This window comes from Neofelis nebulosa, chromosome 1, assembly GCF_028018385.1.
Source record: "Neofelis nebulosa isolate mNeoNeb1 chromosome 1, mNeoNeb1.pri, whole genome shotgun sequence".
Lineage (NCBI taxonomy): Eukaryota > Metazoa > Chordata > Mammalia > Carnivora > Felidae > Neofelis > Neofelis nebulosa.
The window spans coordinates 65,384,960-65,518,873 of NC_080782.1; the positions used below are offsets into that span (position 1 = coordinate 65,384,960).

The 133,914-nt window shown below is 49.0% G+C and overlaps 1 protein-coding gene across 5 annotated transcripts; it reads left to right on the forward strand.

Annotated features, from left to right (window-relative positions):
- The first annotated feature begins 34,005 nt into the window (after positions 1–34,005).
- On the forward strand, positions 34,006–113,762 carry HRH2 (histamine receptor H2). Of its 5 annotated transcripts, none has more exons than XM_058723759.1 (4): positions 34,006–34,168; positions 55,520–57,098; positions 62,803–62,993; positions 84,133–84,296. In XM_058723759.1, exons 2-4 carry the CDS (start codon positions 56,023–56,025, stop codon positions 84,174–84,176), a joined length of 1,311 nt encoding a protein of 436 aa, XP_058579742.1. In that variant the 5' UTR covers positions 34,006–34,168; positions 55,520–56,022; the 3' UTR covers positions 84,177–84,296. The 5 variants fall into 5 exon arrangements, with proteins under 5 accessions (XP_058579742.1, XP_058579764.1, XP_058579772.1 ...); XM_058723781.1 differs by lacking the exon at positions 62,803–62,993 and adding an exon at positions 64,651–64,721 and having other exon boundaries at positions 34,009–34,168; positions 84,133–84,242; XM_058723765.1 differs by lacking the exon at positions 34,006–34,168 and adding an exon at positions 50,573–50,832.
- Positions 113,763–133,914: the final 20,152 nt, after the last annotated feature.

The following is a 133,914-nucleotide window of genomic DNA, read 5'->3' on the forward strand; positions in this document are numbered from 1 at the left end:
AGAGAGGACAGGGAGCCGATGTCTGTGGGACAAGCTCCTGCAGAATGAGCAAGGGTGGGGCTTGGTCTCCGGTGGCAAAGGACACTCCTGTTTTGCTCCAGAGTTCCTGGCTTGGACTCTTCCAGAAGTATGCCTCTGTGTCCCTGGCCAAGGCCAGGGTAGGTTTTTGTTGTCATTGTTCATGCCACCAAAAAATCAGGGCAAAAATAAAAAGGCAATCCATGGCTGAGGTGCAGGAAAAGGAAGGTCCGTTCTGTGCATGTAACCTCCCCACTCTGTCCTGCTCACCCAAATGCCTCAGACAGGGTCTAACACAGACAAGAGGTGCTTTGAAAGTACTTGTTAATGGAAGAAAGGGGAGAAAGAAGGCAGAAAACCAGGCCTTTGCAGGCTGGGCATCCTTTTCCTTTATGTTTGTAGAGGGCTATGAAATGTGTGAATTTCACACGTATTATCTAACCGCCTTCCAAAAGCTACCAGAGCTGAACTTTTAACTAGAGCATTTCTGTTTTAGATTAAGCAGGTTTAAAATATTTTTTGCAGAGATTGCAATGGATAAACCCTTAAGAAATGGCTATAGTTTTCAGCCTTTTGAAGAATTCACTCTTAGAAATTGATGGGGTTTAGGGTAGGCTGCCCTAAAATACGCCCCTTTGGCATGTTGATTATTTTGAATTAAAGTTTCTTAGCAAACAGCTGGTACAAGAAGGATACTTTGACCACCTTTGTCCCCTGAAAGGAGGAAATAAATTCCCTATGTGAAGTCTACCCTCCCTGCACCTAGACATTAGAAGGCATTCTTATCACCAGAGATAGGGAATTCAGGGCTGTATAAACAGTTACTTCATTTATTTGCTACCCCAAACCCAATTTCTTTTGTCAGTTCTTCACAAATAATTGTTTCTCTTTGTTTAAAAGGTATAAAAGCTACCTGCTTTGGTCACTAAGAGCTTCCGTAGTATGAAGTTACATTTGTTTTTCTCTTGTTGATCTGTCTTACATCAATTTAGTTATTAGACCAGCCAAAGAACCTGAAAAGGAAGAAAGGAAAAATTTTCCTCCCCTATAAAATCATTCACTTAAAAGGGAGAGAAACTCTTAATGAATTAATTGATCCAGACTATGATATTCAATGTCTTCTCCCATTTAGAAAAGAAACCTAGTCTTGCAAAAGAAAGACTGAATCATCCTGATTCAGATGCTAGTGAATCTAGCCAGCAATAACCAGGAAATGCAGGGGACAGAGGAACATGTAAATAACACACGGAGGCTGCAGTCAACAAATGCAGACCTGGAGAAACATAAGAAGACAAATGAGCACATTTCTTCAACACAACAACAACAACAACAACAACAACAACAAAAATTGCTTTTAAAAACTGAGAGAGAGAGATGGAGGGAGAACCTTAAAAGCGGTCTAGGAGACCACACCAACCAATCATTGTAGCATGATCTATGCCATATTTGAATCCCATTACAAGGATTTCAAGGGGAAATCACGCCTAGGGGAGCAAAACTGATTTCTTGAGGGGTGGAAAAACTTAGCTGTTACAATGATTTATGGCCCTCCAAAGGGCCCAGTACATAAGGAAATATACAGTGTGTTTGTTGTATTAAAATTTCACAGAGCAGGGCAGGGAGGGTTGTGATTGGGGAAAAATGTCTTAAATAGCTCCTCAAAGGGCCATGATGGAAAACGTCTTGAAAACACTCAATTAGAACACTCACATCGTAAAATATGAGGCATCAGGGTCAATGTTAACCATTCACTGGTATGTGAAACAGTGTTGACTTTTTAGGTACGATAATAGTATTGTGATTACATTTTTTTTAAAGCCCTTATCTTTCAGAGATAACTACTGACAGATATCAGATATTTGCAGATAAAGTAGAGTATGGGAGAGCCAGAGATAAAGGGAAAGAAAGATCCATTGATGTTTCTCCAAGAAATAGACTTCCTTTTTGTTGTGTTTGGGGGTCCATCTGTTCCTGGGCTGTGGTTGCTAACTGGTGGCCCATGGATCAAACTCAGCTCACAGTTGTTTTATTCTATCTTCACAGTGTTTTAAAACTAGTTGAGCCAACATTTTCTATGAGAGATTACACTTAAAACTCCCTAATTCCGGCTTCTCTTGAAAAAGCAGACTCTCTGAACTCAGACACAAGCCTCTCAAAGCTGTCTTTGCTCTTCCGGTCACCACAGCCACCCCAGGTCATACTGGAAAAGTCCACGCTCACACTCTGTTCTGTTTCCTGTCTTTTCTTCCCTACCGGCCCTTGGTGCATGGAAATTATATCATTAACAGTGGCCACCAATCCTTGCCCACCAGCTGTGAGCCAGGCAGAGTTGGGCCACATGACCCCACTGAACCTTCTTATCGAACCAGCAGGTTGGAACTGTCATTATCTCCATTTTACAGATGACAACACTGAGGCTCAGAGAAGTGGGATGACTTACTCCGGGCCACACAGCTATTGGGAATGTAAACCTGCTTTTTCTGATTCCAAGGCCTGTGTTTTACCTGTCATGCCAGCTACTGCTGCCTCCTTCATGTGACCACAGTGCATAGACTCACTCCCCCAGATTCTCAGACAGTCCCGATTTGAGGAGCGGATGGCAGAAGCTACTTCTGCGACCCCCCGGAACCTGGCCTCCTTCTGATTGGTTCCCTAGTAAGGATGTACCTACCGTGTTTGATGCTAGAGGAGATCATTTTATTTGCATCCTCTCCTCTACCTAAGGGGGGTAGTTAACTATAATTGTCTGAAATAAAATAATAATCTACAGTGAAATTGATATAGTTCGCGGGTAAATGAAAATGTGTGGCATCAAACAAAAAATATCACGCTTCGCACTTTAATTTGTTCCACTGCTGCGAATTTCAAGCACAAATAAGAGCTCCAAGTAGTCGCGTAGAACAACAGGGTTGAAGAGACGCAAGTTCAGTTTCTTCGCCTTTGCAATCACCGTGCTTTCATTTATTTCAAATCGATTGTTCAAACACAGGAGCATATGGCCTCATAAACCTGTCCCAAAGCAAACTTGAATGATTCCAAACGGCTACCAACTTACTCTCAAATAAGAGCGTATTGTTGAGTCTGAGGGTATCACCATCGACTGCGTAACACAGAGGTCTCAGAATTCGTTTCCATGTAGGACGATATTTTTTAAAGGACAAGTAATAAAAACGCGCTAGTGTGAAGCTGACGTATATTATTAAAACTCTCAACTCTCAATAACCACCGCAATAAACCAATAATAACCAATAACCAACAAACCACAGCAATAACCAATAAAACTCTCAATAACCACAACAATATTTAGAGCTTACACCAACAGAAGGCCTTTTCAAGGAAGAAAACTTTATTGCAGGCCTATGGTGATAGTCAAAAATACAAACTGACTTTTAGTTCTTGTTATTGTTAAATTCTCATACGATGCACCCCTATGACTTCCCTGGCCCACCCTGCGTGCTCAGTCCCTCGGCAACATCCCTCTCTGAGCCCAGAAGGGCCTCTGAAAAGAACCGCCCACTGGAGCTGCAGAGTGGGGGAAAGCCCACAATTTGGAATCAAGAGTGGTCTGGAGCCCCAGCTCTGCACTTTATCTCTTTAAGCCTCAATGTCCTGCTCTGCCAAAAAAAAAAAAAAAAAAAGGCCAAGGAAACAAAACAGGGGTGTTGGGAGAAGCAAATGAGACCATACCGTAAGTGAAAGCTCTTTATTAATCATGAAGCAGTGTTCCAAACCCAGTCAGCACTCTCAATGGATGAGCATTGCAGAAGATTCTAGCAGTATGTGACGCATAGCACTGTTTACTGATCACTGTCTGCATCTGTGAGCTGTTTTTTTCCAACACCGGCAACCAGTTCTGATCCCAACTCTCTGGACACCAAGGGGGTCAACTCAGTTCTGAAACAGACTGCCCGGAGTTGGTGCAGACCCCGCTGGTCGAAGGCTCAGTCCCACAGACTGCCCCGCTAAGACACCAGTCGCAAATCTGTACTGCCTACACTTCCTGTACAAATAGCTGCCTGTACTTCTGACCAATCGATTATAAATTCAGGGGGTTTCCACAACCTCCTCCTCAGGCTTGATCATTCGATAGAATGGTTCACAGAATTCAGGAAAGTGCTTTACTCACTGTTACCAGTTTATTATAAAGGCTACAACTCAAGAACAGCCAGATTGAAGAAATGCCTAGGGCAATGTACGGGGGGGGGGGCAGGCAGGGTAGGGGACTCCTGCACCCTCTCTTGGTGTGCTGTCTTCCCCCCACCCCAATATGTGTTCACCAACCCAGAAGCTCTCTGAACCCCACCATTCAGGGGTTTTCATGGCAGTTTCATCTCATAGGCATGCTTGATCGGATCACTGGCCATTGGTGATTGAGTCAAACTCTAGCCCCAGAGACTGGGAGTGGGGCTAGAAGTTCCAACCTTGTAATCATCGATCAGGGTCTTTCTGGCAGCCAGCTCCCTTCCTGAAGCTATCTGATGGCCCCAACCGCCAGTCACCTCATTAGCATACAAAGGACACTCATCACTCCTGGATACTCCACGGGTTTTAGGAGCTCTGTGCCCGGAACTGGGGGACAAAAACCAAATATGTAGTTGTCATAATCTGCCACTATCTCCTTTAATATCTTCCTGATCATAATTCTGTGAGGTCAATGCTGTCACCCTCATTTCAATGATTAGGAAAAGGTCGCTCAGAGAGGATAGTGGACTTGTCCAAGGCATCACAGGTTTCCACCCAGGTTCTAAACATTCCAGAACCTGCCAGACCCAAAGAAGGGATGGGTTCACCTTGCCCAGCACGGACTGAAAAGAAAACATTTCCCTTGTGGGCATCACCCTAAAGCCAGGGGCACAGGAATCCAGCCTCATTGATGGAGCTGGTATTATTGACCCTGGGTGAGAAGTTACCGGGAAACTGACTTGGGCACCAAGGAGGGAAGATGGGTGTGTTTGTTTATTCTCACTTATTTAAAGGACTTTTGAGCAACTGCGTGAAAGAGGGAGCAAAGTGATCTCATGCTTTGGTCCACATAGCCAGACCACTTCTAGATCAAGTAAGAACATGCCTCCGGAGTCCAGTTGGCAAACTACCAGGGAGATAGCCCTGGCGCTTAAGCCTGGAGAAGTCTAAATGACAGGAGGACGGATCTGCATCCCTATTTTAGATTTTGGAAACTTAAAGCTGAGAGAGGCGAAATGACTTGCCCAGGGCCACACAGTCCCCGGGCCAGAGTGCCGGAGTCAGGCACTGGACCCCAGTCCATGCGACCGCATGGTGTGTGATGTGTCCACAGTGTGTGGTTGCCCACGGAGTGGCGTAAGGCACCAGGGTCTGGGTATCTTCCACAGAAGCCACAGACTTCTCTCTCACAGCAAGAAGCTCCCACAGGATTGATGATTCTGCAGCCTCCTGCCTACGACTCTTTCTATTCTGGGTGCAGGGCGTGCAATTAGCATAAATCTGAATAAATTTCTCATTTTTAACAGAAAATAGAAATACATGAAAAAAGAGCTTAAAAAGCTCATGTTAACTAGTGAAATTGTGTATCGTCCTGCTTTAGATTCTACCGCCCTTACTTCCTTCTGCCAAGAAGCCCGTCTTTGCCATCTAAGGAATTCTTCATCCTTCAAGTCCCAGCTGAAAGGTCATGTCTTCTACAGAGTTTTCCCAAAGGCATCCAGGGAAGAGTTGATGGCTTTTCCCTTCATGCCTCCCTGGACTGTGTACATCCTTTACATTCTATCACATGTATTCCAACCACCCCAAAGTGAGCCACCTGAGGTTGTTGTGTCTCAAGTCCATACCCTCAGCAGATTTGTTCGGCTAAAAGGCTCTAGAAAGTTCTCTCAGTGCTGCAGGTGCCCTGACACTCTGTATGCAACATCCAGGCTCAAACTGAGGGATTCCATACCCCAAGCTTGTTTGCACAATTTCCTTCTGACTCTGCTCTAAGGGTCTGCCCAGCCTGGGACTGGTCTCAGTGCTGTGAAGACACCATTCTGTGTCAACACTAGCTTGGTGGTTAGCCCAAAGCTGCAGAGGGTCTTCCAAAGGGTCCAGATTATCCGATCTCAGCCCCCAAATGGAAGCCAGATGGCAACCCCGAAGACCCTAGGCTTGCCAGCCAACTAGGCTAAGCCTGCTTAGTTGACATCCTAATCTAGATATCTGCATTTCTCCTAGCCAGGCTTTGTTCTTATCTCCTACTTCCTCTGAGTGCTCACCCTCGAGCTATCTTTTCTTCCCATGTCTCCTCCACACCCCCTTTTTTTCCCACAGCCACCCACTGTCCCATCTCCACGTTGGACACCAGCCTGATTACTTCTCTGCCCCAGATTATCACACACACGAGGCTCTGTATGTAACAGACTGTGACTGAAAGTTTAGAGCAATGATGGGTGGTTATTGCACATCACACAGGACAGGCGACAGCCTCAACTTGAATATTATCCTAAAATCCGGTATAATCCTAAAATCCTAGCAGGAAGAATTTCTCGCTGGCCACATCCTCCCACACTGTTGACTCCTTTCCCTGCTCTTTTCCTTCCATGACGGCCTCCCCAGCCCCTCTCAGTTCCCTGTCTTACCATTCTAAATCCCCTCTCAATTAAGAGACTTCAGGTTTCTGGCCCCTCCTCTGCTTTTATCTCCTTTTAGCTCCTGGGCACAGCTAGGCACACCCGCACGCCCCACACATTCAGCAAAGGGTTCTCCATTCCTGGTCACCATCCTTGAGCTGCACCAAAAACACAGAAGGTGTTGACATTACCACTGCCCTTCATGAGACCCAATTCTAGGTCAGGGATGCCTCCCCTGGAACAAAGGAAATCCCAGGGATTGTGCATTGTTTTTCTTTCTATGCTGTCTCCTGTGTAGGGCTGAAAGGAACTCAAGGTCAGAGACCGTCTAACTCATCTCACCAATCCCATTTCTGCCTAGAACTAGGGAAAGATGATAGGAAGAGTGAAGAGATAAATGGGTGGATGACGACATAGTCCACAAACCAAGCGAAAGGCAGGAAGGAGCACGGGGGACACTTTGGAGTTGGGGTTGGCCTCGTGTTTACTCATTATCACATTACTCATTCCTGGGGGGACCCAGTTGCAAAAAATCACAGATCTATTTCATTGGTACGGAGCAGCTCATGTGAAAAGTCATTGAGGTAGATGACATTAGTGCTTAGTAGGTATTTGCTATCCACGCTCCGTGGGCAGAATACACATTCCACGCCCACAGACTTGGCCTTGGCCATGTGAGTTGCTTTGACCAATGGAAGCCGAGTGGAACCGACAATGCGGCCATTCTGAGCAGACAATTTAAGACGCGTTGCCTATTTCTGTTCCCGCTTTTATGCTCCCAACATAGGCCTTGAGAAGAGCTTGCTCCAGGAAGTACAAGAATTGAAGACGCACGGAACAGATCTGAACCCAAGCCCAGCGGAGCCACAGCTGACTCACAGATCAGTGACAGGGAAGAGCCATTTGTTGTCGTAAGCCACTGAGTTTTGGGGGGTTGTTTGTTATCCAACATACACTGACTAATAAGGTCATCTAGTACAACCTCTGCCCAATGCATCAACCCAACTTCTCACCATTTCTGCCAATTTAAAATCAGGCCTCAGCTTGTGCACTTCCAGTGATAGGGGGCTCTCTACCTACCAAGAGTGAGATAGTTAGACCCAACCCATCGCCTACCTGAGTTTGATCGCTGGTCCAACTCCCTCTGTCCCCTCTTCCTGGCCTCCCGGAGTAAGACCATCCCAACACACCTGGCAGAGATTGAAACGGTATGGTGCTGTGGCACCACCCACCTCCCCTTCTGACCCCCAGCTGTTCCTATACAACATGGCCCCCTGTGTCTTCACCTCTCTATACTTAATCTCCTTGCCTACTGTCCTTCACAAATGCAAGGTCTAGAACTGACCACTGAGGCCAAGCAGTATGACCAGGGGCCAGACTCTTGCCTCTACTGGTCTAGACCATCTGTCTCCACGAGAAACACTTGGTTAGAAGCAGACTGTGGAGCTGGACAGACCTGAGGATAAATCGCCGCCTTGCCGTCACCTGCTGTGTCACCTTGGATACACCATTTCATTTCTCAGAACCCTACCTTACTCATCCGAAAAGGAGGACAATCGTCACCTCCCCCTCACAGAGCCGGTGTGACAGCAGAAAGCAGTAATATGCAGCATGCACTTAACACAGTGCCCAGTACACAGAAAGCACTCAGTCTTAGCTGAATAGTTACAAGAGCGATTGTTTACTCTGGATGCCAATTGAACTAACGACACCTACATTTCTTGAATAATGTTTTCTTTCAGAGAGGGATTTAACATTTTTTTTTAAATATTAAAGCACTCAATAACTTCCAGTTATATAAAAAAAAAAAATAAGTCCTGGGGATATAATGTACAGCCTGGTGACTATAATTAACAACAGTGTATTGCATTATTTGAAAGTTGCTAAGAGAGATCTTAAAAGCTCTCGTCACAAGAAAAAAAAAAAAGAATTCCGTAACTATGTGCGGTGATGGATTTTAAAGTAGACTTATCGTGGTGGTCATTTTCCAATATATGCAAATAGCAAATCATTATATCGTCCATCTAAAGCTGATATAATGTTGTAGGCCAATGATGCCTCAATTTAAGACAAACACAGAAAGGAGAAAAAATTCATACGATATCAGAAAGAGCAAAGGTAGACTATTTGATCACCCGTAGACAACACTGTTAAAATATTAGCTAACGCCTGTTTGTGTGGACGTTTAATTTGGAGCCAGATAAACTCTACACCTCACCTTGCTCCCCCTGTCCTGATGGCAGAGGGATGGGGCAGCCTTGGGAGGTCATGCAGCCTAAGTGTTCAAGCCCCACTTCATCACTTGTTACCGTGTGGCCTTGACTTAGTAACCTTACCTTTTGGATCCCAATTGCATTTTTGATAAGTGAAGGTCTTTTTTTTTTAAACAGCTTTATTAAGGTGTGATGCACGTATCATACAATTCACCCTTAAGGCGTACAACTCGATGGCTTTGGGGGTAGTTGCAGAACCTGATGTGAGGTTGCCAGCATCTTCCAAAAGGCCCTCAGTGTCATTTATCCTCCTAGGCCTTCACCCTCCTCTCACAGAAAGTGATGATGTCTGTGAATGCCACTCATTTGGTCCTTTAGAGGGTATGTATTACTGAAGACCTCCTACTCCCCCCCACCCCCAGCCCAAGCGCTGCCCTGGGCCTGTCGATGCAGGCTTGATCTGATGGACACGGCCCATGGCTTCATGCAACTCACAGACAATGAACATAAACAGGAGACTCCCAGAGTAAGAGCGCCCCGAAGGACAGGTCCAAGGGTACCTGGGGAAAACTGCTTTAAGGGGCGGCTAGGGTAAGCCTCCAAGAAGAAAGAGAATGAAAGGGAACCAGCTGTTAAAAGAGCTGCACAGAACATTCCAGGCAGAAATAGTAGCAAGAGTGATGGGAATAAACTTGGCTTCTCAGGAAAACAGACAGGGAGGCCAGTGTGGCTGAGGGGTGGCAAACAGGTGGACAGGTAGGAGACCGGTAGGGGAGGCAGGCAGAGGCAAGTGCTGAGGCCTATTAGCCAGGGAGCAGGGTTCAGATTTTGCTCCAATTGAGGAGGAGCATTTTTGGAGGAAGTGACAAAAAGGAGGAAGCATCCTGGCTGTGAATGTGCTTTGTAAGATACATGAGAGGTGACACCTTTGTTTTTCTGGGGCCCCGTGAAGACTTAATCCTCCAGGGGCTCAGTCTTGTCCGTTGGGGCCTGTCTTGATACTCTGGGCAAGTGGACACGCCTTGGAGCTAAGTAAGCAGCAACTTGTTCTTGTCACTTCCTTTCCTATTTACCTTTCCAGGCCCTGGTAGGCTCCACCCCTGGATCCTGACCTTTCCCAGGACCTCCCTATCTGAACCGCTGGCAGGCAGGCAAGGGTGACATTCACCACTTGGCCGTGCAGCCAGGGACGGGCACCACCCTGGGCAGGCCCTGGCAGAATCAGGGCCTGGATGGGAGGAAGCAGTGAAAACTCTCCGGAAAAAAAGGAAAAACGGATGCCGGGTGGGACCCTGGAGTTCAACTGGGGAAACTGAGGGCCAGAGAGAGAAAGTGGCTCGTCTGAGGTCATACAGCAAGTTGGAAGCCGTTGGGACTAGATCCGTATGAGGTTCTCTCATTAGGCCAGTAATCAGAGCGGGCCTGGAGCTGAACAGGAGCGGGCCTGGGCCAATAGCAGTTTATAACCACCAAGCTTCCGCTCCCTGCCAGGCCCTGTCCTAAGGCATTTATTTACACGTTTAACTTCACTTCTCACAACGACCCTATGAAGCAGGGATCATTAGATGGCCGATTTCATAGCGAAGGACATAGGAAAATTGGCTTAGCTACTGGACAAGATTCACACTCAGATCTCCTGCCCCCACAGAGCCACACACTTAACCACACTACCAAAGTGAGGCTCAGAGAAGGGGATGACTCAGTCAGGGTCTCCACGGCTCACTCACGCTCGTGCTGGAGTCACTGCCCTGAGGCTTCCCTTCTCAGCCACCTCTTAACAGCACTGCCACAAAGCACAGGGAAGGCTTTGGCACGGAAAACACTGGGTGAGTTGAAACTAATTGTGGGAACAAGTTTTGCTTTAATGTTGCCGATTCATCTGGTAAGTGTGAGGGGAACAGAGAGGACTTGCAGGAAGGAAGCAGCTCGAACATCCCAGCTGGTGGCAGGTGTAGCAGAACGTGGGCTCTGGGCGAGGTCACGGAGTGCTGGTTGGAAATCTACGGGACCGTCAGCAAGTCATTTAGCAGCACTCAGCCTCAGTTTCCTTATCTAGAAAAGAGCTGGATCAACTCAACTAGTGATCATCAAATGGCAGTTGGCCATGGACATGTAGCAAGCATTCGGCAGAGGATCTGGCCCATGCTAAGCACTAGATCAATGTTAGTAATGGTGATGGTGATGATGTTGATGGTGATGATGGTGATAATGATAATGGCCATGATAATTTTGTAAAAAAAAAAAAGTAGAGAGAGTGATTGGATGGCTCCAATAACCAGAGTCCCTCACCCGAGCATAAGTCCTTTCCATTGCCAATGCAAGGAAGACCCACCAAGAGGAGTGGACCCACCTCTGGATGGGGACACCAACGCACTGAATCCTTGTTTCTACGGTCCTTGCACACAACCCCTCTGTTCAAACTCTTCTTCCAGACAGACTAATAGTTGTGGCCACATTTATCTCCAATACCCCAGTACCAACTGGGTGTCCTGGAGTTAGCACCGGTTCACACAGGTGTGAAGCTCAGTCCTCCACAAGCTGTCCCCACTCCAGATGCCAACCACAAATCTCGGGAGCCACCCGCACATCTGACCAGCTGACGATAAATATGTAGGTGCCCGTGATTCCCTCAGGTTTGATAATTCTCTAGAGTAACTCACAGAACTCATTGAAAGTACTAGACTTATGATTACAGTTTTGATATATAGGATACAGATCAGCACCAGCCAAGTGAAGGGACACAGGACGAGGTCTGAAGAGGGAGACACAGAGATTCTATGCCTTCCGTTTGTGGAATCCAGACACATCACCTTGTCAGCACATCAATGTGTTCACCAACCAGGAAGCTCCCACCATGCCATGATGTGAGTTTTTTTCTTGGGGTTTCACCAACATGTGAGCATGATTAAGTAAATCATTGGCCACATAACTGAACTCAATCTCCAACACCTCCCACCCCCCACTCGCCGAAGTCAGGCTAGCCCAAAGCTCTAATTTTCTAATCACAAAGGTGGTCTTTGAGGTGACTAGCCCCCATCCTGAAGATATCTAGGGTCCCACCTAGAGTTCGTTAGCATGACAAAGACACTTCTTTCAGGAAATTCCAAAGGTTTTTGGAGCTCTGTGCCAAGACAAAAATCAGATATCTTCTTTACTTTACCACACCTCTCTGGGTAGAGCCTCTCTCCTCTCCTCCCCAAAACCCTGATTGAATTTTCCAGGCTCTGAATTTATTGTTTTCAACCTGGGAGGCATCTTGTCCCTGGAATAACCCCTTCAGGAGTTGAGCTCATCATTCCGCCCTCTACATATGGATTTATTCTGTTCACTTTTAGGTACCCCAGACTACCTAAACCTCCTTCTGATCTAGATCCTGAGCCTTAGCCCCAAACCCCACTTCTCAGGCTAAGGCTAAGGCCCTTCACTTGCTTATATCATCTCTTGGATCTGCCCAGATTCCACATCTCACCCAGCCACTGCCTAAGACCTCTTGCTGTGCTTTCTTGGCTCATCCCAACTTCAGATCCTGAGACTGCCAAGTCCTGCCAATCTGGCTTGAACAGAATCTTAAAAGGCATAAGTCCAATGGCTGATGGCATATTTCCATACCTTCCATTTCCTAGTTGGATGACCTTGAGTATATCACTTCACGTCCAGAAGGTCACGTTTTCTCATCTGGAAAACAGAAACATATCCTCCGTTAGTCAGGATTCAGCTAAGCTTTGCTGCAGTAACAAATACCTCTTAACATAACATCCTAACATAACAGAGGTTCGTTCTCGCTCACACCCTCACTCCTAGCACTGCTGTATCCAGTAACTATGTCATCTAGAGCACATGGTCTCCATGGTCACCAGGGCTGTGGGAATAGAAGGGATGGAGGAGGTCTACTGGCCGTCAGTTGCGTTGGCCCAGAAGTGACCCACGTCGCCTCCACTCACAAGCTGCTAGACCACAGTCATCACATGGCTGTCACATACCTGCAAGGATTGTAGGGGGATGTCTGTGTGCTATTTGGCAAGTGCCAACAGCCTTCTCCACAGGTTCAACGATTCACTGGGAAGTTGGGAAACTCAAGAAAGCTCATGTATGTGAAAACTCCAGCCACACAGCAGATGATCCCTAATCAGTCTTCTGATTTCACAAAGGGCCTCTGTTTTGCTCTGTGAGCCCCTTGGTCTTGATAAGAGGGGTGGGTCCCATTTGTGCTCTTTCATAGTGGAGCCTTCTTGCTTACTGGCTGCCAGGGTGAGACAGGTCCTAGTGATCTGGCCTCTGGGGCAGTTCAGACCTGGCTGAGACAAGCCTTGCAGAGATGTATTCCCTGGATTTCTCCCAACTACCCGCCCCCCACCTCCCCAGGTTGGAGATCCTGACTTCTTAGCCCTTAAATCAAAGCCATAAGCAGGGCTTATAGCATGGACCTGTACCTCTGCAGCCAGAGAGTAAAAATGATCTGATGTAGTGCTTTTGCTTTCTATTTTTCTGGCGAAGTCTGCTTTGCGTAGCTGTAACTGAGTTAGTGGAATGGAAAGGAACACAAAACACGGAGCCAAGGTAACGACAACAACAATACCAGCAGCGAACACTTATTGAGTATTTATTTACTGTACGCCAGGCTTTTTGCTAAGTGTTTTATGAGGATCGTCTCATTGAACTCTTTCAGCCTCCTTGTGAAGATCCTATTACGGTCCCCACTTTACAATTGGAAAAATTGAAGAACAGAGTGCTGCAAGACCTGTCCCTGTTGGTACACAGCAAGGCTGAGGTTCACCCCCAGGTCTGCTGGACTCCACAGCCCATGACCAAGAGCTGGAGCACCTAACTCTATGCCTGGGATCAAGCAGTGTCCATGCTGTTCATCAGCAGTAAGCACATTTCCCAAACACAAAGCATCTTTAACTCTTAGGATGTGTGAGCGTTCAGCTAATTCGCCTTTCAGCAAGCATTTACTAAGTGTCTGTTATGTAAGGCTGGTTAGGTTCTGAGTGTAGGAAATAAACTGGACATGGCATCCTTAAGGAACTCATGATCCAGGGTATCATTAATTCCCAAAGCAGTAAGAAAGAGGCCATTGCAGAATAGGGGGTGGGGGTGGGCAACACCTGGAAGTTGAAGACCAGGTCAGGAAAGGTCAGGAAAAAGCTGAGACCTGGTGGATTAATAGGAGAGAATCGGGAAGCCAGGAAGGGGGGTTTTCTAGATGAAAACAGCACGTGCAAAGGCACAGAGGCATGAAAGAGCATTGTTGGGAACTTGAAGGGACTTGGGATTATTGGGACATAAAATCCAGGATGGGGACAGGGTGAGGACACCATGAGGAGATGTGGCTAGAGAGGTAGCTGGAGCTACACTGTTCATTCATTCATTCATTCATTCTCTGAGCACCAGAAAATTCCAGGTGCTGTGTTAGGCTCTGCAGTGACAACAGTGAACAAGCCACAGAGCTTTAAGTGTGGAGGACGGAGATGGGCAAGAAACAAGTAGACACGTAAAGAAAGAGTTTCAGAGAGATAGGGATAAGGGAGAGGGCCTTGCGTGCCAGGCCCAGGAATCTAAGGTGGTAGAGAAGCCTCCGTTGGTAGAGGAGAGATGAGGTTAGATCTGGATTCGAGAAGCTCAGCCCATGCAGAAGGGGAGGCTAGTGCTGCAGCCTGGGCAGGTACTCTCAGCACAGGGTCAGGCCCACGGCAGGCACTCAGATACTGCTAAGGATCTGGGTATCGGTGTGGTGTGCTTCCTGATCTGGGCCTGCGCTGCCCCCATCTCCAACCCTCTGTGTCCCCAAGGACATCTGCAGCAGGGCCAGACGCCTCCTAATCACTCCGCTGGCTCTATGCCCAGCGAGGACATCTTGATAAGCATTAGAACTCCAGCACTGGCCCCAGAAGAGAAGACAGCTCAAGTCCCTTTCGCTCTGCTGCTGACAGGCTGAGGATCCCCACCGGGTTCCCTCAGGGCCTCATCCATCCTCTGAATGGGTGGTGGTCAGACATCTGACCGGGAGCCAAGAGCCTTTTGTGTCTGCTCCTGACTTGCTGTGTGCCCCAGGCAGGTTGGTCCCCAACTCTGTGCTTCTGTTTCCTTCTTGGCAAAACAAGAACAATAAACCTACCTTCCCACCTCACAGGGCTATGATCCGGAGCAAAGGAGATTATCCATTTGTTCCTCCACCAGCACGTTCTGACTGAGCACTTGCTGGGGAGCACCCGGTGTCAGGAGGGAGGGCAGGTGCAGCTGGGCAGAACGAGAGAAATAAGTCTGTCGTATTTGTTTTCACACTGCCTGATGTCCAGGCTCTGCTCTAATAACATTACGTGGAATTGTTTCATTTAATTTTCAGAACAACCCAGCGAGGTGGGTTCTCTCATCCCCACCTCTTCACAGCCTGGAAAACAAGGCAGAAAGAAATGTGAAGGCTGCCCAAGTAGACCCACAAGTAGAAGCAAACAGGCACATGAACTCGGTCTGAGTCCAGAGCCTGTCCTTCTGACCACGAGTCCACACTGCCTCGCTGCCCACATAGGGCTCACAGCCTAGGTGATGGGGACAGGGCTTGGAAAACCCTCAAGAGCTAACACAGAGTTACAGATTGAAAAGTTCTGTGGCATCAGGAGACAGAGACAGGAGGAAGGAGGGGAAGTGAGACCTTAAGGAAGGGCTGCCTTGCTGCAGAGAGAAGAGAAGGGGGCTCTGGGCAGTGGGGGTGAGGCTCTGACAGCAGTGGGAGGGCTCCACAGGGCTCGGGAGGGGGCCTCAGACCTGGGAAGCCTTGGCAGGAAGTTTGCACTTTCCTCCAAGGGCACTGAGAAGCCACTGGAGGGATGTAAGCTGTTTATGTTTTATAAAGAATTGCCTGCACTATGACGGCCAAGATGGGACACAGAAGGACCATCCTAAAGACGGTGCAGTGACCCTGGTGAGAGGGCAAGGTGGCCTAGACTGGGTGGTGGCCTTGGGGATGGGGGGAAGGCAGCTTCAGGAGGATATCGTGAAGTAGAATTAACAGGAGTGGTTGGGTGGGGACAGGTGACACCAGGAAGCAGAGGACGTGGAGAAGTTATGGGTCTCAGAGTATCTCAACAGGCTCGGTCTCTACAGAAACAAAGGCTGAGGAAGAGTCATTATAGAGCCCCTGAGGGAAGGAGGCTCTGCTGGTCTCTGACTTTGTGAGACCTAGAAGCCTGAATCTGCCCCTGACCAGCCCTGTGACTTCCGACATGACTCCACCTCCCTGGCCCTCCTTTTCCCTCTCTGGAAAACAGAGAGGTAAACAATTTCCCCCAGAAACCTCCGTAGACTTTCCTTTAAGCCTCATTGGCCAGAAATAGATCACGTGACCAGCCCTAGACCAACCAGTGGCAAACGAGAGTGGGCATGACAGGATGTGCCCGACTCCAGGCATAGCTGTATATTCTTGTCACTCTCCCCACCCAGGGGCAAGTCCCCATGAATTTTAGCCAGCCTTAAGAACTTGGTGAAAAATACAACTTGGCGGAAGTGATACCCTGTGACTTACAAGGCTAGGTCATAAAAGAACATGCAGCTTCTATCTGATTTCTGAGTTCTGGGGTAATTTATTACACAGCAGTAGATGACCAGATCACGTGATCCGCTGACACCAACCACACCCTCACCCCCTGGGGTTAGACATGCTGCCGGCTACATAGAACTGGGGCTTCGGTAGCAATGACCGTGGCCAGGCATCCCCAATGTCTACCCACATTGCAAAAAGTTTCCGGCCATCAAACTCTCAGCGACCATAGGAATACTAGGAACTTTCTCATAGGCAACATGTAGCCTGATGGGATACTCTGCTTGGTTGGTACAAGATTTACACGAGAGCTAGAAATGTTAGTGCTTCTCGACACAGGTTCCTGCGTTACTAACATGCTCTGCCCCTGTGGCAGCTGATTAAAGAATTCAGCCTATCCTAAGAACTTTCCTGTGCCAAGCTCCCTCTGGGCCCTGAGACACAGAAATGAAAATATAACCATTATATATACCCTCTGGGGGCTCTCGGAGTCAGGCGTGCCCATAAATAACTGCTAGGTCAGACAGAAAGTATGCAGTGTTCATGAGATAATGCAACTCAGTTGTGGAGGAAATCCAGAGCCAGGCAATCTCTACTGAATCTGGGGAGATGGGAGGGGGAGGGGGAGGGGGGAGGGGATTTGTGGCAGTGGTGGCATTGCAAAGCGTGGAAGCTCCCCCTGCCCATCTATCCTCCTGGTCCCTCTCGCACTCATTGCTCTCCGATCACATGGCCTTCCTTCCGTCCCTGAATAAATCAAGCTCACTCCTGTCCCAGGGCCTTTGCACTTGCTACTTCTTTTTTCTAGCATGCCTATTACCCCCATTTTTGCATCACTTGTTCTTTATCATTTAGACCTCAAATCAGGCGTCCACGCTTCAGGCGCTTATCATTTCTTGGCTACTCAACAATAGATCATCTTTCACATCAGGGAGGTCAGAGAACGGTAGATTCCCAGTCTCTATCTCTCTCTCTTTCTCTCTCTCCTGCCCCCTGGGAATTATGGAGCAAGCATGTGATCTAGCTTCAGCCATTCCAATGGGACAACCAGAAACTATTCCCAGTGGTGAAAACAATCAAATCCTGGGCCCAACAGGGCAGCAGAGAGGGTGCCAGGCAGCTTTCTAGGCTGACTATGCTATGGCTGGTCTGGCTGAGGTCTCTCTTGGGTCCTGCCCCCTTTCCAAGTCTTGTTCTCTAATATAGGTAAAGCCATCCAGCTACCCAGTGCCCTACTCAGTTCCTGTCCAGCATTCACTAACCAGAGCTGGTTTCTGCAGTTTGCAACCACCCCTCACCTCCCTTCCCAAAGCAGCCAACCCCCACCCCACCCCACCCCACCGCACCAGACACATCATCTAATTACCATACGGGACATTGCAGTTAACGTTACCTGTTTTAATAATGTCATTACTTCCCTTCCAACTAGAATGCAAGCTGCATGAAACAAAGGCCCCATCTGCTTTGTTCACAGTTGTATCCTCGGGGCCTACAACAGTGTCTGACACAAACTCAGGGTCAGAAAACGAATACGTATTGTTGGATGGACATGTGAATAGACATGGAGAGGAGGATGCGCTGGTGGAAGGAACAGCATAAGCAAAGGCTAGGAGGTAGGAAATGTTTGGGGAACAACAAACCCACACCTAAGGAATACAGAAATAAGGGAGAGAAGGGAGCCCTCCTAGTGGGCTGGTGGGCTTCCTGCCCCCCTAAAAGCTTTCAGTCCAGACCCAAGGCCCGGGTTCTGGCACAAGGCAGCAGGTCTGCCTGGGGCCCAAGTGACAGAGTAACACCTGCCATGTGTGTGCCCAGAACTGCATTAGGGGCTAATGAGCCTTGTCACATTTCATCTCCACAATTATCCTGTTAGGTGGGCGTCAACATGCCCACCGTACAGAGGAGGCCCAGGGAGTCAATGAATGGCTTGCCCACTATCAGATGGCTTCTAAGGAAAGCTGAGCCAGTCTGAGGACCTGCACTGTTCGCTCCGCAGGACTTGTCAGAAATGAGGGGGCTCCTAGAATTTCGGTCCCCAGAGTCACAGAGAAAACCCCTCGCCAGCCTCGGCTTGAATATCTGCAATGACGGGGAACTCAGCCCATGCCATTGCCAAAATTTCCCACCTGGCAGGTTTGGGGAAGAAAGAAAGGAGGTGGGTCCAGGGAAAAGGCACTAGCAAAAGGCTGAAAGATTTTGGGATGGTTTTAACGGGGGACATGCCAGACTGGATCTGAGCTTTGGCATCATCCCCAGGGGTGAGAAGAAAGGCTGCCGGGGAGACCAGGAGGCCTGGGAGGGCCGCGAGGACACGCTGCAGTCAAGATGCTGGGTTTGGGGTGCCGTTGGGAGATGATGGGGGCACCTGCTAGTCAAGTTCCGGGGTTTCTCTGGCTGTGCTAGGCTCCCCCACACTTCATTTTGCATGTGGTACAGAAGGAATGCCATTGTGTGGCTGACGCCCTCCTACGGTAGGCAGGTAATATCAGTGGGTAAGGTCACGGGGAGGCCCCTTGCCTGTTCGGCAGAGGCCCTGGTAGCCGACCATCACCTGGCAGTTAGGGGGCCTCTGGAAGCTGAGCCCTTTGTCAGAACGGCCTGTGCCCTGGACTTTCCCAGCGGTCTGCCCAAACACCACCCCACCGCTCTCTCGGGAATCTTGGATCAGATAGACTCCGGGTGAGGGCTCGGAACAGCTTTCTCCCCACGCACATTGGAGCAGGGCAGACCATTCGAGCCTGCCGTGGCTGAATTACGGGGGATTCATTATTGCCTCTCAGCTGGCCTAAGGCAGTCAAAAGTGTCTGGCTGTGGCCTCTCCTGGACCCGCGCTCAAATCATGACGCCCCCGCCACTTTGAGCTTCAGTTGCTCCCTCTATCGAACAGCGACAGGGGTGTTGAGAGGACTATGTGAGCTACTACCTGTGAATGTAAGACCCTGACAGGCGACAGTCTTCTATATCATCCTTCTGTTGACTCCCGCTGCCCAAAAGAAAAGAGGTAAGTTCATACTTACGTATTGGTACTTACATATTATGTATTTGTGCGTGCTAACTTTGGAAACCAGTTTGGGTTTTTTGGTGGGTTGTTTTTTTTTTTTTTGCCAATTATCAATGAGACATAGAAATTTTCTCTGCTGGCTGCCAGACTGTGATGTCCCCATCTGAACATAAACGATGCTCCGTGCTCACGGAGTACAAACAGAGCCTCAGTGGTGCGGGGCTCACCCTGGCCCATGCTGCATCTGTGTTTTGACTAAGACACAGACAAACCTGTTTAGAGGCCTCAGAAGTTACTAAATACCCCCTCCTTTGACTAATGTGAATGACTGACAGTTTTTCACGGCCTCCAAGATAAAATGCATTAAGATACCCAATGACCGAATTGCCCTTGTGACTTGACAAGATCCAAACCAGACCCACTTCCTTAATTCCACTTTAGAATCACCCAAACTTAAATTCTCTGAGGAACTCTCCCAGCCCAACCCCATCCTTGTGATCCCCCTGGGCTGCGTCCCCCCTCACTGTAGCGAGCCAAATAAACCTACCTGTTGACCACAGATGTGCTCCTGGCGATCTTTGGCTGGTGGCCTTGGACAACAGCGTATCTTGAACCCCTTTCTATCCCGGTCACACCAGATATCAACACCCCGTTTAATGGCTGCAGAAGAGGGCATTGTCTGGATGGGAAAATCTGTTGCTTCCTTTTTTTAATATTAAACATCATATATTCCTTTATCATAGGATTTGCTTTGTCGTATTTATTTCTACTGTTTATTTGCTGCGCTGTAACTCTTTGCTTGTCTTTTTGTGTTCCCCCTGGACCATAATAAGCTCTGTGAGGGCAAGGACCCCACCCCCTAACCCAAAATCTGATAAGAGCTCGAGGAGCGGTAAACAGAATCAGAAGGACACTAAAAGACTGTTCATCACCAAAAGAAACCAAACAAGAACACTGCAAGTTGCAGTTTGGAGCACTTCCTGATCACGGGAAAAGCCACTGGTGCTGGCTCTGGAAGGAAGCTGCACCCAGGGTGCTGCAGGCCTTGGCTGGCTGCCTGAGAGCTGCGGCCTCTCAGGGTCTATGAATAGCCTTCGCTCGGGGGCATCCAGCTGTGCTTGAGGTCCTGGGACCAGAATCTGTGATATACTAATAAGGACAGCAGTAAGTTTGGGCCATGGGTGACCCCCCCCCCCCCGCCCCCAGCCCTGGGACTGAGCTTTTCCTCCACTCTGTCATCAGCAACTCCAAAATAGATTGAGTAGGGGTTCCTTCGTTGAGCTCAGGGATGGAAGGGAATTGAGAAATGCCAGGGGTCCCCACTTTCATTCTTGCCCAATCCAGTTACGGCATTAGATGTTCTGGAAATCCAGAAAAATTCCCGGGCTCTGTTAGGAAATAGAATTCAAAGGGAATGTCACTGACAGCTTAGCAGATGCCATTCCCCACATGGAGTTGAACCTGAGGGCCTGGGGAAGAGGTGTTCTTTCTGCTGAGTTCAGAGTAGGGAAATAGGGAAGACCCCACTCTTTGGAGCTGGGACAGAATAGAACTGGATGGGGAGTTCGTGATTCTACCACAGTCAAGGCATGAGCCAGAATCTGAATGTGGAAAAGAGACTGTGAGCACTGGGAGAAGACCAATGGGTTGTGGGGGACGCGGTGGGGCGGGGTGGGGGGGTCCTCAAGCCAGCTGCTACTCCCTTCTGCCTGCTGTTCTAGAAAATGATCACCAAGGGCTCTTCCTACTCTTCAAATGGTCTGTGTTGTGTGCTCTGGAAAAGTCACATGTCCTTTCTGATCCTTGGCGGGGGGGGGGGGGGGGGGGTGTTGCCAGTAGGGAGAAGAGGGAAAGGGAGATAGACCAACTGATTAGTGTCTACAGACTCTGGGCCAGATATCATGCTGGGCAAGAGGAGGGGAGGGGGGAGGGATGAAGGGATCAAAGACACTTCCCCAGTCCCCAGGAAGCCCATCACCGGGGGGAAGGGAGAAGTAAATAGCTCATTGCAATACTTGAGGGACAATCAGAGGCTCATCAAGCTAAAGCCCAAGGAATGAGTAGGAGTTTCTCGGGGGAGAAAGGGAACTGGGCTTCCCAGGGGAGGAATCCACATGGGCAATGGTTTGGGGAGTACCCAGAAGGCAAGGACTCACGTATGTATATTGGACATTTGTAGCAGAAGTTACATAGCCCAGTGACTGCAGGGCCCAGGAGGTAATGCACATGAGTGAAGTGGACAAGTGTCCAAGACCAAAGGAAGTGTGGGGACGCCCTGTCAAGAAAGCCACTCCTCAGTTCCCATCCAATGCTACCTTGTGAGCCTTAACCCAGTGTTTGACTTCTTAGAAGACAAAAGTCTGGGTTTTTAGGTGACATCTTCGAATTTGTAACCATTGACTCCAATATGCCAGACAAACAAAACAGGCTGGACACAACTCTTGGCTCCTCAGTTTGCAAGTTCTGGGCGAGGTGGGTTCTGAGGACCCATGGGTCTTCTTTTCTACAAAGGCACGTAGCACAGTGATTGAAAGCATGCACTGTGTGGCCAGAAAGATCAAGTTCAAGTCTTGGCACTGGCTCTTACCAGCGAATTCACGTAGTTTATGAATGTCACTGCCTGGAGTTGTGTAATGCACAACATATGGTTGCCTCGTATGTTACTCTAAGCAAGGGCCTCCTCCTCTCCAAGCCCCACTTTCCTCACCCATAAATCAGGGATGATTACCTGTGTAACTATGAGAGTGAAATGAACTTATTATATAGACATACATGCTTACTTCAACGTTGGGTATGCAGTGAATATTCAAAATATGACATCTTCCATCTAGTCAGCTGGAGAACTCCAGCTGAATCTGCAGACCCTCTGGAGAGAGGCATCCCTTCATGTTGGAGAATTCTGGCTGAGGATTGGAAGGGAAGACCCCCCCCTCTCTTTGGAGCTGGGCTGGAATAGAATCAGATAAGGGAGCTCATGCTTTACCCGGCAAGACATCAGTCACACTTAGAATGTGAGAAAAAAAGATTGAGAAATCTGGGCACCCGGTTCAGGTTTTGGGAAAATTTAGTAGGGATTTATTAAGAGAATCCATTGTGCTCAGCTAGTGGGCAGTTTGCCAGGAGGGCAGGAGAGAGTGGGGGTGGGCCTGCATCCGGGTGATTGGAGGGTTGGAACTTCTGGTCCCCACCCCTAACCCCTTATTTTCTCACTTATGGGGAGAGGAGGGAGGCTGGAGGATGAATCGGTCCCCAATGGCCAGTGATCGGTCTGGTCAGTCAGAAGCACGGGTGGCAATCTGGTCTTCAGACTGGCATCTGAAGTGGGTGGGGGCAGTCTTGTGGGACTGAGCCCTTAACTGGCAGGATCTGATGCTATCTCTAGTAGATAGTGTCAGAATTGGGTTGAATTGTAGGACACCCAGCTCGGTGGCATTGCGAAAAAAAAAAACATGGTAGCCATAAGAGTGTGTAGGGGTGAAGGAGCTAGGAAGGGGGGGTTACCTCCCAAATCCCCATGACATTTGACACATTGGTTCAACCCTCCTTTCCCATTACCTGTGTATCTCATGCTCAATCTCTCCTCTCTCTGTCTCTCTCTCAGACGCTTTCCCCCAAACCCACCTCATCCTGCCCAAGATTTCCTGCCTCCCAGCTCCAGGCTCCAGGGTCTTAGGCAGAGAAATCCCACGCTCTTCCAGCATCTCCACACCCAACATCAATATCAACTTTAAGAATCTGAAAGGTCATTAGACTGAGTACTCAACACATGTGCTTAGTGAACAGAAGGGTCCCCAGCTACCAAAGAGATGAGGTGGGAAGAGGGGGTTAGAAATATTTTTTGGGGGCGCCTGGGTGGCGCAGTCGGTTAAGCGTCCGACTTCAGCCAGGTCACCATCTCGCGGTCTGTGAGTTCGAGCCCCGCGTCAGGCTCTGGGCTGATGGCTCGGAGCCTGGAGCCTGTTTCCGATTCTGTGTCTCCCTCTCTCTCTGCCCCTCCCCCGTTCATGCTCTGTCTCTCTCTGTCCCAAAAATAAAATAAAAAACATTGAAAAAAAAATTAAAAAAAAAAAAAAGAAATATTTTTTGTATGTAGCAATAATGAAATGCCCAACACGATAATACATTGCTTAAGAGTTATAAAATATTTATGTCAGTGATATTACTAAGTAATCGTAAGAGCAGACATTTATTGCATATTTGCAAGGATACCAGGCAACACCCTAAAAGCGGGACCCACAATATTTTGCTGAATGTTTACATGCATAGAGCAGACACCACTTCTCTGCCACAGACCAGGAAAGTGAGACGCAGCGTGGTCAAATGATTTGTCAAGGTGACACGCTTATTAAGTGTTTTAGCACCCAGATCTGCCAGGCTCCAAAGCCAGTGCTCTGAACCACAGAAGTTCAGAAGGAAGGGGAGGTCCGACTCAAGATTCTAAATGCTCAGCTACTATTGTAGAGAAAGACCCCTTTCGAAAGAGCAAGAGTAATAGCAAAATAGCCAGGAATAATCTTCAGGCAAGCAGGCAAGGCCGATAGCAAAGACATGATGCCGCTTTGCGAAGCATGACAAAGCAGGAAGTCTGGGCAAAGGGACTGCAGATCACATTCCTGGGTTGCTCCTCAAATTGCCCCATTAATTTGTTGTAAAGCCAATAAAAGTCCCATTAGTGCCTAGAAGAAGATATTGGCATGTTCATTCAAATTAATTTGGAAGAAAAACTGTTCAAGAGTAGCCAAGAAAATGTTCAAGAAATGGAATAAGGAGAGGAGCTCACGCTATTCATTCATTCTTTCTGTGGATATTTATTGAACGCCCATTATAGAACACCATCCCTGTCCTCAAGAAGTTTCCAGTCTAATAGATAGTATACTATAGAACTAGGGTCATGTGAATGGTGTGGCTCTGCAGCAGAAGCAGACGGAAGGAAACAGTGAGGATCCAGGCATAGGCTCCTGAAGGCGGGGAACTTAAGAAATCATAATCACAAGGATGTTCATGGAGTGCTTTGCCTGTGCTGTATCATTGCATCCCTTAGTAATCCTGTGAATCGGGAATCCTGATCAACCCTACTTTACACATATGGAAACACAAACCCAGAGATATTAACCTGCTCAAGGTCACAAGCCAGTAAGTGGCAGAGCAGAGCCAAAAATCCATGTCTGTCCAACTCTAGTGTCCCTTGCTCATGACACCACAACATGTGATATGATAGGACATCAAGACATTGCAGATCAGTAGAGAAAAGGTGGTCTAGTCAACCATTGACTAGGGATAATTATTTGAGAGGTTATTAACTTGATTTTAAAAACAAATCTGAAATGGATGAGATATTTATTGGGTTTTTGTTTGTGTTTGTTGGTGTCGTTTAAAAATTTTTTAAATGTTTATTTATTTTTGAAACAGAGTGACAGAGCATGAGTGGGGGAGGGACAAAGAGAGAGGTAACGCAGAATCCTAAGCAGGCTCTAGGCTCTGAGCTGTCAGCACAGAGCCCGACGTAGGGCTTGAATCCACGGACCGCGAGATCATGACCTGAGCTGAAGTCGGACACTTAACCGACAGAGCCACCCAGGCGCCCCTATTGCTGTTGTTTTAAAGGCAGACTGCCACATGTAGCGCCTCATTTGGATGTGTCTGGAATCTTGAAAGCTTGACCACGCTATGTTGTCCTACAAATGGACCTGGAGAGCTTGTTTGGAGGTTCTAGTGGGAGAGCGCAACTACTCCTATACCCTTGACCGAAGAGCAGTACTCCTCTATCGGGGAAGTTCGTTCTCTTCGGCAGCACATGGCTTTGAGAGGATGCACAGGGAGCCATGAGAGAGGAAGGGGACACCAGCCTGGCCAACCAGATCAGCCGAATCAACCCTGGCAATAATGGGGTGACGGATGTCACAGCCAGGTTGCCCTCACATCCAAAATGGCTTAGATATTTAAATGTAAGACAAATCCATAAAAGCAATAGACAAAATTAAGGGACCAGATTTTTTTTTTAGAGAGACAGGAGGGGGACAGGCAGAGGGAGAGAGAGAATCCTAAGCAGGTTTCATGCCCAGCGTGGAGTCTGACACGAGGCTCCATCTCATGACCATAAGATCAAGACTTGAGCTGAAATCAAGAGTCAGACACATAATTGACTGAGCCACCCAGGCACCCCTGGATCAGATATTTAAACGTGAGACAAAACTCATGAAAGTAATAGAGACCATCATGGGAGGAGAAGATTTATAATTTTGAGTTGAGAAAGGCCTTTCTCAGACGGACAGGAGGGTCAATAATGCCAAAGAAAAGATCAATTGATCTAATCGCATTGCAGTTTAAAGCTACTTTATAGCACAAGGCATGGACACAAAGAACAAAATGAGAAAGCATGTCCGCAGCACAAAGCTTGATATTCAAGGAACTCTTATAAGCCCATAAGGAAAGAAAACCACTCTGATACAAAAACAGGCAAAGTTCATGAACAGGCAACACTGGAAAAACAAACAAACAAACAAACAAACCAAAAAACAAAGAGTGTTGGCAGGTTGCTGGCCCCACACACTGCCCCTTCCAAAGGACCTGCCTTCCCTCCAGCCTTTGGAGTCATATGTGCTTATCTGCTGGCCTGAGACCCATTAGATCCTCTCTCTTGAAGATCTGAATGAAGAGATGACTTATATAGCTGTGGTCTGGTGGTAGGAAGATGAGCTGAATGGTCACCTTAGGGCAAGGCCTAAGTCGCTTCCACATAGCTAAAGCCTCAAGTCAGACATTCTGGTGAGGAAGAGGGTCAAGTGACGAATCGGCAGCAACTAAATGTCCATTAATAGGAGATTGGCTAAAAAAAAAAAAAAAAAGTATAGTTGATCCATATAATGGAGTATCTTTTAGGAATTTAAAAGAGTCAGGTAGGGGCGCCTGGGTGGCTTGGTCGGTTGAGCGTCTGACTTCGGCTCAGGTCATGATCTCACAGTCCGTGAGTTCGAGCCCCGCGTCGGGCCCTGTGCTGACAGCTCAGAGCCTGGAGCCCGTTTCAGATTCTGTGTCTCCCTCTCTCTCTGCCCCTCCCCTGTTCATGCTCTGTCTCTCTCTGTCTCAAAAGTAAATAAACGTTAAAAAAAAAAATTAAAAAAAAAAGAGTCAGGTAAAACTTTATATATAGGAAACAATGCAGAAAATCACTGGGTTTTTATTTTATAAAAAAACATAGTTTTTTATTTATGTTTATGGTGTGTGTGTGTGTGTGTGTGCGTGTGTGTGTGCGTGTGTGTGTAAGATTCAAGGTGGCTGGGTTTGAATGTTTGAACCCTGGCTCTGACGTTATCAGCCATATGGCTTTGAGCAAAATTACTTAATCCCAATTTTTCTCATTTCTAAAGTGGGAAATAACCATACCATCTTCAAATGGTTGTTGTAATGAAGACTAAAGCATGTATTGTCTTCGAACAATGTGAGGAACATATTAAGTGCTCAGCAACTGGAGGCTTGTACCATCATCATCCACTGAGCAAGAAAACCAGGAAGATATGCATCAAATAGTTACTTGCCAATACTCGGAGAGAACCAGCTGGGGTGGAGTTCGCACTATGACACGTGACTTTGTACACCTCTACAGCAATTCACATTCTCAGAACAGCTATATTTTATCTTGAAACCTACAAGGACGCTACCAGGGAGCTTCCTTCTCTAAGTGGAGGAGCTGATCAATAAAGAAGGAGATGAAAGTGGAACAGATGGGTGGAGAGAAGTGGTATCCTTTCCCGGGTCCCCGGAGAGCGAGCAGTGAAGGGAGTGGCCGCAGAGAGCTTTGGCGGGTGGTATTCCATTTTTCGTAAGGCAAGGTGCGATCTGTTTATGATCTTACCAAAAAAACACCCTCTTCCATTTTTTAAAATAGATAAATACCTAAAATATATTTTTTACGGATAGATAAAAGTCTGGAATGAGACAGGGATCAAATTATTCATCAGCTTATCTCTGGAGGAATAAGATTTCAGGAAACTCGCTTAACCCGTATGGTTTGCATTTTTACAACCAGCTTTGTTACGTTTAGAATCGGTAAAAAGTAATTAAAGTATTTCCCTTTAGAATAAGAAAAAGAAAAAGAGTATACAGTTGAAACGTCAACGAACTTAATAAGAAATTTTGTCATTTGTGGCAGATGCTGCTTCGTGGCCAACCTGGCACTTCCGTTCCCAGCCGTCCCCTTTGCCTGCCTCCCGCTCTGGAGGCTGGGAGGGCCAGGTTGTCGCTTTGCAAGCCTCCCTTGCAGCTAGGGGTGGCCACGTGGTTACTTGGGCAAATGAGATATAAGTGGAACCCTGCTGAGGGGAACAGATCTCACCCGCTTCCTACCGCCATTTTTCCTGCCCCCTCTTGGGATGCGTTATGAAAGTGAGGGTGCACCAGGATAAGAAGGCTCTTAGGAGGGGCATGTGACCCAGCCTGGGAATTTAAGGTTGAACTTGCAGAGAAAGTAATATCTAAGTGTGACACGGGACCAGATAGGAAAATGTCCCAGCAGAGGAAAATTGGGTCACCGTACTCTCAAAGGGCAGCAGATTAGGGATGGGGTCATATTTTTTGCGTGTTTCTGTATTTCCTCTTCGAATCAGGATGTGCTCAGCTATAAATCATAGAAACCCCGACTTAAGAGGGAGAGGGGCTTATTATCTCACAGGTGAAAAAGTGGGTCCAAAAGCCTTATAATTTTGGGTTTTGAGTCCATTGCTTTGCAGTTCTCATAGTTTTTCCCTCAGGGTCACAACAGGGCTGCGGGAGCTGCAGGATCAAAGGACGGAAGTAGCAGAACAAAGCAGGAGGAGGTGTGCTTCCTGCGTCTCCTATTATAGGAGGAAAATTTTTCATCCCCCTCCAAAAGACTTCCCCTCTCATTGGTCATGCTGGGTCACATGACAATCTCCATTTGTAACGGAGGCCGGGACAGCACGGTGGAAGTCGCTGTTGTAGACAACAGCAGAGCCCTCCGCACCCGCCCCCAACCCCCAGACCAGGGACAAGCTGCCCAAGTCGTCTTTGGCTGGGTCCCGGGCTCACCTTCTGACCCTCACATCCAAACTCCTTGCCTCCTGGAACGCGGATTAATAACCCAGTCAGGCATCCAGGGGGTTAGCCCAGCTTGATTCCAAGCCCTGGCTTTTTCTTCATTCTGGGCTCTGTTCTCTTACTGGAGTGCCAGTTCGGGGCTGCCTGTACAAGCCAACACATCCTGTAGCTGCTCTTAAGAAATCCTTGCATTATGGCTAATAGTACCTAGTAATATTCTATGTCCTAGTCAGGGTTCTCCAGAGAAACAGAAGTAATAGAATGTGGACATAGAAAGATTTATTTTAAGGGATGCCTGGGTGGTTCAGTCGGTTAAGCATCCCACTCTTAATTTCGGCTCAGGTCAAGATCTCACAGTTTGTGGGTTCCAGGCCTGCATTAGGCTCTGAGCTGACAGGGGGGAGCCTGCTTGGGATTCTCTCTCTTCCTCTCCCTCTCTCTCTCTCTCTCTCTCTACCCCTCCTCTGCTCGTGAGTGCAAGCACTCTCTCTCTCCAAATAAGTAATAAACTTAGAAAGAGAGAGGGAGATTTATTTTAAGGAATTGGCTCATGACAGTATGGAGGATGATAAGTCCAAAATGCATAAGGTGGGCTGGCAGGCTGGAGACTCAGGCTGAACACATCATTTCCAACTCTGGATTCCCACAGAACCTTCTATTTTGCGAGTGGAGTGCACCAGGAGAGCCAACTGGTTGAAAGATGGGGCTTTGGAACCAGTCGACGGAATTCCCCAGCTAGCCGTGGGACCTTGGAGAAAAACTCTAACTTTCTGAGCTTCAGTTTCTTCATCTATAAGGAGGAGCTGGTGGGGGATAATAAATGTATCTCCCTCATAGGGCTATGGGTGAGAATTATTTGAGATGATTTATGCAAAAAAATCCAGCACAGTATACAGAAGATTGTATATATCCAACAAATTGTGTTCCTTCCTATCTTGTAAGCCAGAACTGGGGCATCTATAAGCTTAGAGACCTTAGGGAAATTGGCAAATCTGGGCTCTTTGGGGTACCCCAGTCTCAGCCCTGAGACTTTTCCAAAGCTTCTCTCAAGACTCAGAGCACATGATGGCCAGGAAACTGCATCCCACACTTCCACTTACAGTCTCAGGTGCCCTACTGCAAACCCAGAGCCACCCGAGAGCCCAGGACAGAGACAAGAAATAACCGATGAAAAAAACCAGCGGGTTTCGCTGGAATTTTCCGCAGACCACTTTAGTAAATGTTATCACTATGCCATGTCATTCGTTATCTTAATTGTTGCATTTTTTTTTTTCAATTTTAAGCTGTCAGACTCGGCAGAGATTACTCATTCAAAGAAGGCACGTTTTGTTGTTTTTTTTTTTCTTCTATTTTGGTCAAATAGTGGTTTGGGTTTCCTCAGAATAAGAAGCTTCTTCCGTTTCCTTTGAAAGATGGCTTGTATTAAGTACTCAGAGCAAGGAGAAAATTTAGGCTATCAGATCCCAAGCCCTCTTACAAGGTGGGGAGCCTCTTAGTAATAATGACAACTTCCTACATGATCAAAGCTTTTAGTAGTTTCCAAAGGTTTTTCAGATCTGTTACAGAACTGGAAACTTTTAGAGCTGGAAGGGGGTGCAAATGTCATCCCAGACTGTGGGGTGACTGACCATGAAATGACTCCAGCAATAACTCTAGTACTAACTTGCTTTGTAGTGTACAAAGAGTATCACCTCCCTGTTAAAATCCTTCCTTGGCTCCATTTAATTTAGGATAAATCTATCTACCGCCCCCCCATGGCCTCGCACCAACACAATCTCCAACCATTTCCCCCTCTCCCTCATGCACTCAGCCAGGATAAACTTCTCCGTACCTTGGGGCATTTGTACTTACGACTCTTACTACATGGGACGCTGCTCCCCCTTATCATACACCTGGGTTAGCTTAACCGTCATGTGCAAAGAAAATCCTTCTCCAACCATCATTAACAAAGCACTGCCTCCAGGCCCTCTCTATTACATTGCCCTGCTTTGCTTTTCTCGTGGCAATTACATTTGGCTGAAATTATCTGGCTTACTCATTGCCTTTTTCCTCCTCACATTTCAGATCCTTGCTTATCTTGTTCCTTGCTGTATTCCATAGTCAACCCCGGGCCTGAAATATAGTAGGTCCGGTCAATATGTGTTGATGAATGAGTGAATGAATGAAAGAATGAATGAATTTAATATCCATTTCTCTTCTCATCTGAGCCTCATCTAAACCCTTTGAGGAAGACATTGCTGTTAGGCTTATGTGATGGTCAAGGAAATGAGCTCAGAGACCTGATTCCTCCCAAGGCCCCTTATCTGATTCATTGCTTTGTAACAGACCACCCCAAAATTTATTGACTTAAAACAATAGAGATGCATCATTTGCCTCAGTTCTGTGTGTGGGCTGCGGGGCTCTTCTGCTGGTCTTCCCTGTGCTCAGCCATGTGGCTGTGAGAGCTGGGACAGCTGGCCATCTCTCTGCATGTGACCCTTCACCCCAGATATCTTTGCAGCCTGGCAGTCTCAGAGCACTGTTCCAAGACAGTGCCAGCTGAAGCACCAAGGCTTCTTAAGGTCTAGCCTCAGAAGTCGCATAGCATCCCTTCCGCTGGCTTCTGTCGGCCATAGCAAGTCACAAGGCAGGCCCAGACTAGGGGAAGGGACACAGGTTCCACCTCTTGGTGGGAGGTGCTGCCATTTTGCAAAGGGGTTTGGGCCAAATTGCTGTGGCCCTCTTTGACCTTCTATTGCAGCTAATAATTAGTAAGTGCTGTGATAAGCTGAAACCAGCTTGACTGAACCAACTTAGTAAAGAACGCCCACGATTATCCCGCAACATCACGTGACTCCAGAACTCCAAATGGCCTACAACAAATTTATCTCTCAATTACCCTACATGTCCCCTGCGGGCTGGGGCCGGTTCTGGGACTTCACTCCGGGACCCAATGTGATGAAGCCTGAAACATTGCCTGATTGGAGCCGGTCTCAAGACAGAAGAGTGACATGGCAGACGCTGGCTGTCACAGACCCTCCTGCATAGAAGTGACACAGATCACCTTCACCAACACATCAGTAGCCAAACGGGTCACAGACATATCATCCTCCCTCTGGGAGAGGCACCGACTATGAGTGCACAGTAACCTCACCCACACAGAGCCAATTTTCCTTTTTGGATCTTTAAAAAAAATTCTTTACAGAGCCCAAATCTGTCTCATGCTATTTCCACCATAGCGCCACGTGCTGGAGTCTCATCTGCTCCCTCAGAGAACCCTTCATAGAGAGGGAGAGAGAGAGAGAGAGAGAGAGAGAGAGAGAGAGAGAGAGAGAGAGATTGATTGCTGGAGGCTTCTCTCTTCCAGGATACACACCCCGGCCTTTCCAGCCCCCCTCCCGATTACCTGCCACAGCTTCCCATCGCTCACAAGATCAAGTCCAAAGTCCCATCACTGAGGTGTCCTTAAAGCTCCCCATCCCCCCACCTCCCCCCCCCCCACCCCCCACCCTCCACATCTGATTCCTGCTGGCTGGCTCACCCTGAATGCCCCAGGCTCTTTGATGCCCTAAACCTGTCTCCATGCTGTTCCCTCCAGCTGTGCCCTCCCTCCTTCTCCACTTCTATCTCAAGACCATCTTTTTTTCCCTTGGCAGGGTCAAGAGACTTTCCTTTTTCCTAAACCTTTTCGTTATAGTATTCATTCATTCACCTATTGAACCAACATTTATTGCGCATTTATGACTATGTATCAGCTACTGTTAACAGGCTCTGGGGAGACATAGGGAACAATACAAACAAGGTTCCTGCTCTTTCACCGGTGACATCCTGGGAAAGCAGACAATAAGCATTAAAACAAAAAATTTTTTTGAAGATACTGAGAAGTGTTTTCATCATAATAAAACAGGATGATGTGAAAAACGCTGTGGTAAGGAGGTGACTGCTTTAGGTAAGATGAGCAGGCCTTGTGGCCTCTCTGACATTCGAGCAGCCAGGAAGACGTGGGGGAAGAGCCTTCTTAGTAAAAGGAACAGTCAGTGCAAACGGTCTGTGGTATGGTCCAGCATGGCCTGTTCCAGGCACAAGGAGGAAGCTGCCATAGCTGAGGCACACGGAGTGAGGCAGAGGGTGGAGAGGCATCAGGTCAGAGAAGTGGGCCAGATCATGTTGGTAGTGGTAGGGAGCTTGGATTCTATTCTAACTACAACAGGCAGTCACGGGAGGTTTTTTTTGTTGTTGTTGTTGTTGTTTGTTTTTAATTTTTTTTTTAACGTTTATTTATTTTTGAGACAGAGAGAGACAGAGCATGAACGGGGGAGGGTCAGAGAGAGGGAGACACAGAATCTGAAACAGGCTCCAAGCCCTGAGCTGTCAGCACAGAGCCCGACACGGGCTTGAACTCACAGACTGCGAGATCATGACCTGAGCCGAAGTCGGCCGCTTAACCGACTCAGCCACCCAGGCGCCCCACACGGGAGGGTTTTAAGCAAGGGAGTACAGGGGCAAGAGGTGATTTGCACCTTTTTTTAGAGATGACCTATGCTGCTTTGTGAATTGTAGGTGAGCAAGTGTGGAGTCCCCCAGACAGGCTTGGAGGCTCTTGCTGTCATTCCACGATACTGGTGACTTGGATGCATGGCCTACAGCCTCCTCCCGCAGAAGCTGTGACCTCAGAGCTGCAGAGGTCTGTGGCCTTAGTATCCCAACACAGAAGCACAGGGTGAGGCCCATAGTGACAGAATGGCTTGGTGTGCAGTCAGTCATCATCAGCATGGCTCTGAAATGTATGGTCAACTGAGCCAGGATCCTTTTGCTCTCCTTGGCCTAGCTTCTGCACAAACTCCCTTGCTCATACCAGGTTCCTTGAGCAACCAAGGGCAGCTCATCTGACCACCTGCTTCTCGTACCCTGGGCTGACTATGCAGGTCTAGCCAACACCCTTGGCCATCCTGCCCCCCTCCCCCGCCATCGGGGAGCTCCCTCCACCCAGAGCTGCGTGGTCAGCACAGCAGCCTTGACATCTTGATATTTAAGAGAGATTTTTCTCATCTGAACCTCCATTTTCCATACCCCAAATTCCCTTTTCCCAAGACCCTCCCTCCTCTCTACCTCTTCTCTTTCTCCATCCCTTCCTTCAACTAGAACAAATCCACTCTGGGGTTTTCTGAAGTTCCTCTGATCCCGGAATTATCCAGGCTCTCCCCTTGAAACGAGACCGTTCTCTCTCATGTAGCCTAATTCCAGGTGCCGCTGGGCACCCCTGCGGAAGGCTGCCACCTGACCCCTGGGCCACAGCCCGGGAGTTCCCTTCCACTTGGATCACCGCACAGCTGGACGCCGGCTCCCAGCCCGGGCTGTCAGGGCGGTGGGTGGAAGTGAGGTGGGAAAATGAGAGGATGGAGGGTAGTGTGACCGAAAGAAAGGGGAAGGGGGAAGCGTCGGAGCCAGAGAGAGAAGGGAGGAAGGTCTAGGAGAAAGTGGGGGAGCGTGGGGGCCTGGGAGTGTGGGGAGCGAGCAAAGCGAAGGGAGAGTGTGCTGGGCACGGAGGCGGGAGGAGAGAGGGAGAGGAAGAGGGGAGCAGCAGAGACCGGGAGAAGGGAGGGAGGGAGGGCGGGAGCAGCTGAGCGCGAGGAGGAGCGAGTTGGGGGCGGAGACGAGGAAGTGGGCGCGAGCGGCGGGGCGCAGGCCGGGTGCCCGCTCCATCCCTGCCCCGAGCGGAGCCGGCGCGGGCGCAGGACCGCGGCGAGCCCGGAGCCGAAGCCGGAGACCCACGGCGCAGCAGCTCAAGGTAACGCGGCCGCCGCCTCCCCGCGAGGCCTCGGCTCCGGGTGGGGTCCCCGCCGCCGTCTCGACCCTGACCCCGGGTTTGAGCTCCCGGCCCCGGGGCTCGCTGATTGCGCCTGACCTTGGGCGATTTCCTCCGCCTCGGAGCCTCAGTTTCCTTCTCCGTGACCCGCCGAGGTCGTGCGCGCGCCAAGGGGGCGTTGCAAGGACGGGACGCAGCCCGGGTTCGGGGTTCGCAGCAGTGCTCAGGGCGCGGGGTGGGGTGTATCGCCCCAGCTGCCCGGGTGGGGGTGGATTTGGAAAGTCCACTTGCACCGAAACAGCCTCTGTCCTGCCCCCAGGCTCTGAGCGGCGGCATTTTCTAGGGGCGATTTGTCTGCGGGAGCGTGGAGTCACATTCTGCTGAGGGAAAGCCAGTGGAGGGCTGGGGGCGGGCCGGAAGGGGGGCTCCGAGTTCCTCAGGGAGCCCAGGCATCTGGCCTTCATCCTCCTGGGCTGCTGCCCTATGCCCAGTAGCGAGGACGGAGCTGGCCTCGCCTGGCCCGATTTGCCTCCAGGATATGCTGGGCAAGTGGCCTTAACCAGGAATCCCAGTTCGCTGACTTAAGTGAAAGTGCCGTTGACCTTGACCATGTGAACCTCAGTTTCCCACCCCGTGAAGAGGGGTATATCACTGCCCCCTTTGAGAAGGCTATGAGGATAAGAAAGTGGGGCAGGAAAGTACCTGCAGGTTGTGGTGTCCCCCAGTGGCAGCTGTCATACCCTAACTTCCATGGCCAGATTCCTGGTTCTGGTTGCCTCCTGGGAACTCATCTGTCCTGGCCAGGCTCCTTCTGCTCTCCTTTGCCAGAGGTGGCCAGTGGTCTGGCTGGGCATGAAGCGGGGTCCTGGGAACTGGGATAGGGAGCAGGAGTCCCTTCCAGTCTAGACATGCATCCTGATCGTCTTCTAAGACATGAAAACTGTGAGGTGACAGTTTCTGTCCTGAGAGACTCCTGGGGGAATCTCTTGGAGCCTCAGTATCTTATTTGTAATGGGAAGTTATAAATTCATACTTACTAATGAGTTCCCTGTCGCTGGAGGTTATGAAAGGCAATTAGATAGATTACATTTATTGACATCTTTGACCCTGAGATACGACAAGAATTGAATGGAACGAGAAATAACATTTCTCCTGCCCTTGCCCTGTGCAGGCCTGTACTTGGTGCATTGTATACACAATGTTGGCTGTAGTCTACACAAGGATCCTGGGAAGCTGGTGTCATTAAACCCCCAAATTCCAGACAAGGAAACCAAGTCTCACAAGGGTGAATGGTTGCCACATGGTCACACTGGTAGGATGTGCCTGTGCTGGGATTGGCCCTAGATCTGCCTGACTCCAGAGTACTTTTGTGATGGTACCACAGTGGCTCCCGAAAAGATGACCGTGGAAGGTGTCCAGCATGGGGCCTGGCACCTGGTGGGGGCCAAGTCAGCGCTGGTTTCTTGTTCCATGTGTAAGAGGAGGGAGCTGCTATATCATCACTGGGGAAAGTGAGTCTGAGTCTAGCACTGGGGTTGGGGTATCTTTGCCTAGTGATTTCTCTAGGGGTGATTTCTCTGGAAGGAAAGCTGGTCATTAATCAACATCACATAGGAAGCAGATATCAAGCCTGCTCACCCCAGCCAGCCAGCTTCATTTCCTCTGCCACCTAGTCCCACTTAACCTCGTCTCTGGTAACCTCGGCCCAGGCTACCTCTCCTAGCTTCACGGACACTTTTTGTTCTCCGTACTCTGCTGACGACTAAACTAAACTCTCCCTCCCAGCTGATGGGTCCCACGGGAAAACAAGGCCAGCTGTGGTCCATCTCCACCAACGCCCAGAGAAGGGGAAACAGGATTAAGTCCCAATCCCAAGGATTTAGCTCAGCTTTGGGGAGGAAATCCCTGATAATGGGGAAATGGGCACCCAGCTATGGGAAAGTGGGTGTCTCAGCAGGCTAGAGAGGTTCCTTTACTAAAAAAATTTTTTTTTAAATAAATGTTTATTCATTTTTGAGAGAGAGAGAGGAGGGGGGAGAGAATGTGAGGGGGGAGGGGCAGAGAGAGAGAGAGAGAGAGAGAGAGACAGAGGATCCAAAGCCGGCTCTGTGCTGATAGCAGTGGGGCTCGAACTCATGAACAGTGAGATCATGACCTGAGCTGAAGTTGGACACTCAACAGACTAAGCCACCCAGGCATCCCTTTGCCAAAAATGTTTTAAAAGAAGGGAGGCCATCCAAATGAAATGATGGGAATGTGAACAAAGGCTCTTTCAAATGCAAAGATAGTCATCAACTATCCGAGAATGCCTAAATGTCAAATAAGGGATCAATTAAGTAAATTATGGAACAGCCATGTGGCTACTAAAAATGGAGAGTTTTTAATGAATGGGGACATGCCTATGCATATGCAAATATAGGGCATGGTCACAAATTAGTGGCAAGCACTTAGAAAAAAGACTGGAAGGAAACGGACCAAAGAGTGTTAATAATGTTTGCCAGTGGGTGGTGGGATTATAGATTTGTTCCCTGACTGTAATTTCTGAACTTCCCACATTTTATGTAATATGCTCATTAGCGGACATAGAACCCTCTGGCTTCTAGGGACGGTATAACCCACCCGCTCCCACCTCCTCCTAGCCAACACCCAGGGCAGGACTGGCACATGGACACTTATCGGTGACAAGGCCACCTCTCTATTGAGGCCTGGAAGGCCCCTTGGAAAAAAGAAAGAATACTTCATTGTTATTACCAATAATATCTGATATTGGTTGTGTTCTTACTATGTGTTCATGGTAACCCTACAAGGTAGATACTATCAATATCCCCGTGTTACAGAGAAGAATGATCTGTAACCAAGAGTTAGATAATTGAGTCCCTGGCCCAGCACCCCACAGCATTCAAACCCAGGCCATCTGGATCCAGAGCCTACACCCCTAAGCAGAGTCAGGAGGAGTGGGCAGATTCAGTTAGCTCACGTGTGAGCACTAGTCACAGAAAACCTGGGGGAGGCCGTGCATGTCCCTACTTGACGGCTGAGGAAAGGGCTGAGTAGTGACCCCCACAGGACCAGGTTCTGTATTAGATGCTGGGGACCCAAAGGTATATAAGGTGCCATCACTACACAGCTGTGGGGAAGACTGGTGTGTATACAGTGTGCCAGGGCTTCGATGGGATTTGTTTAAGAAACCATGGAACGTCAGAGAACGAAGGGTGAAGCCTGTCCAGAAGAAATGATATTGGAAATGATTCCGGAAGGGTAAGCAAGCATTCACCAGGTGGGCAAAAGAGGTTAGAGGCGTGATTCTCAGTCAGGGTCAGTTTAGTCTCTGAGGACTGGGGACTGGATATTGATTGTCACAACTGGGGCGGAAGGCTGTGCTCACATCCTAGTGAGGAAGGGCAGGGGTACTGCTAAACATCCCAGGATGCACAGGACAGCCCCCAGAACAAAGAATTATCCTGTGCAAAATGTCAACCGTGCAGAGTTAAGAAACCCTGGAGCTGAAGAGAAGGGCGTTCCTGAACAGTGATCGGCCTGTGTGAGGCACCCACAGATAGTCCCTAAGTGCCTCCTGTGTGCTGGGAACGTTGAGGCTGTGACTGCACTATCGGCCGCCTGGCCCTCTTGCTGTCCCTCTGCCGCCATCAGCAACTGGAGTGCTCTTTGATAAAATTAAAGCATCGTACAGACATAATTGTCATGCCATAAAATTCGCCTACTTAAAGTCTACAAGCCAGTGGCTTCTAGTATATTGTGCGACCGTCACCACGATCTAATTCCAGAACATTCTCATCACCCCGAAAGAAACTTTGTACCCGTTAACTGTCCTTCCCCGTTCAATCCTCACTCCCACCCGAGGCTAGACAACCACCAGTCTCTCTTCTGTATCTATAGAGGTGCCCATTCTAGGCATTTCGTATCAGTGGCATCATATAATATGTGATAATATGGAATAACCTGTGGCCTTTTGTGACTGGCTTAGTTCACGTAGCATGTTTTCACAGTTCATGCGTGTTGTGACATGTATCAGTACATCATGCCTTTATACGGCCAAAATAATATTCCATTCATGGATACACCATATTTCGTTTACCCATTCATCAGTTGATGGGCATTTGGGTTGGTTCCACTGTTTTGGCCATTATGAACAATACGGCTGTGAACATCTGTGTACAGATTTTGAGGACATATATTTTCATTTCCTCTGGGGATATACCCAAGGATAGAATTACTAAGTCATATAGTAATACTATGTGTCACCTTTTGAGGAACTACTAGAGTGCTTTTTTCCAAAGCAGCTGAACCTTTTATGTTCCCATCAGCACTGTATGAGGGTTCCAGTGTCTTCTCATCCTCACCAACCCTTATTACCCAATTTTTGGGTTCTGTGGGCATGACGGGCTATCGTTACAGTTTTGATTTGCGTTCCCCGGCTGGCTGATGAGTTCGAACCTCTTTTCAGGTGCCCGTTGGCCATTTGTACGTCTCGTTTGCCAAACAGTCTGCTCAGATCAGAGTCAAAACTTCGTTGTGTCACCCCCTTACTTAGACCAAAAGGCACGCCCTACCAAGGCCTACAGGGCCCTGCGTGATCGGGCCCTGTGTGTTGCTTTGACTGCATCTCTGCTCACTCCCTGTGCTCTGACCACACTGGCCCTCAGGGAGGCAAGCTGGTCCCCACTAGAGTCTCCTGCATGGGCTGTTTTCCTCTGCCAGATCACCATGTACCTGGGAGCTCTGGGGTGAGCCTCAGGGGGGGGGGCCTTCCTTGTCCTCTCAATTTCAAGGCCCTCCTCCCTTCCCTAGCACATTTCAAGGTTTCCTTCTATCTATTTCCTTTTCTTTTCTTTTCTTTTCTTTTCTTTTCTTTTCTTTCCTTTTCTTTCCTTTTCTCCTTTCTTTCTTTCTTTCTCTCTCTCTCTCTTTCTTTTTCTTTCTTTCTTTCTTTGTTTCTTTGTTTCTTTGTTTCTTTCTTTCTTTCTTTCTTTCTTTCTTTCTTTCTTTCTTTCCTTCTTTCTGTCTTTCTTTCCTATCTGATAAGATCTGGAAGAACTGGGCTCCAGGCACCACTATACCTTTCATCACGGTGTGACCCAGGGCAAGCCACTGTCCCTCTCTGGGCCCCCCGCTACCCCATCTAAAACCAGGCAGGGGCACACTAGCTGATCGCACAGATCCTTTCTGACTCTGTCCTTCTTTGATGCCAGCTTCCGTGGGACAGCGCTGCCAGGAGGGTGCGGGCCTGGCGCCGTGGCAGTGAGAGAAAGGTGGCTGGAGCCAAGTTGGTCACAGATTGGAGCAGGCAGCATGGCTGATTACCTCCAGCCCCGTGGGGACGGCCTCCAGGAGCATGTGGCAGCCTTGACCTGGTGCCCAGCCTCCAGGAACAGCAGGAAGAATTGTCAACAGCCCCAGCCAGGACTGGACGCCTTGACCACTTTCAGCTCAGCGATCACCCACCTTTCCGGCCAAGAATAATGGTCTAGGCTCCAAACCTACAGCCCTGGGGGAATCAGGGCAGGATTCCCAGAGCTGGGTGCAGAGGTCAATGGCAAGGCAGCAGGTAGACAAAGAGGATTGCAGGTGGAGAAAGAGGTGTGAAGACACACTGAGCCACGAAACCTCCAGGTGTCCTCAGGGCACGCAGGACAATTAATTAGGTTTTGCCCGAGGCACAAGGGGCAGTGGAAGGAGGTAACAGAGGAGTCAACAGGGCAGGATCCTACATGTCAAATTGGGGAGTTTGGACTCTGTCCTGTAGGCCGGGGAGCAACGCAAGGATTTTAGGCGGAGGACTGAGGTGACCAGGTTGTGTTTTCTAAAACACAGTGCGGAGGCGGGTGGGGCTGAGAGAGAGCCGAGACCTGGAACATAGTCAGGATGCCCCTGCTCTTGTCCAGGTGAGCTGGGATCAAGGGTGGAACAGTGCAGCCAGAGAGAAGGGAACAGATTCAAAAGCTGTTTGGAAGGTGAAGGCATATGCAGGGGTGTGGGGGGTGGGGGCGGGTTTGAAGGAGAAATAGGAGTCTAAATAATGAACGATGCAAGAACAGTGGATGCCAGCCTTTTGGGGTTCTGGCTATAAGAGAGAAGGCACAAGGAGCTGACGTTTGAGTGTGGCACTGTCCAGATGGCTGAGGGATGGAGGACAGAGGCAGCTGCCGGAGGGGGTGATCCAGACTCAGGGATCAGGATGTGCAAAGGCACTGAGGTGCAAGAATATGGAGAGTTAAAGGGAGGGTGAGACTTCCCGGCTGGCTGGTGCACAGAGGGTGTGATGGCAGGAAGGGAAGGGAAACTGAGCCCTCTAATCAAGAGTCCCTCTCCGGGACTCCTTACCACACTCACGGGACAGAGGTGGTGCAAGTCAGCCTGACTTTCAACCACAAGGAAGGCAAGCTCCCGGAGCAATTGGCCAGTGAGTTTATGTTGATCTGGATCAAAGTTCTCAAAGTAATAATGAAAGAGGGTGGGTGGTTAGAAATGGAAGTAAATCCTCGGGGCAGACCCAGCTTTCTGAGAACACCGGGAACATGCTGAGCTCATAGCCAGCAGTTGGTGGAGGTCTTTGACAGGGAATCAGAAGAAGATATCAGAGAAAAAAAAAAAGTTGAAAAGTTTAGATATTTTATGTTAAAGCCAGAAGACTTCATTTAAAATCCAGATTTCCAGCTTCTCTTGAAAAACGTGGCAATCTGGTGGCACTGACCCATCGTGACCACAGAGGCCACCCCTCTGGCCGGGGCACGCATCCTCTCTCTGGGTTACCATGCCCACACCCCCACAGTCCCACAGTGGGTATAGACAATTCACGCACAGCCTGCCTGGCCCAGGGCACCCTCGGGCCTGGGAGGCAGGGCAATCTTCCAAGTTTTCCCCTGCTTTGCATTCCCTAAAGTGGTCCTGGGAGCATTATTTGTAGGGTGGGCTCCATGGGAAAAATAAGTCCACCATTAAGACCTTGTACTTCCAGCAAAAATTCCTTTTTTTTTTTTTTTTTAATGTTTATTTTTGAGAGAGAGAGAGACAGAGGGACAGAGTGTGAGCAGGGGAGGGGCAGAGAGAGGGAGACACAGAATCAGAAGCAGGCTCTAGGCTCTGAGCTGTCAGCCCAGAGCCCGACGCAGGGCTGGAACCCACCAACCGCGAGATCATGACCTGAACTAAAGTCAGACGCTTAACCAATTGAGCCACCCAGGCGCCCCACAAATTCCTTTTTTTAAGTAGCAACTTGAACAAATGTCCACAGAGCCCATTTGGAAAAATACTTACTGCCTTTGCTAAAGATTTCTTAGACGATTATGGGCTTTTTTTCTTTTTGCCTTTTGATTAGAGAAAACATCCGTGTGGTTAGAAGTACAATATACAAGTGGAGCCTCCCTCCACCCTGACCCCCATTCGCCCAGTCCCCTGCCCAAAAGAGGAAGTCACTTTTGTTAGTTCATGGTGATGTATCCTTTCAAATTCGCTTTGTGCAAAAACATATACGCTTTACATGTATACGTATGTGCATATTTTTGACATGGGAGGAGCATGTCATACACACTTATGCACCTTTGTGTTGTTATTTTAGTCACCGTAGAATTAATTCCCAATGTAGAAAAGTTTGGTAAAGAGACCTGGAAGAAGACAGTAATAAGTCATTGTCACCATCAAAGAAAACCACTCTTACTGTGCAGCCTGCCCTTCTAGACATAAGTTTTAGTTGTTTTTCTCCCCTGTAGGTTGATAAGGTAGGAGTTCTGAGTTCCAGTCATCTTCTATATACACTTTCAATCCTGCTATTTTATTACTTAAATATAAACAGGTCCCCTTATTATTTCGTAATTTGCAAAACGTGATAGTAAGCGCTATCAGAATTCCATTATGACATAATTTGCTCAGCCAGTCTTCTAGTTTTAAACACCTGCAAGTCATTTCCAGTATTCAGCTGTCGTAAATAATACAGTTGGTCCTACAGTGTGTGATGTGTTTGGACTGAGCTGAGCGGACGTCTCCGGGAATCCTGGCACCTGGGTCAGATGCCGAAGGGTCATGGGTTGGTTCCCCAGGGCAGGGGGTAGGAGCTGGGGGTGCTGCTAGGGGCACAGCTGAGAAAGGGGACGTGGTGAGGTCGTGGAAGGAGACGGGACAGGGCAGGACAGAGCCCAGTGGAGAGCTGGAGGAAGGCAGGTTCTGCAGCAAGCGTGGTGCTGAGGGCTTGTGAATCCCGTAGGGGATTTGCACCCCCTCGACCCCAACTACTAGGGCTTTCCACGCCTCCGCCCGTTTATTCCTCACAATAGTCAAATGTGTAGAACCCGTCATCGTTTCCATTGTGCCCGTCGAGGAGGCTGAGGCAGAGAGACACCAAGCCAGTGCTTGCTGTGACCGCGGACAGGAGCAGCAGGGTAGCTGGCTGTCTGGAAGTGCCTTGCTCTTAAGCCCGCAAGCCTCTCCGCACCTTTGTGCTGTTGAGATTATCATCCCCGTTTCACAGGAAGGGGACTCGGGGCTCCAGGCCAGGTGGCCTGGCCAGAATTGCCCCACTGATAAGCAGCGGGGCTGGAATTAGGAGGCCCTGCAGCTGCTGTGGGGGACCCGGTGTTTCACTGAGGTTTGCAGGCTGAGAGGACAAGCGTGCTACCAGGGACACGGGTCCATCGGGCCCGGCGGGCTGTCCCGGGCCTACCGTGAGCTGCCCCTGCTCCCGGACTGTCCCCGTGGAGGCCCGTGTGCACTTGCCACGCTCATTTCTTCCCCCGCTCTGGCCGCCTTGGGTGCCTTCTCTCCCCGAAAAGGCAGGCCTCCACGTCCAGTGAGGGAAGAGCAGAGAGTGGCCGGGGGGTGGTTGGGAATGACATTTGCTAGGGTGCCACCTCACTTCTAGCGCCAGCCCTTCGTGTCGCATCTCATCTGACCGGCACCACGCCCTGTGGGATCACGCCCCGTGGGATCACGCCCCGTGTACAGATGGGGAAACTGAGCCTCAGAGAAGTTCCCGGCTCCTTTCCCCGACACGGGGTTGGCTTCCCCGGTGGGCAAAGTGCTTCCTCAGGGGCGGGGCCGGCCCTGAGGGTCCCAAAGTGGACCTGGGGGGTCGGTTCCACGGATGCTAGAGCACATCCAGTCCCACAGCGAGAGGATTCCCTTCTCCGTTCACGTCCTCCTCTCGTGTCACGGGGAAAGCGTCAGTTTGGTGCTAATCCGTCTTAAGCACGTCTCCAGGCACGCCAGCCTGCCTTTCCAACAGGGAGAGAGGCTGGCTCTTTGGGCAGCAGCAGCCACACGGATTTTAACACTGATTGTGTTTGCGCCGCCTTGATTTTCAGGGTGACCCGCTGGAGGGAAAGGGATCCTGCTGATTGTTACAGTGATAAAAACCATTCCTTTTGCAATAAATTCAAACACATTAAAGAAAGATAGCAAGCAAAAACAAAAAAAAAAACAAACCAGGACTGGCATTTTGTGGGCTTGGCAAAAGCCGTGGAGGTGGTGCACGAACGAATGAGGTGTGGGGAACACAGGGGGTGTGGGACAGGGCAAGCTGTTGGGAATGGAAACCTGGGAGGGCTCTTCCCGCCTCTGACCTGCTGTGTGGCCTCCGCCCAGGCATTTGGCCTCTCTGTGTCACATTTGCAAAACGGGGTAATAGAGAACGCCCTGACTGCTTGCTCCACAGAGTTCTGCAGGACCCCAAATGAGTTCATGGGCCCGGGGAGGGGCCGTGGAAGGTGGGTGAGGACAGGGAGGATTATAGAAGATAGCCAGTGTGGGTGAACGTTCCTGGCAGATGTTAGCTGTTTGCTGCTTGGGTCCTTAAAGGTGACCCAGCCGGCCACACGACGACGCGTGCCTGCGAGAGCAAGCTGTACCTTGCGGGAAGGGCGCAAGCTGCAGTGAGGTCAGGGGGAAGGAAGATCAGAGAGGGAGGGAGGCCCCATGTTGGCGGGGGCAGTTCTGGCAGCCAGCTCCCGTGGCCACGGCGGCTGCTGCGGGTGCAGGTGATGACGGGGATGGAGGTGAGGACGGTGAGGAGGAGGAGGAGGATGGCAGCAGTGACAGGCAGGGCGGTGGTGGCAGTGGTGGCAGCCGCGATGGCGGAGATGATGGTGGTGAGTCCAGTCGGAGGGCCCGAGGGCTGTTGTATCATAAAGAAGCGGAAGCTCAGCAGAACACGAAGCCCCGTCGGGCTGCCTGGGAAAAGGGACTTAGATTTGTCCCGTGGGGCCTCAGAGCTTTTCAGGAACCTACAAAAATGTCTGCAAACTCACACAGGCACACGCGAGTACCAGACCCAACATACAAAAAGAAAACCGCAAAATTGCAAGTAATGAGTATTTAATTGGCTATCTACAAATGTAACACTATGACAGCTAGTCAATGGCAGCTCGTTATACTAAATAGCTAAGTACACATTCTCTTTTCTATGGAATAGACGTATTTTGCAAAACACTTATTATTCAGTGGGCTATGCCTCCAAAACAGCGTGTATAGGGCTCTATATGTTTTTAAATGGCTATGACTGGTTGGCAAATTATTGGTAAGATAGTAAGTCCCCCATCATTGGGGGTATGCAAGGTGACTGGGGATGACTACCTTTCAGGGATGCTGAACAAGGGGTTCTTGACCACCAGGTGGCCCCTGAATGTTGTTTCTACCCAGAGCACTCCTGTTTTCTTATTTGGGGAGCTCATGATTGCACCCTTCCCACCCCCTCTACACATACACACATACATAAAGTTGCTGGAAGAAACCTTTGAGATATTCTAATCCCATGTCGTCACTTTTTGCTGAGGAAAATTAGGATATAAAACTTGGAGGTAACATAGCAAGTCAGAATCGTACCAGGGACTCAAACTCACGGTCCAAATTCCCAACCCCATGCCCTCTCCACCCCACCCCGGCCCCCTGGGCAGTTTGCCCTGGATGGCAGAGATTTGGGCCCCCTTGCAAACATTGGCAATCCAGGGTCTCACCTCCTTCAGGAGAACCAAGGCAGAGTCTTCATTTAGCCCAGTCCATCCCCTGCCCTGAAAAGGCCTTCCCCAGGCCTTCCCCACACTTGCCAAGCTGCTGCTGGCTGTGGACTTGGGCCAAATCACAAAACACCATAAATCTCAATTTCCTTATCTAGAAAATGGAAATGAAGAATGGAATGCACATAATAGGGTTGTTGCAGAGATTAAATGGGATAAAGTATATAAAGTACTTAGAACATTGGTTGGCACTTTCAAAGTACCCAATAAATGGGATACGATATTGTTATGATGGCTGTTTTCAACGTGCATTTAGTCAATCCGATAAGTATTAATTGAGCCCTCGTTAAGTGCTTGCAAGGAGCGAGACAGAGTGGATCCTAGCCCTCATGGCTCCCGTGTTCCAGTGGGGACAGGGAAATAGCGAACAAGTAGGGAAGCAAGAAAAATGCCGGGAAAAAAAGATGTGCTGTCCGGAAAGCCAAGTGGAGGGGGTATGATAGAGGTGAAGAGAGTTGTTTCTGAGGGTCAAGGAGGGCCCCTGTGCAGAACTGATCTTTGTGGCAGCACTGGGACATCCAGGTCAATAGCCCATCACATCACAGGCAGAGCCCCAAGGGGGAGCGAGCGGCATATCCAAGGCACTGGAACAAGGTCAGGGTGGCCAGGTGCCCACTGAGGCCTTGCGCATAACATAGGAGACCAAAGAGGTAGGGCGCAGAGCCTATGGGGCCTTATGAGCCAAGGTGAGGGTATCACAGTATAGCATTGGCAAGAGAGGAGGGAGCCAGTCAAGAGCTGTCATGAAAGGCCAGGCAAGAGGGGCAGCTGGGTGGCTCAGTTACGCATCTAACTCTTGATTTTGGCTTGGATCATGATCTCAAGGTTTGTGAGATTGAGCCCCTCATTGGGTATTGCACTGACAGCTCGGAGCCTGCTTGGGATTCTCTCTCTCTCTCTCTCTCTCTGCCCCTCTCCTATGTGCACGCACACTCTCTCTCTCAAAACAAATAAAGAAACTTAAAAGTAAAAGTCCAGGCAAGAGATGATGCTGGCTTGGACTAGCACCAAGATGGCGGCAGGGGCCAAGGAAGGTAGCCACATCCTAGCTACACATATTTCAGAGGGAGATTCCCTGGGCTCCCTGGTAGGCTGGATGTCAAGGATGATGCCTACGCATTTAGCTGAGCACCTCGGTGGATGAAAGGGAAGCAGAAGGTGGAAAGGAGAATTGGGGATCTCCCCCAGCCCCACACTTCCCAATCTTACATGCACTTTGTGCCCACAGTATCCAGAATAGGTGAATCCAAAGAGCCAGAAGGCAGGCTGGGAGTTGGGAGAGACAAGGATAATGGGGGATGGGGAGTTACTGCTGAATGGGTGTGGACTTTCTCTTTGGGGTGATGGACGTGTCCTGTAGCCACAACATTGTCCATGTGCTGAATGCCACCGGATTGTATACTTGGAAATGGTTAGCTTTATGTGATGTGACCTTCACCTTCACTGAAACAAAAAGGAAACGAGAAATAAAGTTTCTCAGACAGATGATAATAACTAAGGGAATTTATTGTCACCAGATGTGGCTCGGGTTCCCACATCAACCCCTGGAAGAGGTCAGGCAAGCTGCATAGGGTGTCTCATTGAGAAGAAAACACCCTCGCAAGAACTGGTGAGACACATAGGGAACGAGCTGGACCAGGTACATACCTTGGGTAGGTGTGGAACCTATGGACACTCAGAGACCGTAGAACCAGGGCTGGCTCAAAGCCCGCTGCCCGCCTCCTTACCAGCTGTGTGCACTTGACAAGTGACTTAACTGCTCCGAGCCATTTGTCAAACAGGAACGGTAATCATCTTGGCCTCACAGAGATAGGAGAATATCTGTAGGAGCTCAGCACACAGAAGTGATCTGTGTCCCAGCTTCTGGTCCAGGTCACCTTCTCCCTAGGTATGATGCCAGAGTGATAACATTCATCATAATAAAATGTCCACTTTGACCCGCCTCCCTCCATCCCACTCTGGACTAAGGAGGGGGTGGGGCTCTCCCCAACCTGTGTCAAGCTGCCCCAGATTCCACACAACATTCAGATCCATTTACCTCTCAGCCTATGCATAGGGGCCCCACCGGTGGTGGCAGGGGGGGTGGCCATTCTTGGAACATGACACTTTTTTTATTAAAAATTTTTTCTTGCACATTTATTGATTTTTGAGAGACAGAGTGTGAGTGCGGGAGGGACAGAGAGAGAGGGAGACACAGAATCTGAAGCAGGCTCTAGGCTCTGGGCTGTCAGCACAGAGCCCGATGCGGGGCTCGAACTCACAAACCATGAGATCATGACCTGAGCCTAAGTCGGACGCTCAACCGACTGAGCCACCCCAGGCCCCCCTGGAACACAACACTCTTGAGGACAGAAGCAAACACAGTGCCCGGCTTTGGGCCCCTGGAGGCAATGGAAGTTGGGACCAAAACTCAGATGACTGGGAGTCTAGGACCTTTCTCTGTAAGAAGAGTCTCAACCAGAAGTCTTTTCCTGCCTACAGGGCTTTTATGAAACACCCAGCCCACTGCTGTGAAGGAGCTAGAAATCTCCACCACACAAATGAAAGACCAAAGCGAATGTTATCGCGAAGCAGGAAGAATGTTGTGCCGCAAATGCCCAATCACACCATCTCTTTGAAAAGCCCAAGGATCATTCCTTTCTCCACAGGAAAAGCTAAATATACAGTGGCCCAGGATAGGGACTCTAGAGTCCGACAGACCTGGATTCAAATCCACCTAATGGTGTTGAGACTTGGGGCAAGTTCCTGAACTTTTCTGAGCCCTGGTTCCTGCATTTATAAAATGCAGAAAAGCTCTCTTGCTTCAAGATGTGATAAAGAGTAAATGAGGTGGTGTATACATCGAGAGCCCTGAGCCTGTCGCGAAGTAAGCATTCTATATGCGGTAACGAGGAAGAAGAGTGTCCTCCTGTCCTCATTGATTGGTGGCTGACTGGGATCAGGAGAGATGTGTTCCACACCTTCTACCGGTTTCCTGGACAATCTTGAGCCTACTGATTGAAGCTTCAGTGGCTCCCTATTGCCTTCAGAACTAAGTCCAAACTCTTCAGCCCTCCAGCCCCGGCTCCACCTTCCCCCTAAGAATCAGCCAGAGAGTCGGCCGAGGCCAGCTCATACAGGGTGTGGCAGCCGAGGTTATCTTTACGCTCACCGCAGGGGAAGCAGCGGAGGGCATGGCATGACCAGCCTGACTCCAGACCTGTGCAGTGATTGTGGGGGAGTGGGGGGAGGATGGTCCCTGAGGGCCGTGAGCTTGGAGTGGAGGACTCCTTACAAAGGGCCCTGCGGACCGAGCGGACCGAGTGCCAGCCCTGGCCCGGAGCCCTGACCAACCACGTGGTCGATCCTGCTCCTCAGCCTGATCTGATCACCCAGCCCCCGTGCCTCTGCGTGCTGTTCCCTCTGCCCAGCGTACTCTGCCCCTTCCCTCCTCCACCTGTCGGACCGTGTGGCTGCTAGGTGTTGAAAAGGTGATACCTACCCAAGGTACAAAAGATTCCAAAAGGTCACAAAGGGTGCATGGCGCAAGAAGTCTCACTCCCACGTGGCTCGGCCCCCAGGTCCCCGCGGGAAGCAGCCCACCTTGCCCTTTTGGCAGGTGGCCTTCCTGAGCCAGCCGCGTGTGGATGCATGGGTACACACACACACACATTCCCCCACTCGGCACATGTTTGGAGACCATCCCACGTGGGCCCAGACAGCCTCCTCATCTTTTCGATGGCATCATTGCTCTGTGTCCTGTACACTTTTACACAATTTCCAGCTTTTGCTAACACGATCAGCACTGTGGGGAGTCACGGGACAAATTCCTAGAAGCACAACTGCTGGGTCAGGAGTCTGAGTGTTCTTAACACTAATGGGGTTTTCCAGGCTTAGTAAAATGTTGCCTTCTGTATATGTGTGCGAGCGTGCACACACACAGCTGTCACCTGCCACCAGCCAGAGTCACACTTCAGTTTTTTGAATTCCTGCAGCTCCTTGTTGCCCCCACCGTGAGGCTTGGCTGTGTCCGAACCGCAGGGGCTGGGACCCGCCATGTCCACTGGGTTTGCATTCCCTGCCCCGGCCCCACAGCTTGCCTCAGGCTCCCGAGTGATGGTAAGAAGGAACCCCCAGGGCTCCTAGCGTGTCAGCATTTCTTAAGCGGAGCTGTGCGTTGGCTGGCATCGGTAAGTGGGAAGAAAAGGACCCTGGGAGGACCAAGGTCATTTCCATTCCCGCCGTCTGAGCCTGAGTCACGCTTGCTCAGCACCCTGTGTGGGTATGGCCACTCTGGAGCTTCCAAAGGCTTGTCTTCCCTCCTTAAAGAATAAAAAGTTGCCCCGTGACATAACCCCCATTTCTCGGGCCCTTTTGGGACTCTGACAGGGGCAGAGCTCCTGAGGGTCTGTTGCTGGGGCCACTTTCTGATGTACTCAGCAGCAGGTACCTAGGACATTTGAAATGGCCAGTTATAGGGGGAAAGTTCTAAGAAATTATGGCTCATAAAGACAAAGAACTGCCTTCCCAGGACCCAGTGACTTCTATGTGTCCGAACCCACAGTGGTTACTGGGTGTGGTCGGCAGGGCTCAGCTCAGGCCCACCGCCACTGCCACACCCCATCTCCTCGTGTAAACAGCAGGGCAGTGAGCCTCTTCCTGCCTCCAGTCACATCACTACGCTTACACTCCCCCTCTACCCCAGAGGCCTTGCATCGGAGCTTTTGTGGGAGCTGTTCCCTCCGTCTGGAACCTGTTTGTCCCCCATTTTCATTGAGTTGGCATCTAACGTCTCAATTCAAATATCTCCTCCAGCTTTCAGTAACTAACTCCTGGACCCGGGCAGCTCCCCCCATTATATAATCTTTTTGGCTTCTTTCTATATATAACTTTTTCCTTTCTATCTCCCCTTTCTATATATAACTCTTAACAGAACTGTAATTAAATGAGCAATACTACAGTGAATTACTTAATATTTGTCTCCCCCATGGTAACAGAAGCTTCTAGATGTTTCTGTCATGCCCACTGCTGTATTTAAAAGCCCAGTACAGTGTCTGCCCCTGGAAGGCACTCAGGTGCTCGTGAATGCTATTTCCCGGCTGTGCAGCTTTAGACAATAATACAGATAACATTTGGTGAGAACCTACCATGTGCCAGGCAGTAAGAGTTTTACAGACTCTTACTGTGCATTTTCACACCCACCACGTGAAGGAGGGCATATTATTTTACGAATTTTACAAATGAGGAAACTAAGGCTCAGAGAGGTTGCAGGAAAGTGCCCAGGGTCACAAAGCCTTCCAGGGTCATGACAGCACTGGAATTAGAACCCAGATCTGTCCAAAGTCCCCGCTCTCAGCCCCTGGGACTCTGCTTCATTTCTCTGTGTGTCAACTTTTGCAGAATAAGGGGATCAAATCACCCTTCTTCACAGGATTGCCTACTGGTTCACCCAGAAGGTACCTAGCATACAGGGGTCGTCTGATGAATACCGTTTTCTTTTCCTAGTATAAAATTATTGCCTGGAAAATCAGATTCATCTGTGAGGCCAAGTGAGAAACCCAATCAGACAAGCCTTAACTGATCTCCCCCAAATTGCTGGCAGCTTGCACAATGCCAACTCCCCAGGTGGCTGTGCCTGGAACTCAGGTACGTAAACCTTGAAAGAGGAACTCCATTTTACTTCCCAGTGAAAAGAGAAAAGAAAATGCTGGACTCAGTTTGATAAAATTTGAAAGGAGGAGACCTGAGCCTCGAGACTAGTGGCTTTTCTAGATGGCCTCATCCCTCTAGTTAGCAAACAGAATGTACAACCAGTGACATTTCTTCTGTGAGGAACAGTGAGAGGGAAGTTGAGGCATGAAGTAGACTTGGGTTTGCCTCCGGGCTACCTCTGTGCTGGTAGGGTGGCCCTCGACCGTATTCTTTGTGCTGTGTGGGAGGAATGCAGAGGGAAATGATATTCTGGATCCCACCCACCACAACTCAGTTCCTGGGGAGACACACTGTGATGCTGAATCACCAAGGATCCCCCTAGAAGGAGAGTTTTCCGGGGACACTGAAAACCCAGCATTCTACCCAGTGTGCCCCAGAAAGCACAAGCCTGTGCCAGAGGTGGGTGTAAGTGGGAGGTAGAAGTGAGGGGGCAAAACAAATGCTTCTGGGCTTCTGGACGACATAGCAGGGGAGGCCAGGCCTTGAAGGAAAACCGAGGGCTGACCAGTCAATAGAAGAGAGGAGGGACATTCCCGGCAGTGAGAACAGCATGTGCAAAGGCACTGAGTCAGGATGGGCCTGGGACTTTCAAAACCAGGAGGAATTCAATGTCACCTGCACTGTATTTCTCAAAGTGTTGTCTTGGGACACGAAATTGCACATGGCAGACAGAAGCTGAGACTAAAGAGAGAAGACAGAACCAGGTCACGAAGAACCTTGAATGTCACGTCAAGGATCTAAACTTAGAGACCAACCGAAGCTCGTAATGGAGAGCAATCAGACCTCCTCCCGCACAGAGCCCAGCACGGTGGGTTTGAAAGACATCAGAGAGTGCAGTGAGTGCATTTATCACGCTGGGCTGGGGCTGCTCTGGAAGGCTAATTGGCCAGCATGCCCCCGCAGTGCCTCGCTCTTTGTTATGGCTGCATCTGCTGGGTGATCACTGCAGGTAAAGGTCAGAAGCCTCCCCGGGGGCAGTGCAGGGTACTGCCACCCTGAGCAAATTCTCCCAAAGGTGCCTTTTCAAAGGCTATTAAGACAAAGATGAGGAGAGGAAGCCTTGCGACTCGCAGCTGTAACATCCGCGGTCAGCGTGCAAGATGAGTAGAGGAAGTGGCTGGAGCCTGTTCTAATGACTTTCAATTAATTTTCACACACACACACACACACACACACACTGAATGAGAGGTAGAACAGATGATTATCTGGTCTTCGTGAACAGTTGGATAAGATCTGTGTTAGATAAGATTGTGTTGTTTTCTCAACTTTTTGCGTGTGAAAATTTTCGCCATAAAATGCGGGGAGAAATAGGCCCATCAGACGCTCACCGGACCCACTGAATTCTGAGGTGAATACCTGTAGATTTCCAAGGTGGGGAAATCACACACACACACACACACACACGCACACACTCCACATACCCTGTACCTCTCCTGTTACGTGGACAATAGAAAATGTTGGATGGATGGATGGGTTGATGGGTGGGTGGGTGGATGGGTGGATAGAGGGTGGAGAGAGGTGGGCAAGATCCAGGCCCTGTGGGGAGGGCAAACACAAAGCCATATTACACTATAAGGTAGCAGGTGCCAATGGTATAACTCGGTACAAAGTACAGGCATTCAGGAAAGCTCCAGGGTGTTTGAGCGGTGCCTTAAAAGGAGAGTAGTTAAAGTGAATACGGGAAAGAGCAGAGCTCCAGGTGAGGGAGACAGCAAAGGCAGGTGTGAGAAGGGGTAATACATCTGGGGAAAGCCTGGGTTGCCTCAATGGCAAAGTTAGGGGACAAGTACAGGAGTGTTTGGTGAGATCCAGCTGGAAGGATGGGTTGAAGTCTGATCGAAGCACAGGCATGTAAGGCAAGCTGAGGAGGGTGAGCTGAGTTGGAATCCAGGCTCTCTGCTCACTTGCTAGGGCTGTGACATCCCATGGCCTCTCTGAGCCTCCGTCTCTCAGACATTAAATGGAGCCGTGATTCCACTCACCCTTGAGTTATTGTGAGGATGAAATGGTATTTCATTTAATATGGGATCTCACCATGCCCAGGGCTATCCTACAGTAAGGAGGTGCTGTAATGTCTCGAGCCATCCCCTGCTGCTGGGCACTCTGATCTTTTCCCACTTTTTGCCTCTTGCAACCCCCCGCCCCCACCCCGGCACAGAATCCTTTATACATCTTAGCGTGACAGAGGCTATCTTGCCAAAGCCTAGGTTCTCAAAAGAACAAATTAGGTCGAAGGGACCTACAGGGGCATCCTTATGCAATGAAGAAATTAGGGAAAGGAGGTTGCTCAGGATTGTGTAGCGTGTGTGCCTGTGTACAAGTAGAAACACGGGGAGAGACTGGAAGGCCCCCATCATACCAAACCGTCAGCAGCAGTCACCTTCCGGGCATGGAAGTCTGGGTGTGCGATAGCTCGAACCGTTGACCCTTCCTGTATACCTCAGCATACTTGGTTTACTGCCATAAGCATGTCATTGCTTTGGAAGTTTGAAAGGAAAGCTCAAGGAAGTGTTGTTGTTGTTGTTGTTTTATGTTAGCTGTGATGATGAAAATAATGATAATGATCTTGTGGTGCCGTGGCCCTCTAGGGCAGTCACTGTACCCAGAAGGCACAGGATGGATTAAGCTCCAGGCGAACGCATCTCCATCAGATGCTCACCTGCCTTCACGAGAGGTCACCGGAAACTTCTGGGACCTGGGCTGTAAAATAGAAACTCGGCAGAGTGGTTCTTCTTTGAGACATCCTGAAAAACGCACCTACCGCCGCTCTGTTCATCATTGTGCCCCCAGCACCTAGAACAGCATTTGGCACGTTACGTTCTGAAAGAAGTATTTGCTGAAAAGAACGGACAGAAGGAAGAGAAGGAAAGGAGGGAAGGCAGATGAAGTTTGAATTATGTGAGAGACTGCTTAGATTCAGATTTGAAAACCCCGAACGCTAATGAAAACATTGGTCCCAGGGCACAAATACCTATACCTGTATAAGAGGTATACAGAGACTCAGGAAAAAAATGGCTTTCGGAGACAGGGATGCTCAAAAAAGAGAGCTTTGCTGCTATCCCCCCCCCCCCCACAGTTAATTAAATGTACCAGTGAGAGCCATGCTGCTTGTGGTATTTATGTAATGAAAAGATCTTCTAAAAATAATACCCAGAGGCCCAGCTCGCAAGGCCTGGTGGTTGAACCAGCTGGAGTGGCAGAAGGTGACCAAGAGCCGTGATCCTTGCACTGTCACAGTGGTTACGATTAAATGATGCTTCTCATATTCAGGTTGCAAAACCGCTCCAGGCCAGAGCCTAAGAGAGGCTTAATTTTTGTCACATGGCGATTAGCTTGCTTCTGAGAGGGGGTCTACCGTCAGCTTGATTTCTGCACGCTCCCCGGTTGCGGTAGATTGCCTGCTAGCCGCTGTCTGGAAAATCAGGATCAGCTTCTGTGAAAGGGAATCATCAGGGCCTTAGCTGTTTTCATCAGTTGGGATCATAGCATGCCACCAGTAGGAGGGAGTCTCTGGGGTTTAACCAGGAAGTATCGTGTGTGCAACCATTCTGTTGAAGTGGGGTTTGCATGGGGACAGGTGGAAGGAAGGTAGGAAGGATGGGAGGGAGGGAGGAAGGAACTGGAAACCACCCAAAATACTCGTGATAAGGGCATAATAGAATAACCATGGCCAGCCACCCCACGGGCTGCTGTGCAGCCACTGGAGAGGCTGAGTGAGCTCTGTGCTGGCTGGCCGACGACGTGTGCTGCTATATAAGAAAAGTAAGATTTAGAGAGACGTTGAGAGCAGGTGCCGCTGGCGAACTATGACAGCGGGCAAAATCTGGCCCTCTGCCCGGTTTTGTGCAACCTGTGAGCTCAGGATGGCTTTTACATTTTTAAATAGTTTGGAAATCGTTTTTAAAAAGAGGAAAAAATCAAAAGAGGAACACTGTTTGGTGACACGTGAAAATTACGTGAAATTCCCAATTTCAGCATCCATAGTAAAGCCTCCTGGGAGCGCAGCCACACTTATTCATTTGCACCTTGTCTGTGTAGGTGCCCTCGTGCTACAGTGACAGAGTTGAGTCATTGCAGCAGAGACCTTGGGGGTTGCACGGCGGAAAATACTGACTACCTGGCCTGCTCCTGAGAAACTTTGTCAGTTCCTGGCTTACTGTATGGTGACGTTTTGTAAAACCCACAGCATCAAGTTCTCAGTGCTTTATCAGAGTAAATTCATTACATTTGCTGATTTATTCATTCATTTTATCATTTATCCATTAGAGGCTTAATGCCTCCCTGTGGGGTCAGGCACTGAGGACCAGCGGTGAACAGCAAATGCAGTCCCTGTTCCTGTGTCTAGAGTCTCTGTCTAGTTCTTTCTTTCTCCCGTATAAGTATCCACTCCAGCCGTATCTCACTAGGTGACACAGTGGTCCAGTCCCTTGCACTCTGCCTCCCTTCCTCCTCCCACTGTGTATCCTGATTGCCTCAGTCCCTCCTAAGGGGAGGTGTCCAGATTGGCCCTGTGCCTCCTGGAGCCTCGCCGGGAGATCGAGGTCTAGACGGATTCGCCTTGAATCAGTCACGCTCTTAGTCTGATTGCAAAGTGTTCAACACTTGACCCTTGCATTTTCAGCTCCTGTTCTCCAATGGTCCTAAGAGGCAGACGCAGCAGTCCTTGACCCCCGTCGCACGGGTGGGAGCATCCATCAGCTATGGAGGACGATGTGGCCACGTCTCCACGTGATCTCTCCCGCATAAAACCAAAGCCACCTCCAGACACATGCTCTGGTGCCTCAGTCTCTATGCAAGACCTGGAGAGTGGAGACCTGCTTCAGTCCTTGGAGGAAGCTGGCTCTGCAGGGGGTAATTCGAGGACTGGAATTTGAACCCAGAACCTTCTCTCTTCCTTCGCTCTTCTTCATTCATGTTCGTGCCCAATACCTCCTCGGAGACGGCTCTATTTATTTCTAGAAAAGCAGTACTGCGGCAGTCATCGTAGCCTCCCCATGTCTGGACATTTTCTTTTGGCTCTCCTGGAAGCCTAGAGCCCAGTGATTGGCATAACTGGCACCTGGGGGAGCTGAACGAGCGGCGGCCAGGGGCCGTGGGCAGAGGAAGGAGCCGTGAGGTTCCAGGATGGTACCTAACGGCACAGCCTCTTCCTTTTGTCTGGACTCTCCCCCATGTAGGATCACTGTCAGCGTGGTCCTCGCTGTCCTCATCCTCATCACCGTCGCCGGCAATGTGGTGGTCTGCCTGGCTGTGGGCCTGAACCGCCGGCTCCGCAGTCTGACCAACTGCTACATTGTGTCTTTGGCCATCACTGATCTGCTCCTTGGCCTCCTGGTGCTGCCCTTCTCAGCCTTCTACCAGCTATCCTGCAGGTGGAGCTTCGGCAAGGTCTTCTGCAATATCTATACCAGCCTGGATGTGATGCTCTGCACGGCCTCCATCCTTAACCTCTTCATGATCAGCCTCGACCGGTACTGCGCTGTCACGGACCCCCTGCGCTACCCTGTGCTGGTCACCCCAGTCCGAGTGGCTGTGTCTCTTGTCTTAATTTGGGTCATTTCCATCACCCTGTCCTTTCTGTCTATCCATCTGGGGTGGAACAGCAGGAATGAGACCAGCAATTTCAACCACACCATCCCCAAGTGCAAAGTCCAGGTCAACTTGGTGTATGGCTTGGTGGATGGGCTGGTCACCTTCTACTTGCCTCTGCTGGTCATGTGCATCACCTACTACCGCATTTTCAAGATTGCCCGGGATCAGGCCAAGAGGATCCACCATATCGGCTCCTGGAAGGCAGCTACCATCGGGGAGCACAAAGCCACAGTGACACTGGCCGCCGTGATGGGAGCCTTCATTATCTGCTGGTTCCCCTATTTCACTGTGTTTGTTTACCGTGGGCTGAGAGGGGATGATGCCATCAACGAGGCCTTCGAAGCCGTCGTTTTGTGGCTGGGCTATGCCAACTCGGCCCTGAACCCTATCCTGTACGCCACACTAAACAGAGACTTCCGCACGGCATACCAGCAGCTCTTCCGCTGCGGACCTGCCAGCCACCATGCCCACGACACTACTCTGAGGTCTGGCAGCTCTCAGCTGGCCAGGAATCAAAGCCGAGAACCCACGCGGCAGGAAGACAAGCCCCTGAAGCTCCAGGTGTGGAGTGGGACAGAGGTCACAGCCCCTCAAGGAGCCACAGACAGGTAACCACCCAGCCATTTGTATGCAGGACAAGTGCATGGGGAGGGGGACCCACTAGTGGTAACCCTTAGGTGGCGGCTGTTCACCAGGTGCTGGTTGAACGTTCTGTGCTGGGAACTCTTCCTGAGCACTTTGCAAACCTCGTGGGGTTCCGTCCTCCCAAATCCCCCCGAGGTAGAATCTTGTACTTTCATTTTTAAAGGACCACATTAAATCTCAAAGAACCTGACCAGGGCCACTCAGCTGGGACCTGGACAGAGGCCCTCTGACTCCAGAACTTGTGGGCCCTTTTTTCTAGCTACGTTGTCCTTACAATCAGGAGCCCTAAGTTTGAAGCCCAACTTTGCCACTTGGTTCGTCATCTGAAGTGTTCACCCAGGCTTTCCAGGACCACCTTCAAATGGCCATGCGCTGATGCTGCCACCTGGGGAGTAACCACAAACCCAGCTCGGTCCACATTCGCTGAGCATCTCTTATGCACCAGCTCTTATGCTAGGGGCACTCGGGTCAGAAGAGAAAGAGGACGGGCCAAATTGGGAAGGCACAACCTTGAAGGTCAGGCTAGGAGCTTGGACCTTATACCATAGGTCTAAGGGGAAGGTGGGAGGATTAGAAGCGAGGGTGCGGGCAACCCCGGCAATTCTGTGCTTTGTATAGAGAGCTCTGCTTCCCTGTAAGGTGTGGACAAGAGGGATGAGAAGGGGCCATCGGTGAAGAGGGCCATGAGAGAGGAGAAGGGAATAGAGCAAAATCTAGGAGGCTATAAAAAAAATAGGCTCGGAGAGCATTGGATGTTGGGGGTACAGAAGATGAAGAGAGAGGACACCCCAGGATTCCACCTCCAAGAGGTATCCAGGCTGAAAAGATAAAACAGGATCAGAATGAGATGTAGATAAATGCACCGGTGGCAAAGCCAATGCGGGGTATTAAGGGAAACCCCATCAAACACTTGAGTGGCTCTGAGGAAGCTCACCCACTGCACGGAGAGGGTGTTTACAGGTCTGGGGGAGCTCTAGCTGTTGAGAGGGGTGAACGAATGGGCACTGGTAGAACACCTGGCACATTGCAGTGCTCAACAGATGTTGTTTTCCTTACTCTTCCAACAGACCATGCCAGAATGCTGGTCTGTGTGACTGACCCATCCACCATTCCATCCATCTGTCCCTCCATCCACATATACATCCATCCGTACATACATACATACATACACCTGTCCATCCGTCCATCTACCCATCCACATATACATACATACATACATACATACACCTGTCCGTCCGTCCATCCATCCATCCATCCATCCATCCACATATACATACATACATACATACATACATACATACATACATTTATCTGCAAACATTTATCAACTTCCCACCACATGCCTGGAACTGTGCTGAGCACTGGAGATGCGGAAGTGACATTTTGGGCATTTATTGCGATGAACAGGATGGAAAGTCAACTGCATAGCCCCGGTCTCAGCTTTGTCCTCACTCGCGCTGTGGTTTGAGCAAGTCCCTGTCCCTCTTGGGCTTCAGTTTCCTCATCGCATAGAGTGTGGGGTCCGTCCTCATGCAGCCTGCCCTCCTCACCTCCCAGGGTTGCCCGATGCACAAGTGAGCCAAGAGATGTGAACAGGCTCTACAACCCCACTGGGACGTTTGTCTCCTTTCAATAATTGAGCATCGGACTTGAGGAAAGCTTGGACGGATGCTGCAGACCCACACCCTCTGGGTTCTGATCCCTGGGGAGTGCTGTGGGAGCAAAACGGCCCAACCGGACCCCTGGGCCTCATGGTCCCTCTGGTCCTGGCAGCAGCCAGGTATGGAGTGTCCCACCATAGACCTGGATCCTGGGCTCTCCACCCCTCCACTGCTAGCCTTCTGGAACAAGCCTCATTGCTCCTGCTCCAGCCTCCTAACCTTGAGACTCTCCGTCTCAGATCTGTCCCCCAAACCACCCAGCAATGTCTCTCCAAAATGCAGATCTAAAGGCTTCCACATCTGGCCCTGATGGGCAAGACCCCTTCTGACCACGTCCTTCCACATTCCCTCATTCAGAAAGCGACCTCGAGTACAAAGCTAATTTAGCTCGTGAAGCAAAGAACAAAGCACGGGGCGTAGACCTTGAAGAAGGGCTTAGACACTGTAGAAGCCCATTGACACAATTCAGTGTAGTCATGCATGCCACTAGCCACTGCTCTTACCCGTGTGATCCCCTGGTTTATAGGCTGCCTTCGCCCCTAATCCTTAGGGAACAGCATTCAGTAAGTACTCAGCCACAAGAGCTGACACTGGGTACCCACTGGGTGCCAGCTTTACATGTTTGCCATTGTTTCTGTGTGTAATCATTCTGTGGGCATCCTGTCCCCACCCTTGTGCTGGGTGCTAAGGGTGCAAAGGGACATAAAGCAAGCCCCCCACCCCACCCCACCCCAAGCATCGGTCTCACCACCTGTAATCGCTCATGGTCTGGTTGCAGAGTAGATGGGCAGCGGTTCAGTGCAGCACTAGCCAAGGATCGCAACCCAGCGTGCTGGGTGCCTGGATGAGGCGGCTTGTGGCCCAGGGAGCCCATCCCAGGGAGTAGACCTCTGAGCTGAGCCTTAAACGGGGACAGGAAAGACCTTATTCATCCAGGGTGGTACTTTCGGCCTCGTGACCTCATTTCGCTTTTCCCACAACCCCATGAAGTAGGTGCTTGTTTAATCTCTGCTTTACAGATGGGAAAAGTGAGGCTCGGGAAAGTGAAGTAAATGGCCCAAGTGATGCAAGCTACTGTGTCAGCCAAAGCCACATTCTGAGCCACATTCTGAGTAGAGAGATAGCAGCCCCCATTACTGGCTGTCCTCTGGGTGCTGGGCGCCCTGTGTATGCCCATCTTTTCTTCTGACCTTCACAGCCACCCTGGGAGGGGGCTCTGAAGCTGAAGCCAGGCTGCGCCTGCCCCGATCACGCACAGTGGCCACAGAGCCAAAGCCTTCAGAGCACATGTTCTGTGTGGCTGTGGCCATGCTCTGTTCTCCAGGCCTTGGAAACGGGGGGCAGAGGGGTTTGGCAGAGGAGGATGGTGAGCTGCTTGGAGGGTTTCACACGATGGTGGGGACCGGGGGGCGCAGGAGGCCAAGAACAGCCAAAGATTGATTTTCACGCTGAGACTGCCAGGGTATCAGGGCCTCATGTGGCCCTCCACCAGGTTGGCTCCCAGCTTCCCTGATGACCGATAGCACTGACCTGACCAAAGGCCCTTATCACTGCTGAGGTGGGTGGAGGTCTGAGCTGAGAATTCTGAAGGGACTACCTGGGCCTGCCCTTGGAGCAGGGAGGGACACGGTCAGCCAGGGTGCCAGCCAATGGGAGACTCTAGGAGGGAGGGGCCCCGCTGGCCCGTCCTCCCTTCTCTGTGGCCTCTCCTGCCCCTGATTGGTTGCCTTCACCCCACCCTCCTCACCTCTCCCCATGTGCTGCCCCGCCCCACTCAGTGGCCTCCACTGTTCTTCCTGGATAGAGGGGTCTGCAGCCGTTTCCTAGGGCTTCTGTAGCAGATGACCTCAAACTTGGCGGCTGAAAACAACACAGAGTGATTCTCTTAACAGTTTGGGAGGTCTGAGATCAAGGTGTGGATGGGGCTGGTTGCTCCTGGAGACATCAGAGGAGAATCCACTTCCATGCCTTTTCCAGCTACTCTCCTTGGCTCACGACCCCTCTCTCCCATCACTTGTCCCTCTTGTCTCCTTTGTCATATCCCCTTCTCCCATCTGTAGCCAGATCTCCTGCCTCTCTCTTATAAGGGCTCTTGTGACTATATTTAGAGTCCACCAGGATAATCCAGGATAATCTCTCTGTCCCGAATTCCTTGACTTAATCACACCTGTGAAGTTCTTTTTTGCCACATAAGGTAACGTGCTCAGGTTCCAGCGATGAGGATGTGGACATCTCCGGGGACCATGTTCAGCTACCACAAGGCCCAGCTCCTCACCTGACATTAGAAGCACTACCCTCTTCCTGTTTCTTGCCAACATCCCACGGCCCACACCCACCCTCGGCCCACTTCTGCCATTGCCAAAACAAACCTCTCAGCGCCCCGACTCCCCAGGCACACAGCAAGGAATTGCTATACGCCAGCCCTGCTGAGGCATAGCAATGAGCGAATCACAGGTCCTCCTCCTTGAGGGGTGTTATTCTAGGGCAGTGGTTCTCAAAGTGTGGGCCCTCAGCCAGCTGCAGGCTTCCAGAAGCAAAGTAGCCAGCGTCAGGCCACACAGCCTCAAACATGGAATCTAGGATTCCAGCCCAAGCTTGTCTGACCCCAAAGCTTGGGGTCTTTGCACAGTAAATGCTACTTGGACTTAAATTTCGCCTGGATTCAGTGCTAGTCCCATAGATACCAGATGAGGAAATGAGGACACCGGGAAGCCAGTGACCTATCTGAGGTCCAATGCAAATACTGGAGGAGCTAGGAGTAGACAGAGTTCTTTGGGCCCCTGCCCAGGGCTCTTGGGTCCTTTTTCTACGTGCTCATTTGCTCTGGGTAATCTCCGAGGGCAGGGAGATAATATTCATGGGCACCTGGAGTATCAACAGTCTCGCTTGGGTGTGGCGCTTCCTCATTCCGACGGAGCACCTGCAGGCTGGAGTCAGAGCTCAAGAAAGACCCTGGGAGAAGAGATGCAAAGGAAGGCGAGGAGGGCAAGGTGCTTTCTTCTCCGAGGCCCCTGGTCAGCTGTCCGCTCAGGCCCCCCCTCCCCATCTGCTCTCCCTCCCTCTGCAGCCAGAGAGCAGATTTCCACTCCTGATGCTCTTGGAATAGAATACAAAGGTCTCATCCTGACCTCACAGGCCGTGTACCCCACGCACCCTTGCCTCAGTCCAGACTGTCTTATTCCTCTTGATGCCTTCTGTGTGTTTAATGTCTGCACCCCCGGACAGCATGCCCCCCAAGGGCAGGACCGTGTCTGTGTTGTTCACTGTTGTATCCCTAATAGGATGGGCACAGTAATATTTGTTGGATGAATGAATGCGTGAATGCGTGAATGCGTGAATATCTAGTTCTGGTTTCCCAAGAACTCTAAGAGGTGCATAATGCTGCCCTCACTTCAGAGATCAGGAAACCAAGACTCAAAGAGGGAAGTTCCAGGAACTAGTGGGAGGCAGAAATTCCTGGTTCCCTTTTCTCACTTGGATGTCACAACGGGCCTCCCTCCAAATAGTGGTGTCAGGGGCGGGCCTCACAGCGGAAGCCAACCACAGGCTCTGAATCAGGTGTTGGAGAGGGAAGACACCCCTAACGGTAACCCAGCCCCTCCCCCAGGCCCAGAGAGGTGAGGTAACTCGCACCGAGGGCACAGAAAGGGAGCTTCCGAGAGGGGCGGGAGCCCACGGTTCCCGACAGCCTGCTGCTCTGTGGCTGTCCGGGATGTCTCCCCGGCATGTCCGGGTCTGGCCAGAGGTTGGCGGCACAAGAGAGTGGGGGGTTGACTTCATCTGCCGCTCCAAGTTCGGCCTCTGCGGATGCAGCTGGCGTGAAAGAGTTCCAGGAGCCGTGCGCGCATTCTTCTTAGGGAGTGTTGCTCAGAAAGGAAGTTTCCCGTAGCTTACCCCGCCAAGAGCCTCGCTTTGTTTACTCTTATCGTTTGGGTTCTAAAGTAGTCTAACTTTTTGGCACACTGATTCCAGCATTTCTTAACAGCCTTTATGGTGCTTTTTGCAGAGGTGCCCAGAGCAGCTCCCCCCTAACGAAGGGGCCTGGCCGCCCCCCTGCACACTGGAATCCCCCTGGCTGCTTTGTCACCTCTGCCTCTGTGCCTGGCTGTTACCCAGCAAAGCTGCTGGGGTATTCTCCTGCTTCTGGTGTGGAACTAGGGAGCCCCAGTAGAAGTCCTACCCCACCACTGCTTACAGGTTGGTGTGGGTTTGTTCCTGGGCTCTCTGTCCTGGTCCGTTGATCTATGTCTGTTTTTACGCCAATGCCATGTTGTTTTGATTACTGTAGCGTAGTGGTGTAGTTTGAAACCCGAGTGTGATGCTTCCAGCTTTGTTTTTCTTTCTCAAGATTGCTTTGGCTGGAGAAAGCCTTTCATGGTTCCATACAAATTTTAGAATTATTTGTTCTAGTTCTGTGAAAAAAGCCGTCAGAATTCTGATATGGATTGCATTGAATCTTGCTTTGGACAGTATGGACATTTTAGCAATGTCAGTTCTCTCAGTCCATGAGCATGGAATGTCTTGACATTTATTTGTGTCTTCAATTTCTCTGGTCAGTGTTTTATAGTTTTCAGTGTACAGGTCTTTCACCACCTTAGTTAAATTTATTCCTAGGTATTTTATTCTCTTTGATTCAGTTGTTAAAGACACTGTTTTCTTAATTTCTCTGATAGTTCATTATTACTGTAGAGAAATGCAACCGATTTCTGTATGTTGATTTTGTATCCTGCAACTTTACTGAATTCATTTATAACAGTTTTTTGGTGCAGTCTTTAGGGTTTTCTGGATATCGTATCCTGTCATCAGCAAGTAGCAACAGTTTTACTTCTTCCTTTCCAATTTGGGTGCTTTTAGTTTCTTTTTCTTGTCTAACTGCTGTGGCTACGACTTCCAATATGGTGTTGAATAAAAATGGCAAGAGGGGACATCCTTGTCTTGTTCTTGATCTTAGAGGAAAAGCTTTCAGCTTTTCACTGTTGAGTATGACGTAAGCTGTGGGTTTGTCATATGTGGCCTTTAATATATTGAAGTATGTTCCTTGTATACCCACTTTCTTGAGAGTTTTCTTGTATCATAAATGGATATTGAATTTTGTCAAATGCTTCTTCTGCATCTATTGAGATGATCATGATTTTTTTAAAAAATTTAATATTTATTTATTTTTGAGAGAGAGAGAGAGAGAGAGAGAGTGAGCAGGGGTGGGAAAGGGGAAAAAAGAGAGGGAGACACAGAATCCAAAGCAGGCTCCAGGCTCCACGCTGTCAGCACAGAGCCTGACGCGGGGCTCGAACTCACAAACCATGAGATCATAACCTGAGCTGAAGTCGAACGTTTAACTGATTAAGCTACCCAGGTGCCCCAATCATGATTTTTTTTAATGTTTATTTATTTATTTTGAGAGAGAGAGAGAGAGAAAGGGAGGGAGAGAACATGCATGAGCAGGGGAGGGGCAGAGAGAGAGGGAAAGCGAGAATCCCAAGCAAGTTCCATGCTGTCAGTGCAGAGCCCAATGCAGGACTTCAACCCACAAACCGTGAGATCATGACCTGAGCCAAAATTAAGAGTCAGGTGCTTAACCAACTAAGCCACCCAGGCACCCCAGAGATGCTCATATGATTTTTATACATTTTTTTGTGAAAGTAGTATATCACATTGATTAATTTGAGATGAACCATGCTTGCATGGTTGCATCCTTGGAATAAATCCCACTTGATCATGGTATGTGGTCCTTTTAATGTATTGTTGAATTTGACATGCTAATATTTTGTTGAGGATTTTTGCATCAACGTTTATCAGGGATATTGGCCTGTAATTTTCTTTTTCTCTATGGTGTCCATGTCTGATTTTGGATCAGGGTAATGCTGGCCCTAACATGAGTTTGGAAGTATTCCCGCCTCTTCAATTTTTTGGAAGAGTTTGAGAAGGGTAAGTATTAAATCTTTAAGTGTTTGGTAGAATTCACAGTGAAGCTGTGTGGTTTTGGACTTTTGTTTGTTAGGATTTTTCGGGGGGAGTGGGAGGGGGGAATTTTGATTACTAATTCAGTCTCTTTAACAATTGGTAATCGGGCTATTCCAGTTTTCTATTTCTTCATGATTCAGTTTTAGAAGATTGTATGTTTCTAGGAATGTATCCATTTCTTCCAATTTGTCCAGTTTGTTAATGTATAATTGTTCTTGGCAGTCTCTGATAATCCTTTGTATTTCTATGCTATCAGTTATAACTTGTCTTCTTTCATTTTTTATTTCACTTATTTGAGCCTTCTCCCTTTTTCTTAGGATGAGTCTGGCTAAAGATTTGTCAATTTTGTTTCTTTTTCAAAGAACCATATCTTAGTTTCATTGGTCTTTTCTTTCTTTTTTTTTTTTTTCTTTTTTTGGTCTCTATTTCATTTATTTCTGCTCTGATCTTTATTATTTCTTTACTTCTACTAACTTAGGGCTTCATTTGTTCTTCTTTTTCTAGTTTCTTTAGGTGTGAAGTTCGATTATTTATTTGGGATTTTTCTTATTTCTTGAGGTAGGCCTGTATCCCTATGAACTTCCCTCTTAGAACTGCTTTTGCTGTATCCCATCAATTTTGGATTGTTGTCATTCCATTTTCCTTTGTCTCAAGGTATTTTTTTTTTTTGTATTTTTCCTTTGATTTCTTCCTTGACCCATTGGTTGTTCAGTAATATGTTTTTTAATCTCCATGTATTTGTGATTTTTCCAGTTTTCCTTTTGTAATTAATTCCTAGTTCCATACCGTTGTGGTCAGAAAAGATGCCTGATATTATTTCAGTCTTCTCAAATTTATTGAGACTTGTTTTGTGGCCTAACATGTAATGTGCCCTGGAGAATGTTCCGTACGTGTTTGAAGAGGATGTGTATTCCACATTTTGGGGATGGAATATTCTGTATATATCTTTTCAGTCCATCTGGCCTAATGTGTCATTTAAGGCCAATGTTTCTCTGTTGATTTTTTTGTCTCGATGATCTATCCATTGATGAAAGTGGAGTTTTAACGTCCCCTACAATCATTGTATTGCTGTCAGTTTCTCTGTTAGTATTGGCTTTATATATCTAGGTGCTCCTCTGCTGGCACATACATATTTATAAGTGTTACCATCTTGTTGTGTTGACCCCTTTATTATTACATAGTGCCCTTTTTTGTCTTTTATCACAGTCTTTGCTTTAAAGTCTATTTTGTCTGATATAGGTATAGCTAAACCAGCTTTCTTTTCATTTCCATTTCCATGGAATATCTTTTTTCACCCCTTCACTTTCAGTGTGTATGTGTGTGTGTGTGTGTGTGTCCTTCGATCTGAAGTAAGTCTCTTGTAGGCAGAATATAGTTGTCTTATTTTTATGCTTTCAGCCACTCTGTGTTTTGTTATTAGAAAATTTAGTCCATTTACACTGATTGGTAAGTATGTACTTACGGCCATTTTGTCAGTTGTTTTCTGGATGTTTTATAGTTCCTCACTGTTTTTGTTCTTCTTCTTTTGCTCTCTTCCTTTGTGGTTTTATGCCTTTCGTTAGTGTTATGTTTAGATTCCTTTCTCGTTATGTTTTGCTATAGGTTTTTGCCGCATGGTTACCATGAGGTTCACATAGAACAGTGTATACAGATGTCTCATTTGAGTTGATAGCAACTTGAACTTGAATGCATTCTAAAAACTCTATATCCCTCCCCCATGTTTTATGATTTTCATGTCATATTTCCATTCTTTTATTTTGTATATCACTTAACTAATTATTAGTTTTAGTTAATTTTACCACGTTTATCTTTTAACCTTTATACTAGCTTTATGCATGGTTAATCCACTACCTTTACTGGTCATATTTTTACTTTCATATATTTTCTTGTTATTAGTTCGTGCCTTTTCTTTACAGCTGAAAGAAATCCCTTTAACATTTCATGTAAGGCCACCGGTGATGAACTCCTTTAACTTCTGCTTGTCTGGAAAACTCATGATCTCTCCTTCAATTCTGAACGATAACCTTGATGAGTAGAGTATTCTTGGCTGGAAGTTTTTTCCTTTCAGCAGTTTGAATATATCATGCCACTCCCTTCTGGCCTGCAAAGTTTCTGCCAAGAAATCAGCTCATGATCTTATGGGAATTCTCTTGTATGCAGGAAGTTGTCTTCTCTTGCTAATTTTGAGATTCTCTTTTTAAGTTTTGACATTTCAATTATAACGTGTCTTCATGTGATTCTCTTTGGTTTTCTCTTATCTAGAGCTCTCTAAGCTTCCTCGATGTTTGTTTCTGCTCCCAGGTTAGAGAAGTTTTCAGCCATTATTTCTTCACACAAATTTTCTGCCCCTTTCTCTCTTTTCCTTCTGGGACCCCTATAAAGCAAATGTGACTCTGCTTCGTGTTCTCCCATAAGTCTCTGAAACTGTCTTCGCTTTTTCAAATTCTTTTTCTCTCTTGGTGAGTTCTACTGCTCTGTCTTCCAAGTCACTGATCTGTTCTTCTGCTTCATCTGGTCTGCTCTTGAACCCCTCTAGTGTATTTTTCAGTTCCATTATTGTATTCTTCAGCTCTGTCACTTCTGTTTGGTACTTTCTTGTATTTTCTGTCTCTTCATTGAAGTTCTCACTTCAGTCCTTCTCCTAAGAATCTTCATGATCATTACTTTGCATTCTTTAACAGGTAGATGATTATCTCTGTTTCATCAAGATCTTTTTCTGACATTTTGTGTCTTGTTCTTTGATTTGGAACATATCCCTCTGTTTCCTCATTTTGCTTGCCTCTCTGTGTTTGTTTCCATGTATTAGTCAAAACAACTACCTCCCCCAGTCTTGAAAGAGTGGCCTTATACAGGAAATGAATCAACCTTGCCCCAGCTCTTACTTGTCCCTCAAACCTTTGTGATTGTCTGAGTAACCTGATTTATTCTTTTTTTTTTAATTTTTTTATGTTTATTTTACTTTTGAAAGAGAGAGACAGATGAGCGTGAGTGGGGGTGGGGTAGAGAAAGAGGGAGACACAGAATCTGAAGCTGCCAGCACAAACCGTGAGCTCATGACCTGAGCTGAAGTCAGACGCTTAACCGACTGAGCCACGCAGGGGCCCCATCCTGATTTATTCTTGATAGGCCTCTGTTGTTGAAGGTATGCCCAGACCTGCCAGTGTTCCAAAGGGAGTAATCATAGGCAGCACCTAATTTCAGGCTGATTAGAAGCCAGATCCTTAAGCAGCAGCTTTTTAAGTATGCAAATATATATAGTCCTGTGGGACTGTAATTGTAAACCTTGCTGGCCTCCAGACCACGAAATCTGGAGGTGTCCTAGGGGCAACTGTTGCAAAAATCAGGGCTCCAGGCAAGTGTGTGAGCTCTTTTCTAAGAGATGCCAGTGAGCTGTGTAAAGGCCGAGGGAAGGCTTTCTCCTTGCCTACATTCCCTGAGAGTGCCTCGGTAGCCTCTAGATGCCTGGCAAACCTGAAGCCTGTCCCTCGGGTTAAAGCTCTAGGACGAGTAGATGGGCTTTTTTCAGAGGCAGGTGGGACTTATGTTTCAGTCTGCTGTCTGTGCAGTGCCCTGGGTATAGTAGCCTTCCCAGAACTGTCTGGGTCCCCTGGGGCCCGGAAACACAAGCACCTCTGGCCACAAGGGGCAGGTGATCGAGGGGTATCCCCCATGTGGATTGTACTTGCCCACCGGCTTTAGTGAGGTTGTCAGAGAGTGTTGAGGCTGGGGCCTACCTAGCTGTGCTAGCAAGGTAGAGGGAAAATGCAAAAATGGCGCTCACCAGCACCTCCATCTCCAAAGTCCTAACTGACCTCTGCCCTCTCTGGCGAATACTGTAAGATTAGCAAATGCAGCCCGCCTGGGTGGCTGCAGCATGCCTGGGTGGCTCCATCGATTAAGCATCTAACTCTTGATTTCAGCTCAGGTCACGATCTCACTGTTCCTGGGATCGAGCACTGCGTCGAGCTCTGCGTTGACAGCGCGGAGCCTGCTTGGGATTCTCTCTCCCTCTCCCTCTGCCCCTCCCCCCCCCCAAAAAAAGCTAAGTTCGCAAATGCATCTCCTGCACGTACAATCCAGTCACCTCTTAAACTGCTGCCTTTCTGCTGGTCCCCTGATGAGCGAGTCCGTGCATGAGCCATTAAGTCCCTCAAAGGAGTATCTCGTCTCCACAGACCCCAGGTTTCCTGGACATAAGCCCCATTGGTTTCCAAAGCCAGATGTTTGGGGGGGCCTCATCTCTTCAGTGCAAGTGCAACAGGTTGGGGTGCCCAGTGTGTAGCACAAACCCCTCTCTCCTCAGAGAGAGAGTCCAGACCCATGAGATCTTCCCATATTGTGAATTATCCCGCCGGGGTTGAGGTTTTTGGTGAGACTGCATCTCTGTCTCTCCTACCTGTCTCGATGTGGCCCTTCTATGCCTTGTTGTGGACAGAAATGTGCCGCTACATTTCCATCCTTTGTCAGCAGGAATTGTTCCATGTGTAGCCGTAGACTTGGTGTGTCCATGGGAGAAGGCGATTTCAGGGTCTTCTTACGCCGCCATCTTGGACACCAACTTCCATCTTTATTCCTTTCCTGTAACAGTTTTATTGAGGTATACTTCACACACTGTGCAATTCAGCCATTTCAGTATACAATTCACTGGTTTTTAGTATATTCACGGAGCTGTGCCGCATCGCCACAACCAATCATAGAACATTTTCATCACCCCCCGAGTGAAACCCTGTAGCCTTTTGCGATCACCTCCCGATCCCAATCCCCTACCGGCCCCCAGACAAGAAACCACTAATCTATTTTCTGTCTCTACAGATTTGCCTATTCTGGACATTTCATACAATGTGTGGTCTGTCGTGCCCTGCTTTTTCATGTAGCATGATGTCTTCCAGGTTCCTTCCGTCTGCCTTTTCTTCCTTCCTTCCTTTCTTCCTTTCTGTTTTGTGTTTTCTTTTCTTCCCTCTGTTTCTTCCTCCTACCCCTCCTGCATCCATGGTCCCATTCACTAAAGCGCTTGGGCTTTATGGAAGCTTTTGGCCATTTATAGGCCCTGTTTGGGGAGCTCCAGGCATGAGGCTGTATCATGGACCCCTAGACTCCCCTTGTCCCTGCCACCTGCCCAGAACACCCGTTCCCAGGCCTGCAGTGCTCATGCTTCAGCACAGCTGCAGGAGAGCAGACAGGCTACAGCAAGAAATTAATCCTTTTCATCTTCTGTCTCTTCTGAGCATTTGGGGAATGAGATTCCTTTCTACCCCCAGAGAGGAAGTTAGGGGAAGGAGAGCAGAGAGAGAGAGAGAGAGGAGGTGGGAAGCCTTTTACAGCCTTAAAAGTCAAGGAGAATAAATAGTGACTTCCCAGGAGTCACTTGAAAGGTAGAGAACTCCTCATTTCACTCCCTGGGAATTGTGCCTTTGAAGCCAGCTAGAAGCCCCAGCTTGTGCCCAGGCCATCCCCCCTCCCTCCCTCTGGCTTCATGCAGACCCCTGCCCCTGCTTGTTCCCCACCTTTGCTGTCCACTCCTTCTGTAGCAGATCTGATGGGACATGCTTTGGGGCTGCCTTCCCAGGGGCTGTGATGAGGAGGGAAGGGGAACTGTGCATTTGGGACCACTGCTAGTAGCTTTCTCCCCATAAAAAGAGGGTGAACACTCCAGGTGAACAAATGAGTGAAGGTCCCTTCTCCAGGGGATCCAGCCCCAGGGCATACAGCTTGGCAAACAGGAGGAGGCCTGGGTTTCAGCCCTGACGCCCTTGCGCAGGGACAAGGGAAGCTCTGCAGACTTTCCAGGCTCCCTGGGAAATTGCATGGCATCAGGCAGGAGTCAGCAAATCTTATCTGCAAAGAGCCAGATAGTAGATAGTTTGGGCTTTGCAACCCGTATGTTCTTTGTCGCAACTACTCAACTCTGCTCTTTCGTTGTGAAAGCAGCCACAGACAATACGTAAATGAATGGGGATGGCTGTGTTCCAATAAAACTTTATTATGGACGCGGAAATTCGAATTCCGTATCATTTTCATGAGTCCTGAAATGTTATTCTTCTATTGATTCCCCCCTATCACCACCACCATCACCATTTCAACAAAAATAGGTTGGTAGGCTGGATTTGGCCTGCAGGCGATTTGGCCTGCTGCCAACCCTTGGTGTAGGGGAAAGAAATGGGTGTCAGTTCCAGCCCCAGCACTTGCTGGGCTCTGTGACTCCGGGCCCATGGCCTGCTCTCTCTGAGCTTCAGCTTGCTCATCTGCAAAACAGGGATGAAAATGTCTCCCTGTGGGGATAGCAATAAGGCTCAGCATCAATTTATACAAAGCACCTAGCATAGAGTAGATGCTTAGTAAGTGGTAGCCTGCCTCCCCTCCTTCCTTCCTTCCTTTCTACCTTCCTTCCTTCCTTCCTTCCTCTCTTTCACCCCTCTACAAAGGAGCAGCTGGAAAGTTCAAGGCAGGCTTTGTGGATTCATATCGCAGCTGTGCCACTGAATTGTTCAAATCAGGCCCTGACCCCTGAGCCTCATATCTCTCCTCCAAAAATGGGGGGCTTGGATCAGTCTCAAGGGACCATTTCAACCCTCATTATATATAAATGCTTAACAAGGGAGAGATTTTATGCCAAACCCCCAGTGTGTTTGTGTCAAGAATCTTCTGGCAAGGGCAGCGAAGAACATGTTTTTCATACTAATGAATCATTCTGAGTTACGGAGGCAAATTCAGGAAAACGTGTCCTTGTCACGACCCAAGCTGTGAGTGCAGGTAGGGGTGCAGACCAGGTGCACGGCGGGGCTGCCGAAAGAACCCCAGCCTGGCAGATGGGGGATCTGGATTTCTCATCGCCTCTGCCACTGACTGGCTGTGTGGCCGTGAGAAGATCGCATCCCTCTCTGAGCCCCAGTTTCCTCATCTGTTAAAGAGAGCTAAGATTTCTGCCAGCTGCCACTGCTTCTACAGAAACAGCAGTGGGTCACAGGCTTCTCAGCTTTTGGGTGTTCATTAAACCCGTAGGGGCTGTGTGTGGCAGCGTTGGGGGACAGGAGTAGGGTAATGCCTGAGACCCACTGTGCATTTCAGGGTGTCCACAGCCCCTGAGTCTCTCCTGGGGTTTGTGGACCACTTACTCTCTGCCCAGAGGTAGAAAGGAGGGGACAGGGGAGTTTGTCCCAACTGGCAAAAAGTAGCAAAAAGTGGTTCTACAAAGCCTCGGTGGGTCCGCTTCTCTGTACAGATTGTGCAGGAGGTTGCAGGGTGGAGGGAGGGTCACAGGCTTGGGCATCACAGGCCCGTGGATGAGACTCCGGTCTTCCTCATTCCGGGACTGAACACGTGTCATTGTGACCCAGGGATGGACATTTGGGATGGGCGGCAAGGCAGTCCCAATGCCCAGAGGATTCGGGGAACTTCCACACTGATTTTGGAAACACAGTATCTATAAATACTTAATCATTGTTGAAAGGGAACATTCAAATGGAAAGTCAAAGAGAAACCCCATTTCTGTTGCCGTCTTATGCAATCCCTGAAATCATGGCTCTCTCCTCCCTTCAGGCTTTTCCTGAGCCAACGTGGCTTTAATATCCTGGCAACAAGAGGTGACACACTTTGAGTTCCTCAGCAGGCCACATGTCTCCTGTTTTGGGGGCTGCTAAGTCTTACTGATTCATTCGTCCACTCTTCCTTTACCAACGGCCCAGAGGGAGGTGATGTCTCAGAATGTCTCAGCTGACTCCTGAAGGACAGTTGGAATTTTCTAAGCTGAGGAGCAGAGGTGTCATTCTGGGCAAAGGGACAGCGTGGGGAGAGGGGTGCGCTCGTGGGCAATGCGATGCCGTGTAGTGCTGTGGTCTGCTGAGAGAGCTCTGAGGGCTGATCTCCCCGTTGTGCTGGCTAGTTGATCTTGAGCAAGTCCTCCCCTCTCTAGGACTCTGTCCCCATCTGAAAAGTGAGGCTGGTTCTTACAGCACCTCTGTCCCAGGCTGGAGAAAGGAACAGGGCTGTTAGTGCCCTGTGCCCGCCCAGCTGTAAGATTCTTTGCTGCATTCCGCTCTGGGTGCCCTTGGACCGTTTCGTGGAAGCTGGAGAAACGCATGCTTTCCAGGTCCGAGAGCTCAGTCACTTCCAGCTGTAAACATGGTGACTTTGGAAGTTGAACCAACTCAATACGAGATCGTCTCCACTCTCCTCCCCCGCCCCCAACCATCTCCTTCCCACCAGGGTAAGCGAAGTTCCCCAGGCTGTCTGGCCCCCACAGCACCCTCTGGACCACGATAGACCTGTCCTGCCAGGTTCCCTCTGTGGTGTTTGCGCCATGGTCAGGCCCGGGGACACCGCTGACCTCCTGGGCTCTATCTGGCACTGCCGAAGACCAACCACATTCTCTCAGGGGCTTTGGCCTCTGCTGCAGGTTCCCAGCCCCCTGGACCTCTCCCAGCAGTCAGGCTTCAAAGCCCAGTCATGTGCTGGGGCTCACCGTAGGTCCAGGAGATCTGAGGGACCCCCTGTACCCCCCATGGGAGCAGAGGAATTGGGGTGCAAGGGATCCCTCCCTTGTCCTGGCTTCCAGCTGGGAGTAGGGCACAAGCCCCTGTGTGTTCAGACCCCCACACTCGTCCTTCAGTGACCCCCACCTCGCCTCCAATCACCCCAGTGACCCCAAGGGAGGGCGGCAGGGGCAGGGCCTACTCTCCCACCTAACTCTAGGCTCCTGGCCCAGCCCCCAGCTGGTCCCTCCTCTCTGGGTGGTGGGGGACTGCTCTCATGGACTCTTGAACGCCAAACACCCTAAGACTTTCTCACTGCTGTTTCTGTCTGGGGCCTAAGGAATCATCTGTGCCCTCGCCGGCCTGGATGGTGGGGGGGCAGCAATGGCAATGGGGACTAGCAAGAGGGAGAAGCGCCTGGCACGTTGGCCTGCGCTCAACAACTAACTCCTGGTGATGGTCATCAGTCACCGCCACGGCTCTAGGAGTGGTTGAGTCTGGTGGAGTCGGGGTGCCTGGAAGCTTCTGACCTTGGGCAGTTTACCTAGCCTCTCCTTGCCTCAGTTTGTTTGTCTGCAAATGGGGGCGTTTTAAGTACCAACTTAAAAAAAATCGTCAGGATTAAAGGAGAGAATAAATATGAAGGCCTGAGAACAGTGCCTGGCACGTGGGGGTGTCTCTCAGTGGACACCGGCCCATGGCAGTTTGCTTGCAGGGGGAGGGGTGCATGAAGGGCCTCATCACTGACTGAAATGTTTCCCTACGTACTTGGCTGTTGTGTCCGTTTTTTTTTGTTTGTTTGTTTGTTTGTTTGTTTTTGCTATTATAAGCAACCCTGTGATGAACATCTCCACGCAGAGGATATTTTGTGTCTTTCAGATTATTTCCCTAGAAACTGAATTTCTGGGAAGAGCATTACTGGTAGAAGGGGAGGGAGATTTTAAGCCTTTTGTTACACTTTGCACGGTTGGTTTTTAGACAGGCTGTTGGCCTCCCTGCCGCCAGCCACATCTGAAGGTATCACTTCCTCAAAGCCACATAAGGGAAGCATCTTGGAAGGGCTGTGAGGGGGGGCTGGCCAGGGCAGGACATAGATGCAAGGAGAAGGGGCCAGAGGGGGCAGAGGGGACAGGGAAGAGGGGAGAAGAGTCTTTGAAAGGGCTGAGAAGGAGCTGTCAGAGAGAGGAGGCCCTGTCACACGTCCAGGTCCTGAGCCATTCAGAGCAAACAAGTCTCAAACCGAAGAGACCAGCATGGTGATGCAGGGAGCTTGGTCCACGATGCAGCACCTGACCACACCTGACCTTGGGCAAATGCCAGGCCTGCCTGAGCCTCAGTCCCCCCATCTGCAAAATGGGCATGCCACTTCGCCTGCCTCACAAAAGTAGGGCAGAACGAGTGATAGGAAATGACTTTGATAATTGACTCAGGGGCCCTGGGTTCTTCCGACATAAGCACCCACTGGTGTAAGAGGGCAGAGGCTCTGGAGCCTTCTTCAGTTTTACAAAACGTTCTGTAGTCTCAAGGAGAGGCTTGGGCAAGCATGCCGGTTTCGTGGGGGTTCCTGGAGGGTTTGAGCAACAGGGCGGGGGAAGCACAAGGCTGGGACCAGGGTGGAACGGAGTGTGACCCAGATCGACGGAGGATGCCCGGCCTCCCCGAGAGCCACGTCGTGTATTGGAAGGGGGCAGAGTGGGCAGGGCGTCTCCAGCTTTACAGCTGGGCCACACTGGGCTCCCTCGAGGCTCTGCCACTTGCTTGCTGGGAGTCGCTGAGCGACTGACTAAAGTTCTCGGGGCCCAGACTTCCTCGTCTGTCAGAGATAAGAAGTTAACGACTATATCCTATGTGTCATGTAGGTGCTGGAGAGTTCAGGGTTAAGTGCCCAACCCGTGAGCACTTTATTATTCAGCGGTCCGAGTACAGCCGCAGGACGTGGATAGTGTGGAGGCACAGGAGGGGTTGAGTGGAACTAGGGCCCCCCACGCCTTCGGTTTTTCAAGCAACAAGCCCAGCATGCTGTAACACCCAGCTCCACTTACTGGCTGTGTGACCTCGGGCAGGTTTCCTAACCTCTCTGTGCCTTAGTTTTCTCCTCCATCGACAGGGAGAGTAATAGCACTTACCCCATGGCGTTGGTGTGTGGATTAAATGAGCTCATACGTATAAATGCTGAGAGCCGGAGTGGGGGGGTCGCTCCGGGGACGGCGGCTATCACTGGCTTTCTCTCAGGGCTCAGAGCACAGGCTTTGGACCAAGCAGACATGGCGAGAACCCCATTCCTCTACCCACACGCTGTGTGGCCTTGGTCAGGTCATTTAATTCCATGAAGGGCTGCTCCCCTCATCTGCAAAGATGTGGGTGGTACCCACCTGGCAGGCCAGGCACACAGTAAATGCTCAACATGACTGGTGACCGAGAGTCTTAGAGAGAACACCCCTGAACGCTGCGCGGCCCCACGCCCTGCAGCCTCTGCCCTCCCCGTGGTGGGCACACGGGACAAAGGGTCACGCTCCTTCCCCATGCCTGGCACTCACTCGGGTGCCATCTCACTGACCCACATAGTTATAAAATCATGGAGAAGGGCCAGGGCAGGCCACGAGCTGAGACTGTCCATCGGTGGGCTCCTGACCCCTCCCCCCCGCCCCCCCATCCTGCAGCTTCCAGCACCTGCCAGGTCCCATGCAGACCCGCCCACCGCGCCCATCACGTTCTGGCTATAGGATCCCGTGCCGTCTCCTCTCCAGCTACATCCCCGGGCTCCTCCTTCTCCGGATGAACTAGGCACCCCTGCTCTCAGAACACAGCCCTCAGCTCAGGCTGCCTCCTGTGCCCAAAGAGACCTCCCCCCCTCCCCACATCCCCTTTCAGTTCCCACCCATCGCCCCAGGCCCAGCTCAGATGCCACCTGCTCCACGTCGCTTCCCCTGAGGCCCGGAGCCAGGAATGGTTCTGTGCCGCACAGTCTTGCCCATGCACGTCCGGACACACTCAGGCCCTGGCACGCACTCACACACCCACACGGCTGTGTGTGTCCACACACCAACCCTCACCCGTGAGTCGCTTGAGACCAGCGGCCCCGCCCTTAACCGTCTCCACATCTCTCATACTAGCTTGTTCTATCAAATTCATTCAGTCTGGTCTTCCAGAAGGAGCGTGCCCCAGTGGGAAGGGGGTGCAGGTGGGAGACAACGGCCGTTGTTTCATAATTGAGTTTTGCTAGGGAGTGACCTAGGGGCATCGCTGAGATGCCCAGAGCCTCAGTTTTCTGGTCTGTGAAATGGGACACTGGTGCTTGCCTCATAGTGCCAGTGGTTAACTAGAAAAAGGATGCAAAACCGCCCAGTCAGGACCTAGCACGTGAGCACTGAGTAAATGTTAGTTCTTGTGAATCACTTATTCATTCGCCAGTACAACTCACGATACTTGCTCTGTGGCAGGCCCCTCGGGGACTGCCAGAGTCGCAGCCAACCCCTCCGTCATTGAGTTCCCAGAGCAGTCCCAGGCTGTGATGCTCCAGCACTCAGGGATGCATGTCCTGTGAGGTCTCTAATCAAGATCCCTTTTAGGAGCCTAAAGCTTTTGGACTGTCACCATCTATTTCCCTTGTCATGGGGAGAAAATTTAAAAGGCCCAATGGTTTATGACTGTTACCTCTCTATATCAACTGAGTCCCAGGGAGTTCCGGGAAGCCTCTCACCTTGTCTGGCATGAAGGTGAACCGAGCGTGTGAGCGAAACTCCTGCAGGAAGCCTCTGTCCAGTTTGCTGTTGACATTTGCTGCTGAAGGACAGAAAGACCTCTCCACCATCCCTTCAAAGTAGATGCTGGTGTAGGCAAATTCTCCATGTTTGCTTCCAGAAAATTATGAGAAGGGCGTGAAAAATTAGTTTCTTTCATGAGCAGAGAGGCCTGAAGTTCGGTCATTTCGGCCTATCAGGCACTATCAATTTGTAGCCGGAACACAGGTATAGGAAGATAATACTCCGATTGGTGTCTGGGCGTTGTGGTGTCCCCAAATTGCCACCTCATGGCTTACTTCAGAGCAACCCGAAATTAGGTCTGGCCTGCAGAGGGGGGTCACCCCTCATTATGACAGAAGCTTGAGGCAGGGGAAAGACCCCTGGTGGGTTGTGGCTGGCTCTGAGGATGTGAGAGAGCCTCTTCCCCTTTCTAATCTCCACTTGCATTTCCTCATAGAGGAGAAAGGACTTCCGGTGACCCAGTTCCCAGGATGTAGGTGAAACTGACACGGGCAGTGGTTGGTTCTGCTGTGTTGTTGGGAACCGGAGAGCAAGGACCTGGGTTCAGACGTGAGCCCAGACCCTCAACACACAGTCCCTCAACCGCTGGTTCTCGGTGACCCTAAGGTACAAAGCAGCCAATGGCTGGGCCCGTTGTGGGAGACAAGGGAGGGGGAAGGGGGGCCTTCCTCTCCCAGCCCTTTCGCTGGAATTGTCCCCAGGAGAAGGCATGGAGTTGACTGCGACCCAACGGCAGGAGAATGAGGAAGTCTCAAACCACACTCAGGACTCCTCGTCCCAAATCTCACACTTTCCCCGGCACATGGCTAGCCTCAGAGGTGCTGGCTGAAACGGCCGGTGTCCCTCGATGCCCTTCCCAGAGTTCCTGCCCACGAGGCTCTTCCAGGCTAGCCGCAGAGAGGTAGATATGGAAATAAAGCCGGCATGGGCTACCTCACACAGCAGAGGCACTGCCAGAGTGGCAGGGGAAGTGCTTCTGTTCCTGCCAATCTGTGAATTGGGGAAGTCAGAACATGGGAGAATCACTATCGAAACTGACATTTACTGGGTTTTTCCTTTTCACACACATGGCTGAACGCCTACGATAAACTTGGACAGTGGGATGCAGACGAGAGGTCCGGTGCCTGGCTTTAGTCTGGGAAATAGGGAAACTGATGGTTAACCCAAGGAGGTCAGGGCCTCAGCAGAGGGGCTCCAGGAGCTGGGGCAGATTTCGGCGATCCCGGGAGGCCCCAGAGACAGCTTCCCACAGGAGGTGATGCCTGAACAGAACCTTGAAACAGAAGTAGAAGTTGAACGGCAAGAAGAGAAAGGCATTTCAAGCAACGGGACGTGTGCAAAGACACAGGTAGAAGTCATAGCAGAGGGATGCGTGCACGTGGTGGTTCCATGTGATAATTTGTACTATAAGCAATAGAAGGTTATAGCAAAGGGCACTGACAGTCATTAACTGCATGTCCTGTGAGGTTGCTCTTATCAACTTACTTCACAGATGAGAAAACCCAGGTTCAGGGAGAACCTGGGCAAGGCTTCCTCTACAGAGCATGGCACTGAAATGAGATCCAGACTGTGGGTGGCTGAATATATTATAACACCCTCCGTATGAAAAGAGGGGATTCAGATTCCAATTCAAATTCAGATTCTAGGAATATTACTAGGACACTGTTGACTACCAGCAGCAGAAACCCAGTTAAAAGAGGCTGGGATTGGTGGAGGTGGGGAACCGGCTCATAAAACTGCAGAGAACAAGAGTAGCTTCAAGGATGGCTGGATCCAAATGCACAAATGTCGTCAGAAATTTATCCTTCTCCACCTTTCAACTCAGTTCCACCCTGTGTTAACTTCAGCCTCGGTCGGAGTCTCCCTGGGGTGCCACCAGCAGCTCCGAGGTCACATCTTACCACCTTGGCAGGTCCAGTGGGAAATGTGTCCTTTCCTACGGTTCCAACTTTTGCAACCAAAAAGTTACAGGCCTACGTTTCGTTGGCTGGGGGGGGGGGGGGGGGGGGGATGTCACGTGTCTACCTCTGCACCCAGGCCTGGAGCCAGGGCGAAGAGTAAGAGGTCAACCCCCTCCCTCACATGGGCAAAGAGTGAGGAAGGCTGGATCCCAAAGAGAAGGGGACCCGACGATAGGAAAAGGTGAAAACGACAACTGCTTACCATAGGCACTTACTGTGTGGACACTGCGTTACGTGCCCTCAAGAACCCCATTTACACCCTAGCTTCAAGGGTTAGGGCTCAGGGCGGGACAGGCCATGGGACTATGGAGGGGGTCAGGAAATACTAACCCTACCAGTCTCTCTGGACTCTGTAACGTAGTACGGTCTACACGATATTGAAATTTAGCTGAATGTCTCATCCCAACTTACAGCTGACATGGATGGTAAACTAAGGAGCGGAGGAGGGCTCCACGCCACTAGCCTTTATTATGTTAAATATGCATCTTAAAATTATTTTAGAAGAGGCTAGAGATTCCACAAGATAAGAAAGAGAATGAGGGGAGAAAAGGCAATTTAAAGGCAAAGCGAGAGGGGCGCCTGGGTGGCTCGGTCGGTTAAGCGTCCGACTTCAACTCAGGTCACGATCTCGAGGTCCGTAAGTGCGAGCCCCGCATCGGGCTCTGGGCTGACGGTTCGGAGCCTGGAGCCTGCTTCCGATTCTGTGTCTCCCTCTCTCTCTGCCCCTCCCCTGTTCATGCTCTGTCTCTCTCTGTCTCAAAAATAAATAAACGTTAAAAAAAAAATTTAAAGCAAAGCGAGAAAACACAGGAAAGGTTAGAGGTGGGGCAAATATAAAACACAAAATCACATTGAAGAAATCAGTCAAGGTATATCAGTAATCATGATACGTGTAGATGGAATAAACTGACCACTTACGAAAAATAAAGGCTGTCCGATTTGTTTTTTTTTTTTAACCTAAACGTTTTTTTGCAAGAAATAGACTGAAGGAAACAAAAATGTTGAAAGTATAAGGAAAGAAAAATATAATATGCTAGGCAAATACTAACCAAAAGAAATCTGGGTAGCTATATTAATATCAGACAAAGTGAATTTTAAGCAAAATATATTACTAAAGATAAATATAGTCACCATATTTTGAAAAAGATTCTATTTACTGGAATGATAGTAATTCTCAACTTGTACATACCCAATAAACTAGCTTCAAAAATATGTAAAGTAAAATTTACAGAACTACAAAGATTAATCACAAACATCATAAATAAGCAATAAGAGTATGGGGGGGTATTATTTTAGAAATTTTAGATGTGACAGAGATTAAGAAAGATAATAAGAGTGCTGTAATCCATTCTATGCCCTAAACAACAGAAAACTCAGATATAGGGAATTTTTTCTAGCAAAATAGAACTTGCCAGAACTGACTTGGAATGAAAGAGAAAACTGGAATGGTCCTGTAACCATTAAAAATAAATAAAATGAATGAAACACCAGTAATACTTGGTTTTCAAAGGAGTTCTGCCAAGTACTCCAAGAGCAAATCATTCCAATTCTGCACAGACTCTATCAGAGGAGAGAAAAAGGGAAACTCTCCTATTCATTTGATGAGGCCATTATAGTATAAATTCAAAAGCAAGTATGAGAAGGACATGACTAAAAAAGAAAATGGAAACAACTCAGATGTGCATCGACAGGTGAATGGACAAATAAATTGGAGTACAATGTAATAGACTACTTTACAACGGTGGCAATGAACTGCAGGGACATGCATCAACACAGTTTCAACTAACTGAAAAAAAATATGGCATTAAACAGTAACAACAACAAAAGGTAGCTACAGAAAAACAATCATAAGACATGATTTCATTTATATAAAAGGGAAATACTAAATTTTAAATATTCTTTGTTTTTTTCTGTTTTTTTTTTTACAAGCGGTGGCATGTTTTAGTCCAGAGTAAATTATAGTTATTACATAAGTTTATGCTTATTACCTAAGTGATAATGATTGAGATGTATGCTGAGAGATTGTGTATGCCCAAAACCACTACGTGCATTAAATAACCAAAATTTTAGTATCTGCAACTGTGTATTAAGCGATAAATAAGCCAGTATTTTTTTCAAGCCTTTTAAATGCACTCAAAACGTCAAATAGGTGGCAGGTCTTTCCAGGCATGTGAAACTTATGTTTGCGGTTCCAAAATATGGTAAAAGTTGTTTTGTTTACAGCCGTAAAGTGTTGTGGAGCACTGCTGTGATCATAAAGTCTAGAAGGTTGGTTGTGTTTAGTTATAAAATGTTGTAGAAGGTTGTTTTGCTGACCGTATTATTATTGGAAATAGTCCACCTCAACTAATGCTCTGTGTTCTTGTATTAGACAAAAGTGTTTCGGTTGCAAGCGATAGGAATTCAGTTGGATAGCCCTTGACTTACCTTCGTTTCACATGCTCCCAGCTTCTCTGCCTCATAAGAAAGATACAGTAGTCGTGGAAAGGACTCTCTTTCTCCCAGTTTGAGTTATGGACTCACCTCTCAAGCAGTCACTGTTGCCACGTGGATAGCTTAATCCAAAAGCATCCCCTAGGGGATGGGGCCCAGTGATTGCACTCCCACCCGGACCACATGCGGTGGGGAGTGGATGGTTCCCAAAGGAAGGCATGTGGGGCAGATAAATCACATTTGTCCACTCAAGTTTTATTTCAAGATGATTATCATCTGTGAACAGCCTTGTGGGAGCTAAATCTGGATTGTCCCCGTTTGGAAAATGACAATACTGCTGAATTAATTATTATTTCATGAAAAGAAAAAAGCTGTAATTTACAGCCTCCCTCCCCACCACCCGACCCAAAAAGTAAAATGCAGGCAGAACACTGCAATATGTTTTTTTAGGGATACGTAAATATTTGCTGAAACAAGTCAGTTCCTGGTAAGTTCTGTTTCGTAACCTGAGAGGTGGTTATACTGGTATCCATTTTCGTATTCTTTTATATTCTTTAAATGATGCATTTGTGTTTTTTATGTAGTCTCTTTGGGTGTATAATGTATTTCATTTAAAAATATTTAATGACAGAATGGACAGGTAACAAAAAGATATGGCTGAGTAGAGGAGTTATTTGAGATGTTTATTTTCTTTGTTCTGTTCGTCTCTCCGGCCTGAATTTTTTTACCAGGATCATGTGATATTTCCATAATAATATTATTTTAAGTGATGTGGAAGCTCGTTAGAAGGGAGGTAGTTCTTTCCTAGCCACAGCTAGCTTTTCTTTGATAATTTCAGTGAAAGTCAGTTTATCAGAGCTGCGTCTGGAATGTTAATCCAAGGGTAGATACCTGCCTGCTTGGTCAAATATGTACACTGGCTGGCATGGAGGACTGGAGCCTCGGAGGTGCCAGGGGTATGACCTTGAGGTCCAGGCGAGGGCAGGTGTTCTGGGGAGAGAAGGGCTGGCCAGACCTACAGAGAGAGTTTGGGCCACTCGAGGACTCTAGCAGTGGCTAAGCTGGAGTGTACCTACACACCTAGGAGAGCTAGGGGGTCGGCGGCCACTGTCCTCTGTGTCTTACAAAGCCAGGCATCCAAACCTACAACCCCCATCTAACAGATTCTAAAGGCGAGCTCGGTGCTCTTTGCTCTCTTTATGTAGAAGGGAGGAGCAGGGAGTTTGATTCCTCTGGCAGCCAGATTACCTTAACAGATGATGGCAGGAGCTGAGGCCCCCTGTGAGTTTCACAGGACACCCCGAGGAACTGCAGTGGGTCTCAGGACCAAGCGATGAGTGGCTCCCAGCTTGAAACCGACAAGGAAAGTTACCACTCCAGCCTAGGCAGGGAAGCCAGAAAGTAGGAGGCATTGGTGGCTTTAGACAGAGCTATTTTGTCCTGCCCTGGAGCTACAGAGACCCCAGACAGAGTCTCTAAGGTCACCATGCAATACTTAGCTTCTCCTGTGTTTGCACTGAGGGTGAGCTGGAATGTGTCGGGGATGAGGAACCACACTCCCCAAACCGCAGCTGCTTGCGCATTCCCTTCCCCATCCAGTCCAGCCCACAGTCTTCTCCCACCTGCATGATAACACACTTTGCGCTGAAATTTATTTGCGAGGAAACTTGATATTGTCACCATAAACGGAAATGTACTATCACTTGTGGAAAACACAAAGAACTCGTGAACATAGATACGATGACACAAAACAAGGTCTGATCAAAGTTTGACCAGACCCAATCGCCTGATGAAAGCTCTGAGCCTGCCACCTGTTCTCGGTCATAAAGGGAGACCTGCAGGTGTTGGGTAGGTCTCCAGGCACTGAAAACAGGGGCGCCACGCTGAGCCTTTCCCTCTGACTTCATGAAGCTTGAAATAAAAGTGATGAGGGAATTCTGACTCCCTGAAAGTAGCTAAAGAGAAAAAGCAGGTCTGCCATCCACAGTGCAGCAGGCAACGGGGCCAAGGAAATTTGTATGCCCAGAAGTGAGGGAAATCCTCTTATTCCTCAAAATGTATGCCAAATGCTTTGTTAAAAACCTTCCTACCAACCTTTGGGCTAACTCAGTCTTCAGCGATCTATTCTTTGATCAGATTGACTCAACAGAGATTAACGGAGGAACTACTATATGCCAGCCATAATTGTCGGGGCAAGTGCCTTGCCTTTAGGGAGCACACTTTCTAATGGACAGATGTGTTCGCAACTGATTTTAAGGCAAGGCTGAATAAATCTGTGTGTCTTCTTCTCCCAGCCTTCCCCCGAACTCCTGCAAGGCGTGCTGTAGATTGTTCGGGAATCATTTCATCTAGAGTCAGAAACAGCAAACATTACCTGGGCTCCTATTGTGAGCTAGACAATGTGTGGGATACCTTCGTACATATTGTGTAACACTTAATCCTGCCAAGAATTGGAAAGGTGGTTATTTTTTCCTCCGTTTGGGTTCAGAGGAGTTCAGGGGCACACAGAGCATGTTAGAAGCAGACTTGAGATCGGAAAGCACGTCTCCTGGATGCTCTCCTTTGTGGGTTGAGGGAAGTCCCGGCTGCACATGGGCAGCCCTGGTGGCAAAGGAAGGGCTCCCACCCCATCCCACCCCACTCTTCCCAAGGCCAGCTTAGAGGAAGCAAAGGCCAGAGGCTAGGTCCTGGGCCCACTGGCCTTGCTCCATGGTCACCTCAGCCCTGACCTGTGCTTGTGTCTCCTCAGGAAGCCAGCGCTATCCTGCACTGTGTGCTCCAGCAACCTTCTAAGCTGCTGCAAGAGTCTGTGGGGGCTTAGGTTCCTCCAGAGACACGTGAGAGGCCCCTCAGAGGAGCAGCCAGGCGAGCCACTGTCCGAGGAGCCACTGAGGACACCACCCCAGGAAGCGGTGAGGACTCTGCCCTCCGAGGCTGTCTAGACCCAGCCCAGGACACAGAAGATACTGCTTCTGGTCACCAAGATTTGACTCCTGGAGCCATTAAGGACCCAGAAGCCCCCAGAGCCACCGAAGATGCGCCCTAGCCCGAGTCTAGGGAGTCCCAGAGCACGCAGCGGGGTGCCGGGGTCCTTGGGTCTAGTGTGGTACGGCCTGTCCTGTGCCGGGCATTCTCAGCAGATGCTCAGAACTCTCCTGGGTCTGGGTCCGCTGAATCCCATGGGTTCAGAGCTCACGTTGGTGCTGGCCCTGAGTCACAAGCAGAGATGGCTGGACGTTGGAGGTGCGTGCACAGGTGTGTGCATGGATTTGTACGTGCAGGAACGCGCAGGCCCTCTGAGCACAGCAGGCGGCGTTGCCATAAAGAGTTAGTCTCTCACTCCCTCATGGGTTCTGTAGGATGTAGAGAAAGGAAAGGAGAGGGAAGGGAAGAGAAGAGAGGAAAGGAAGGAAATTAGCCTTTAATGAGCACCTTCTGTGTGCCGGGTACGTCATCTACATGAGTTCACATAATCCTTATAACAGGTGGCAAGAATCACCAACCTACTTGACAGAGGTAGAAACTGAGGCTCAGAGAAGACCGGGGCCTGCCTCAGAGTACTCAGCTAGTATGTGTTCCCGGCTCACAGAAGGCACTCGAAAAATAGCTGTGCAGGGAATTAGCAAGTAGGAGCATGGGTAAAAAGCCCGGCTTCAAGCCCAGGCTCTTGCCATGACCTTGCACTGCTTCTCAGGAGAGAGATCAAGGTATTTCCTTGACTCAGCCTACCTGCCTCTTAGCGAGGCTCAGAGCCGGAGCCTAGGGGATCCCTTCATGCTGCAGTACTAACCCTCTCTGGTGCTTTTCATCAACAAGAAGTGGTGTGGAGCGGAGCGAGCATTCGAACATTCAGGGCAGGTCCGGGGTGGGCGGTGGTGGTTAGTGCGCCGGAGTCCTAGAGGGAGAGGTGGCCTTGCCAGGTGGGGGGAGTTGGCCCCACAGCGCCCTCTGCTGGGTACGTAACCTTGGGTGCGTCGGTAGGGATCTTTCTGACCATCTCTTGACTCCTCTGTCCAAGGGGGTAAGATGGCCTATTTACAGGGTTGTTGATGAGACCCAAGGCAGTGAGGGTGACGACAGCCTGGAGAACTGAGGGTGTGCGTGGACCCTCACTGCTAACCACTGCCACTGCCCCTCCCTGAGCCCGCTCCTTCCTTGGTTCCAAGACCCCCTCGTGGTGTCCCCCTCCCTGCACACCTGTGCCTTCTCAGCCCTCTTGCGACTCACTGTCCTCTCCCCGGCTGTCCGGTGTGCCTGTCCCAAGGGCTTTCTCTTCTCACTGCGATTTCTCTCCCTCTGTGACCTCGTCTGCGCCCTCTTAACCGAAGTTACCAGGAGGCTTCCCTGTGAGGAAATGACTCACGGATTTGTACCTGGACCCCAAGCTTCCTCTGGGAGCTTTCCAGCCACGACCTCCAGCCTGGGTGTTTCAAAGGCACCTCGCTTTTTGCATGTCCACAACCACATCCTAGACCTTTTCGCTGCACCTGCTCCTCTCCGGGTTCCCGGTCGCAGACAGACGTCTGCCACTGGCTTTAGGGCCCGAGCCACTGGCCAAGGAGGTCAGCCTTGGCGCCTCCCTTTCTAGCTCCTCTTGCTCAGTTTTCTTGAGCCCTAGTTCCACACGTCCCCACCTTCTGCTTGATTCTCCGCACCTGCCCTGTCCCCACTCGGCCCCACTGCCATCCCTCGGTCAGGACAATCGGGACAGCTTCCTGACAGCTCCCCGTGTTCCCTGCTGGCCTTCCTCCGGCCTGCCTCCCCACCCAGCAGCCACAACGGGCTGTGCAAAACGCTAGTATGGTCACGTCGCGCATGCAAGAAACCATCTTTCTCATGGCCCACCAGCCCTGCACGGTCAGCCCTGACCTGTCCCTCCAGCCTCCTCCTGCCGTGGTCCCCTCTGTCGCTTCACCCCAACCCCACTGGCTTCTCTCTTTTGTTTATTTTATTGCTCTTTGCAGCTACTAGGCCATGCACAAGGCTGTTTCCATGACGTGAGACCATGAGATCTCAGCTGAAATATCACTTCTTGAGGAAGTCTTCCTTGACCCACCCTATTAGGTCAGGCCTCCCCCACATACCCCAGAACTGTCCTCAGAGGCCATTGATTGTTTGTAATTTACAGTCATCTGTGTGGTTCTCTGTCCGTCTCCCCCACTCAGGAGGTCATGGGCCCTGCCTATTTCTTTGGATCTTTGTACATCTAGCCCCTAGAAGAGCGTTTGGCACATAGCAAGGGCTTTATGCGGTTTATCTGCCAGCATACTTGAGGGCATGATTTGCCCCAGTGGCCCTCAGAGATGCTCAGTTTCTTGGCTGGATTCCATCTGGAAGCCCCAGAATCCCTTCCTCAAGTTTTCTTGGGGGTCTAAGGCAGGTGGGTCTCTAAGTCATGGCCAAGTAGTTGGAGGCATAAGACTGGTCTGGCTGATCACGGTCTCAGCTGGTCAGGGATCCAACCCATCGTGCCCACACACCACCTGCCACTGCAGGGGCCTCCTTCGAGTCTGTCTCTGAGCTGCCGCCACCCTTCTGGAGGCTTCCTAGAGCCTCTGCTGGCTGCAGAAGTGGGGCACGTGCTGTCTAGAGGAGGAGTGTCTGCGGTGGGTCCCCAAATCCATGTTCTGTGTTGCGACCATGTTCCAATAAAGCTATCGAAACAGATGCTGCCTTGCGGTTTTATTTTTTCACTTCCTGGTGAGGAATACTCCCCAGACTTCATCGTACGGCGTGTCTTAATTTAGAAAAAGAGTTATGAGAAAACACTGCGGTAAAAGCCAACTTGGAAGCTACCTTAAAAAGTAAAAGAGTCCTCGGGGAACAAGGTTTCATCATAGGACACCATGCTGGCAATGAAGGACAGGCTGGTCGGAAGGATCAGGCCTTTGTCCCGCTTGCCCTGTGAGCCAGGTACATGGTAGGCTCTCGATAAGGGTTTATAGAAGGGAGTATTTCTGAAATTGCCAGCTTCCGAGACGCCTTTGTGAAGTAGGAGAAGAGGAGATCTTTAAAATGGAAAACGTGTCCATCAAGGAAGTCTGCATGCAGTAGAGTAGGCACAGGCAAGGGACCACCAGGTCAAGAAGAAGTTCATGGAGTCTGTGCCAGGAGTGAGTCCCAAAGGCACCGATGAGAGGGTTTGGAAAGTGAAAGGGGGAGCTGACCAGAGTCGAGGTCACCGTTTGAGGGCAGGGGGGGGGGGGGAGCAGTGTCCCCTGGGAGGGAAGGGAAGAGGCTGGAGGAGGCTGTGGAATCCTGAACGTGGGGCCTTGCAGAGAAGGCCCAGAGGCGCGCGCCTTGTCGAATGTCCCCGGAGTCAGAGAAGGGATTCCGTGTCAGCTCAGCCAAAGCTCACGGGAAGTGATTGGCTCAGAATGGGTTGTTATGTGGGTTTTATCAGGGGGGAAAAGACCAAGATGTGCTAAGGGGGATTGGGAAAGATGAGAGTGGCAAATGGAGCCAATAGACGGTGTTAAGCAGTTTGTGTCGATGGGAGAAGATGACAGGGACGTGTCCCCCGAACTGTACTAGTGGGTGTGACAAATAGTGGGACACTGCATCGGCAACCGGCCAGGGCTGGAAGCCTGGGAATCGCAATTCCCAGCATCCTATTCCAACCAGCTTGGGTTCCACCAATAGGGAGCTGGAGAGAAGCAAAACCATTATTGCTAACTAGGCAAAGAGGTGGGGGACGGCGGGAGGAAAAGGAGATCAGGACATCTGGAAGGGCTGACCGCGGGGAGGCCCCCCAAGGCGGCTGCATTGGGCACAGGAGTCATGGCATGGCTTGGAAGGGTCTTCATCAAGAGAGGCTAAAACGATGACGTGTGTGTTATGGAAAGATCATTCAGACTCGAGCTGAGGGAGCAGCCCCTGCCAGTGAGGGTGGACTGTAGCATTTTATAAGGATCTACCACAGGCTCTCCTGCAGGCCATAGACTCCATGCTGGGAGCCCAAAGGAACAGACCTTCCCCACCCTCCAGGGAGACTGGCTTGAACCTAAAATCACCAAGGAACCATGGAAGGAATGGGACACGGGGGCCAGTGCCGGGATGACCAAGGCCTGGTGGAAGGTGCAGAGAGCAGAGTGTGGGGAGGACATGGCCGCGGCAGCCGTGACCTTCTGAAGGGATGCGTTCCTGGGGCACGTGGGCCGGGCTGTGCTTAAACGCAGGTTAGAAGCGCGGTGGGTGGGAGGGGGGAGCGCTCAGAGCCGAGACTGTGGGAATCCATTTGGAATCCCATCTCGGCTGCATAGCCAGAGGTTCACCTTTGCTGACCCGACTGCAGCTGGAGCTTCGAGGGAGAATTTACCATCTTCGCTGTCCATCTGAGAGAGCTCTTTCCAGGCCACCCAAGCAGGAAATAATGGCCAAGGACACATACCTCCCAGAATTTCAAGCTTTCCAGGGATATTTCAGGAGCCTTCCGTGGTCACTAACACTCTGAAGAGTGGCTGGGAGAAGCTTCCTTTCACCCAGCTGGTAGCTCTAAGGGGTTCATAATCTGTTAGTTTTGGAGGTCACTGCAGGTGTCCGTGCCACATCCCCAACCTCCCCACTCAGGGCCACACAGCACAACGTGCCTCTCATGCCCTGAGATGCCGCTGTGCCAGCCTGGCTGGACCACAGCCCTCATTGCTGGGGCATTACCGGGGCTCTCATGTGCCCAGTGGTCCTGGCAGGATTCCCAAGGAAATAGTGTCCCAGAGGGACCTGCCGGCTCTGTGTGGCTCCCAGACGACCCTGTCATCTTTCAACTGACATTTATGAGTCCCTTCTTGTGCCCAGACACTATGTCAGCCCCTCCACAGACGCTAGCTCATTTCTTCCACCAGTCAGCCCTGCCAGGTAGAGATTCACGTCCCCACCAGCTGGGGCCTGAAGAGGGACACCAAGTGAGCAGTTAAAAACCCAAGTAAGTGACACAGCTGAGGCTCCAACCCAGACCCGCTTGTCTTCAAAATTGTAACATTCCAGAGAAACCCAGAGTCCTTTTGACCACCCTTCTCCCTCCTTCCCCCTAGCAATTCTCCCTGATGCAACCTCCGCTTCCCAGTCTGCTGCATGGTGTTTGGTTCAGTTTTGTTTGCTTTAACATAAACGCCATACTCCGCCGTAGGAGCTGAATTCAGCAATGTGTCTCCAAGGGTCAACCACATTAGCCCATAAAGAGCTCCTTCATTGTTGCTAACTACCAGAGGGTGTTCTGTGCTGTCCCCCTAGCCATGAGCGTTTGAGTCATTTCCAATTTTTAGCTGTTTAAACGATACCATGCTGATCGTCTGACAACATTTCCTTGTGCACATATGCAAGTGAGTTTTGGTGGGGGGGGGGGGCGTGCATGTGTGTTTAACATACCTCCATGTGTAATTCTGGAAATGGACTCTACGTGTGGCCCAATAGCCCTTCAGAGAGGCACAGATCATCCAAGCTCCCACCAATGACCCTGGCGGCGGGGGGAGAGGCCTGTCTCCCTACAGCCCCACCATCCCACCTGTCTTTTCTATCATGCCTTGGCTTCTTCCACCCCCTAGAAGTTAGAGTATTCCCCCTAGAGATGCCCTACCTCCGGTGAGTGCAGGACAGGACATTTAACTAGAAGAAATTCCCAAAGCTTTCCTTGGGCTCACCCCAGGCTTTCCATGAGTGCTACCAAGTCTTACCTTCCTCTGGGTCCCCAGGGAGGAAGCCAGCCTGCCCAAGTCACATAGGTGGTGTGAAAGACGGTATTCGCTCACAATGGCCAAAGTATACAATGCGTCACTTTTTGTACATCCACGAAGTTGTGCAACCGTCACCACTGTCTGAATCCAGAACATTTTCGTCATCCCCAAAAGAAACTTCATTGGCGGTCTCTCCCCGACACCTTGACAACCGCCAGTCTCTTTTTAGTCCCTATGGACTTGCCCGTTCCATACAATTGGCATGTACGTGTATGGTCAGAGCAAGCTTGGCATCCACAGTGACATCCACCGAAATTCTAAAACCCAGTCATTCCTGTTGCTTACAAAAAAAAAAAAAAAAGTCTTATATAAAATTAAAACTCTTTACTATGCTCCCCACTAGTTATTTGATTTGGATACTCCCAAAGGCAACCTAAGGAAGGAATAATAACCACCAAAAAATGAGAAATGTTTTGCTGAGTATTTTCAGAACTGACTCGCTGGGACCATAGACGTGAATGAGTGACTTTCTTTCTGTATCTGGTTGTTCTTACGGAAAAATCATTTTTCCCTTGGTTCTACTAAGTGTAGAACAGACACTGAGAGACATAGATCTGGAGGGGGTGCCGAACTATTTACCTGCCCAGGTACCCATGCATCTACATCCAGCCCTGAGCCCAGCCAGGACTTGCCCCAGAAAACATCTTTTCTATTCTTAAGAAAATGTATCCAAAGCATGGAAATAGGGCTAAAGGTGATGGTGTGTCCTCCGAGTGTCATATTGGAGCGTGGCTAGCAGGCGTGACCAGTATTAGATGATTCCCTAGGGGAAGGGTCCCTTTGCTGACTACTTATTATTGATCAGGGACCAGAGTCTGCAGCCACATGTTAATTTGTACAAGATTGATCATTGCAAATGATTTTCCTGTGGCCCGGTAGAAATGCAAGTGACTTCTCTTCCGTAGAAAAGATAATGCCAGAGGTTATGGTTTCTTGTGCTGTGGGACACTGACCAGTTTTGTGTCTTGGCAGTCTTATTTCAAGGTTCTTCCTTTCCAGATACAGAGTTGTCTCTCAGATACTTCTTTGAGCCAACTTTACCACCTTGCTTGTTCCCCCCTCCCCGCCCCCGAATGGGTTCAATTAAACTCTGTTATGTGTTGACTATACATTCGCATGAGTTGTGTTTTTAATCTTTTGAAAATTCTGCTTTGACAAAAATCTTGTTTTTCTAACCACTGCAATGGGCAGGGGTGCCCCCTGCTGGCAGGGTTATTCCATCCATTAGACACTAGAACCACATGCTGTTCTGAGACCTACAGAGAGATTTGGGAACCGAAAGAACAAGTCAGAGCTTCCAAAATATAAGAAAATGTAAACTTAAAAAATGAATGATGCTTAGTTAAAGAGCTACAAAATACATTTTAGATGTCTACCATAGCTTGTCAACCATAGCTTCGGCTCAACTCATGATTATGTAAAAATTATTTTTAATATGGTATATTCTCCGTGGTCACAATTTCTTTTTTTTTTTTTTTAATGTTTATTTATTTTTGAGAGAGACAGAGACAGAATGCCAGTGGGTTAGGGGCAGAGAGAGAGGGAGACACAGAATTGGAAGCAGGCTCAGCACAGAGCCCGACGCGGGGCTCGAACTCATGAGCCGTGAGATCATGGCCCGGACGCTCAACCGACTGAGCCACCCAGGCGCCCCTCAGTGGTCACAATTTCTGATGTTAGGAATCCCTCAAGACAAAGCGGAAGGCATGGTCTGTGTGTCAGTTTCACCAAGTGTAAAATGGAAATTAAAAATAGTTATGTACTTGGGGACGTTCTCTTGGATTGGCAGCCTGTCCCACCTGCCCTACTTCTGATGGGGTCAACTCTACAGAAGCCCAGATACACTTGACAAGCCCAACTGGGCTCCCTAGGATGTGGTGGGAGAGTGTGGGCAAAATTCCTGCCATATATCACCAACGCACTCTGCCTCTGTGGTCCTCTGTCATGCTGTAGGACCACTGTGGTGGGCCGGGGCCTTGATACAAGTCAGCTATTGATCTGGGCAACAAGAGACCCATCTCCTCTTCTGCACAATCCACCAAAGTTCATGGGAAAGCATACCAATAGAAGTCTTCTTCCACTACCTGGTGGCAACAGCCGTCCAACCACTTTGGTTTCATCGACTCCTGGCTGCAGGCTGCGAGGACATGACACCCGGGAAATGCGGAGAATGTTCTGGTTTTGAGCTGTTTTTTGAGCAATCAATTCACCAGTTTGTATCCATGGTAACCCCTTGGGGCAAAGAAGAGTTCTCAATAGGGATTCATATCTCCTTGTCCAAATGATCTTTTTAACTCTCCCAATTTTGATTTCGGTAATCTAGAAATAGCGATTTTGAGCCACCATGGACAATGGGGTTATAAATAGCATTACTACCTATTTCAAGCACAAGAAACTCTGAACCAGATCAAAATCACTCATGTGGCCACAGCGTGGGGATTAGGCCCCTGTCCTCGCGTCTCTGAAATTGTGGTCAGGCCCACCATATCATTGTTGACAAACAATGTTGGGTTATATTTTGACCCAAGGTAAGAGGAGAAAACAAATATGCATACTGGATCTCAAGGTTTTGAGACTTTTACTGAGAAGGACCCTCACTCCTCTCTTGACCTCAGAACCCTAACATCTGAATTCTGGTTCCAGTTCAAGTTCTAAGGAAGCTTTAGGGCCTGTTCTTCGTTCATTTGTACTTTGGTTTCCCCATCTGTAAAATGGGAGTGACCCTTAGTGTAAGGATCAAATCAGGATGGAATGAGATAATGTATCAAAGTGCCCAGCACCTACTTGGTACCTAGTAAATATTTGCTTTAAAAGCTCCACAATTTTAAGGTAGATAACTGTTTTACATGTCACCAAATGAAGATGGTTAAGGTTCCAAGTTTGAAAAAAATCCTGTAGTTTGATGTTTGATGAAGGTCCTTCCTGTACAGATATGCTAATCTGGGAGGATTGACTCCATATCTTATCAATGCATTAAAATGTTTTCACACCCCACCTTAAATGACTCTATTAGTGTTGAATTCAACTGCAGTTCACCAGCTGGCATAATATTACTGCTTGTAGAATATGTTTAAATATAAACATTGATTGGTTTTGATTTTGCAGTCTTATTTTATTTTTTTTTTTATTCTGGAATCAACCTTTTTTCTTTTGGCAATAATGCTGGCAAAAGCTAGATAGGGGGAGAATACCAGCCCAGTGAGAAGTGGGAGGGAGTCCTGAGCTGGAGGTTATAAATTGCAACAATAACCAAAGCGCGCATTCATTCGTGGGGTTGTTTAAACATTTACCCAAAATTGAAATAGGCTGGGACTTGCAAAAGAATTGGAAGGAATTGAAAATCCTTTATTTGGTAAGATCAGATCCATTCTTCTTCCTCAAACCAGTAGTCTCCAAAGACAAGTGGCGTGTTAGTAGGAGGAAGCGTAAAGGCTTTGCTGTTGTGCGTTGGTTAGTTAACGCTGCTGGGTTTGCTCCCATGAGACTTGTCCTTCCTTATCATTCCGTGCTCCTGTTGCAATGCAGGCAGCTGTCAATCATGGCTGCCCAAACCTGTGAGCACCCTCCCACGTGTTCAGGGTTTCCTCTGTTGTGAATTCCTCCTGCCCAGTGTCCAATGCAAACATCTGCATTTCCCAGCCTTCTTCACCCTTCGGGTGCAGACATGTGACAGGATTTCCTGATCAAAAGCAGCAAGCACCTTCAATTTTAAAATCCACTCCAGGGGGTGCCTGGGTGGCTCAGTCGGTTAAACGTCCGACTTCAGCTCAGGTCACCATCTCACGGTCCGGGAGTTCGAGCCCCGCGTCGGGCCCTGGGCTGATGGCTCAGAGCCTGGAGCCTGCTTCTGATTCTGTGTCTCCCTCTCTCTCTGCCCCTCCCCCGTTCATGCTCTGTCTCTCTCTGTCTCAAAAATAAATAAACGTTAAAAAAAAAATTTTTTTTTAAATAAAAATAAAAATAAAAAAAATAAAACTCCACTCCAGGCAGAAAGCGGTGGTCTCAGGCAGCACCAGGCTGATGGGCAGAATAAACTTCAGAGGGCATCTGGTTCTGCCAAGGATCTAGGAGCTTCCTAACAACCCCTGTGCTAACAAATCTCTTCCTGCTTAATACCCAGCTCCTGGCAAGTAAGAGGTACTCAACCCATTCTAACTGAGTGAAGGCCTGTCGAACCAGAATTTCTCCTGTGTATAGGTTTTCAAGAATCTGTATGCCTGGGGAGAAGGACTGAGTCTGTTTTGAGGTATATCCTCCCCTACTAACTGGCAAGGCAGAGGCTGTGTCCTTCAAATCCTTGGATGGCAGGGCCTGGCAAGTGCTTGGTTGGCACAGAGTAGGCCCTGACAAACCCTGAACTGGTATTATTTAATCTCCCCCATCCCTTCCTGTTTCTCCAGGGTTGTTTTTGTACTGCCATATCCCTGGGGGTACCTCACTCTGTCTGCGAAGGTTGGAACAAGGGGCCCTCCCAGGACCACCCCCAAACTCGGGCAAGAAGGGCCCCTGCTCTGGTTCCTGAGCTTTAGACAATTCTGCCCTGGACCTCCAGCTGTACCTCATAGGATGTGCCCAACAGCTCAACCCTCCCCCTCTTCTAAACCACACTCGAGACCCTGGATTTCCTTGGCCAAACACTGCTAAAGCCCAATTCTAGGGCCTGCAGGAGCCTTTCCCTTAGATCCAACCCCTTGAGGCAGACCATGCCAATGGTGTGGGCATGGCTGGATACAGACGTGGTTATTTGTTGGCGGGGAGGGGTTGGTATATGGAGTTTTAACTCTTGGGCGTGTACAAGACCCGGGGTGTATGAGACGGATGTGTGTGAAGAGAAGCGGGATGGCCTCATGCCACAACTCCAGCTCTCCCCTTCCCACCGTGCTCTGGCGCAGAACTCCAAGGAGTCCAAAGATTCTAGAGTTGAACCTGACCTTTCAGGTAGTTTGAAAATATACCTGTCAAGGTCAAAGGACAGAATATATTTAATTTAATAGTTTGTCCATGTACTAGTTACCTATTGCTGCATAAGAACTTAGACCAAAATTCAGCAGCTTAAAACAACCCCCACTTACTATCTCACAGTTTCTAGGGTCAGGAACCTGGGATCTGCTTAGCTGGCTTTTCTGTTTCACAGTCTCTCGAGAGGTTGTGATCAAAGTGCATCAGCCCAAGGTCTGCGGTCTCATCCAAAGGCTCAGCTGTGGAAGGACTGGCTGTCAGACTCACTCACTGGTTGTTGGCAGCATTCCGTTCCTTCCTGCCCAGGCCTCCCCCACATGGCGGCTGACTCCCTCAAAGCGTGCAAACCTGAGGCAGGAAAGAGAGTCTGTTAGCAAACCAGAAGACACAATCTTTTCTCACCTATTGTGGAAGTGACGCCCCTTGCCTCTGTCATATTCTACTAGTTAGAAGAAGCAAGTCACTAGGCCAGCCCACGTTCAAGGGCAGAGCACCAAGCCCGCACCTGGCGTGGCCAGAATTCCCATCCCAGGGGTCTGGCAGAAGCCAAATGCTTCACTCTGAGCCAAGCCCTGGGTTGTGTGCACGTTGCTCCCACCCAAGAGCCCAGCGTTCCCCAGAGCACTACCCTGCACCCTGGACAGATGAGCAAAGCTCAGTTCAGAGGGAGCTTCTGTGAAGGACAGAAATTACCACCTCCAGTTCCAATTACCAGCTGAGCTAATTGCAAAAGTAATTGCAATTGAAGGGTCTAATTACCAGGCTGGGCCAGACAAGCGCCTCCTCCCCGCTTCTGGGGAGCCTCCTGCTGCCTCCTGGGGCTGCAGACATGGTGGGAATCTTATTCTGGAGAGAACAGGACATGTCCCAGAGACCAGATTGCCAGAGAGAGGCCACCATCTGCACCCCCCTCAACCCCCAGATAAGGCTCCCCAGGCCCAACAGTGGTCTCTCCCCTCGCATCTTTGCTCCAGCCCTGGACTCTTAAGCCACTTGACCTACTCCTGTGCTACACACCAAGAGCCAGGAAATATGAACTGAGGACTCCTCGCACTGGCATCTGGGTCTTAGTCCTCTCCCTTGCCCTTCCCTCCCCCATGTGTCACTATACCAGGCACGCATTGGCATACCACTGTCTCCCCTGTCTGACCCGGTGTTGGTCCTCAGCCTGGCTCCTTGAAGAACACACTCACGCCTGTGTGCAGCTGCCAGCCTCTGGATTCTACTACCTACCTGCAGATCCCATTCCTGGCACCTCCCGCCAGCTGCATCCCAGCCTGCGCAGCACATCCGGCCCAGGAAACCAGCTGGGTCTGGCCTGGTGAGCTCAGCACCCAGCACCCAGCAGGTGCTCATGTATCTCTGCGGAGGAAATGAAGGCAACGAAGAGAGACCACTGAGGCAGTGTCCTCCCCTACTCTGCAGCAGCTCCAGCTGCCTGCCACCCTCCATCAGGCACCCTCCAACTCCCACTCTACACCCCCAAAACAGCTGTCCTTGGACCTAGCCAGGCACACACCGTCATCCACCCTCTGGAGCCTGGAACCGGGGCGAGGCCTACACAGATCCTGGGGTTAGGTCCCAGCTCCCCAAGGTGTGCGTTCTGGAAGAGGGACTGCTGGTGGGCTCTAGGTGGGCACCTCCTCCTGGCCCAGAGACTCCTCGCCTGTCGCTGGGGAGAACAGCACTGCTGGAGGGCCAGGGCCAGCTCTGCCAAAGCCCAGGAACCATGGCTGGCGTCCCTCTGCCAGGATCTGGGGGTCACGGTGGGAGAACTCGCTATTCTGTCAAAACCTTTCTAACTCAGGGGGAGCCTGGCCACTCTCCCGCTGAGCACCTTTTAATAGGACCCTATTGCCCTCAGGACAGAGCTGAATTTCTTAGTTGAGCCAACCTGCCGCTCTCTGCCTCTATCATTTCATCCCTCCTCTGCTCCCCTGCTGCCCCAAGGCGCTCCCCAGGGCTCTGGCCTGCCTGGCCTGGTCTGCCTGCTTCACGACCCTGGGGTACCCCTGCTTTGGCTCTTCCTTTGGCAAAACCAGGTAAGGTGGAGCCCCTGAAGCTCACACAACTTGGGGTGGGTCCTGAAGGAAAGGAACACAAAATGATGAATGCAAAATGATGAAGTCAGAGCCCTGAAAGTGAGGGTCCCTGAAGCTTTGGGCCATTGGCCACACGGCCACTTGCTGCTCCCTCTGTACCCTTCCGACCTCAGCTACCCAGCACACTCACCTGACCTGTTACCTTCTTTGACCAGCCTTTCCCTGGCCCCTTCCCACCACTCCCCATACCTGCCCAGGTTAGGGTTCCCAGGATGCCCTAGGCATGGCTTCACAGTGCCCATATCGCCCTGCGTCATAAGTATCTACCTGTGGGCCTGACCCTTCCATGAGGCTGGGGCCTCCCTGCCGGCAAGGGGGGTGCCAAATCGTCAGCATTTTGTTCCGCCCGGGCGTGCAGGTGTCTCTGGAGATAGGTTGAATCAATGAATGAACACTTTTCCCACAATCAAGTAAATACATGAACATCTCTTATCTCTTCTGGAAGGCTTCAATGTTCAGCTGTGCAAAAGCAGGGCTATTCCACCAGGAAGGTCTCCCCAAACCCACTTACAGACGCAATCAGCCTGAAACTCCCAGCTAAACCCTCCAACAGCCCGGAGGCCGGGCTCAAGGAGTCCACCAGGGGGCAGTGTGGGAACACGGATGCTTATCCTAACAGCACCTTGCAAGTAATTGCCCTTCCCTAAGCCTTCGGCTTGCGGAAAGGCTCTCCACCCAGCCCCACCATCCTGCGGCTCCCAGAGCTCCAGCTATTCATCCGCACTCTGTACAGCAGAAAGCCAGGGCCGAGGAGTCAGGCAGATCCAGGATCAAACCCCAGCTCTTCCATTTCCATTCTAGCTGTGTGAATGTTGACAGGCTCCTTTCCATCTCTGAGCTAGTCTTCTAACCGGCAGGGTTGATGTGATGCCCGTGGGAGTCTCTGAAAATGGTAAACTGCCAAATTCAGGTTGGCTATTGGTTAATTCATCATAAACCATTGTCTCGGTCCACTGTCTGATTCCCAGATGATGCCACATGAACTGGATTTCAGCTGCGGGGGAAGATGTTGAAAATGCCAACCCTATAATAAGGTTATAAATGCTCTGATTTAGTCTTTATTAAAGACATTATGAGCAGTTTATTGATTTTTTTAAGGGAAATGAGAGGAAGCAGGAGCAAACCCTCCTGGGTGCCAATTGAATTAGCAGCTGGGAGTTTATTACATGGGAGACACGGCCGAGCGGCGTGCCGACACTGGTTTCTGTCCCTCTGCTGTCTCCTTCCCCTGCCACAAACCGTGAGCTCCTCCAGGCTGTGAAGGAGATCAGAACCTCTCTGGAACCCCAGTGCCCAGCACAAGGGCTAACACACAGTCGGTGCTCAATTAATGCACCCTGTGTTGCTCTAAGGAAGGCTTTAGAGAACACTTCCTTTCCTACTATTCACTTGGGTTTCTGTCAGCATCATCAACAGTATTTGGCTGCAAGCCCTAAACCCTGACGTGAGGGAACTTAATCTACTGGAAGGATGTCAGGTAGCTCCCCAAATGAAATGAAAGCCAGAGGACTGAGCTCAGCAAATGTCAGAGCAGCTCAGGGGTGGGGGGTGGGGGACACTCTCCTCTCTGCCAGGTTGCCACCACTGCGATGAATGACCTCTAATAGTCTCTTTCTAGGATTCAAAACTCCTGGAGAAAGGCCATGCCTTTCATTGGCCTGGTCTGGAGAACATAGCCACCTGGCTGGATAGCCCCAGGACAGCCCCACCCACAGTGCACGAGGGGCAAATCCCCCAGTGAAGGGGGCAGGGACGCTGGATGGCCAATGACCATCAGGTCCATGACCCAATCCAATACAGCAAGTCCAGGCTGGGACTCCAGTCCCCGGAACTCCCCTGCAGTTCCCAGAGCCCAGCCGTGCAGCACAGAGCATGGGAAGGTGGCCGTGTGTGGGTGGAGCAGGTGAGACTGAGGTTCCTCCTTCAGAGTGTGGGAGAGCCGGCCGAGGAGGCAAGACCCTTGGAGGGCAGGGCAGAGTGAGTGAGTGACAGAGAGAAGCCTTCAGTTCAGTTACAAGTCCTGGGAGCTCATCTCAGCTTGCCCGGCTTCTCTGGGCCTCAGTTGTATCATCAGTGAAGATTGTTCTGGGCAAGCTTCCCTGTCCTCCATAGTCCCTCTGTTCCGCAGAATCCAAGTACGTGGGTCCCTGAGGCCTACAGAGACACAAAGACCCCACGGTCATTGACCACACACACACACACACACACACACTCTCACCAGACCCCAGCAATAAAGAGTCCCCTTCTCTCAGTCATTAAACAGCAAATTTCTAGAGATGGGAAGCTGACCTTGAATTAGCTCTTTTGCTCATTAGCTGTGTGACCCTAAGCAAGTCATTAATCTTGAAGTTTCAGTGTCTTCCTCTGAAAAATGTAACACCTTCCTCATAGATTTGGTGCATCACATGAGGCAACACATGTGGGAGAACTTTGTACATTGCAGAACCCGGGAACTAATTTTACTTTTCAGTGGCAAAAGCCCTTTTATTTTTATCTGGGGGTAACAGAGCCCTTTATGTCTCCCTGCATTTTGCAGACTGGCTCATTGGGAATCCCGTAGCCACCTGGGTCCAGCCCTCTGCTTGCAGACCCATGCCACAGAGTCCTGCGTGAGCCATCCTGGGCGGGGGGTGGGGGGTGCGGTCCACGCGGCCCATTCCTGCCATCAGAGACTCAGCCAAAGTGTGTGTCAGGGCCCCTGTCTACACCTAAGGGCGGTACTTACCGAGGCTACCTGTGTAGTTAGCGTCATGCCAGCTGCTGCAGAAATAGCCCCAGAGGCCTGGGAACACTCACACCCGGTAGGAGTTTATTTCTTGCTCGAGCAATAGTCCAAGTCAGGAAAACCCAACCCCTCCAGAGGGGCCCTACGTTTCCGAGTTCTGTCTCATTTCAGCCTGCAGCCGGGACAGTTGTTGCCTGAGCATGTGGCTTTCTGGTAGTATCTTGCTGTGGGCAGCAAAAAGGAACAAATGCACTCTAGCTTTCAGGCTCTTTTCCTCTTCCATGTTGGGCAACAATTCATTAGATGTTCTCAACTGTGTACCAGGAGTCCCCAGCTTTCCCGCCTGTGAGTGCTGTGTCCTCTCCACCCACTGCCCAATCCCAGACCATGCCCTGTATGTTGTTATGGCAACACCTTCACTTCAAGGCACCAATTTCTGTATTAATTTGAGTAATACAAGCTGCGGAAATGTAGCTCCAAACCGAATAAGGGTTCGACACGTCTGAATTGGTCGCTTCTTCATACGACAGACCTGAGCCTGTATTCCTAGTCCTCGGGGGTTTCCTCTTCACCAGGATCGGGGAGAGGCTTCGCCATTTGTAGTCTTATCCGCCTCTCTTGCCAGCCTTGGGAAGGGGAGACAATGAGAAGGGACATGCTTGCTCCTCAAAAGCCTCAGCTCCAACCAGCCAGGACTCAGTACTCAGCCCATGGCCACATCTAACTTACAAGGGAGGCAAGAACCAGGAAGAAGAGAAAATGGGTTTTGGGGGGAACGGCCAGGAGCCAAGTCCAGCTCCATTTTGGGAGGGGTTTTCTCTGACCCACCCCTCATGCCTAGTGGCACACATATGGTCATTCATTCATTCAACACATGTTTACTGAGCACCTACTATGCGCAGGCCCTGTGAGGGGAGGCAGTGACTGATGAATCAGACACTGATGCGTGTCCTCAGTGAGCTCACAGCCTAATGGAGAGACCAGAAACGTACAATTCCACCCCAGTGTGGTTCGAGCTGATGAAGAGTGTGCAAGGAAGGGGGGGTTTAAGGTGTTGAAGTTGTACATGGAAGACTTCTTGGCGGGGGGGTGATGTTTACACTGAGGCCAGTCAGCTGTATGCACTGTCCTGATGGAGGAGGAAGGGTTCAGAATAAGTCCCAGGCAGCGGCCAATCTGAGCCTGGGGCAACCTGCCAGGTGGGGCGGGGCTGGTTGAGAGGAACAGACCCGAACCCCAGCCCTCCTTCAGCAGTGAGCCCCTGGGAGATGACTCTCTCTTGGTGATAGAGGGAGGCCAGTGCAGAGCAAGATATCCAGAACGTGAGATGTCAAGTACTAAGGGGTGTATTCGTTTCCTCTGGCCGCTGTAACAAATGACCACAAACTTACTGGCTTACAACGACACAAATGTATCACTGACCAGTCTAGAGGTCAGAAGTCCAAGATGGGTCTCAAGAAAACTCCAGAGGGGAATCTGTTTACTTGGTTTTCCAGGTGCTAGAGGCTACCTGCATCCCTTGGCTCATGGCCCCCAGCCGGCAACTGCATCCCTCCAATCTCTACTTCTGCCCTCACAGCCCCTCCTCTGCCTCTCCCACTTCCCTCTCATGCATAAGGATACTTGTGATTATATGGAACCCTCCTGGATAATCCAGGATTGTCTCCTTCTCTCAAGGCTCTTAACTTCATTTCCTTGTGGAAATACTGCTGCACATTGTTAACCCAGGGTTTGGGCCATGACCCAGTCGAAGACCACCAGAGCCGTCCATTGCCAGGTTCAGGGCTAGGCACGGCCCAAGCCAGGGCAATGACTGTTCTTGGAACTTACTACAGAGCTATTGGGGAAGAAGTGCTATGGTGGCTATCTTTGGGAGAATCCCTCTGAGGCAATACACACATAGGGAAAGCAGATTTGAGTAATGGAAAGAGATGATGACATTGTTTGAGAATATGGATCTAGCTATGCCTGAAGCCAACTCTGGACTTCTCAATTACATGAACGAAAAAAAAAAAATCTATTTGGGTTCCATTCCATTTCTAGCAGCTGCAACCAAATAGGTACTGATAAATCCAGTCTCCGGCACTAGCCTCAGGCTTAGGGACCGCCTGCAATGTCCCTCTCCCTTTCCCCAGGCTTCCCCATCCTTCAAGACTGTTTTACCCCACCTCTCCAAGGAAGCCATCCCTGATTCTCCACACTCCCAGCTCACTTGCCCCTACCTAGAATGCTCCCCATAGGATCCCAAGCTCTCCAGTTGGCCGCCTCAGCCAAGTGCCTTCCCACTGCCCCCTTGACCTTCCTTGTCCTTTCAGCCTTAGGGATGAGCTGCCTGTCTGCCCTCTGGTCACTTACATCTGCCAGAACATGACCTTCCACCAATCTGGAAGGACCAGATGCTAAGCTACAGGAGAGCCAACAGCTGCCATCCTCGAGAGCAGGGAAAGAAAAGCGTTATTGGTCCTTCGCCAAGGGTTGCTGCGCCCTGTCCTTGACAGGGCCCCAAAAGCCAGCTCAGAGCTTCTCACCCTGAGGTCTTCTCTACAGGGCCAAGGCCATCCCCAACAGAGCAGCAGTCAGATCATCAGTCATTTCCCCCGGACACAGAGAATCAGGAAGCCTCCTTGAAGATCCCGGTGCCCTAATCCTTCCATACCTCTGATTCTGATCTGATTCTCGGATTCTGATCTGATGCACAGCCAGGGTTGAGGACCACTGCCATCCCTCAACAAACTTTATGATCTTTGAAGGTTTTCTTCACACTTCTCTCCTATAGGACTGACTCCTCCTCAGCTGAACTCTGAGATATTTGGGCTACTTTTTTTTACCCCATAAAAATCTCCCTTTAGGAACTCAAAATACTAAAGTAAAAGTGATGGATCAGGAAAAAAAAAAAAACTTGAATACCTCCAGACACAGGAAGATCACCACTTCTCTGGCAAATCATTCTCTTGCTGGACGGTGGATCCAGGTCTGCCCTCTAAACTTACTTCCCTCCAGCCCTCTGGGAAAGCTGACAGAGCACCTCTCCCCCTGGCCTTGACCCCCCAACTTTCCAGTGCTGGCCTCAGCCCCGACACTCGCTGGCTGTGCAGGAGGACAGTCTCTTGGGTCCCCTACCATTGATACCCACATTTCCACAGACCCCTCCCTTCTATTCCAAGTATCTCTAGCTGTTTCCTGGGGAGTCTCTAACATGGGGTCCCGTGCCACCTCACGCCACACCTCTCTCAGCCCCTCCTCGATGGGAACACGCACTGTAAACATTGTAGAACCATCGAGGCTGCCTCTGAAGAGAACACGTGTGGCTGCTACAGCTCTTCCCACAGAAGGAAGATGTCGCTGCTGAGAAGAAGGTGCAATGAAAATGTGGGGTGCTGCAGGGGTGCAGTGCGTTTTCCAGATCAGAGCATCAGACTTGACGATGCTTCTCAGGGAGGCTAGGCGAGGCCTCTGTTCTGCCGCAAACCACCCACCTTCCAGAAGCTACTCCCAGACCTGGTGTGTGTGAGCCAGGCTCTCCTCCCCAGCCAGCACAGCCCAGCAAGCTGCGTGGGTACACAGCCTGGCCAAGCTCGGTATGTAACAAGGGCCACGAGGCCCATGATGGCACAGCGGCAGGGGGGTCAAGAGAGCCCCCATCCCCTTATTCCATGAACCTGTTTTGTAATTATAGACACCACTTATGAGTCTCCACTGTGCATGCTGTAGGCTCCAGCTGTGCAACCCTGGGCAAATCAGTTCTCATCTCTCAGTCTATTTCTTACCTGTAAGACGTGCATGATCCTCGTCTCTGCCTTAAAGGATTGTCAGCAGAAATGAATGAAACGAGTAAGTCCTCAAATAATGTCAGCTGCTGTCACACTTCTTCTATCCTGACCACCACACAGCTAGAAGGGGAGGAGGAGACTGAGGCTCAGGGAAGCTCTCGACCCCACTCAAGGTCCAGCAGGGAGAACTGTGGGTGAGGCCAGAAGCCCTTTTTTCACCATGCCATTGTGTCCAAACTTAGGGACTCCATTGTCACTCCCAGAAGCACACCGGGGGTCAGGGGCTCTGAGGCACATCGGGCCTGGTCCCTGGTCCAGTGGAGGCAGACAGACACACAGACAGTAGCACTGCCAGGGAGGAAGAGCTGTGATGGGGACCTAGGGAGCTGGGGAAAACCAAGGAGAGTCCTCACCCAGACTGGGGAGCCCTGGGGAGACACAGGAGAGGTGAATTCTTAGCCAGGCCCTGAGGGCTGAGTGCTACATATGGAAGCAGCCCCCCAGTTCCTCAGAGAAGCAGCTGGAACAGTGGTAAGGACATGGGTTAAAGCCTGGTCTGCCCCTCAGCCGTGTGAAGAGTAAGTCTGCCTCTCTGAGCCTCCGTTTCCTCATCTAAATAGCAGGGGACTTAGTAACAGCAAGATCACATTGGTGAAGATGCCTGGCGCCTGGTAGGAATTTATAGGCTGCAGAATCTCAGTCTCCGAACTCTTACTAAGCGCCTCCTGCATGCCCAGCCCAGGGTGGGAGATGATCATCATCCAGTTTGCAGACAAGGATGCTCAGGCTCTAACAGCTGAGGGACTTGCCTAAGGTGGCACAGGTTCACCGCCAGCTCTGCATTCACTGAGCGCTTACTAAGTGCTCATCACCTCAGCAAATCCCCCGAACATCTCTGGGAGGATGGCGTTGTTTGTTTCCATTTCACAGATGAAGAAATGAAGGTCCAGGATGCGGACCTGCACAAGATCATCAAGGGGCGGGGGGGGCGGGGGGTGTGTGGCTTGACAAGGGGCCATGACGAAGGCCAACCTCAACCTTCTTTGGCTCTCCACGCCAGTACCTCTGCCACCAGGCTCCAGATGTGGCCCTGGACATACCTAGAAGTTGACCCAAACAACGTGGTCCCACAAGGGTCTTTGAGGTTGACTCTGAGATACCCAGAATTCTCAGAGGAAATAAGCTTATTAGAGGGGGGTGAATTTGCTGCTAATGGAACAGTGGTGGGCATTGGTTGCTTCTTCACCTGTAAAACAGAATGATAATAATCCTTCCCGGTGTCCCCTGCCTCAGATAGCAGAATCCACCCTGGTTTTCCTGCGGGACCCACCCGTTGCCTCTCTCAGCCCAGGAGATTTGGATGGGACCAAATCCCCACCCCCAGCTCCAGGCGTGGAGCCCAGCAGGGCTGGCTAGTCCCCCAGGTGCAGTGTTCGGACCCAAGCCCCAAGGGTCTTGGTGTCTCTAATGGGAAGGGAGAGGTCTTTCAACGATGCTGTTGGGAGGAAAGGACAGAAGCCAAGGCTGCCCGAGAGTAAGCATAGCACAGGAGAGCAGAGCCAGGAACTGGACATTGTATCCTGACACACCATCTGATCGTCTGCGTGCAGCCTTGTTCTGGCTAAAGCAACCCCTTAGGAGATTTAATTACAAAAACCAGTAAATGCCCCTCTTTTCTCAAGTCCCCTCTCTGAATCCGGTTTCTGATACTCGCAACAGCAGAAACTTGACAAATAAAATAACCCCAAGTGGATCTAAAATATCACATTTGCCATGAAAAACAAAAATACAAGAAAGCATTAACGTTTTAATGGTAGTAATTAAACAAACAGGAAAACAATCAAATTAAATAAGAGAGTTTTATTTATCTAGAAGGCAGTACTTAAAGAGAGAATTATTTATTTAGGAAGGAATAAAGGTGGGGGGGAGGGGAATGGAGACTTCTGAAATTCTGAAGAAGGCATCTGGGCACTCAGAGGGAGAAACCATCATGGATTGAGTGCTAACTATGTGCTAGGTGCTTCTCCTGGCCTGATCCATTCCATGCTCAAAAACCCAGCCTAAGTCGTGGTTTTATACCCACTTTCACAAATGCAGAGATTGATGTTCAGAGGAAATAGACACTTAGCCAAGGCCACATAAAATTGGCACCGAGCTTCATCTCACCCCGAGTCCAAGGCTATCTGCTCGTCAAATAATTCACTCAGGAAGCATTTATTAAGCACCTGTGGAATACCACACCCTAGGATAGCGCTGTGATCACAGTCACTCGTGGTCACCATCGGAACATTATAGAAGGCTTCCAGAAGTGGAAAAATCCATCGTGAAAATCAGGGCCAGCACCAATGAAGACGAGGCTACCTCCCTCCCCAACCACTTCTGGGTCACCAAGTACAAGGGGAAAATTCAAGTCCATCTGATTGTAGAGTCTGCACATGCCCTAAGACAGAACACCCTGTGTCTCCAGGACCAGCACAACTCCCCTGTGCTCGGAACTTACATACTCCCTCTGCTCTTGAGAAAAGCACTGATAGCCTCGTCTAGAAACCCTTCAACTTTTCCTTCTATAAATAAGAAATCCCTTGCAAATAATTACACTGCCTCTCTACCCACCGGTTCTAATGAAAAGCAAATGCTTCATAAATCTTTTTTAAAAATCCATCCACAAACTCCACCTGATGGGAGACTTCAGGAACTCAGAGCCACACAGGGTCAAGCTGGACCTAGTTTAGCCAGGACAGAGCATGGGACCGCCATCGAATGAGAACCTGCTGTGAGCACGCAGCGTCAGGCTGTAAGCCTACAGGTTACTGCTTCGCTGAATGCACCCAGGCCCCTGGCGGGGACGTAGCCCTAGCCTCCATAGCACAGATGAGAACACTGCAGCCCAGCGAGGTGGAAACATACAGTGATCCAGGGCAGAGCAAGACTTGAACCCAGACCCCTCTGTTCCCAGAGGCTGTCCTGGTCTCATCTCACCATCCTTGCCCGCACATTGGGCAACAACAAGGCAGGAGCAGCACTGAGTCCCCAGACACTTCTTTATTGCTGCAAGAAGAAGCTAAAAGTCCCCCTGTCTGGTAGCTGCAGAGTAGGGTTGCAGGGACTCTAGGGAACAAAGTCACTCACATTCTGCCCAGACATCTTCAGAATAGATCGCAGCGCTCTGGGAACATGCCTCCTTAGTCCCATAAATAATGGAGAACCCGTGCGTCCTGTGGCATTTCTGCTGAAATCATCACTCACCCACACTCTCTGCGCTTCCCGCGGAAGCCAAAGAAATCCTTGCTGATTTTTTTTAAATGCAGCTTTTGGTGAACGTAGTTTTGGATTTAGCCTCCACTGAGCCCCTACTCAGTGCCATGCCCTGTCTTAGGCACCTGAGGGGCAGAAATGGCCTGAACACAGCCCTGCCCTCAAGGAGCTCAGATGCTGCTGAGAGGGGAGAGATTGAACAGACTCTGGAGTTGCCGTGACGTCAAGTATTCAGCAGAATCGGGAAGAGTGGGGAGCAAGGAAGCGGGGGAGGGTCGCTGCAGACCAGACTGGCAGGTCAGTGTCTTGGGGGGGGGGGGGGGGGGATAGGAAGAGTCAAGGCTGTGCCCAGTGGGGGAGCCACCCTGGGGAGAAGGGTGTTCTTAGAAGGGGCGGGGCTAGTTGGGGAGCCATGGGATTCCTCTGTTAACCTCAGGTCTCAGTCAAGCTATGAAACTTACAAAATCACAAAGGTATTGAGATGTTGTTGTTGTCGTTGTTGTTGAGATGGGGAGGGTGTGAAGATGTGCACACCTGTAGCCAACCTGAGGCAGTACACACAGATGTGGAAGCTGAGTGTCACAAGGAGGAAAGCCAAGGGCGTGTGGAAATCAGGGAAGGTGTGAACTGGCACAGGCTCTGAAATGGGGGAGTTTGGCAAAGTTCATCGACATTTTCCAGAAGCGGGTGGCCCCAAGAGACCCCTGGCAGCCTAGCACCGAATGATGGGAGGGAAGGAAGCACAGAGAAAGGGGGGGCTTACTCTAGGGTGGGGTGAGGGGTCTACAGGAGGAATGACACTGGAGGTGGAGCCAGAAAGATTAGTTTGAGTTTGCCAGGCAGAGAGGAGGGAAGCATTTCAGGCAAAGGAACCAGAGGGTGGGGACGTCTGTTGCCTTGGCTTCCCCGCCTCTGTTCAACACTTCATTTGGTAACCACCTCCTGACTTTCCCCTGGGAAATCCCCACTCTTGGTCCCCGTGGTTTAGGTGGAGCTAATGCCACTCTCCCAGATGCAGGAATGGGCTTATGGTCCAGTCCTGGCCAATCGGCACACCCCAGCCCCCACAACCATTGGTTTAATGCTGGGCACGTGACCCCAATCAGCCAACGGGAGTCAGCCCTGGGACCTTTGCTGGAATATCTAGAAGAGACTCTTCTTTTTTTTTTTTTTTTAACTTTTTTTTTTTTTTTTTTTGAGAGAGAGAGAGAGAGAGGAAGCACATGAGCGGGGAAAGGGCAGAGAGAGCAGGGGGAAGAGAGGATCTGAAATGGGCTCTGTGCCAACAGCAGAGAGTCCAACATAGGGCTCGAACTCACGAGCCATATGGTCATGACCTGGGCCGAAGTCGGACACTTAACCGACTGAACCACCCAGGTGCCCCAAGAGACTCTTCTTTCCTCCTGAAGTTACTACCCCTGATCACCATGAGGGGAGTGCCTGCCTGAGAATGGAGTCAACACAGAGGAAAGCATATTCTAAACAGCATGACTTAAGTACTTCTGCATGCCTCAAGCTCCCTCCACCGCTGGATATTCCATTACATGAGCCAACAATTTTCCTTTCCTTGTTTAAAAGTCTTTGAGATGGCTTATCACACCGGTGACCTCCCAGATTGTGACAGTGGGTGCGAAGGCCTAGAGGTGGCAGATGTGCTGTGTGTCTAGATGCTTATGGCGAGTAGACTGTGGCAGGAAGTGAAGTTGTGTAGGCAGCTGTGGCCACGTCACAAAGAGCCGTGATGTGAAGCAAAGCTGGGCTGAGGGCGCCGGGAGAGGACTTTAAGCTGAGGAATGATATAGTCAGATGGATGTTTGCAGACCCACTCTGTTTATTCCTATGTGTTTAAAACCTAGAAAGAACCCACCAAGTAGAATGCGAGCCAGACATTTTTCTTCTCCAGTTTTTCAGCACAAAGGTGCTATCTAAGGCACTGAGGGCCCAAGAGGACGCTTCCAGGAAAGGGAGCTAGCTGGCTGAATCTTTAGGAGATTGGCACGCTGGCTTGTACATTCAAAATGCCAACTAGTTCAAGCCCCTGGCTTCAGCTGTCACGGACTGACTGTGCTGTCAGTCGCTCTGATCCGATAGAGGGGGAAGAAAGACTATTCGTGTATTGTCCCCCCCTGAAATCTAACTCCACAAAAGTCTTCTGTCCTTGCCTCTGCCTGGGCTGATGGATCAAAGGACTATTAAAGCTGATAGACAAGAGGACCAGATAATGAGTTATTTGACGCTAGTGGTATGCAAACGGCCAGAATGATTAACACACTCTTAGGCAGTTGGTGATAGATGGCCTTATTGGTACCAATTCATCACCTCTTCCTGTTTCCAAGCTCTTTGTCACGTGACATTAGAGTCCTCACATTAAAAGAGGGGGACATTAGAGTCCCCCTCACATTAAAATGTGTCCCATTTTCTTGACTTTGGGCTCAGTCAGATGACTTGTTTCAGCCAACAGGAGGTGAGAAGTGACAATCCGCCTGTTTCAGGCCTAGGCCTTCAAAGACCTAGGTGCTTCCACCCAGCTCCTAGCACTCTTGCCATCACCATAAGGAGAACATGTTCCGATGAGACCACTGTTGGGGGGTGTGATTCTCCATGTCTCCACACATCGAATGAGAAGACACCGGGACTGGCTACATAATTTGTAGGTTCCACAACTGGGGTCCTCAGGTCAGATCTGGTCAATCACTTGTTTTTTGTTTGGCCCTAGAGCCAAGAATGTTTTTACATTTGTTATTGGTTGAAAAAAATCCAAAGAAGAACCCTATTTCATGACATGTGAAAATTACTGAAATTACAATTTCGGTATTCACCAAGTTTTATGAAACACAGCCCTGCTTATACCCTTACATCTTGCCTGAGCTGCTGTCACACCACAACGATAGCATTGAGTCACTTGCAACAGCGACTGTGGGATCCACAAAGCCTAAGACATTCACTCCCTGACTTTTTACAGAAAAAGTCTGCCAACCCTGTTGCCGATAGACAGAAGGGTCACCTAGCCAATTCTCACCTAGAACAGCTGAGTGGCAACTGAACCACAGATCTCTGGGATGAATGCTTGTTGCTGTTACACCCTCTGAGATTTTGTTGTTATGTGTAATGTGGCAGTCACAAAACATTCGGGCTTTGATGTAAGTTAAGATTTCTCAAAGAATGGTATGTGGGATGAGTTCGGACATACGTGGAGGAGCCTTACGTGGCATTGAATTGCATCATGAGAAAGGATTGCTGTTTTCCCCTCTTCTCTTTAAGTCGTTATTTCATCAAGAAGGGAGCTTCCGCTTGGTGCTGGTAAGTCTTTAATGCTTTCCTCACTCCTGGTCATTTATTCGTAACAGGGACAGAGCACCCTTTGAATTCAGGAATTTGTCAGGTAATGGTATCCCTCTAGAAAGGATAAGAGAGTTGTTTTCATTGTATTCCTTTTGATGATTTATCTTCTATTTCTGTCAAGCAAGACTGGTTTCTCATTTATGTCAGTGCTTTTGTCCTGCAACTGTTGATGGAAAAATCATGAGTGTATTTTAAGAAAAATTATAAAGGTGATATTAGTTAAATTAAGAAAAAATATTGAGTATATCATCATGTAGGTGTAAATAAATATGGGGAAAATCACAAAAGTGGGGGTCAAATGGCTAAAGTTTGGGAAGCACTGATACAGATGACTTCTGAAACCCCTCCCTTCTCTGGTTGCAGAGCATGATGCTAAGCATGTTAAATTTGGGATGACTTTCCCTGGCTCAGGCTTTATCTCTGCTGCTCACTGGCTGTTTAACCTCGAACAGATTATTTCACCTCTCTGAGCCTCAATCCCCTTGCTGCAAAATGGAGATAGCACTTATCAACCAGCATGCTTCCTCTTTGTCCCCTACTAACAGAACCCCAATTTTATTCAGGTATCTACTATCCCCCCAAGTAGCCATGAGCTTCATGGAAGTTGATCCCAGCTCCAGCAGTGGCCCAGTCGCCCTTCCTCCTTGCCAATGATTTGTCCAGGAGTAGATTATAAACAAATGCTGGCCACTGAGGCATGAGAGACTTTTCTGGACATTTTGTAGCTTCTAAGAGAGAGCCGCCGGAAATAATAGTCCCTTGTATTTGCCTGGGTATTATTGAGTCTGGATGTAATTCTTGGAACCACTGTTGTCAGTTGCCTCTGATAAAGCCAACACTAATAAAAGACAAATGATAGATGGACAGCCCCCAGGTTTGGTGATATTTGTTGAGCTGCTGAATCAACCAGCCCTGAAGCTAACCCTATCTCTGTAAGTGAAATATGTGGGGTTATAAATGTCCTTATTGTTTAAGCCGGTTTGAGATGTGGCTTCTGTCACTTGCAATCAAAAGAAACCCAACTAATACAGACATTGGTATTTTATGTTAAATAGCTACATTAATACATCTGCAAAATGGTCTGCCTGGTTTGTGATTATACGTACAGTCCTTTGCGCATAAGCATCTGCAACAGGGACTCCCACTGGCCAACCAGTATTCCTTCCCCCATTCTTCCTTGCAAACAAAACCTAGATTTTATTCAGGGTAGCAATGTGCTCAGGTAAAAGACTACATTTCCCATCCTCCCCTTGCAGGTAGGTGTAACCACATGACTGAGTTCTGGCCAATGATGTGCAAGTGGAAGCAAACTGTAAGCATTCCAGGAAGACTGCCTAAAGGGAATTGACTCAGCCAAAGTACAGCCCTTTCAGCCTTTCCTCTCATCCTCTTCCTTGAGCTTCCAGTGGAGTTGTGATGGTTGGAGCTCCTGGAGTCCTCTTGGGCCACGTGGTGACCTTGAGGACAGAAGATGTGTGCAGCAGAGCATAAACATGGAAGGAGCCTGGGTTCTTAATGAGTTCCTGGAGCACGCATACCAGCACTGCACTACGTTTATGCAATAAAGTAAATCTTTGTGTGTTTAAGCCCCTGTTACTTTTGGGATTCCCATTACACACAGCAACACCTAATCCTAACTGATAGTGTATCTAATTGGAAATTCCTTGTTCTCCATCAAGAGGCTGGTGTCTGCAAATATACAAAAGTGCACCTAGAATAACTTTCAGATACACAAAAGGCCTAAGATTTAATATGATCTTTATTGACAGTTGGATTCTCCAAAGAAACTTAGATTTGGTGGGAGAATAAAAACAGATCACTTATGTGGTACACTTAATGCAGAATCCAGTCCATGCAAAGCACGCAAATAACAATGACTTCTAGATTAGTCCAACCTAACCTAAGGTTGGATCAATTAGTCCAACCCTGCGATTTGACATGTGTGGAAATGGAGGTCTAGAGAGGGGAAGCCCCTTGTCCAAAGTCCTGTGGCCAGTCGGCAGTGCAGGCGAGACTAGAGCGCTCATTTCTTCACCTTTGCCTGTGATCTTTCCTATCTTCCTGATCCCTTTTGCAAGGAAATGAGGCAGTGGTCAGGAGGCCCTGGCTGACCATACCCCCTCCAGGAGCCTCTCTGGCAGTGATCCTTTGTCTTAGTCCACCCAGGTTGCTGTAACCAAATACCACAGACTGGGTGGCTGATAAACAACAAAAATTTGTTTCTCACAGTTCTGGAGGCTGGAAGTCCAAGATCAGGAAGCCAGCATGGTCCAGTGAGGGCCCTCTTCTGGGTTGCAGTGTTCTTGTTGTGTTCTCACATGGCAGAAGAGGATGAGGAACTCTCTGGGGTCTCTTTTGGAAGAGCACTACTCCTAGTTATGACAGCTATGCCCTCATGACTGAACCACTTCCCAAAGGCCCCACCTTCCAATACCATCACCTTGGGGATTAGGATTTCCACGTGTGAATTTAGGGTAGACACAAACAGTCAAACCACAGCGTCCCTCTCCCAGGCAGCCAGCTCAGCTGAATAGCCTCTCGGTTCTCTTCCAAGTTCAGGACTCCCTAGCTTGTTCAGGACCAGAATGAAGAGAAAGGATTGGAAGTCCTATCCTCTTCCATCCATGTGTCTCCCTGTCTCTGTTCCTGTGATGCCTGTGAGTTTAATAATGTATAATAGAAATGAGGACAAAAGTGGGGAAAGTAAATAGTCTGAGCATCTAAATAGTATCCAAACCTGGGACATAGGTAGGGTGAGTTTACAGCCTTCTTCCTTCTTTCTTAGGGGTCTTCGCAGCCCTTTCAGTAGCTCTGTCTCCTATAGGGAAGGCGGGAGCCATAAGACATCAGCATGGCTAATACAGCCATGGAAGAAGGTCTAGAGGTGCTGACCTCGCTGGAAGGCCAAAAGGGAAGACAGAATGCTCCAGAAATGGTTTTGTTGCTGCCTCCCTGCCAGAGAAGTATCTGTTATTAGAAGAACCTTATCAACATTTTCTTAGTGCTGTTATGAAGACAGCCAACTTGCCCTAAACTGATGAATTTTGAAAGAAGCATAAAATAATTAAAAAAAAAAAAAAAAAACTCTGAAGCTAAAAGAGTAATAATGAATGTTTAAAAGCTTGGCTCCTTTGAAGCTTCTCTCTGGAACACATTAACCCTTTCACTGATTACAGGTTCCAAAAAAGATGATTATTAGGGGATTCCAAGAACCATGTGAAATATTAAAATATCTCTGATCATTTAATTCTTAGAAGAACCCTGCGTTGCAGAAATTGGTGTCATGCCCCCACCCAGCCATAATCAGGGGAGCTGGACCCACACCTGGGCCTGTGAGACTGTGACAGCTCACGCTCTGGTCTCCATGCTGGGCCCATCCATATTTTTGGTCCTCCACCGTGGGTCCGCCCTGGGACTCAGCCAGGACAGATGGCCCACTTAGCCTACCCAAGGACAATCTCTCATGCTTGCCTGCCAGCTCTTAAACCTTCCAGCCTGGCCAACAAGGTCAGAAAGCTCTTTGGGAGACAGGGGGTGGGGATGCTGCTTGGGCCACCTCCTTCATTCTGGTTCTCCTTGGCTCAGAGGAGCAGGTTGCCAAGCGAGAAAGCCGAGGGAAAGCTGGTCCTGGCGGCCCTGAGGGCAGAACTGGAGACTCCAGAGAGGAAGTCTACACAGAGGCAAGTTTGGACTCCACAGAAGATGAGCTTCTAGCAGAGCTTCCAACTCAACAGGAATGAGTTTCCCATCACTAGAGGTATGCAAGCTGAAGTCAAACCGCCACCTTCCAGGAATTCAATATGAGCAATCCTTGCCTTTGGTGGTTTTGGTACTCAGGGGCATTGAAATAATCCTTGTTCCAGGAGAGCTTATTACAACCGACACCAAGTTAGCATGTACCAAGACCCTGCTCCAGATGCCCACCCAACCTGTGCCCATCCAACCTCAACAGCTCTGCAGCTGGGGCTCATTAGCCCCATTTTCCAGATGCTTAGAGAAGGCAAGTGGCTCATCCAGGGCCATACACCTTGACCCATATCCAGCTGCCTCCCACACCTTTCAGTGCTTTTTCCACTCTGAATCTTGCCTGAAGTCAATCCCATTTGTGGAAAGCAATCTTCCCATAAAGGATGAGGACCTCCTCTGCATAATACCAAAAATCACTATTTACTGAAAGCTTGCTATGTGCCAGGCACTCTTTTATGCACTTTTTTTTTTTGCAGATATTATCTCATTTAATCCATCCAAATCAACTTTCCCCTTTGCTGTATGAAGAAATTGACTTGTAAAGGTGAAGTCACTTGCCCAAGGTCAGACCCAGTGAGTGGCAGACCAAGCCTTCTTGTTTTTTTGAAGTACTCCTGTTTCAGCAGGGGGCAGACCCAGCCACAAGTCATGTGGAATAAGAGGAGGACAATGAGAAAGAAGAGGGAGTAGGGATGGTCTGGGGCAGCCATGTGAAAGAGCAGCTTTCACGAAGCTGATGGAAAGCTGGGGAGGACCCTTCCAGCAAAAGGGCCTGACTGCAGAAGCTGGAGGCTGCCCCTTCCCCAGGTGGTTTGTATGGATAGCTGGATGGCCTTAGTCAAGTCACTGTCCCGTTCTGAACTTGGAATAGACCACGGCTTAAACCAGAGCTCCAAGTCCAGCAGGGATGAGAGGACAGTTGGGGAAACTGAGGCAAGCAGGCAGAGTTAGTGAAAGCTATGATTCCACAAGTCCACTCACCAGTGTCCCAGCTGGGAGTGCTAATTGACTCTCCCTGCTCTGGGAGGGGGGAGGGGCGGGGATTGGGAATGGAGACCCCACCACTTGCAAATCATTAGGTCCCAACTATTCGGAGAAGGTGCAGGGGTGGTGCCTGGAAGCTGCCATCCCAGCGTCTTGCACTCTCAGATCGCATTGGCACCCTTTCCAACCAGGACCTGCAAGGGCCCTGTCTCCAGCCAGCTTCCAGGGAGTTGATCCTACAGGTCCCTTTCATTCATTTGTTTATTCATTCAACAAACATTTATTGGGCACCAGCAACGCCCCATCCTGGAGCAAGGCACTCCCAGGCCCATATCCTTGCTACTCTGGGGTCGGGCTCATTACCCACCATCGGCCAAAAGAGAGGAAGAAATTCAGTCACGGTCACACACCTAAGAAGGAGTAGAGTCCATACTCAAGCCTACGGCCTTGCTGCCACACCATCCCAGGCTTGGCCCACGGTGTCTGAGATAAACCCACAACTCAGGCCCTGCTGCCTGAGCCATGTGTGTGCCTGTCTGAAGGTCCTGGATTTCCCACCGTCCTGGCACCTGTCACGGTTTAGCAGGTTACCATGGTATCGCTCCCCAGCACCCCGGGCAGCAGGGACCACCATCTGTTTACACGGCTGTCAGAGGAATTGATGTCATGCGAAATTGTCAGCTCAGCAGGATGGGAGGAGGAAGAGTGGGCGGCTCTGAAAGCTTCCAAGCCATCAACACTCATCTCCATCAAAGCCCTGAGCAAGTCGCTGCTCCCCTGGGAGGAATGGAGGAGAAGGGGGATTGAGGAAAAAAAAAAAAAAAAAGGATACTTCCTCAGAGGAAGAAGCAGGGGGCAATCAATGGTAATCGTGTTATTATTTCCATTGTGATAATCATTTTACAAGTCACAGGCTCATTTCAGCCTCTCACAGCCCTGGAAGGTCAGCATCACCATTAGCTCCATTTTACAGATGCTCCATACTATGAAACTGAGGCTCAGAAACACGAAGAGCCTGCTCGAGATCATAGGCAAACAGGATGGCTGATCCCGTAGGAAACGGCTCCTGATCCTCAGGCTAGGAGGCAGGGAGTTGCTTTTGGCCAAGATGGGAGGCAGGTCTGCCCCAGGGACGCAGGCACAGGGCAGTTGGTCCACTGACCGCACCACAGAGCGTGGGACGGAAATGACATGAAGAGCCCGGGCTGAGAGCCGGGAGCCTCAGGTTCTAAATTACACCCTCTGACACGAACACTGCTGCAATCAGGGACAAACAGCTGGTGGTTGCCAAGGCCAGAGCACAACTAAGGGACGCCTAAATATCCCAGGAAATATAACTGGACAGTGGAAATCTGTTGCTTGCCAGTTCATCACCCATTCCCGTTTTCAGTAACAGTCTACTGATTCTCCCCCGGGGAGCTAAAACCCCTCTAGTCTCACTCCACCGGGGACCGGAAGATGCTGACCCACCCCAGATAACCTGCCTCTCATCCAACCGGTGTATCTCAACTCCGGGCCATGATGATTGGCTCAGACATAGGCACATGACCCAAAGCGAGCCAATGAGAGTCAGGAAAGAGAATCTCTCCGGCTGGGCTCATAAAAGCAGACAATACAGGCCAGAACTTGACCACCGTCTTGCACCACGGCGGCAGAGCCTGCTTGAGAAGGTAGCTGACGTCCGGCTAAGCAAGGCCAAGAAGGGGAGTACAGATTTCCCCTGGATCCAGCCACTCCTGGAAGAGAGAATCTTTGGGACTCGCATCCCTTTTTGCTGAGGTAGTTGAGTTTCCTCAGTGCCACTTGAAAGAGTCCTGGTTGGTTCACCCCAACTCATCTCAGTGAGGGAACCCGGTGGGGTTGGGAGGAATCACTGAAGAAGCAGCCCGGGTTAAAAGTGAGACGGTTCCCCCCCCCCCCCCCCGAGGGGAAACCGAGTAACAACAGATTGGTTGCTGAACTGGCCTCAAAGGAGAGTGGGCAGGTTAACTTAAGGGTTTGGTTCTGCGGGTTGTGCAAGTTGGGACCAGTGCTGAATTGCAAGAATAGGGGACTGGTTGAGGCTGTCACAAGACTCTGTTCTCTCCATTCTCCCCCTGCAGTACCCAGCCTCACCTCTAAATAAACATTGACCAAATATTTAGAAAATACTGACTTGAAAGGACCCGGTGTATTAACCTGCACAAATGACCCACGTGTCTCCAGCTAGCCCATGTATTTTAAAACCTGATACAACCTTGGACAAATCCTGTTTCTCTCTGGGCCTCAGTTTTCTCCTCTCTGAAGTGAGGACCCCCATTTGCATTTGCTATGAGGAAAGGGAAGCAGTGAGGGACAGGACTGGATTGACACGCACTGTGGCCGGGCCAGGAAGAGCTTGGAATCTCTCACCCCTCACCGTAGGGTCACAGTCTCCCATTTTCAAATAAGCAACGGTTTTCAGTTGGGACGTTTTTCTCCATTTAAAACCCTGTCTCTCCTTCCTTCTTAAAGACAGAAACTGAAATATTTATGGATGAAGTGATACGATGCCTGGGATTCGCTTCAAGATGATATGGAAGGGAGAGAGTAGGTGGAGGTATAGATTAAACAGAATTGGCTGGGAGCTGTCGAAACAGGGATGATGGACACATGAGGGTTTATTATACTATTTCTCTACTTCTGCAGAAGTTTGAAATTTCCATAATAAAACGTTCAAAAGGAAAACAAACCCCCTGGCTTGCTATCAGTGTGGGCTGTTCTGACATGTTTCAACACGCTACACCCCAGAACCTGGGAGAGCCTCAGCCCCGGCTGGGGGGTGAGAAGAAGTGTTTCAGGATAATTGATGGAGATAATCGTCTGAGCTTTGTACCTGTGTTTTTTTTCTCCTCCCGCGTCTCAAACAAGGTGGCAACTTTCGGCTCCCTGACTTGCAGGAAGGCCGAGGCAGGGTGGGAAGGCAAAGATGTGTGAGTGAAGAGCTGGGAGAACTGAGAGCGGTATGGAAACCGGGAGTTCTGCCAGAGCCGGGACCTGGAGCATCTCTATGGTGACCGGTCGGCACCGCCGATGCCAAAGGCGGGACCTCTCAGAGGCCTTGGCAAAGCCTGAGAAGGTACGGCCTTTGCCTTAAACCAGTGGGGAGGCTGCTTCCCTAACGGCTGACACCTTCTGGTCTGTCAGGTCTGGATTTTCATTTAAGTCACTGGAAAGAAAAGGAAGAACGATCTACTTGCGGTCACATGAGAGGAATGGCAGAATAATGCAGGAGGCTCCGGAGTCCAAGGAGCCACAGTCTGATCGTGGTTTTGCTGCTTATAAGCTGTGAGACCCTGGACGAGTCATTTCACCTCGTCAGACTCAGCTTCTCTGTCTGTAAGGTGGGGATGACAGCACCTACAGTGATGGACTTGCAAGGAGAGCAAGACGAGGGAATGTCCCCCACCGCGCATGGCACGTCCACTTCTCATTCTCTCTCTCTCTCCCCCACCCACCCGCCACCACCCTGCAATCAGGAAAAAGCTGTTTAAATAGAACTGTAATTGATATGCAGTCAGCGGAGGCTAATTAAGAATTTATTTTTGCTCCTTGATTAAATGACGGTTTAAAGTCTGGTTTCTCATTTTCTTGGTTGGCTACACAGAGTCCCCTGGAGTCTTCTGCACGTAGTGAAAAGGCCCCCATTAAATCTACAAATGGGAGTAGGTCATCTCTAGAGCAGACGGCCCGGTACAGGATCATCTGGCCCTCTGACCTCGGCCCCACAGAGCGGAGGAGACTCCCGCTGGCAATTCTTAATCTCCTCCGAACTCACTCCTCTCCTGGTCTTCTCCATCTCAAGAAATGGAACCCCACCCCCCTGGGCCATCCTTAATTGTCTCCATTCCTCACGTCTCCCATCCCATCCATCACCAAGGATGCTGGCTAGCTCCATTCCGCCTCCGCCATCTGCCCACTTCTCTCCACTTCCACACGACCTCCCAATTCAGACCGCCATTTTCTCTTCCCTAGAGCTTCCCCATTGGTCTCCCTGTTTTCCTTGCCCCCCACTCCTCCACCCTCCACATGACAGCCTGAGTTTTGCCAAATATAAACCGGAATATTTAAAATATTAATCAAAATCCTCCAATGGCTTTGTACTGAGCTTAGAATAGAAATCCACCCTTTTTTCTGGCATGGCAGCAGCATCTGGCCCCTGCCCCCACCTCATCTCTCCAATCGCAGTCCCTGCTCTGTTTACTCAGCTCCAGCCCCTCTGGCCTCGTTCTGTCTCTTGAACACACAGGCTAAGCTTTTCCTACTTCCGAAGCCTTTGTACCTTCCCACACCTGCCCCCTCATCATTCCTCAGGTGTCAGCTCGAACGTCACCTCTTCAGAGAAGCCCTCCCTGACTGCTCCATCTAAAGCAGTCCTCTCCCCAACCCCCATAGTTCTTTGTTATATAAATGACCCAAAGATGCCCCTGTCTGTTGGCCTCTAGGTCATTTCTTCACAGCAGGTTGAGACTCATTAGCCCAAAAGCCTGCCAGCGTCAAACTCAAATTTTAAATAGTCCAAACAAGCAGACTTTCCGTCACTTAGGACCTGCCTGCTTTGCATACCCCACAAAACTACATGCAGCATTTGCTGGCCATTGATAAGAGAACTGTGGTTATAAGACCCCAAGTTGCTACTGCTCTCCAGAGTTCAGACCTAAAGACTCCCTTCTGGGCTGCTCAGTGACACCACCTAGACATGTAAGCACCATCTCCGGCCCCCTACTCCCCCACTTCTGGATGTGGCCCCCTCTCCATTAGCCCCTGAACAGACTCCTGCTATGAGGGATATCTCCCCCTTAGGCAACCCTGGCACCACCCAAAAAACTGATGTGTTACTACCTCTCATGGTTGTATTTTTTCCTTTGATGAGCCCCAAGTCCCTTGATCCCCCTACACTTTTACCCACTACTTTGTTTGATTTTCTTCATAATATTTACCATTCTTTAAAAATTACCTGGTTGGGGCGCCTGAGTGGCTCAGTCGGTTGAGCATCCGACTTCAGCTCAGGTCATGATCTCACAGCTCGTGGGTTCGAGCCCCGCATCAGGCTCTGCACTGACAGCTCGGAGCCTGGAGCCTGCTTCAGATTCTCTCTCTCTCTCTCTCTCTCTCTTTCTGCCCCTCCCCAACTCATGCTCTGTTTCTGTGTCTCTCTCTCAAAAATAAAAACATTAAAACTTTTTTTTAATAAATAAAAAATAAAAATACCTGATTAATTTGTTTGCTTGTTTTTTGTCTCTCTTGCTCTTTATAATGTAAAATCCATGTAATCAGTCAATAAGTCCATGTAAAGAATACTTGCCCTCACTAGTAATCAGAGCAATTGCAGCATTAAACGATGAAATGTTATTTTTTCACCCAAGTTAGTAAAATTTTTAAAGTACCATTTTGAATGGTACATATGCAAGAGTCTGGGGAGGGAGAAGGACACACACCCTGCTAGTGGGAGTAAAAATTGGCATCTTGGAGGCTAATTCAAAACTTAAAAATACACAGAGCCTAGGGGTGCCTGGGTGGCTCAGTCGGTGAAGCTCAGGTCATGACCTCACAGTCGGTAAGGTCGAGCCCCACACTGGGCTCTGTGCTGACAGCACGGAGCCAGCTTCAGATCCCCTGTCTCCCTCTCTCTCTTCCCCTCACTCACTCACATGCACATGCACACACATACAAATACACATAGCCTATGACACAGAAATTTCGCCGTTCATTATTTACCCTAGAAATTCATCTTCAGGTCTGCACAAGGAGGAATGTTAAGAAATAAATCAATAAGGGACACTTGGGTGGCTCAGTCGGTTAAGCGTTCGACTTCGGCTCAGGTCACGATCTCGCAGTTTGTGAGTTGGGGCCCCGCGTCAGGCTCTGTGCTAACAGCACGGAGCCTGCTTGGGATTCTCTCTCTCCCTCTTTCTGCCCCTCCTCCTCCTCTCTCTCTCTCTTTCTCCAAATAAATAAACTTAAAAAACATGAATCAATAAATCAATAAAAGAGGATTTCCAGCTTCAGGAAGATGGGAGTATGTGTACTTTTCTCTGGATGCACTAAATATTACATTAAATATATATATTACATTAAATATATATTTATATATATTACATTAAAAGATTCTGAAAGGTGGAGAGAAGAAAGAAGACTGGTGAGAAACCTCAAGACTCAAGGAGCAACAGAGTGGTAAGTTCTTGGGTTTTCTTTTAGCTTCATAGCCTTGAAGTTACAAACTCCACTAAACCAAAACCAAAAAAAGGTCCAACAAAAGCTTGCTTTTTCTAGCCAAAGGATCAGGAAATGGGCAACCTAGAAAGACAGAGAACTTTTAGACAATAACCAGTCTATTCCATAAACACTGTAATCCTACCTCACCCATACCAGCAAAGACCAAGTGGGGAGCCTAGAGCTCCGTCCTCACCAGTTGAGAAGAAGGTGTCCAATCCTCCAACCATCAACCCTAGGGGATGTCAGAGAAGACCACGCAGGGAGCATTTATGAACCCCTTGTCTGCCCCATGGGTCAGTGGAGGTGTCAGTGTAGACCATATCGGGACCCAGAAACCCCTACACACCTAGCGATAATGGGGAGTTCCCTCCACCTTGGGTATCAAAGGAGGCTGGATAGGGAATCTAGACTTCTACTCCCATCTGACAATAACAAGGCAGCATCCACTTCCCTTGCCAGAGAATCTTCAGAAGAAGTCCGCTAAAATAAAGGGTTTAAACAACATGTGGCGTCTCATGCCATGATACCCAAAACTTCTAAGTTTCAGTCAAATTATTCATCATACTAAAAGTCAGGAAGATCTAAACTTGAAAAAGGAAAGTCGTCAACAGGTGCCAACACTAACATGACATAGATGTTGAAATCGTACGACAAGGATTTTAAAGCAGCTATCCTAAAAATGTTTCAACAAGCAATCGTGAACATGCCTGAAGTAAATGAAAAAGAAAGTTGAGCAAGGAAATTAAAAGCCTTAGCAAAGCGATTAAAAGTATAAAAAACCAATCAGATGGAAATTTGAGAATCAAAAAAATACAATAACTGAAATTTAAAACTCAGTGAATGGGTCAACAGAATTTAAAATACAGAAGAGTCAGAGAACTTGAAAATAGAATATAAATTACCCAGGCTGAACAACAAAGAGAAAATAGATTGAAAAATAACTAACGGAACCTCAGGGACATATGGGACTATAAACAAAGACTGAACATTTACATCATCAGAGTCCCAGAAAGAGAAGAAAAAGAGGGCAGAGCTGGAAAAGGACTAGAAGAAATAATGGGTAAAAACTTGGCAAACTTGGCAAGAAACATAAACCTGCAATTTCAAGAAGCCGACCAAACCCCAAACAGGACACAGGAATGAAATCAGAGATAGCACTTTACCCATAGAGGAAAAGCAGTTTTAATGACAGCATAAGAAAGAAAAGGCACAACAGTGCTGGAGGGAAAAACCATATACATCAAAAATGTTCTTCAAGAAGGAAAGGGAAATCGAGACATTCTCAGATAAAGGAAAACTAAGGGAAATTGCCACCAGCAAAGCTACCTTAAAAGAATGGCTAGGGGCGCCTGGGTGGCTCAGTCGGTTAAGCGTCCGACTTTGGCTCAGGTCATGATCTCACAGTCGGTGAGTTCAAGCCCCGCGTTGGGCTCCGTGCTGACAGCTCAGAGCCTGGAGCCTGTTTCAGATTCTGTGTCTCCCTCTCTCTGACCTTCTCCCGTTCATGCTCTGTCTCTCTCTGTCTCAAAAATAAATAAACATTAAAAAGAAGAAGAAGAAGAAGAAGAAGAAGAAGAAGAAGAAGAAGAAGAAGAAGAAGAAATAATAATAATCTTGAAACATCAGGAAGGAATAGCAGGGTAAGCAAAATTATGGGTAAATACAATATATATTTTTTTATTTTGTCGAGTTTTCTAAGTTAAGCAAGAGTGATGACAGTAATACCAAAGTGACTTCAGAATGAAGAAAATTATGAGAGACAGAGAAGGATATCCTATAATGATAAAAGAGTAAGTCCACCAAGAAGAAGGCTTTTTGTGTATATACCAAAAAACACAACTACAAAATATATAAAGCAAAACATAATGGAATTGAAGGGCAAAAAATATACAAATAACAATTATTTTTTTTAATTTCATTTTTTCGGGGGAAAGAACGCACATACTCATGAACAGGGAAGGAGCAGAAGGAGAGAGAGAGAGAATCTTAAGCAGGCTCTATGCCCACACAGAGCCCAGTGTGGGGTTTAAGAACAACCTCACGCCGATGAGCTCATGAATTGAGCCGAAATCAAGAGTCAGATGCTTAGCTGACTGAGCCACCCAGGCACCCCAAATCCAAACATATGAATAGTTTTTATTTTATTATTTTATTTTTTTAATGTTTATTTATTTTTGACAGAGAGAGAGAGACAGACAGACAGGGCATGAGCAAGGGAGGGGCAAAGAAAGAGGGAAACACAGAATCTGAAGAAGGCTCCAGGCTCTGAGCTGTCAGCACAGAGCCTAACATGGGGCTCGAACTCACAAACCGTGAAATCATGACCTGGCCAAAGCTTAACTGACTGAGCCATCCAGGCACCCCTAGTTTTTATTTTAGAGAGAGAGATCATGCGCACGAGTTGGGGAGAGGGCAGAAGAAGAGACAGAGAATCTTAAGCAGGTTCCACGCTAAGTGCATGTCTCTATCCTATGACCCTGGGATTATGACCTGAGCCGAAATCAAGAGTCATACTCTGAACTGACTAAGCCACCCAGGTGCCCCTAAATCTGCAATTATACTTGGAGACTTTAACATACCCTCTCAATAACTTATGGAACAATTAGACAGAAAAGCAGCAAGAATGTTAAAGAACATCACCAACAATGAGCAAGATCTAATGAACATTTATAGAACACGCTACTCAATGACAGCAGAATACATATTCAAGTGCCCACAGAACACTAGATATACCATATCCTGGGCCATTAAAAAAAAAAAAGCCAACAGATTTTAGACAAATGAAATCATAAAGAGTATGCTGTCCAAACATAATGAAGTAAAAATAGAAAGCAGTAACAAAAAGATAACAGAAAAAAATCTCTAAACATTTGGAAACTAAGCAGCATACTTCTAAATAATCCATGGGTCAAAGAGATGGTCTCATCTCATATCAAAAATTGCACTGAGCTGAGTGAAATTGTAAATAGAATATATCAAATTTGGGAGCACAACTAAGGCAGTGCTAAGAGAGAAATTTATAGCACCAAATGCATACATCAGGAAAGAAGAAAAGTCTTAAATCAATCATTGAAGCTCGCCCTTCAAGTATTTAGAAACAGGAAAGCAAATATAAACCCAAAGCAAGGAAATAATAAGCAAAAGAGCATAAATCAATGAAATTGAAAACAGTAAAACAATAAATAAAAATCAATGAAACAACAGTTTCCTTGAAAAGATCAATAAAATTGACAAAACTCTGGCTACATTAACAAGGAAAAATGAAAGAAGACACAAATTTCTAATATCAGGAATGAAACTAGGGATACCACAGATCCTTCAGATAATAGGATAATAAGAGATAATAGGATAAAAGGATAATAAGAGAATACTACAACAATTCTCCACACATAAATTTGATATCTTAGATAAAATGGATTAACTCCTTGAAAAACACAAACTACCCCCAACTCACTAATATGAAATAGAACATTTGAATAGCCCTAAAACTAGGGCTATTTAATTCATAATTAGTCACAAGGACATTTAATTCATAACTTTGAAGCTTCCAAAAAAATAAATCTCCAGGCCCAGATGGCTTCACTGGAGAACTCTACCAAATGTTTAAAGAATTAACACCAATCCTACAAAATCTCCTCCAGAAAATAGAAAAGGAACATATAAAGACTTCACAATTTGTTTTATAAAGTATTATCCTGATACCAAAATCAGATAAAGACAGTACAAAAAAAAATTTACAGACTAGTATATCTCATGAATATAGACATAAAAATTTTTGATAAAATATTAGCAAGTAGAATTTGCAATATATGAAAAGAATTAAATGCCATGAAACATTAGTCTAATATTTGAAAAACAGTCAATGAAACCCACTGTAATAATAGATTGAAGAAAAATACATGTTATGTTAATTGATGCCCCCCCAAAAAAGGTATTTAAGAAAATTCAACGGCCATTTGTGATTGAAACTCCCAGAAAAATAGAAGTGGGAAATATCCTCAACTTGATAAAAGCATCTACACAAAATTTACAGCTAATGTAATAATTGATGGCAAAAGGCCATTGAATGCTTTCCTCTAAGATCAGGAAAACAAACAAGGATGTCTGACCTCATCAGTCTTCTTCAACCTAGTGTTGGAAGTTCTAGCCAGTGCGATAAAGAAACAAAAAAGGAAATAAAAGGCATACAAACCACAAGGGAATAAATAAGACTGTCAGTATTTGTAGATGATATGATTGCATGTGTAAAAAAAATTCCAAGTAACCTACAAAAACAAAACAAAACACCCTAGACCTAATACGTGAGTTCAGCAAGATCATGGGATATACCAAACGAACATGAACATGCAAAATTTAGTTTTATATATTAATTTTGGTTTTATATATTAATTATATATTAATAATAAATTATATAATATCATATATAATTATATATTATATTACATGATATATAATATATATTATATATTACTAATTACATACTAAATAAATTATGTATTAATTTTAGTTTTATATATTTATTTATATATTAACTATGCACACGTGGCTGGTGAACCTGAAAATACAATACCAAGTAAAAGCACTAAAAGAAAAAAAAAAGAAATACTTAGGTATAAATCTAACAAACATGTATGGGATTTGCATCCTGAAAATTACAAAAGATTGATGATAGAATCAAAGATGACTTAAATAAATGGAAAGACATGCTCTCTTCATGGATTGGAAGATTCAGCATAGTAAAGAGGCCAATTTGTCCCCCAAATTAATACATAGATTTAACACAATTACTATCAAAATCCAAGCGATGCTTTTTGCAAATATAGACAAGATTATTCTGAATTTTATATGGAAAGGCAGAAGAACTAGAATAGATAATGCAATTTTACTTTATTGTTTGTTTTAGAGAGACAGCATGAGCAGGGATTGATCCCACAATCCTGGGATCATGACCTGAGTCAACATCAAGAGTAGGGCGCTCAACTGACTCAGCCACCCAGGCGCCCCATAGACAATGCAATTTTTATCAACGTTTTTTATTTATTTTTGGGACAGAGAGAGACAGAGCATGAACGGGGGAGGGGCAGAGAAAGAGGGAGACACAGAATTGGAAACAGGCTCCAGGCTCCGAGCCATCAGCCCAGAGCCTGACGCGGGGCTCGAACTCACGGACCGCGAGATCGTGACCTGGCTGAAGTTGGACGCTTAACCGACTGCGCCACCCAGGCGCCCCACAATGCAATTTTTAAAAAGAGAAGAAGAAAGTGGGAGGAATAGGTCTTACTTGATTTCAAGAATTATTATAAAGCTACAGTAATCAAGACTGTGTGGGACTGGTGGGGCGAATAGACACGTAGATCTGTGGAGCAGAGTAGAGGAGTCAGAAATAGACCCACACAAATATACCCAACTGATTTTTGACAAGGTGCAAAAGCAATCAATGGATTTCAACATGTGGTGCTGAAGCAAGTGAACATCCAGAGGCAAAGAAAGAGAGAGAGAAAGAGAGAGAGAGAGAAAGAAGGAAGGAAGGAAGGAAGGAAGGAAGGAAGGAAGGAAGGAACAAAGGAGGGAAGGAAGGAAGGAGGGAGGGAAGGAAAGAAGGAGGGAAGGAAGGAAGGAGGGAAGGAAGGAAGGAGGGAGGGAAGGAAAGAAGGAGGGAAGGAAGGAAGGAAGGAAGGAAGGAAGGAAGGAAGGAAGAAAGGAGGGAAGGAAGGAACAAAGGAGGGAAGGAAGGAAGGAAGGAAGGAAGGAAGGAAGGAAGGAAGGAAGGAAGGAGGGAGAGAGGGAGGGAAGGAAGGAGGGAAGGAAGGAAGGAAGGAGGGAGGGAAAGAAGAAAGGAAGGAGGGAAGGAAGGAGGAGGGAAGGAAGGAGGGAGGGAAGGAAGGAAGGAGGAAAGGAGGGAAGGAACAAAGGAGGGAAGGAACAAAGGAGGGAAGGAAGGAAGGAACAAAGGAGGGAAGGAGGGAAGGAAGGAACAAAGGAGGGAAGGAAGGAAGGAACAAAGGAGGGAAGGAAGGAAGGGTGGAGGGAAGGAAGGAAGGAGGGAGGGAGGGAAGGAAGGAGGGAGGGAGGGAAGGAAAGAAAGAAGGAAGGAGGGAGGGACGGAAGGAAGGAAGGAACAAAGGAGGGAGGGAGGGAAGGAAGGAGGGAGGGAAGGAGGAAGGGAAGGAAGGAAGGAACAAAGGAGGGAGGGAGGGAAGGAAGGAAGGAAGGGACAAAGAGAGAAAGAAAGATCATGGACTTAAATATTAAATGTGAAACTATAACACTGTTTGGAAAAAAACATAGAAGAAAACCTCAAGGTCTGGAGCTAGCCAGGAGTTCTTAGATTTAACATCAAAGTATAATCCATAAAAGCAAACTTTGATAAATTGGGTCTCATTAAACGTTTTAAGGCTTTTCTCTATGAAAGACCCTGTTAATAGAATGAAAAGACAAGTACAGACTAGGAGAAAATATGGCAAACCACGTATATCCAACAAAGGACTAGTATCTTGTATATATATATATATATATATATATACACACTAGGATATAGTTTATATATACTTTCATGTGTGTGTGTATTTTTAGAACTCAAATTCATTATGCTAAGTGAAGGAAAGCAGACTCAAAAGGTTGCATACTCTGTGATTCCAATTATATGAATTTCTGGAAAAGGCAAGGACACAACTCTATGGGTAGAAAATGGATCAGTGGTTGCTGGGAGTGGGGTTAACTAAGAAAGGGATTGAGGGAATTTTGGGGGGCGATGGAACTGTTTTGCATAGTGATTGTGGTAGTGGTGGTCACATGACTGTTTGCATTTGTCAAAATTCAAAGAACTGTACACCTAAAAAGAGAACTTTTATGATATGTAAATTTTACCTCAGTAAACCTAACCAAAACCAAACAAACAAACAAACACCTCTCAGAACTTGCCAGTAGAATAATAAACAATCCAATTGGAAAACAGGCAAAAGGCATGAAGAGACGTTTCACCAAAAAAGACATACAGGTGGCCAACAAGCACATGAACCAACGTTCAATATTAGCCGTCAGGGAAATACAAATTAAACCCACAACGAGGTATCACTAGACACCTATCAGAAGAGCTAACATAAAAACGGTGGCAATGCCAAATGCGAATGAGGATGCAAAGCAAACTGGACCACTCATTCACTGCTGTGGCGGCCTAAGATGGCTCAGCCACTCTGGAAAACAGTTTGGCGATTCCTTTTAATAAACGAAACGTACAGCTACCATAGGACTCAGCCATCACACTCCAAGGCATTTACCCTGGAGAAATGAAAACGTACATTTGCACAAAAACCTGCCCATGAATGTTTATAGCAGCGTTGTTCATAAGAGTCAAAACTTGAAAACAACCCAGACATCCTTCCATAGGTGACGGGTTAAGCTATAGTCCATGCATTCCATGCAAAACTACCAGCAATAAAAAAGGAACCGACTACAGACACACTGATGAATCTCCGGAGAATTTTGTTGCGTACAAAAGGTCAGTCTCAAAAGACTTCATGCTGTATGCTCCCATTTATGTCACATCTTTGGAATGCGAAATGTTATAAATGGGGAACAGTTTCGTGATTGCGGAGGCTTAAGGTAGGGTGGGGGTAGCAAGAAAGTGGGTGTAGCCATAAAAGGGCAACATGAGGGACCTGGCAGTGATGGAATGTTCTGTATCTCGACTGTATCAATGTCAACATCCTGGTTCTGATACCGTACTGTAATTTTGCAAGATGTTACCATTGGGGGAACTGGGTAAAGGGTATGTGATGTCTCTCTGTATTGTTTCTTACAAATGCATGTGAATCTACGATTATCTCAAAATAAAGTGTTTTTTTAAATTTTTTTAACGTTTGTTCATTTTTGAGACAGAGAGAGAGACAGAGCATGAATGGGGGAAGGTCAGAGAGAGAGAGGGAGACACAGAATCTGAAACAGGCTCCAGGCTCTGAGCTGTCAGCACAGAGCCTGACGCGGGGCTTGAACTCACAGACCGCAAGATCATGACCTGAGCCGAAGTCGGACGCCCAACCGACTGAGCCACCCGGGCGCCCCTAAATAGTTTAATTTAAAAAACAATATGTTTGCAGCATTGCTCATATTCAGAAGGGAAAACTTGGAAATGGCTACATGTTCTTAAGTAGGGGAATGGTTGACTATAATGTCAGCCGTAAAATGGAATAGTGTGCAGAACCAAAAGAAAAACGATCTGTGACTTGCAAACGATCTGCCATGTTGCAGAACTCTTTATACAACGTGGTGCCATTAGTGTTAAAATGTACACACATAAACAGTGTGTTTCCTGGGTTAGTACCCACACCCTACATCCTCAATGGTGGTTATATGGCCTCCAAGTGGTCAAAAATTGATTCTTCACGACTTAAGAAATCTTACCCTTCCTGTATATAAAGCACAGATATACAGAGTGCATCAGCAAATAATCAATGTATCTATAGTATTAAAATACTTCATTGAGAAGCTGTGTTTAGGAAAAAATTGTCTGAAAGACTCTTTAGAAAGGCAATATTTGCGGGGGGGGGGGGAGGGTGGAAAGGTTAAGAACTCCTAGCCTAGACCAAAATTTCTCAATTTCTGTACTGTTAACATATTGGGCTAGACAATTCTTTGCTGGGGGGTAGGGGGGGTGCTGTCCTGTGCAATATAGGATGTTCAGCAGCATCCTTGGCCTCTACCTACCGGATGTCAGTAGCACCAACTCCCAGGTGTGACAATCAAAAATGTCTCCAGTCATTGCCAAATGTCCCTGGAAGGCAAAATCACTCCCAGTTGTGAACCACCAGACGAAGGACCGGAAGTCATAACCCAAACTCCAGCCGTGGGGGATGGGCTGTGCGGTGAGAGTGATGGATCGTAGCGGTTTCATTTTTGACAAGGAGAATGTATTCAGGGCCCACTTGTGTCATTAAAAATTAATTTTTCAAAAATTGCTCTCGCTGGGAAATTCGGTCCTGGAACGGGGAGGAGGCCTGGCTGGCCCCAGGACCAGCGTCCGATCCCACCCCTTTCTCTGTCTGCTCTAGAACCACCACCAAGCCCTCCCCAACTCCTCACGTGGCCTCTGTTTTTCCCCTTCCTCTTGCACCCACATCAGCCCCTGACACTCCACCTCCTCCATTCTCCATGCTTTGCTCCCAAACCTTCATGCTCAGGCAGCTCTCTGTCAGGAGCACCGTCTGTCCCTCCTCTGCCTGGAAAACTCTTGACTCCCCCCCCACTGGCCACCGGTGTCGCATCCTCCAGGAAGCCCTCCCTCCCTCCCACCAGCTTTTGCAGGGCCCTCTGCTGCAATGCCACAGAATCGTCCCTCCATGTTCACCACATACATCACGTTCGCCTGTCTACAAACCACGGTCATATTCCACATTTACCGCCCCTCCTCACCCACCCCTCTCTCCCTTGCTCTCAGCTGTGCTCCTTGGCCCTCTGAATCGGGTAGGCTCAGTGAGCGCAGTAGATGGAACAGGGAGGAAAGTGAGACGGGTGTTGAGATCTGGCGCCCCGCCCACCGCCACCTGGCGCCCCGCCCACCACCGGGCCTCACGTCCTCTGTTTTTTTTGTTTGTTTGTTTTTAAATGTTTTATTTACCCTTGAGAGACAGAGAGACAGAGCATGAGCGAGGGGCAGAGCGAGAGAGGGACACAGAATCCCAAGCAGGCTCAGGCTCCGGGCTGTCAGCACAAAGCCCGGTGCGGGGCTCGAACTCACAAGCCGTGAGATCACGACCTGAGCCAAAGTTGGCCGCTCAACCGACTGAGCCACCCAGGCGCCCCGGTGCCTCAGGTCCTCTTACTAAGGCCACAGCCTCTCTCCTCAACCACAGCTCTGGCAGGGATCCAGTAACAGCTTGTCCTTTGTCCCCAGGAGGGTAGTAACAGCTTCCCTGCCGCCAGACCATCTCTTGTTAGCACCTTAACCTGGTTCCCACCTTGTAAATGCTCCATTCACCGTTTACCAAGCCCTCCTCGGCTGCCCTTCCTGAGGGGACCCTGACGGGGCCCTGATCTGATACACAGATCTGTCCCTGCCACTCAAATATGAGGTCCTTGAGTGCAAGGGCTGTGTGTTTTTATTGTGTTTGGCGTTGTTTTAATCTCGGATACCCAGGGGTCAGCACTGATGGCACCTGGAACATGCTCTCAGTATGGGAGCCTACCGAGTGAAAGCTCACTGAGTAAAAAGATGAATGAATGAAGAACAGGTAGATGGAAGGACAGATGGCAGAAGGACAGATGGATGAATGTGTAGATGGTTAGATGGATGGGTAGGCATACAGACTCTGATTTGCAAACATTAATAACAGCTGAAATTGCTTGAGTGCTCTCTTGCTTGTCAGGCATGGCACCAAGGCCTTTATGTACCATTCACCCAATCTCCATAACCAGTCCATGGGGCAGGGACATCATGACGAAAGAGAAGCCCGGAAGGGTTAGCTCACTTGCTCGAGGCCACAGTTAGGAAGGAACAATTCCAGGACTCAATCCCAAGACTACTGGCCTCTAGAGCCTGCAATCCTGATAACGTGGGGGTGTGGCTGGATCACACCAGGACCCCCAAGGCCTGCCACTGCACCGGGATGCTCTCCTAGGGCCTCTCCTGTCCCACAACCCCTCCCACCCACAGGTCCTGGGTGGTTCTTGCTCATTTCACAGTGGGCCTAGCTGCTGCACACTTGCCTCCGAGGCCACCCCCACCCCCATCCACCCCGAATGTCACCAAGGATGACTGCTTTACATGTGCGAGGCTCAGGGAGGCAGCAGGCCCTTCCCACTCCAAATCCACAAACCCTTGTTTGTCTCCTGAGCAGGCAGGAGCTTTGCAGGTCTGCTGGTTTGGGCTCAAAAGAAAACCCTCCTCCTTGGGAGAATAGCTGGGCTTGTGAAAAAGGGCCTCAGGAACCTGCACTCCATGGGTTTCCTCCGCACAGAAAAGAGCGTCGGCTTTAGAGACACAAGGTATGGCCCATGATCCCAGCTCTGGGGTGTTCCCAGGACACGTCCCCTCTGAGCCTCAAGAAATGGATTGTTAGTGCTTCCTTGCTGGATTATGGCCAGGAGCAGCTGCATGTCATGTAACTAAGCTGCACGGTAGTCAACAGACATCACCCGCCGTCTTCACCTTCTCACATTTTCCGGAACATGTGATTTGGCCATCTCTATGAGGACTGCCAAACAGCTTTTCCCCTCCTTTGGCAAATTAGGATATTGGAGCACAGAGCACTTAAGAGGCCTTCTGGGGGTCACGGAGGTCACGCAGCAGGACAGAAGCAGAGCTGGGTTCAAACCCTGGGAAATTTCTGCATCTTCTCACCCCCTGGGCTCCCCACCACACTGCCCCGGGGCTCCGGCTTTGTGATGGAAGCAGTAGGCGTTATTTATTTCCTTCGTTATTTATGCGCCGCACGTTTGGAACAGGGCCCTTGGTGATTAAAGCGCCTCAGGACAGAAAAACTGAGCTGAAACATTCATGAAAATACAGAAAGGAAAACAAAGCAACAGCATCAACAGAGACACCCAGGCGGGAGTACAGGAGCGTGGCTGAGGACACAAACTCATCCCAGTGCCCAGGAGGGCCCCCTTCTGTATTTCCGGTACCCCAGGACCAGCCCGTTGGCCATCATTATCAACAGTAGTAGCATCATCCCTAGAGTCTTGGGGTCGGGCATCCCTGGTCTATAGCCCAGCTCTGCGAGTTCTGGCTGTGTGACCTTGGACAGGTAACCAGCCCCTCTGAGCTGCAGTGTGCCGGGCTCTGGTTTCCCAGGGCCACTGGGGGTGGGGAGTTTATGGGATGATGTATGTGAAACCACAGCAGAAGACCCTGCCTGTTACAGCCCTACGAAGCAATAGATTTCTGTTCTTCCTTGACATTCGAAAAGCCCTTCTTACATGCACTACAGGCCAGGGTGAGCATTTGGGCTCTGAGTAGACTGTCGGCAACACGGCCCAGCTCCAACTGTGACTACCTATGATTGGGGAGAAAGTTATATGACACTCTAAATCCTCATCTCCATGTCTTTTAGATGGGGCTAACAATAACTCCTACCCCTAGGTGGGTGTGAAGTTTAAATGGGAAAATACACGCAGGGACGTATCACAGTTACTGATATGGGACAAGTGTTCCATAACTGTCATTGTTAATATTTGTCATCTTTCCAACATGCCTGCTTGGTAGTCAGGATAGGTACCTTTGCCCTCATTTTACAGATGACAGAACTGAGGCTCAGGGATGTAAAATGACTAGGCCAAGGTCACACGGCCTGACAATGGCAGGGCTGGGACCTCTGCACTGGGCTCCTGACTCGGTCCGTGCTCTGTCTATTATAAGAGTCCTAAGGTTGTTCCATTCAACAGGACACTGTCATCTTGGTCAGCTCTGCCCAAACAGAGGGACTGGAAGACATCTTGGCGGGGGGGGGGGGGGGGGGGGTGGAGGGGGGAAGCCTCGTTCACAGCTTCACGCTGATCTGGTTGCAAACCTTCTGCCTTGCTGTGTGACCTTGGCTGGAATTGAGCCTCTCTGGGCTTCAGGTTCTCCTATTTGATTTGGCAGTCTAATTACTGCCTTAGTCCTTGGGGTCACTGTGAGCAGGAAATGAGGATGGGTGTAAAAGTGCCCAACACCGTGCCAAAAGCACAGCGAGAGCTCCGACAATGCCA

What these genes read in the sequence shown, in the direction of transcription:
- HRH2 (XM_058723759.1), top strand. Translation starts at nt 56,023, where the DNA reads ATGGTACCTAACGGCACAGCCTCTTCCTTTTGTCTGGACTCTCCCCCA. An exon ending in CCTCAAGGAGCCACAGACAG is followed by an intron (nt 57,099 to 62,802) that starts GTAACCACCCAG and finishes TGCTTTTTGCAG; the next exon opens with AGGTGCCCAGAGCAGCTCCC. An exon ending in TACCCCACCACTGCTTACAG is followed by an intron (nt 62,994 to 84,132) that starts GTTGGTGTGGGT and finishes GTGTCTCCTCAG; the next exon opens with GAAGCCAGCGCTATCCTGCA.